The sequence below is a fragment of the Coloeus monedula genome (assembly GCF_965178545.1).
Source record: "Coloeus monedula genome assembly, chromosome: Z".
Classification (NCBI taxonomy): Eukaryota; Metazoa; Chordata; class Aves; order Passeriformes; family Corvidae; genus Coloeus; species Coloeus monedula.
In genome coordinates this window covers 16598126-16738728 of record NC_138822.1, presented here as the reverse complement: position 1 = coordinate 16738728, position 140603 = coordinate 16598126, and positions in this window count along the sequence as shown.

The following is a 140603-nucleotide window of genomic DNA, read 5'->3' as shown; positions in this document are numbered from 1 at the left end:
TCACGCCACAGCCCCAAAACTCTCCTCCTCCCTTCTTGGTTGTGGGGGAGTGTTGGGGTTTTAGGAGCTCTGCTGGGTTTTTTTCTGTTACAGGAATTTTCCCCATATGTGTTGCTGGGGGGACAAATGGCTGCATATTTCATCAAACAAAAGAGCTGGCGATGGGGGTGGGGTGCATCTGGCTACTCTTTTGTTTTGCCTGGGTGTGTGGGCAGTCGGTGCCCAGCGTTTGGACAGAGAGGGAGGCTGCTTTCTTCGGCTGCTTTTCCTTCTGCCAGAGAAACCCCGGGATCCAAAGCCCGCCTTCCCTGCCCCCACCATTGCTTTGAGCCTTCGCTACCTTGTAGCCCTGCTCATCCTGCCTGCCCAGACCTCCGGGGGGCTCCCACCGCAGCTCCGCGCTTTGGATACATCTCGCCTGCCACCCAGGATTTGTGCTCGTCCCTGCCGCTCCAGCCTGCCGCTCCAGCCTGCTGTTGCCCAGGGTCCGGCCGGACACCGGGATCGGCTGCCCAGGGCTTTGCGAAGCCTTTGTCCCATCCCTTCCCGGCATCCCAGGCCACCAGGGCCGCGTGCTCCCCGAGCTCGCTCCGGAGCGCCCCCTGCAGCCGCGGGGGAACCATCGCACCTGCCCTGCTCACCGGGAGCCGCCAGCGCCCCTGCCGGCTGCGAGCGGAACTGCACCCCAGGGGAAAGGGCCCGACAGCCCAGAGGGCTGGCACTGGGGCTTGGGATTGTTTGCTGGTACTGCCAGAATTGTTGCTGTTTGCTTGACTGGTTATACACATAGAGATCTATCATAGTAAAGAACTGTTCTTCCTATTTTCCCACATCTTTGCCTAAAAGCCCCTTGATTTCAAAATTATAATAACTCGGAGGGAAGGGGGGGTTGCATCTGCCGTTCCAAGGGAGGCTCCTGCCTTCCTTAGCAGACACCTGTCTTTCAAACCAAGACAGGGAGTGTGTGCAAACCTGGCCTCAGCAGATGAGCCTGTGGCCTATGGCCTCCCCAGGCTGAATCCAGCCCAAGCTGATTTTCAGGACAGCTTCTGCGTTTGGCTTTCTTGTGGCTACCTTCTCCTCCCTTAGTCTTGTTTCCTTGTTCCTAGACCAGAGGTAACTGAGCACTAATGTCGCCGTCATGCTATCTCAAGTTCTGTTAGGCAGCTTAAGTCCCAGCCCAAAGCTGCAGTCAGGTGAAGGAGAGGTGGGCTTGGGGAGTCTCAGCCTCTTTATACAGTTTTGCCATAATGGGCAAAACTCCTTTGTAACAATGTTTAAGTCCTTACCCATAACATTTCAGTCTCTGACAATCCTGATGTGCCCAGAGCCCCTGTGAGGCTTTGGACACAGTGCCACACGACACCTCAAGCCCCACACTGCACAGCCCTGCCTTTGGAGGGTGGGCTATGCAGGGCATGAAGACTTGGCCAGATGGAGGCAGCTGGGGAGCTGTGGTCAGTGGCTCCATGCCCAGGTGGAGGCTGGGGACGAGGAGCGTCCATCAGGGCTCTGGCCTTGGCCCTGGGGCTCTTGAATGGCTTCGCCAGTGACACAGAGAGTGCATGGAGCTCCCTCTCAGCACAGGGTTTGCAGGGCACAGGAAGCTGAGTGGGGCAGGGGCTGAGGAGAAGGACTTGGGGGTGCTGATGGAGGAGAAGCTCAGCGTGAGCCAACAATCTGTGCTGCCAGCCCAAAAAGCCACCCGTGGGCTGAGCTGCATGGAAAGGAGCAAAGAGCTGCAGGTCAAGGGAGGTAATTGTGGCCCTCTAGTCCATTGTTTGAAATCTCACCCGCACCACTACCTCTGTGTCTGGGGGCCCCAGGATAAGGGATGCGGGCCTGTTAGAATGAGTTCAGAGGAGAGCGACTGAGGGTTCCTAAGAGCGTTGGAGAACCTCTGCTTTGAAGACAGGTTGGGAGTGTTAGCGTTGTTCAGCCTAGGGAAGAGAAGACCCCAGGGAAACCTTAGAACCCTTGCCAGTACCTAAGAGGGCCCCCTACAAGAATGATGGAGAGAGACTTTTCACAGGCATATGTAGTGATGATAGAAGAAAGGGCAGTGGCCTTTAACTGAAACAGATATGGATTAAATAGCAGGAAGACATTCTCTTCTGTGAGGCTGGTGAGGCATTGGCATAGGTCTCCCAGAGGCTTTGTGGATGCCCCCTCCCTGGAAGAGATACATTTGTGATACTGAAGTGAAACAATGAGATGAAGCCGAGTGATACTCATTTAATAACTGTTAGGATTGGATTAGGGAGAGATGCCTCTGCCCAAATTAAGGTTCAAATGAGACCATATGATGACAACATACAGATTTTATTGAACGTGGATTTTATTTAACAAGAATTGTGAAGGAGAGAGATAGAAAGGTTTGAGGTCCTTCCCAAATTAAACCTTTCTGTGATGCTAGAGGATGTGTGGATGTGTATTTTAACTTGATATAATTGTTCTAATAATAATAATAATTTGTTACTCCTACTATTTAATCTTCTTCTTTAGCCTCTTCTTCTTCTTCTTCTGATCCCCATGCTTCTTCTCCTTCTTCTTAGTATTTACTTTTACTCCTCTTTCTTCTTCTACATCAACTTAGTCTTAGATTTATTCTTTTTACTTTGTCTTGTTTCTATTCTTATTCTTATTCTTATTCTTATTCTTATTCTTATTCTTATTCTTATTCTTCTTATTCTCATTCTCATTCTCATTCTCATTCTCATTCTTATTTTTTTAATTCTTATTTTTATTCTTATTCTTATGCTTTTTCCTATTCTTTTTCTTATTATTTTTTCTTTTCCTTTTTCCTATTCTTATTCTTATTCTTAATCCTATTCTTATGCTTGCTCTTATTCTCACTCTTATTCTCATTCTTCTTATTCTTTTTTTTCTTGTTCTTATTCTTAAGTTTACTTCTTTTTCTTATTTACTACCACTATTTCTTCATTTTCTTCATCTTCTTTGTATTATTATTAGTCCTATTCCTATTATTTTTCTTTTTGTGGATTTTTTTGTGTTTTGTGTTGTTTTTAGGGGTTTTTTGTTTGGTTGGTTTTTGTGTTTTTTTGTTTTGTTTTGTTTTGTTTGTTTGTTTTGTTTTGCTTTTCACTACTGCCACTATTTCTTAAAGCCAACTTCCCTCTGTTTTGGAAGAATTGTTTGGTGAAGCCATGCAGTGGAGTCCTGGGAGCAATACCTCCTGTCTGCGCCCATTCCTCATGGATAAAATCCCAAAGGATCAGCACGTAGTCCTTTCAGGATGAGAGGAAATGGCCTTGGATTCCACCAGGGGAGGTACAGATTAAATATTCCAAACAACTTTTCCCTGACAGAGTGGTCAGGAATCGATTGCAAGAAGTTGCTCAGGGAGGTGGTAGAGTCACTGTCTCTGGAAGTGTTCAAGTCTTGTCTGGATGTGGCACTTGGGGACATGGTTTCAGGGTGATGATGGTGATGCCAGGGTGACGGTGGGACTGGATGACTTTCAAGGTCTCTTCCCACCCTGATGAGTGTCTGGCCTTCACCGCTGAGCCACCTGGCACCAAGTGTCCCGTGTGGATACTGGTCTGAGGCTGGCCACATGGGTAATATTTGCTCTTGGGGAGAGTGGCTTGGGATGCTCCAAAGCAGCCAGGGATTGCTGAGGCTGCAGGGACATGTCCAGGCAAAGGCAGCCCGTGTGGCTCCCCCAGGATGTGGGGCAGGCTGCCAGCCAGCTGCCGTCCAGGGGGCCCGGGCTGGCGCCGGCCGCAGCCCTAATCCTCGGGCCGTGGCGCCAGGCAGGAGCAGCGGAATAGGCTGCGCAGCATCCGCAGCGCCCGCCCGAGGCGGGAGGGACGTTTCTTGCGGGGACTCAGCTGCTGCCTGAGGGCCTGGGCTCCCAGCTGGGGAGGCGAGGCACAGAGCGGCGCTTGGGGGCACGGCTCAGATGGCCCATGCTCAACCCAGGCCTCGCGAGGGGCAGGCACTGGGAGCCTGCCTCCTGCCAAACCTCCCAGCTCTCTGTCTTCTTCACGGAGCTCGAGGAGGCTCACTCCATCCCACTCGTCCTCCTCCTGCAGCAAGGGCTTGTCCCCAGTGTTCTGTTCCCAGCTGTCCTGCATCGGGTCTTGGTCACTGTCATTTTCCCAGCTGGACTGAACTGAAGGTCTCTTGCCATTCCCTTTGGAAACCTCCTGACCAATGGAGTCTTCCTCTTCAGAAACCTCCTGGCCAATGGACTCTTCCCAGTCAGACACTTCTTGGTAGCTACCGACATCTCCATGGGACAGCTCCTGCTCAATGCAGGCTTCCCCTTGCAATACATCCTGGTCGATCCTGGCTTCTTCCAGGGGCAGCTCCTGCTCAATGCAGGCTTCCCCTTGGGACCCTTCCTGGTCGATCCTGGCTGCTTCTAGGGACAGCTCCTGCTCAATGCAGGCTTCCCCTTGGAATACATCCTGGTCATTGCTGTCTTTTTCTAGGGATAGCTCCTGCTCAATGCAGGCTTCCCCTTGGGACCCTTCCTGGTGTCTGTTGGTTTCTCCTTGGGACAGCTCTGTGTTTTCCTCATCTTTGCACTGAGAAAGCTCGAGCTCCCCAGCCGAGTCCCTCTCCTCAGTCTCTTTCTCTGCCAGGACTGAGCCCCTGTCTGCCTCCTCCTGCTGCTCACTGAGGGCTTGGGCTCCCAGTGGGCTGGGCGAGGCGCTGGGGGTGCAGCAGGGGCTGTGCAGGCCAGAGATGGGGCTCTCTTGCTTTTCTTCTGGAGCTGCTGCTTCTAGTTCTGCAGCTGTGCTTTGCTCCAGGTCCCTCTGTTCCTCTGGCTGCTGGCCAGATGCCTGGGCCTCAAGCACAGCCTCTCGCACCACCTCATGGCTGATGTGCCACGCCAAGTCCAGCAGAGCCTGGCTGTAGCCTGGGGGGCTGCGTGGAGCAGGGACTGGGCTCTCTGGCGCTGCCGATGGCACCTCCTCCGTGAGGCCAGGAGAAGCTGGTGCCTTTTCCACCTCGGCAGGCAGAGGCTCGGGAGGCTCCTCCTCCTCCTCAGCAGCTCCAGCTGGAGCAGCAGCGGCTGCCAGCTCGTCCTCTGTGGGACTCCCTGGGGCAGGAGAGGCGCTGGGCAGCTCATGGGCTGCCTCTCCTGCCACCTGGGTGCCCACGCTGCTGGGAGAGGCGGGCCCCTCCTGGGCATCCTCATCCTTCTCTGGGTACAAGGGTTTGTCCCACATCTTGTCACTGACACCTTCTGCCCATTGGGGCAGCCCCTGGCTGCTGACACTTCCTTCCCATTGGGGCAGCTTTTGGTCACTCCTGTCTTTTTCCCACCGGGCTAGCTCCTGGACATTGTAGTCTTTTCCTTGTGATAGCTCCTTGTCCCTGTTGTCTCCCACCTGGGGCAACTCTGGCTGTCTCTTGTCTCCTTCCCATTGGTACATGTGCAGGTGGCCTTGCACATCTTCTTCCAAAGGAGACAGCTCCTGCTCTCCCTCCCCTTCCCACTGGGACAGCTCTTGGCACGTCAGGTCTTCTTCCCACTGGGACCATTCTTGGCATATCTCATCCTCTTCCTCCCATGGGTACAGCTCCTGGCCTGTCACGCTTTCTTTCCCGTAGTACAGCTCTTGCTGTGTGCCATCCCCCCACTGGACTTTCATACCTACCTCCCTCTGATGCAACTCTTGGTGTGTCACAACTCCCCATGGGGAAACTTCCTGGATCGTCACTTCTTGCCCTTGGTAAAACTCTTGGATTGTCACTTCTTCCCAGAGGCAAAGTTCTTGGCCACTAAGGCCTCCCCACTGGGAAAGCTCTTGATCCGAGTCGTATTCCCACTCTTCGTCCATGTTGACAAAGGCCCCCTCCTCCTCAGTGTCCGACAGGGGCAGGCCTGAGCTGCTGCCTGCCCCCAGCCACTGCCCACTGAGGGCCTGGTCTGGCAGCCAGCCGGGCAAGGGGCTGGGGGGCTGTGAGTTGGGGTTCACGTGGTCCTCCTTCACGTCTGACGTTGTCTGACGCACAGGAATCCCGGGAGCTGCTTCCTCCTGCGAGAGCGGCTCTGGCGGGACTGGGCTCCCCAGGGCTCTGCGCCCCTTGGATACCCCCTGGCAGGGCAGGGCGGGGCTCTACCGTGTCACAAGGGCCTCTGGGCACCACAATGTCCCACATCATCCAGGGCCCTGACACAAGGCGCCTGTGTCACAAAGGGCCACACCTGGCACCCCTTTGACAGCTGAAGCCACTGGAAGTGGCATGGAGCAGCCCCCAGGCTTGCGGGCTTCTAGACCCTTGTTATGATCCCGTCATTAAACTTGTCAGAAATGCTTTGGCCTGAATTAAGGTGCAAATGAGGCCATATGCCAAAGTCAGTAGTATGGGTTTTATTGAACAGTAAGTGAGAGAGAGAGAGAGAGAAAGAGAGAGAAAGAGAAAGAAATAGAAAAGAGGTGGGGGCAGACAAAGAGAGTGACAGAGACAGATTTAAAAACATCACCACTCTGAGGATGCCAATGGCATTCTGTTGATGCTCTCCATCAGGGCTTCTTGGCGGTAAGGGTTCCCTGGAAACATGGAGTTTGGGGGATTGACGTACGTTTGGGCCAGGTGGGAACGCCCAGGTACCTGCCCTGGTGGGGGGCAAGTTTGACACAGTCTCTTGCAACAGACTCTGGATCTGTTGTATCCCTTTGCATGGCGTGTGATGCTCTGCTGCAAGGCCTCAGCAATGAGTCTGGGGAGCGCTTTGGGGGTCTTTGATGGATTATGACACCTGCTCAGCTGCCCGTCATGTGAATTTCTCATGGATGTGGCCTTCCCAGGGTGGGGGGTTTTACAGCTGAGCCAGTTTGTGTGAGGGAGGATGGGTGTTCAGTGCCTCTGACCAGAGGTCACGCCACAGCCCCAAAACTCTCCTCCTCCCTTCTTGGTTGTGGGGGAGTGTTGGGGTTTTAGGAGCTCTGCTGGGTTTTTTTCTGTTACAGGAATTTTCCCCATATGTGTTGCTGGGGGGACAAATGGCTGCATATTTCATCAAACAAAAGAGCTGGTGATGGGGGTGGGGTGCATCTGGCTACTCTTTTGTTTTGCCTGGGTGTGTGGGCAGTCGGTGCCCAGCGTTTGGACAGAGAGGGAGGCTGCTTTCTTCGGCTGCTTTTCCTTCTGCCAGAGAAACCCCGGGATCCAAAGCCCGCCTTCCCTGCCCCCACCATTGCTTTGAGCCTTCGCTACCTTGTAGCCCTGCTCATCCTGCCTGCCCAGACCTCCGGGGGGCTCCCACCGCAGCTCCGCGCTTTGGATACATCTCGCCTGCCACCCAGGATTTGTGCTCGTCCCTGCCGCTCCAGCCTGCCGCTCCAGCCTGCTGTTGCCCAGGGTCCGGCCGGACACCGGGATCGGCTGCCCAGGGCTTTGCGAAGCCTTTGTCCCATCCCTTCCCGGCATCCCAGGCCACCAGGGCCGCGTGCTCCCCGAGCTCGCTCCGGAGCGCCCCCTGCAGCCGCGGGGGAACCATCGCACCTGCCCTGCTCACCGGGAGCCGCCAGCGCCCCTGCCGGCTGCGAGCGGAACTGCACCCCAGGGGAAAGGGCCCGACAGCCCAGAGGGCTGGCACTGGGCTTGGGATTGTTTGCTGCTACTGCCAGAATTGTTGCTGTTTGCTTGACTGGTTATACACATAGAGATCTATCATAGTAAAGAACTGTTCTTCCTATTTTCCCACATCTTTGCCTAAAAGCCCCTTGATTTCAAAATTATAATAACTCGGAGGGAAGGGGGGGTTGCATCTGCCGTTCCAAGGGAGGCTCCTGCCTTCCTTAGCAGACACCTGTCTTTCAAACCAAGACAGGGAGTGTGTGCAAACCTGGCCTCAGCAGATGAGCCTGTGGCCTATGGCCTCCCCAGGCTGAATCCAGCCCAAGCTGATTTTCAGGACAGCTTCTGCGTTTGGCTTTCTTGTGGCTACCTTCTCCTCCCTTAGTCTTGTTTCCTTGTTCCTAGACCAGAGGTAACTGAGCACTAATGTCGCCGTCATGCTATCTCAAGTTCTGTTAGGCAGCTTAAGTCCCAGCCCAAAGCTGCAGTCAGGTGAAGGAGAGGTGGGCTTGGGGAGTCTCAGCCTCTTTATACAGTTTTGCCATAATGGGCAAAACTCCTTTGTAACAATGTTTAAGTCCTTACCCATAACATTTCAGTCTCTGACAATCCTGATGTGCCCAGAGCCCCTGTGAGGCTTTGGACACAGTGCCACACGACACCTCAAGCCCCACACTGCACAGCCCTGCCTTTGGAGGGTGGGCTATGCAGGGCATGAAGACTTGGCCAGATGGAGGCAGCTGGGGAGCTGTGGTCAGTGGCTCCATGCCCAGGTGGAGGCTGGGGACGAGGAGCGTCCATCAGGGCTCTGGCCTTGGCCCTGGGGCTCTTGAATGGCTTCGCCAGTGACACAGAGAGTGCATGGAGCTCCCTCTCAGCACAGGGTTTGCAGGGCACAGGAAGCTGAGTGGGGCAGGGGCTGAGGAGAAGGACTTGGGGGTGCTGATGGAGGAGAAGCTCAGCGTGAGCCAACAATCTGTGCTGCCAGCCCAAAAAGCCACCCGTGGGCTGAGCTGCATGGAAAGGAGCAAAGAGCTGCAGGTCAAGGGAGGTAATTGTGGCCCTCTAGTCCATTGTTTGAAATCTCACCCGCACCACTACCTCTGTGTCTGGGGGCCCCAGGATAAGGGATGCGGGCCTGTTAGAATGAGTTCAGAGGAGAGCGACTGAGGGTTCCTAAGAGCGTTGGAGAACCTCTGCTTTGAAGACAGGTTGGGAGTGTTAGCGTTGTTCAGCCTAGGGAAGAGAAGACCCCAGGGAAACCTTAGAACCCTTGCCAGTACCTAAGAGGGCCCCCTACAAGAATGATGGAGAGAGACTTTTCACAGGCATATGTAGTGATGATAGAAGAAAGGGCAGTGGCCTTTAACTGAAACAGATATGGATTAAATAGCAGGAAGACATTCTCTTCTGTGAGGCTGGTGAGGCATTGGCATAGGTCTCCCAGAGGCTTTGTGGATGCCCCCTCCCTGGAAGAGATACATTTGTGATACTGAAGTGAAACAATGAGATGAAGCCGAGTGATACTCATTTAATAACTGTTAGGATTGGATTAGGGAGAGATGCCTCTGCCCAAATTAAGGTTCAAATGAGACCATATGATGACAACATACAGATTTTATTGAACGTGGATTTTATTTAACAAGAATTGTGAAGGAGAGAGATAGAAAGGTTTGAGGTCCTTCCCAAATTAAACCTTTCTGTGATGCTAGAGGATGTGTGGATGTGTATTTTAACTTGATATAATTGTTCTAATAATAATAATAATTTGTTACTCCTACTATTTAATCTTCTTCTTTAGCCTCTTCTTCTTCTTCTTCTGATCCCCATGCTTCTTCTCCTTCTTCTTAGTATTTACTTTTACTCCTCTTTCTTCTTCTACATCAACTTAGTCTTAGATTTATTCTTTTTACTTTGTCTTGTTTCTATTCTTATTCTTATTCTTATTCTTATTCTTATTCTTATTCTTATTCTTATTCTTCTTATTCTCATTCTCATTCTCATTCTCATTCTCATTCTTATTTTTTTAATTCTTATTTTTATTCTTATTCTTATGCTTTTTCCTATTCTTTTTCTTATTATTTTTTCTTTTCCTTTTTCCTATTCTTATTCTTATTCTTAATCCTATTCTTATGCTTGCTCTTATTCTCACTCTTATTCTCATTCTTCTTATTCTTTTTTTTCTTGTTCTTATTCTTAAGTTTACTTCTTTTTCTTATTTACTACCACTATTTCTTCATTTTCTTCATCTTCTTTGTATTATTATTAGTCCTATTCCTATTATTTTTCTTTTTGTGGATTTTTTTGTGTTTTGTGTTGTTTTTAGGGGTTTTTTGTTTGGTTGGTTTTTGTGTTTTTTTGTTTTGTTTTGTTTTGTTTGTTTGTTTTGTTTTGCTTTTCACTACTGCCACTATTTCTTAAAGCCAACTTCCCTCTGTTTTGGAAGAATTGTTTGGTGAAGCCATGCAGTGGAGTCCTGGGAGCAATACCTCCTGTCTGCGCCCATTCCTCATGGATAAAATCCCAAAGGATCAGCACGTAGTCCTTTCAGGATGAGAGGAAATGGCCTTGGATTCCACCAGGGGAGGTACAGATTAAATATTCCAAACAACTTTTCCCTGACAGAGTGGTCAGGAATCGATTGCAAGAAGTTGCTCAGGGAGGTGGTAGAGTCACTGTCTCTGGAAGTGTTCAAGTCTTGTCTGGATGTGGCACTTGGGGACATGGTTTCAGGGTGATGATGGTGATGCCAGGGTGACGGTGGGACTGGATGACTTTCAAGGTCTCTTCCCACCCTGATGAGTGTCTGGCCTTCACCGCTGAGCCACCTGGCACCAAGTGTCCCGTGTGGATACTGGTCTGAGGCTGGCCACATGGGTAATATTTGCTCTTGGGGAGAGTGGCTTGGGATGCTCCAAAGCAGCCAGGGATTGCTGAGGCTGCAGGGACATGTCCAGGCAAAGGCAGCCCGTGTGGCTCCCCCAGGATGTGGGGCAGGCTGCCAGCCAGCTGCCGTCCAGGGGGCCCGGGCTGGCGCCGGCCGCAGCCCTAATCCTCGGGCCGTGGCGCCAGGCAGGAGCAGCGGAATAGGCTGCGCAGCATCCGCAGCGCCCGCCCGAGGCGGGAGGGACGTTTCTTGCGGGGACTCAGCTGCTGCCTGAGGGCCTGGGCTCCCAGCTGGGGAGGCGAGGCACAGAGCGGCGCTTGGGGGCACGGCTCAGATGGCCCATGCTCAACCCAGGCCTCGCGAGGGGCAGGCACTGGGAGCCTGCCTCCTGCCAAACCTCCCAGCTCTCTGTCTTCTTCACGGAGCTCGAGGAGGCTCACTCCATCCCACTCGTCCTCCTCCTGCAGCAAGGGCTTGTCCCCAGTGTTCTGTTCCCAGCTGTCCTGCATCGGGTCTTGGTCACTGTCATTTTCCCAGCTGGACTGAACTGAAGGTCTCTTGCCATTCCCTTTGGAAACCTCCTGACCAATGGAGTCTTCCTCTTCAGAAACCTCCTGGCCAATGGACTCTTCCCAGTCAGACACTTCTTGGTAGCTACCGACATCTCCATGGGACAGCTCCTGCTCAATGCAGGCTTCCCCTTGCAATACATCCTGGTCGATCCTGGCTTCTTCCAGGGGCAGCTCCTGCTCAATGCAGGCTTCCCCTTGGGACCCTTCCTGGTCGATCCTGGCTGCTTCTAGGGACAGCTCCTGCTCAATGCAGGCTTCCCCTTGGAATACATCCTGGTCATTGCTGTCTTTTTCTAGGGATAGCTCCTGCTCAATGCAGGCTTCCCCTTGGGACCCTTCCTGGTGTCTGTTGGTTTCTCCTTGGGACAGCTCTGTGTTTTCCTCATCTTTGCACTGAGAAAGCTCGAGCTCCCCAGCCGAGTCCCTCTCCTCAGTCTCTTTCTCTGCCAGGACTGAGCCCCTGTCTGCCTCCTCCTGCTGCTCACTGAGGGCTTGGGCTCCCAGTGGGCTGGGCGAGGCGCTGGGGGTGCAGCAGGGGCTGTGCAGGCCAGAGATGGGGCTCTCTTGCTTTTCTTCTGGAGCTGCTGCTTCTAGTTCTGCAGCTGTGCTTTGCTCCAGGTCCCTCTGTTCCTCTGGCTGCTGGCCAGATGCCTGGGCCTCAAGCACAGCCTCTCGCACCACCTCATGGCTGATGTGCCACGCCAAGTCCAGCAGAGCCTGGCTGTAGCCTGGGGGGCTGCGTGGAGCAGGGACTGGGCTCTCTGGCGCTGCCGATGGCACCTCCTCCGTGAGGCCAGGAGAAGCTGGTGCCTTTTCCACCTCGGCAGGCAGAGGCTCGGGAGGCTCCTCCTCCTCCTCAGCAGCTCCAGCTGGAGCAGCAGCGGCTGCCAGCTCGTCCTCTGTGGGACTCCCTGGGGCAGGAGAGGCGCTGGGCAGCTCATGGGCTGCCTCTCCTGCCACCTGGGTGCCCACGCTGCTGGGAGAGGCGGGCCCCTCCTGGGCATCCTCATCCTTCTCTGGGTACAAGGGTTTGTCCCACATCTTGTCACTGACACCTTCTGCCCATTGGGGCAGCCCCTGGCTGCTGACACTTCCTTCCCATTGGGGCAGCTTTTGGTCACTCCTGTCTTTTTCCCACCGGGCTAGCTCCTGGACATTGTAGTCTTTTCCTTGTGATAGCTCCTTGTCCCTGTTGTCTCCCACCTGGGGCAACTCTGGCTGTCTCTTGTCTCCTTCCCATTGGTACATGTGCAGGTGGCCTTGCACATCTTCTTCCAAAGGAGACAGCTCCTGCTCTCCCTCCCCTTCCCACTGGGACAGCTCTTGGCACGTCAGGTCTTCTTCCCACTGGGACCATTCTTGGCATATCTCATCCTCTTCCTCCCATGGGTACAGCTCCTGGCCTGTCACGCTTTCTTTCCCGTAGTACAGCTCTTGCTGTGTGCCATCCCCCCACTGGACTTTCATACCTACCTCCCTCTGATGCAACTCTTGGTGTGTCACAACTCCCCATGGGGAAACTTCCTGGATCGTCACTTCTTGCCCTTGGTAAAACTCTTGGATTGTCACTTCTTCCCAGAGGCAAAGTTCTTGGCCACTAAGGCCTCCCCACTGGGAAAGCTCTTGATCCGAGTCGTATTCCCACTCTTCGTCCATGTTGACAAAGGCCCCCTCCTCCTCAGTGTCCGACAGGGGCAGGCCTGAGCTGCTGCCTGCCCCCAGCCACTGCCCACTGAGGGCCTGGTCTGGCAGCCAGCCGGGCAAGGGGCTGGGGGGCTGTGAGTTGGGGTTCACGTGGTCCTCCTTCACGTCTGACGTTGTCTGACGCACAGGAATCCCGGGAGCTGCTTCCTCCTGCGAGAGCGGCTCTGGCGGGACTGGGCTCCCCAGGGCTCTGCGCCCCTTGGATACCCCCTGGCAGGGCAGGGCGGGGCTCTACCGTGTCACAAGGGCCTCTGGGCACCACAATGTCCCACATCATCCAGGGCCCTGACACAAGGCGCCTGTGTCACAAAGGGCCACACCTGGCACCCCTTTGACAGCTGAAGCCACTGGAAGTGGCATGGAGCAGCCCCCAGGCTTGCGGGCTTCTAGACCCTTGTTATGATCCCGTCATTAAACTTGTCAGAAATGCTTTGGCCTGAATTAAGGTGCAAATGAGGCCATATGCCAAAGTCAGTAGTATGGGTTTTATTGAACAGTAAGTGAGAGAGAGAGAGAGAGAAAGAGAGAGAAAGAGAAAGAAATAGAAAAGAGGTGGGGGCAGACAAAGAGAGTGACAGAGACAGATTTAAAAACATCACCACTCTGAGGATGCCAATGGCATTCTGTTGATGCTCTCCATCAGGGCTTCTTGGCGGTAAGGGTTCCCTGGAAACATGGAGTTTGGGGGATTGACGTACGTTTGGGCCAGGTGGGAACGCCCAGGTACCTGCCCTGGTGGGGGGCAAGTTTGACACAGTCTCTTGCAACAGACTCTGGATCTGTTGTATCCCTTTGCATGGCGTGTGATGCTCTGCTGCAAGGCCTCAGCAATGAGTCTGGGGAGCGCTTTGGGGGTCTTTGATGGATTATGACACCTGCTCAGCTGCCCGTCATGTGAATTTCTCATGGATGTGGCCTTCCCAGGGTGGGGGGTTTTACAGCTGAGCCAGTTTGTGTGAGGGAGGATGGGTGTTCAGTGCCTCTGACCAGAGGTCACGCCACAGCCCCAAAACTCTCCTCCTCCCTTCTTGGTTGTGGGGGAGTGTTGGGGTTTTAGGAGCTCTGCTGGGTTTTTTTCTGTTACAGGAATTTTCCCCATATGTGTTGCTGGGGGGACAAATGGCTGCATATTTCATCAAACAAAAGAGCTGGCGATGGGGGTGGGGTGCATCTGGCTACTCTTTTGTTTTGCCTGGGTGTGTGGGCAGTCGGTCCCCGGCGTTTGGACAGAGAGGGAGGCTGCTTTCTTCGGCTGCTTTTCCTTCTGCCAGAGAAACCCCGGGATCCAAAGCCCGCCTTCCCTGCCCCCACCATTGCTTTGAGCCTTCGCTACCTTGTAGCCCTGCTCATCCTGCCTGCCCAGACCTCCGGGGGGCTCCCACCGCAGCTCCGCGCTTTGGATACATCTCGCCTGCCACCCAGGATTTGTGCTCGTCCCTGCCGCTCCAGCCTGCCGCTCCAGCCTGCTGTTGCCCAGGGTCCGGCCGGACACCGGGATCGGCTGCCCAGGGCTTTGCGAAGCCTTTGTCCCATCCCTTCCCGGCATCCCAGGCCACCAGGGCCGCGTGCTCCCCGAGCTCGCTCCGGAGCGCCCCCTGCAGCCGCGGGGGAACCATCGCACCTGCCCTGCTCACCGGGAGCCGCCAGCGCCCCTGCCGGCTGCGAGCGGAACTGCACCCCAGGGGAAAGGGCCCGACAGCCCAGAGGGCTGGCACTGGGCTTGGGATTGTTTGCTGCTACTGCCAGAATTGTTGCTGTTTGCTTGACTGGTTATACACATAGAGATCTATCATAGTAAAGAACTGTTCTTCCTATTTTCCCACATCTTTGCCTAAAAGCCCCTTGATTTCAAAATTATAATAACTCGGAGGGAAGGGGGGGTTGCATCTGCCATTCCAAGGGAGGCTCCTGCCTTCCTTAGCAGACACCTGTCTTTCAAACCAAGACAGGGAGTGTGTGCAAACCTGGCCTCAGCAGATGAGCCTGTGGGCTATGGCCTCCCCAGGCTGAATCCAGCCCAAGCTGATTTTCAGGACAGCTTCTGCGTTTGGCTTTCTTGTGGCTACCTTCTCCTCCCTTAGTCTTGTTTCCTTGTTCCTAGACCAGAGGTAACTGAGCACTAATGTCGCCGTCATGCTATCTCAAGTTCTGTTAGGCAGCTTAAGTCCCAGCCCAAAGCTGCAGTCAGGTGAAGGAGAGGTGGGCTTGGGGAGTCTCAGCCTCTTTATACAGTTTTGCCATAATGGGCAAAACTCCTTTGTAACAATGTTTAAGTCCTTACCCATAACATTTCAGTCTCTGACAATCCTGATGTGCCCAGAGCCCCTGTGAGGCTTTGGACACAGTGCCACACGACACCTCAAGCCCCACACTGCACAGCCCTGCCTTTGGAGGGTGGGCTATGCAGGGCATGAAGACTTGGCCAGATGGAGGCAGCTGGGGAGCTGTGGTCAGTGGCTCCATGCCCAGGTGGAGGCTGGGGACGAGGAGCGTCCATCAGGGCTCTGGCCTTGGCCCTGGGGCTCTTGAATGGCTTCGCCAGTGACACAGAGAGTGCATGGAGCTCCCTCTCAGCACAGGGTTTGCAGGGCACAGGAAGCTGAGTGGGGCAGGGGCTGAGGAGAAGGACTTGGGGGTGCTGATGGAGGAGAAGCTCAGCGTGAGCCAACAATCTGTGCTGCCAGCCCAAAAAGCCACCCGTGGGCTGAGCTGCATGGAAAGGAGCAAAGAGCTGCAGGTCAAGGGAGGTAATTGTGGCCCTCTAGTCCATTGTTTGAAATCTCACCCGCACCACTACCTCTGTGTCTGGGGGCCCCAGGATAAGGGATGCGGGCCTGTTAGAATGAGTTCAGAGGAGAGCGACTGAGGGTTCCTAAGAGCGTTGGAGAACCTCTGCTTTGAAGACAGGTTGGGAGTGTTAGCGTTGTTCAGCCTAGGGAAGAGAAGACCCCAGGGAAACCTTAGAACCCTTGCCAGTACCTAAGAGGGCCCCCTACAAGAATGATGGAGAGAGACTTTTCACAGGCATATGTAGTGATGATAGAAGAAAGGGCAGTGGCCTTTAACTGAAACAGATATGGATTAAATAGCAGGAAGACATTCTCTTCTGTGAGGCTGGTGAGGCATTGGCATAGGTCTCCCAGAGGCTTTGTGGATGCCCCCTCCCTGGAAGAGATACATTTGTGATACTGAAGTGAAACAATGAGATGAAGCCGAGTGATACTCATTTAATAACTGTTAGGATTGGATTAGGGAGAGATGCCTCTGCCCAAATTAAGGTTCAAATGAGACCATATGATGACAACATACAGATTTTATTGAACGTGGATTTTATTTAACAAGAATTGTGAAGGAGAGAGATAGAAAGGTTTGAGGTCCTTCCCAAATTAAACCTTTCTGTGATGCTAGAGGATGTGTGGATGTGTATTTTAACTTGATATAATTGTTCTAATAATAATAATAATTTGTTACTCCTACTATTTAATCTTCTTCTTTAGCCTCTTCTTCTTCTTCTTCTGATCCCCATGCTTCTTCTCCTTCTTCTTAGTATTTACTTTTACTCCTCTTTCTTCTTCTACATCAACTTAGTCTTAGATTTATTCTTTTTACTTTGTCTTGTTTCTATTCTTATTCTTATTCTTATTCTTATTCTTATTCTTATTCTTATTCTTATTCTTCTTATTCTCATTCTCATTCTCATTCTCATTCTCATTCTTATTTTTTTAATTCTTATTTTTATTCTTATTCTTATGCTTTTTCCTATTCTTTTTCTTATTATTTTTTCTTTTCCTTTTTCCTATTCTTATTCTTATTCTTAATCCTATTCTTATTCTTGCTCTTATTCTCACTCTTATTCTCATTCTTCTTATTATTCTTTTTTTCTTGTTCTTATTCTTAAGTTTACTTCTTTTTCTTATTTACTACCACTATTTCTTCATTTTCTTCATCTTCTTTGTATTATTATTAGTCCTATTCCTATTATTTTTCTTTTTGTGGATTTTTTTGTGTTTTGTGTTGTTTTTAGGGGTTTTTTGTTTGGTTGGTTTTTGTGGTTTTTTGTTTTGTTTTGTTTTGTTTGTTTGTTTTGTTTTGCTTTTCACTACTGCCACTATTTCTTAAAGCCAACTTCCCTCTGTTTTGGAAGAATTGTTTGGTGAAGCCATGCAGTGGAGTCCTGGGAGCAATACCTCCTGTCTGCGCCCATTCCTCATGGATAAAATCCCAAAGGATCAGCACGTAGTCCTTTCAGGATGAGAGGAAATGGCCTTGGATTCCACCAGGGGAGGTACAGATTAAATATTCCAAACAACTTTTCCCTGACAGAGTGGTCAGGAATCGATTGCAAGAAGTTGCTCAGGGAGGTGGTAGAGTCACTGTCTCTGGAAGTGTTCAAGTCTTGTCTGGATGTGGCACTTGGGGACATGGTTTCAGGGTGATGATGGTGATGCCAGGGTGACGGTGGGACTGGATGACTTTCAAGGTCTCTTCCCACCCTGATGAGTGTCTGGCCTTCACCGCTGAGCCACCTGGCACCAAGTGTCCCGTGTGGATACTGGTCTGAGGCTGGCCACATGGGTAATATTTGCTCTTGGGGAGAGTGGCTTGGGATGCTCCAAAGCAGCCAGGGATTGCTGAGGCTGCAGGGACATGTCCAGGCAAAGGCAGCCCGTGTGGCTCCCCCAGGATGTGGGGCAGGCTGCCAGCCAGCTGCCGTCCAGGGGGCCCGGGCTGGCGCCGGCCGCAGCCCTAATCCTCGGGCCGTGGCGCCAGGCAGGAGCAGCGGAATAGGCTGCGCAGCATCCGCAGCGCCCGCCCGAGGCGGGAGGGACGTTTCTTGCGGGGACTCAGCTGCTGCCTGAGGGCCTGGGCTCCCAGCTGGGGAGGCGAGGCACAGAGCGGCGCTTGGGGGCACGGCTCAGATGGCCCATGCTCAACCCAGGCCTCGCGAGGGGCAGGCACTGGGAGCCTGCCTCCTGCCAAACCTCCCAGCTCTCTGTCTTCTTCACGGAGCTCGAGGAGGCTCACTCCATCCCACTCGTCCTCCTCCTGCAGCAAGGGCTTGTCCCCAGTGTTCTGTTCCCAGCTGTCCTGCATCGGGTCTTGGTCACTGTCATTTTCCCAGCTGGACTGAACTGAAGGTCTCTTGCCATTCCCTTTGGAAACCTCCTGACCAATGGAGTCTTCCTCTTCAGAAACCTCCTGGCCAATGGACTCTTCCCAGTCAGACACTTCTTGGTAGCTACCGACATCTCCATGGGACAGCTCCTGCTCAATGCAGGCTTCCCCTTGCAATACATCCTGGTCGATCCTGGCTTCTTGCAGGGGCAGCTCCTGCTCAATGCAGGCTTCCCCTTGGGACCCTTCCTGGTCGATCCTGGCTGCTTCTAGGGACAGCTCCTGCTCAATGCAGGCTTCCCCTTGGAATACATCCTGGTCATTGCTGTCTTTTTCTAGGGATAGCTCCTGCTCAATGCAGGCTTCCCCTTGGGACCCTTCCTGGTGTCTGTTGGTTTCTCCTTGGGACAGCTCTGTGTTTTCCTCATCTTTGCACTGAGAAAGCTCGAGCTCCCCAGCCGAGTCCCTCTCCTCAGTCTCTTTCTCTGCCAGGACTGAGCCCCTGTCTGCCTCCTCCTGCTGCTCACTGAGGGCTTGGGCTCCCAGTGGGCTGGGCGAGGTGCTGGGGGTGCAGCAGGGGCTGTGCAGGCCAGAGATCGGGCTCTCTTGCTTTTCTTCTGGAGCTGCTGCTTCTAGTTCTGCAGCTGTGCTTTGCTCCAGGTCCCTCTGTTCCTCTGGCTGCTGGCCAGATGCCTGGGCCTCAAGCACAGCCTCTCGCACCACCTCATGGCTGATGTGCCACGCCAAGTCCAGCAGAGCCTGGCTGTAGCCTGGGGGGCTGCGTGGAGCAGGGACTGGGCTCTCTGGCGCTGCCGATGGCACCTCCTCCGTGAGGCCAGGAGAAGCTGGTGCCTTTTCCACCTCGGCAGGCAGAGGCTCGGGAGGCTCCTCCTCCTCCTCAGCAGCTCCAGCTGGAGCAGCAGCGGCTGCCAGCTCGTCCTCTGTGGGACTCCCTGGGGCAGGAGAGGCGCTGGGCAGCTCATGGGCTGCCTCTCCTGCCACCTGGGTGCCCACGCTGCTGGGAGAGGCGGGCCCCTCCTGGGCATCCTCATCCTTCTCTGGGTACAAGGGTTTGTCCCACATCTTGTCACTGACACCTTCTGCCCATTGGGGCAGCCCCTGGCTGCTGACACTTCCTTCCCATTGGGGCAGCTTTTGGTCACTCCTGTCTTTTTCCCACCGGGCTAGCTCCTGGACATTGTAGTCTTTTCCTTGTGATAGCTCCTTGTCCCTGTTGTCTCCCACCTGGGGCAACTCTGGCTGTCTCTTGTCTCCTTCCCATTGGTACATGTGCAGGTGGCCTTGCACATCTTCTTCCAAAGGAGACAGCTCCTGCTCTCCCTCCCCTTCCCACTGGGACAGCTCTTGGCACGTCAGGTCTTCTTCCCACTGGGACCATTCTTGGCATAGCTCATCCTCTTCCTCCCATGGGTACAGCTCCTGGCCTGTCACGCTTTCTTTCCCGTAGTACAGCTCTTGCTGTGTGCCATCCCCCCACTGGACTTTCATACCTACCTCCCTCTGATGCAACTCTTGGTGTGTCACAACTCCCCATGGGGAAACTTCCTGGATCGTCACTTCTTGCCCTTGGTAAAACTCTTGGATTGTCACTTCTTCCCAGAGGCAAAGTTCTTGGCCACTAAGGCCTCCCCACTGGGAAAGCTCTTGATCCGAGTCGTATTCCCACTCTTCGTCCATGTTGACAAAGGCCCCCTCCTCCTCAGTGTCCGACAGGGGCAGGCCTGAGCTGCTGCCTGCCCCCAGCCACTGCCCACTGAGGGCCTGGTCTGGCAGCCAGCCGGGCAAGGGGCTGGGGGGCTGTGAGTTGGGGTTCACGTGGTCCTCCTTCACGTCTGACGTTGTCTGACGCACAGGAATCCCGGGAGCTGCTTCCTCCTGCGAGAGCGGCTCTGGCGGGACTGGGCTCCCCAGGGCTCTGCGCCCCTTGGATACCCCCTGGCAGGGCAGGGCGGGGCTCTACCGTGTCACAAGGGCCTCTGGGCACCACAATGTCCCACATCATCCAGGGCCCTGACACAAGGCGCCTGTGTCACAAAGGGCCACACCTGGCACCCCTTTGACAGCTGAAGCCACTGGAAGTGGCATGGAGCAGCCCCCAGGCTTGCGGGCTTCTAGACCCTTGTTATGATCCCGTCATTAAACTTGTCAGAAATGCTTTGGCCTGAATTAAGGTGCAAATGAGGCCATATGCCAAAGTCAGTAGTATGGGTTTTATTGAACAGTAAGTGAGAGAGAGAGAGAGAGAAAGAGAGAGAAAGAGAAAGAAATAGAAAAGAGGTGGGGGCAGACAAAGAGAGTGACAGAGACAGATTTAAAAACATCACCACTCTGAGGATGCCAATGGCATTCTGTTGATGCTCTCCATCAGGGCTTCTTGGCGGTAAGGGTTCCCTGGAAACATGGAGTTTGGGGGATTGACGTACGTTTGGGCCAGGTGGGAACGCCCAGGTACCTGCCCTGGTGGGGGGCAAGTTTGACACAGTCTCTTGCAACAGACTCTGGATCTGTTGTATCCCTTTGCATGGCGTGTGATGCTCTGCTGCAAGGCCTCAGCAATGAGTCTGGGGAGCGCTTTGGGGGTCTTTGATGGATTATGACACCTGCTCAGCTGCCCGTCATGTGAATTTCTCATGGATGTGGCCTTCCCAGGGTGGGGGGTTTTACAGCTGAGCCAGTTTGTGTGAGGGAGGATGGGTGTTCAGTGCCTCTGACCAGAGGTCACGCCACAGCCCCAAAACTCTCCTCCTCCCTTCTTGGTTGTGGGGGAGTGTTGGGGTTTTAGGAGCTCTGCTGGGTTTTTTTCTGTTCCAGGAATTTTCCCCATATGTGTTGCTGGGGGGACAAATGGCTGCATATTTCATCAAACAAAAGAGCTGGCGATGGGGGTGGGGTGCATCTGGCTACTCTTTTGTTTTGCCTGGGTGTGTGGACAGTCGGTCCCCGGCGTTTGGACAGAGAGGGAGGCTGCTTTCTTCGGCTGCTTTTCCTTCTGCCAGAGAAACCCCGGGATCCAAAGCCCGCCTTCCCTGCCCCCACCATTGCTTTGAGCCTTCGCTACCTTGTAGCCCTGCTCATCCTGCCTGCCCAGACCTCCGGGGGGCTCCCACCGCAGCTCCGCGCTTTGGATACATCTCGCCTGCCACCCAGGATTTGTGCTCGTCCCTGCCGCTCCAGCCTGCCGCTCCAGCCTGCTGTTGCCCAGGGTCCGGCCGGACACCGGGATCGGCTGCCCAGGGCTTTGCGAAGCCTTTGTCCCATCCCTTCCCGGCATCCCAGGCCACCAGGGCCGCGTGCTCCCCGAGCTCGCTCCGGAGCGCCCCCTGCAGCCGCGGGGGAACCATCGCACCTGCCCTGCTCACCGGGAGCCGCCAGCGCCCCTGCCGGCTGCGAGCGGAACTGCACCCCAGGGGAAAGGGCCCGACAGCCCAGAGGGCTGGCACTGGGCTTGGGATTGTTTGCTGCTACTGCCAGAATTGTTGCTGTTTGCTTGACTGGTTATACACATAGAGATCTATCATAGTAAAGAACTGTTCTTCCTATTTTCCCACATCTTTGCCTAAAAGCCCCTTGATTTCAAAATTATAATAACTCGGAGGGAAGGGGGGGTTGCATCTGCCATTCCAAGGGAGGCTCCTGCCTTCCTTAGCAGACACCTGTCTTTCAAACCAAGACAGGGAGTGTGTGCAAACCTGGCCTCAGCAGATGAGCCTGTGGGCTATGGCCTCCCCAGGCTGAATCCAGCCCAAGCTGATTTTCAGGACAGCTTCTGCGTTTGGCTTTCTTGTGGCTACCTTCTCCTCCCTTAGTCTTGTTTCCTTGTTCCTAGACCAGAGGTAACTGAGCACTAATGTCGCCGTCATGCTATCTCAAGTTCTGTTAGGCAGCTTAAGTCCCAGCCCAAAGCTGCAGTCAGGTGAAGGAGAGGTGGGCTTGGGGAGTCTCAGCCTCTTTATACAGTTTTGCCATAATGGGCAAAACTCCTTTGTAACAATGTTTAAGTCCTTACCCATAACATTTCAGTCTCTGACAATCCTGATGTGCCCAGAGCCCCTGTGAGGCTTTGGACACAGTGCCACACGACACCTCAAGCCCCACACTGCACAGCCCTGCCTTTGGAGGGTGGGCTATGCAGGGCATGAAGACTTGGCCAGATGGAGGCAGCTGGGGAGCTGTGGTCAGTGGCTCCATGCCCAGGTGGAGGCTGGGGACGAGGAGCGTCCATCAGGGCTCTGGCCTTGGCCCTGGGGCTCTTGAATGGCTTCGCCAGTGACACAGAGAGTGCATGGAGCTCCCTCTCAGCACAGGGTTTGCAGGGCACAGGAAGCTGAGTGGGGCAGGGGCTGAGGAGAAGGACTTGGGGGTGCTGATGGAGGAGAAGCTCAGCGTGAGCCAACAATCTGTGCTGCCAGCCCAAAAAGCCACCCGTGGGCTGAGCTGCATGGAAAGGAGCAAAGAGCTGCAGGTCAAGGGAGGTAATTGTGGCCCTCTAGTCCATTGTTTGAAATCTCACCCGCACCACTACCTCTGTGTCTGGGGGCCCCAGGATAAGGGATGCGGGCCTGTTAGAATGAGTTCAGAGGAGAGCGACTGAGGGTTCCTAAGAGCGTTGGAGAACCTCTGCTTTGAAGACAGGTTGGGAGTGTTAGCGTTGTTCAGCCTAGGGAAGAGAAGACCCCAGGGAAACCTTAGAACCCTTGCCAGTACCTAAGAGGGCCCCCTACAAGAATGATGGAGAGAGACTTTTCACAGGCATATGTAGTGATGATAGAAGAAAGGGCAGTGGCCTTTAACTGAAACAGATATGGATTAAATAGCAGGAAGACATTCTCTTCTGTGAGGCTGGTGAGGCATTGGCATAGGTCTCCCAGAGGCTTTGTGGATGCCCCCTCCCTGGAAGAGATACATTTGTGATACTGAAGTGAAACAATGAGATGAAGCCGAGTGATACTCATTTAATAACTGTTAGGATTGGATTAGGGAGAGATGCCTCTGCCCAAATTAAGGTTCAAATGAGACCATATGATGACAACATACAGATTTTATTGAACGTGGATTTTATTTAACAAGAATTGTGAAGGAGAGAGATAGAAAGGTTTGAGGTCCTTCCCAAATTAAACCTTTCTGTGATGCTAGAGGATGTGTGGATGTGTATTTTAACTTGATATAATTGTTCTAATAATAATAATAATTTGTTACTCCTACTATTTAATCTTCTTCTTTAGCCTCTTCTTCTTCTTCTTCTGATCCCCATGCTTCTTCTCCTTCTTCTTAGTATTTACTTTTACTCCTCTTTCTTCTTCTACATCAACTTAGTCTTAGATTTATTCTTTTTACTTTGTCTTGTTTCTATTCTTATTCTTATTCTTATTCTTATTCTTATTCTTATTCTTATTCTTCTTATTCTCATTCTCATTCTCATTCTCATTCTCATTCTTATTTTTTTAATTCTTATTTTTATTCTTATTCTTATGCTTTTTCCTATTCTTTTTCTTATTATTTTTTCTTTTCCTTTTTCCTATTCTTATTCTTATTCTTAATCCTATTCTTATGCTTGCTCTTATTCTCACTCTTATTCTCATTCTTCTTATTCTTTTTTTTCTTGTTCTTATTCTTAAGTTTACTTCTTTTTCTTATTTACTACCACTATTTCTTCATTTTCTTCATCTTCTTTGTATTATTATTAGTCCTATTCCTATTATTTTTCTTTTTGTGGATTTTTTTGTGTTTTGTGTTGTTTTTAGGGGTTTTTTGTTTGGTTGGTTTTTGTGTTTTTTTGTTTTGTTTTGTTTTGTTTGTTTGTTTTGTTTTGCTTTTCACTACTGCCACTATTTCTTAAAGCCAACTTCCCTCTGTTTTGGAAGAATTGTTTGGTGAAGCCATGCAGTGGAGTCCTGGGAGCAATACCTCCTGTCTGCGCCCATTCCTCATGGATAAAATCCCAAAGGATCAGCACGTAGTCCTTTCAGGATGAGAGGAAATGGCCTTGGATTCCACCAGGGGAGGTACAGATTAAATATTCCAAACAACTTTTCCCTGACAGAGTGGTCAGGAATCGATTGCAAGAAGTTGCTCAGGGAGGTGGTAGAGTCACTGTCTCTGGAAGTGTTCAAGTCTTGTCTGGATGTGGCACTTGGGGACATGGTTTCAGGGTGATGATGGTGATGCCAGGGTGACGGTGGGACTGGATGACTTTCAAGGTCTCTTCCCACCCTGATGAGTGTCTGGCCTTCACCGCTGAGCCACCTGGCACCAAGTGTCCCGTGTGGATACTGGTCTGAGGCTGGCCACATGGGTAATATTTGCTCTTGGGGAGAGTGGCTTGGGATGCTCCAAAGCAGCCAGGGATTGCTGAGGCTGCAGGGACATGTCCAGGCAAAGGCAGCCCGTGTGGCTCCCCCAGGATGTGGGGCAGGCTGCCAGCCAGCTGCCGTCCAGGGGGCCCGGGCTGGCGCCGGCCGCAGCCCTAATCCTCGGGCCGTGGCGCCAGGCAGGAGCAGCGGAATAGGCTGCGCAGCATCCGCAGCGCCCGCCCGAGGCGGGAGGGACGTTTCTTGCGGGGACTCAGCTGCTGCCTGAGGGCCTGGGCTCCCAGCTGGGGAGGCGAGGCACAGAGCGGCGCTTGGGGGCACGGCTCAGATGGCCCATGCTCAACCCAGGCCTCGCGAGGGGCAGGCACTGGGAGCCTGCCTCCTGCCAAACCTCCCAGCTCTCTGTCTTCTTCACGGAGCTCGAGGAGGCTCACTCCATCCCACTCGTCCTCCTCCTGCAGCAAGGGCTTGTCCCCAGTGTTCTGTTCCCAGCTGTCCTGCATCGGGTCTTGGTCACTGTCATTTTCCCAGCTGGACTGAACTGAAGGTCTCTTGCCATTCCCTTTGGAAACCTCCTGACCAATGGAGTCTTCCTCTTCAGAAACCTCCTGGCCAATGGACTCTTCCCAGTCAGACACTTCTTGGTAGCTACCGACATCTCCATGGGACAGCTCCTGCTCAATGCAGGCTTCCCCTTGCAATACATCCTGGTCGATCCTGGCTTCTTCCAGGGGCAGCTCCTGCTCAATGCAGGCTTCCCCTTGGGACCCTTCCTGGTCGATCCTGGCTGCTTCTAGGGACAGCTCCTGCTCAATGCAGGCTTCCCCTTGGAATACATCCTGGTCATTGCTGTCTTTTTCTAGGGATAGCTCCTGCTCAATGCAGGCTTCCCCTTGGGACCCTTCCTGGTGTCTGTTGGTTTCTCCTTGGGACAGCTCTGTGTTTTCCTCATCTTTGCACTGAGAAAGCTCGAGCTCCCCAGCCGAGTCCCTCTCCTCAGTCTCTTTCTCTGCCAGGACTGAGCCCCTGTCTGCCTCCTCCTGCTGCTCACTGAGGGCTTGGGCTCCCAGTGGGCTGGGCGAGGCGCTGGGGGTGCAGCAGGGGCTGTGCAGGCCAGAGATGGGGCTCTCTTGCTTTTCTTCTGGAGCTGCTGCTTCTAGTTCTGCAGCTGTGCTTTGCTCCAGGTCCCTCTGTTCCTCTGGCTGCTGGCCAGATGCCTGGGCCTCAAGCACAGCCTCTCGCACCACCTCATGGCTGATGTGCCACGCCAAGTCCAGCAGAGCCTGGCTGTAGCCTGGGGGGCTGCGTGGAGCAGGGACTGGGCTCTCTGGCGCTGCCGATGGCACCTCCTCCGTGAGGCCAGGAGAAGCTGGTGCCTTTTCCACCTCGGCAGGCAGAGGCTCGGGAGGCTCCTCCTCCTCCTCAGCAGCTCCAGCTGGAGCAGCAGCGGCTGCCAGCTCGTCCTCTGTGGGACTCCCTGGGGCAGGAGAGGCGCTGGGCAGCTCATGGGCTGCCTCTCCTGCCACCTGGGTGCCCACGCTGCTGGGAGAGGCGGGCCCCTCCTGGGCATCCTCATCCTTCTCTGGGTACAAGGGTTTGTCCCACATCTTGTCACTGACACCTTCTGCCCATTGGGGCAGCCCCTGGCTGCTGACACTTCCTTCCCATTGGGGCAGCTTTTGGTCACTCCTGTCTTTTTCCCACCGGGCTAGCTCCTGGACATTGTAGTCTTTTCCTTGTGATAGCTCCTTGTCCCTGTTGTCTCCCACCTGGGGCAACTCTGGCTGTCTCTTGTCTCCTTCCCATTGGTACATGTGCAGGTGGCCTTGCACATCTTCTTCCAAAGGAGACAGCTCCTGCTCTCCCTCCCCTTCCCACTGGGACAGCTCTTGGCACGTCAGGTCTTCTTCCCACTGGGACCATTCTTGGCATATCTCATCCTCTTCCTCCCATGGGTACAGCTCCTGGCCTGTCACGCTTTCTTTCCCGTAGTACAGCTCTTGCTGTGTGCCATCCCCCCACTGGACTTTCATACCTACCTCCCTCTGATGCAACTCTTGGTGTGTCACAACTCCCCATGGGGAAACTTCCTGGATCGTCACTTCTTGCCCTTGGTAAAACTCTTGGATTGTCACTTCTTCCCAGAGGCAAAGTTCTTGGCCACTAAGGCCTCCCCACTGGGAAAGCTCTTGATCCGAGTCGTATTCCCACTCTTCGTCCATGTTGACAAAGGCCCCCTCCTCCTCAGTGTCCGACAGGGGCAGGCCTGAGCTGCTGCCTGCCCCCAGCCACTGCCCACTGAGGGCCTGGTCTGGCAGCCAGCCGGGCAAGGGGCTGGGGGGCTGTGAGTTGGGGTTCACGTGGTCCTCCTTCACGTCTGACGTTGTCTGACGCACAGGAATCCCGGGAGCTGCTTCCTCCTGCGAGAGCGGCTCTGGCGGGACTGGGCTCCCCAGGGCTCTGCGCCCCTTGGATACCCCCTGGCAGGGCAGGGCGGGGCTCTACCGTGTCACAAGGGCCTCTGGGCACCACAATGTCCCACATCATCCAGGGCCCTGACACAAGGCGCCTGTGTCACAAAGGGCCACACCTGGCACCCCTTTGACAGCTGAAGCCACTGGAAGTGGCATGGAGCAGCCCCCAGGCTTGCGGGCTTCTAGACCCTTGTTATGATCCCGTCATTAAACTTGTCAGAAATGCTTTGGCCTGAATTAAGGTGCAAATGAGGCCATATGCCAAAGTCAGTAGTATGGGTTTTATTGAACAGTAAGTGAGAGAGAGAGAGAGAGAAAGAGAGAGAAAGAGAAAGAAATAGAAAAGAGGTGGGGGCAGACAAAGAGAGTGACAGAGACAGATTTAAAAACATCACCACTCTGAGGATGCCAATGGCATTCTGTTGATGCTCTCCATCAGGGCTTCTTGGCGGTAAGGGTTCCCTGGAAACATGGAGTTTGGGGGATTGACGTACGTTTGGGCCAGGTGGGAACGCCCAGGTACCTGCCCTGGTGGGGGGCAAGTTTGACACAGTCTCTTGCAACAGACTCTGGATCTGTTGTATCCCTTTGCATGGCGTGTGATGCTCTGCTGCAAGGCCTCAGCAATGAGTCTGGGGAGCGCTTTGGGGGTCTTTGATGGATTATGACACCTGCTCAGCTGCCCGTCATGTGAATTTCTCATGGATGTGGCCTTCCCAGGGTGGGGGGTTTTACAGCTGAGCCAGTTTGTGTGAGGGAGGATGGGTGTTCAGTGCCTCTGACCAGAGGTCACGCCACAGCCCCAAAACTCTCCTCCTCCCTTCTTGGTTGTGGGGGAGTGTTGGGGTTTTAGGAGCTCTGCTGGGTTTTTTTCTGTTACAGGAATTTTCCCCATATGTGTTGCTGGGGGGACAAATGGCTGCATATTTCATCAAACAAAAGAGCTGGTGATGGGGGTGGGGTGCATCTGGCTACTCTTTTGTTTTGCCTGGGTGTGTGGGCAGTCGGTGCCCAGCGTTTGGACAGAGAGGGAGGCTGCTTTCTTCGGCTGCTTTTCCTTCTGCCAGAGAAACCCCGGGATCCAAAGCCCGCCTTCCCTGCCCCCACCATTGCTTTGAGCCTTCGCTACCTTGTAGCCCTGCTCATCCTGCCTGCCCAGACCTCCGGGGGGCTCCCACCGCAGCTCCGCGCTTTGGATACATCTCGCCTGCCACCCAGGATTTGTGCTCGTCCCTGCCGCTCCAGCCTGCCGCTCCAGCCTGCTGTTGCCCAGGGTCCGGCCGGACACCGGGATCGGCTGCCCAGGGCTTTGCGAAGCCTTTGTCCCATCCCTTCCCGGCATCCCAGGCCACCAGGGCCGCGTGCTCCCCGAGCTCGCTCCGGAGCGCCCCCTGCAGCCGCGGGGGAACCATCGCACCTGCCCTGCTCACCGGGAGCCGCCAGCGCCCCTGCCGGCTGCGAGCGGAACTGCACCCCAGGGGAAAGGGCCCGACAGCCCAGAGGGCTGGCACTGGGCTTGGGATTGTTTGCTGCTACTGCCAGAATTGTTGCTGTTTGCTTGACTGGTTATACACATAGAGATCTATCATAGTAAAGAACTGTTCTTCCTATTTTCCCACATCTTTGCCTAAAAGCCCCTTGATTTCAAAATTATAATAACTCGGAGGGAAGGGGGGGTTGCATCTGCCGTTCCAAGGGAGGCTCCTGCCTTCCTTAGCAGACACCTGTCTTTCAAACCAAGACAGGGAGTGTGTGCAAACCTGGCCTCAGCAGATGAGCCTGTGGCCTATGGCCTCCCCAGGCTGAATCCAGCCCAAGCTGATTTTCAGGACAGCTTCTGCGTTTGGCTTTCTTGTGGCTACCTTCTCCTCCCTTAGTCTTGTTTCCTTGTTCCTAGACCAGAGGTAACTGAGCACTAATGTCGCCGTCATGCTATCTCAAGTTCTGTTAGGCAGCTTAAGTCCCAGCCCAAAGCTGCAGTCAGGTGAAGGAGAGGTGGGCTTGGGGAGTCTCAGCCTCTTTATACAGTTTTGCCATAATGGGCAAAACTCCTTTGTAACAATGTTTAAGTCCTTACCCATAACATTTCAGTCTCTGACAATCCTGATGTGCCCAGAGCCCCTGTGAGGCTTTGGACACAGTGCCACACGACACCTCAAGCCCCACACTGCACAGCCCTGCCTTTGGAGGGTGGGCTATGCAGGGCATGAAGACTTGGCCAGATGGAGGCAGCTGGGGAGCTGTGGTCAGTGGCTCCATGCCCAGGTGGAGGCTGGGGACGAGGAGCGTCCATCAGGGCTCTGGCCTTGGCCCTGGGGCTCTTGAATGGCTTCGCCAGTGACACAGAGAGTGCATGGAGCTCCCTCTCAGCACAGGGTTTGCAGGGCACAGGAAGCTGAGTGGGGCAGGGGCTGAGGAGAAGGACTTGGGGGTGCTGATGGAGGAGAAGCTCAGCGTGAGCCAACAATCTGTGCTGCCAGCCCAAAAAGCCACCCGTGGGCTGAGCTGCATGGAAAGGAGCAAAGAGCTGCAGGTCAAGGGAGGTAATTGTGGCCCTCTAGTCCATTGTTTGAAATCTCACCCGCACCACTACCTCTGTGTCTGGGGGCCCCAGGATAAGGGATGCGGGCCTGTTAGAATGAGTTCAGAGGAGAGCGACTGAGGGTTCCTAAGAGCGTTGGAGAACCTCTGCTTTGAAGACAGGTTGGGAGTGTTAGCGTTGTTCAGCCTAGGGAAGAGAAGACCCCAGGGAAACCTTAGAACCCTTGCCAGTACCTAAGAGGGCCCCCTACAAGAATGATGGAGAGAGACTTTTCACAGGCATATGTAGTGATGATAGAAGAAAGGGCAGTGGCCTTTAACTGAAACAGATATGGATTAAATAGCAGGAAGACATTCTCTTCTGTGAGGCTGGTGAGGCATTGGCATAGGTCTCCCAGAGGCTTTGTGGATGCCCCCTCCCTGGAAGAGATACATTTGTGATACTGAAGTGAAACAATGAGATGAAGCCGAGTGATACTCATTTAATAACTGTTAGGATTGGATTAGGGAGAGATGCCTCTGCCCAAATTAAGGTTCAAATGAGACCATATGATGACAACATACAGATTTTATTGAACGTGGATTTTATTTAACAAGAATTGTGAAGGAGAGAGATAGAAAGGTTTGAGGTCCTTCCCAAATTAAACCTTTCTGTGATGCTAGAGGATGTGTGGATGTGTATTTTAACTTGATATAATTGTTCTAATAATAATAATAATTTGTTACTCCTACTATTTAATCTTCTTCTTTAGCCTCTTCTTCTTCTTCTTCTGATCCCCATGCTTCTTCTCCTTCTTCTTAGTATTTACTTTTACTCCTCTTTCTTCTTCTACATCAACTTAGTCTTAGATTTATTCTTTTTACTTTGTCTTGTTTCTATTCTTATTCTTATTCTTATTCTTATTCTTATTCTTATTCTTATTCTTATTCTTCTTATTCTCATTCTCATTCTCATTCTCATTCTCATTCTTATTTTTTTAATTCTTATTTTTATTCTTATTCTTATGCTTTTTCCTATTCTTTTTCTTATTATTTTTTCTTTTCCTTTTTCCTATTCTTATTCTTATTCTTAATCCTATTCTTATGCTTGCTCTTATTCTCACTCTTATTCTCATTCTTCTTATTCTTTTTTTTCTTGTTCTTATTCTTAAGTTTACTTCTTTTTCTTATTTACTACCACTATTTCTTCATTTTCTTCATCTTCTTTGTATTATTATTAGTCCTATTCCTATTATTTTTCTTTTTGTGGATTTTTTTGTGTTTTGTGTTGTTTTTAGGGGTTTTTTGTTTGGTTGGTTTTTGTGGTTTTTTGTTTTGTTTTGTTTTGTTTGTTTGTTTTGTTTTGCTTTTCACTACTGCCACTATTTCTTAAAGCCAACTTCCCTCTGTTTTGGAAGAATTGTTTGGTGAAGCCATGCAGTGGAGTCCTGGGAGCAATACCTCCTGTCTGCGCCCATTCCTCATGGATAAAATCCCAAAGGATCAGCACGTAGTCCTTTCAGGATGAGAGGAAATGGCCTTGGATTCCACCAGGGGAGGTACAGATTAAATATTCCAAACAACTTTTCCCTGACAGAGTGGTCAGGAATCGATTGCAAGAAGTTGCTCAGGGAGGTGGTAGAGTCACTGTCTCTGGAAGTGTTCAAGTCTTGTCTGGATGTGGCACTTGGGGACATGGTTTCAGGGTGATGATGGTGATGCCAGGGTGACGGTGGGACTGGATGACTTTCAAGGTCTCTTCCCACCCTGATGAGTGTCTGGCCTTCACCGCTGAGCCACCTGGCACCAAGTGTCCCGTGTGGATACTGGTCTGAGGCTGGCCACATGGGTAATATTTGCTCTTGGGGAGAGTGGCTTGGGATGCTCCAAAGCAGCCAGGGATTGCTGAGGCTGCAGGGACATGTCCAGGCAAAGGCAGCCCGTGTGGCTCCCCCAGGATGTGGGGCAGGCTGCCAGCCAGCTGCCGTCCAGGGGGCCCGGGCTGGCGCCGGCCGCAGCCCTAATCCTCGGGCCGTGGCGCCAGGCAGGAGCAGCGGAATAGGCTGCGCAGCATCCGCAGCGCCCGCCCGAGGCGGGAGGGACGTTTCTTGCGGGGACTCAGCTGCTGCCTGAGGGCCTGGGCTCCCAGCTGGGGAGGCGAGGCACAGAGCGGCGCTTGGGGGCACGGCTCAGATGGCCCATGCTCAACCCAGGCCTCGCGAGGGGCAGGCACTGGGAGCCTGCCTCCTGCCAAACCTCCCAGCTCTCTGTCTTCTTCACGGAGCTCGAGGAGGCTCACTCCATCCCACTCGTCCTCCTCCTGCAGCAAGGGCTTGTCCCCAGTGTTCTGTTCCCAGCTGTCCTGCATCGGGTCTTGGTCACTGTCATTTTCCCAGCTGGACTGAACTGAAGGTCTCTTGCCATTCCCTTTGGAAACCTCCTGACCAATGGAGTCTTCCTCTTCAGAAACCTCCTGGCCAATGGACTCTTCCCAGTCAGACACTTCTTGGTAGCTACCGACATCTCCATGGGACAGCTCCTGCTCAATGCAGGCTTCCCCTTGCAATACATCCTGGTCGATCCTGGCTTCTTCCAGGGGCAGCTCCTGCTCAATGCAGGCTTCCCCTTGGGACCCTTCCTGGTCGATCCTGGCTGCTTCTAGGGACAGCTCCTGCTCAATGCAGGCTTCCCCTTGGAATACATCCTGGTCATTGCTGTCTTTTTCTAGGGATAGCTCCTGCTCAATGCAGGCTTCCCCTTGGGACCCTTCCTGGTGTCTGTTGGTTTCTCCTTGGGACAGCTCTGTGTTTTCCTCATCTTTGCACTGAGAAAGCTCGAGCTCCCCAGCCGAGTCCCTCTCCTCAGTCTCTTTCTCTGCCAGGACTGAGCCCCTGTCTGCCTCCTCCTGCTGCTCACTGAGGGCTTGGGCTCCCAGTGGGCTGGGCGAGGCGCTGGGGGTGCAGCAGGGGCTGTGCAGGCCAGAGATGGGGCTCTCTTGCTTTTCTTCTGGAGCTGCTGCTTCTAGTTCTGCAGCTGTGCTTTGCTCCAGGTCCCTCTGTTCCTCTGGCTGCTGGCCAGATGCCTGGGCCTCAAGCACAGCCTCTCGCACCACCTCATGGCTGATGTGCCACGCCAAGTCCAGCAGAGCCTGGCTGTAGCCTGGGGGGCTGCGTGGAGCAGGGACTGGGCTCTCTGGCGCTGCCGATGGCACCTCCTCCGTGAGGCCAGGAGAAGCTGGTGCCTTTTCCACCTCGGCAGGCAGAGGCTCGGGAGGCTCCTCCTCCTCCTCAGCAGCTCCAGCTGGAGCAGCAGCGGCTGCCAGCTCGTCCTCTGTGGGACTCCCTGGGGCAGGAGAGGCGCTGGGCAGCTCATGGGCTGCCTCTCCTGCCACCTGGGTGCCCACGCTGCTGGGAGAGGCGGGCCCCTCCTGGGCATCCTCATCCTTCTCTGGGTACAAGGGTTTGTCCCACATCTTGTCACTGACACCTTCTGCCCATTGGGGCAGCCCCTGGCTGCTGACACTTCCTTCCCATTGGGGCAGCTTTTGGTCACTCCTGTCTTTTTCCCACCGGGCTAGCTCCTGGACATTGTAGTCTTTTCCTTGTGATAGCTCCTTGTCCCTGTTGTCTCCCACCTGGGGCAACTCTGGCTGTCTCTTGTCTCCTTCCCATTGGTACATGTGCAGGTGGCCTTGCACATCTTCTTCCAAAGGAGACAGCTCCTGCTCTCCCTCCCCTTCCCACTGGGACAGCTCTTGGCACGTCAGGTCTTCTTCCCACTGGGACCATTCTTGGCATATCTCATCCTCTTCCTCCCATGGGTACAGCTCCTGGCCTGTCACGCTTTCTTTCCCGTAGTACAGCTCTTGCTGTGTGCCATCCCCCCACTGGACTTTCATACCTACCTCCCTCTGATGCAACTCTTGGTGTGTCACAACTCCCCATGGGGAAACTTCCTGGATCGTCACTTCTTGCCCTTGGTAAAACTCTTGGATTGTCACTTCTTCCCAGAGGCAAAGTTCTTGGCCACTAAGGCCTCCCCACTGGGAAAGCTCTTGATCCGAGTCGTATTCCCACTCTTCGTCCATGTTGACAAAGGCCCCCTCCTCCTCAGTGTCCGACAGGGGCAGGCCTGAGCTGCTGCCTGCCCCCAGCCACTGCCCACTGAGGGCCTGGTCTGGCAGCCAGCCGGGCAAGGGGCTGGGGGGCTGTGAGTTGGGGTTCACGTGGTCCTCCTTCACGTCTGACGTTGTCTGACGCACAGGAATCCCGGGAGCTGCTTCCTCCTGCGAGAGCGGCTCTGGCGGGACTGGGCTCCCCAGGGCTCTGCGCCCCTTGGATACCCCCTGGCAGGGCAGGGCGGGGCTCTACCGTGTCACAAGGGCCTCTGGGCACCACAATGTCCCACATCATCCAGGGCCCTGACACAAGGCGCCTGTGTCACAAAGGGCCACACCTGGCACCCCTTTGACAGCTGAAGCCACTGGAAGTGGCATGGAGCAGCCCCCAGGCTTGCGGGCTTCTAGACCCTTGTTATGATCCCGTCATTAAACTTGTCAGAAATGCTTTGGCCTGAATTAAGGTGCAAATGAGGCCATATGCCAAAGTCAGTAGTATGGGTTTTATTGAACAGTAAGTGAGAGAGAGAGAGAGAGAAAGAGAGAGAAAGAGAAAGAAATAGAAAAGAGGTGGGGGCAGACAAAGAGAGTGACAGAGACAGATTTAAAAACATCACCACTCTGAGGATGCCAATGGCATTCTGTTGATGCTCTCCATCAGGGCTTCTTGGCGGTAAGGGTTCCCTGGAAACATGGAGTTTGGGGGATTGACGTACGTTTGGGCCAGGTGGGAACGCCCAGGTACCTGCCCTGGTGGGGGGCAAGTTTGACACAGTCTCTTGCAACAGACTCTGGATCTGTTGTATCCCTTTGCATGGCGTGTGATGCTCTGCTGCAAGGCCTCAGCAATGAGTCTGGGGAGCGCTTTGGGGGTCTTTGATGGATTATGACACCTGCTCAGCTGCCCGTCATGTGAATTTCTCATGGATGTGGCCTTCCCAGGGTGGGGGGTTTTACAGCTGAGCCAGTTTGTGTGAGGGAGGATGGGTGTTCAGTGCCTCTGACCAGAGGTCACGCCACAGCCCCAAAACTCTCCTCCTCCCTTCTTGGTTGTGGGGGAGTGTTGGGGTTTTAGGAGCTCTGCTGGGTTTTTTTCTGTTACAGGAATTTTCCCCATATGTGTTGCTGGGGGGACAAATGGCTGCATATTTCATCAAACAAAAGAGCTGGCGATGGGGGTGGGGTGCATCTGGCTACTCTTTTGTTTTGCCTGGGTGTGTGGGCAGTCGGTCCCCGGCGTTTGGACAGAGAGGGAGGCTGCTTTCTTCGGCTGCTTTTCCTTCTGCCAGAGAAACCCCGGGATCCAAAGCCCGCCTTCCCTGCCCCCACCATTGCTTTGAGCCTTCGCTACCTTGTAGCCCTGCTCATCCTGCCTGCCCAGACCTCCGGGGGGCTCCCACCGCAGCTCCGCGCTTTGGATACATCTCGCCTGCCACCCAGGATTTGTGCTCGTCCCTGCCGCTCCAGCCTGCCGCTCCAGCCTGCTGTTGCCCAGGGTCCGGCCGGACACCGGGATCGGCTGCCCAGGGCTTTGCGAAGCCTTTGTCCCATCCCTTCCCGGCATCCCAGGCCACCAGGGCCGCGTGCTCCCCGAGCTCGCTCCGGAGCGCCCCCTGCAGCCGCGGGGGAACCATCGCACCTGCCCTGCTCACCGGGAGCCGCCAGCGCCCCTGCCGGCTGCGAGCGGAACTGCACCCCAGGGGAAAGGGCCCGACAGCCCAGAGGGCTGGCACTGGGCTTGGGATTGTTTGCTGCTACTGCCAGAATTGTTGCTGTTTGCTTGACTGGTTATACACATAGAGATCTATCATAGTAAAGAACTGTTCTTCCTATTTTCCCACATCTTTGCCTAAAAGCCCCTTGATTTCAAAATTATAATAACTCGGAGGGAAGGGGGGGTTGCATCTGCCATTCCAAGGGAGGCTCCTGCCTTCCTTAGCAGACACCTGTCTTTCAAACCAAGACAGGGAGTGTGTGCAAACCTGGCCTCAGCAGATGAGCCTGTGGGCTATGGCCTCCCCAGGCTGAATCCAGCCCAAGCTGATTTTCAGGACAGCTTCTGCGTTTGGCTTTCTTGTGGCTACCTTCTCCTCCCTTAGTCTTGTTTCCTTGTTCCTAGACCAGAGGTAACTGAGCACTAATGTCGCCGTCATGCTATCTCAAGTTCTGTTAGGCAGCTTAAGTCCCAGCCCAAAGCTGCAGTCAGGTGAAGGAGAGGTGGGCTTGGGGAGTCTCAGCCTCTTTATACAGTTTTGCCATAATGGGCAAAACTCCTTTGTAACAATGTTTAAGTCCTTACCCATAACATTTCAGTCTCTGACAATCCTGATGTGCCCAGAGCCCCTGTGAGGCTTTGGACACAGTGCCACACGACACCTCAAGCCCCACACTGCACAGCCCTGCCTTTGGAGGGTGGGCTATGCAGGGCATGAAGACTTGGCCAGATGGAGGCAGCTGGGGAGCTGTGGTCAGTGGCTCCATGCCCAGGTGGAGGCTGGGGACGAGGAGCGTCCATCAGGGCTCTGGCCTTGGCCCTGGGGCTCTTGAATGGCTTCGCCAGTGACACAGAGAGTGCATGGAGCTCCCTCTCAGCACAGGGTTTGCAGGGCACAGGAAGCTGAGTGGGGCAGGGGCTGAGGAGAAGGACTTGGGGGTGCTGATGGAGGAGAAGCTCAGCGTGAGCCAACAATCTGTGCTGCCAGCCCAAAAAGCCACCCGTGGGCTGAGCTGCATGGAAAGGAGCAAAGAGCTGCAGGTCAAGGGAGGTAATTGTGGCCCTCTAGTCCATTGTTTGAAATCTCACCCGCACCACTACCTCTGTGTCTGGGGGCCCCAGGATAAGGGATGCGGGCCTGTTAGAATGAGTTCAGAGGAGAGCGACTGAGGGTTCCTAAGAGCGTTGGAGAACCTCTGCTTTGAAGACAGGTTGGGAGTGTTAGCGTTGTTCAGCCTAGGGAAGAGAAGACCCCAGGGAAACCTTAGAACCCTTGCCAGTACCTAAGAGGGCCCCCTACAAGAATGATGGAGAGAGACTTTTCACAGGCATATGTAGTGATGATAGAAGAAAGGGCAGTGGCCTTTAACTGAAACAGATATGGATTAAATAGCAGGAAGACATTCTCTTCTGTGAGGCTGGTGAGGCATTGGCATAGGTCTCCCAGAGGCTTTGTGGATGCCCCCTCCCTGGAAGAGATACATTTGTGATACTGAAGTGAAACAATGAGATGAAGCCGAGTGATACTCATTTAATAACTGTTAGGATTGGATTAGGGAGAGATGCCTCTGCCCAAATTAAGGTTCAAATGAGACCATATGATGACAACATACAGATTTTATTGAACGTGGATTTTATTTAACAAGAATTGTGAAGGAGAGAGATAGAAAGGTTTGAGGTCCTTCCCAAATTAAACCTTTCTGTGATGCTAGAGGATGTGTGGATGTGTATTTTAACTTGATATAATTGTTCTAATAATAATAATAATTTGTTACTCCTACTATTTAATCTTCTTCTTTAGCCTCTTCTTCTTCTTCTTCTGATCCCCATGCTTCTTCTCCTTCTTCTTAGTATTTACTTTTACTCCTCTTTCTTCTTCTACATCAACTTAGTCTTAGATTTATTCTTTTTACTTTGTCTTGTTTCTATTCTTATTCTTATTCTTATTCTTATTCTTATTCTTATTCTTATTCTTATTCTTCTTATTCTCATTCTCATTCTCATTCTCATTCTCATTCTTATTTTTTTAATTCTTATTTTTATTCTTATTCTTATGCTTTTTCCTATTCTTTTTCTTATTATTTTTTCTTTTCCTTTTTCCTATTCTTATTCTTATTCTTAATCCTATTCTTATGCTTGCTCTTATTCTCACTCTTATTCTCATTCTTCTTATTCTTTTTTTTCTTGTTCTTATTCTTAAGTTTACTTCTTTTTCTTATTTACTACCACTATTTCTTCATTTTCTTCATCTTCTTTGTATTATTATTAGTCCTATTCCTATTATTTTTCTTTTTGTGGATTTTTTTGTGTTTTGTGTTGTTTTTAGGGGTTTTTTGTTTGGTTGGTTTTTGTGGTTTTTTGTTTTGTTTTGTTTTGTTTGTTTGTTTTGTTTTGCTTTTCACTACTGCCACTATTTCTTAAAGCCAACTTCCCTCTGTTTTGGAAGAATTGTTTGGTGAAGCCATGCAGTGGAGTCCTGGGAGCAATACCTCCTGTCTGCGCCCATTCCTCATGGATAAAATCCCAAAGGATCAGCACGTAGTCCTTTCAGGATGAGAGGAAATGGCCTTGGATTCCACCAGGGGAGGTACAGATTAAATATTCCAAACAACTTTTCCCTGACAGAGTGGTCAGGAATCGATTGCAAGAAGTTGCTCAGGGAGGTGGTAGAGTCACTGTCTCTGGAAGTGTTCAAGTCTTGTCTGGATGTGGCACTTGGGGACATGGTTTCAGGGTGATGATGGTGATGCCAGGGTGACGGTGGGACTGGATGACTTTCAAGGTCTCTTCCCACCCTGATGAGTGTCTGGCCTTCACCGCTGAGCCACCTGGCACCAAGTGTCCCGTGTGGATACTGGTCTGAGGCTGGCCACATGGGTAATATTTGCTCTTGGGGAGAGTGGCTTGGGATGCTCCAAAGCAGCCAGGGATTGCTGAGGCTGCAGGGACATGTCCAGGCAAAGGCAGCCCGTGTGGCTCCCCCAGGATGTGGGGCAGGCTGCCAGCCAGCTGCCGTCCAGGGGGCCCGGGCTGGCGCCGGCCGCAGCCCTAATCCTCGGGCCGTGGCGCCAGGCAGGAGCAGCGGAATAGGCTGCGCAGCATCCGCAGCGCCCGCCCGAGGCGGGAGGGACGTTTCTTGCGGGGACTCAGCTGCTGCCTGAGGGCCTGGGCTCCCAGCTGGGGAGGCGAGGCACAGAGCGGCGCTTGGGGGCACGGCTCAGATGGCCCATGCTCAACCCAGGCCTCGCGAGGGGCAGGCACTGGGAGCCTGCCTCCTGCCAAACCTCCCAGCTCTCTGTCTTCTTCACGGAGCTCGAGGAGGCTCACTCCATCCCACTCGTCCTCCTCCTGCAGCAAGGGCTTGTCCCCAGTGTTCTGTTCCCAGCTGTCCTGCATCGGGTCTTGGTCACTGTCATTTTCCCAGCTGGACTGAACTGAAGGTCTCTTGCCATTCCCTTTGGAAACCTCCTGACCAATGGAGTCTTCCTCTTCAGAAACCTCCTGGCCAATGGACTCTTCCCAGTCAGACACTTCTTGGTAGCTACCGACATCTCCATGGGACAGCTCCTGCTCAATGCAGGCTTCCCCTTGCAATACATCCTGGTCGATCCTGGCTTCTTCCAGGGGCAGCTCCTGCTCAATGCAGGCTTCCCCTTGGGACCCTTCCTGGTCGATCCTGGCTGCTTCTAGGGACAGCTCCTGCTCAATGCAGGCTTCCCCTTGGAATACATCCTGGTCATTGCTGTCTTTTTCTAGGGATAGCTCCTGCTCAATGCAGGCTTCCCCTTGGGACCCTTCCTGGTGTCTGTTGGTTTCTCCTTGGGACAGCTCTGTGTTTTCCTCATCTTTGCACTGAGAAAGCTCGAGCTCCCCAGCCGAGTCCCTCTCCTCAGTCTCTTTCTCTGCCAGGACTGAGCCCCTGTCTGCCTCCTCCTGCTGCTCACTGAGGGCTTGGGCTCCCAGTGGGCTGGGCGAGGCGCTGGGGGTGCAGCAGGGGCTGTGCAGGCCAGAGATGGGGCTCTCTTGCTTTTCTTCTGGAGCTGCTGCTTCTAGTTCTGCAGCTGTGCTTTGCTCCAGGTCCCTCTGTTCCTCTGGCTGCTGGCCAGATGCCTGGGCCTCAAGCACAGCCTCTCGCACCACCTCATGGCTGATGTGCCACGCCAAGTCCAGCAGAGCCTGGCTGTAGCCTGGGGGGCTGCGTGGAGCAGGGACTGGGCTCTCTGGCGCTGCCGATGGCACCTCCTCCGTGAGGCCAGGAGAAGCTGGTGCCTTTTCCACCTCGGCAGGCAGAGGCTCGGGAGGCTCCTCCTCCTCCTCAGCAGCTCCAGCTGGAGCAGCAGCGGCTGCCAGCTCGTCCTCTGTGGGACTCCCTGGGGCAGGAGAGGCGCTGGGCAGCTCATGGGCTGCCTCTCCTGCCACCTGGGTGCCCACGCTGCTGGGAGAGGCGGGCCCCTCCTGGGCATCCTCATCCTTCTCTGGGTACAAGGGTTTGTCCCACATCTTGTCACTGACACCTTCTGCCCATTGGGGCAGCCCCTGGCTGCTGACACTTCCTTCCCATTGGGGCAGCTTTTGGTCACTCCTGTCTTTTTCCCACCGGGCTAGCTCCTGGACATTGTAGTCTTTTCCTTGTGATAGCTCCTTGTCCCTGTTGTCTCCCACCTGGGGCAACTCTGGCTGTCTCTTGTCTCCTTCCCATTGGTACATGTGCAGGTGGCCTTGCACATCTTCTTCCAAAGGAGACAGCTCCTGCTCTCCCTCCCCTTCCCACTGGGACAGCTCTTGGCACGTCAGGTCTTCTTCCCACTGGGACCATTCTTGGCATATCTCATCCTCTTCCTCCCATGGGTACAGCTCCTGGCCTGTCACGCTTTCTTTCCCGTAGTACAGCTCTTGCTGTGTGCCATCCCCCCACTGGACTTTCATACCTACCTCCCTCTGATGCAACTCTTGGTGTGTCACAACTCCCCATGGGGAAACTTCCTGGATCGTCACTTCTTGCCCTTGGTAAAACTCTTGGATTGTCACTTCTTCCCAGAGGCAAAGTTCTTGGCCACTAAGGCCTCCCCACTGGGAAAGCTCTTGATCCGAGTCGTATTCCCACTCTTCGTCCATGTTGACAAAGGCCCCCTCCTCCTCAGTGTCCGACAGGGGCAGGCCTGAGCTGCTGCCTGCCCCCAGCCACTGCCCACTGAGGGCCTGGTCTGGCAGCCAGCCGGGCAAGGGGCTGGGGGGCTGTGAGTTGGGGTTCACGTGGTCCTCCTTCACGTCTGACGTTGTCTGACGCACAGGAATCCCGGGAGCTGCTTCCTCCTGCGAGAGCGGCTCTGGCGGGACTGGGCTCCCCAGGGCTCTGCGCCCCTTGGATACCCCCTGGCAGGGCAGGGCGGGGCTCTACCGTGTCACAAGGGCCTCTGGGCACCACAATGTCCCACATCATCCAGGGCCCTGACACAAGGCGCCTGTGTCACAAAGGGCCACACCTGGCACCCCTTTGACAGCTGAAGCCACTGGAAGTGGCATGGAGCAGCCCCCAGGCTTGCGGGCTTCTAGACCCTTGTTATGATCCCGTCATTAAACTTGTCAGAAATGCTTTGGCCTGAATTAAGGTGCAAATGAGGCCATATGCCAAAGTCAGTAGTATGGGTTTTATTGAACAGTAAGTGAGAGAGAGAGAGAGAGAAAGAGAGAGAAAGAGAAAGAAATAGAAAAGAGGTGGGGGCAGACAAAGAGAGTGACAGAGACAGATTTAAAAACATCACCACTCTGAGGATGCCAATGGCATTCTGTTGATGCTCTCCATCAGGGCTTCTTGGCGGTAAGGGTTCCCTGGAAACATGGAGTTTGGGGGATTGACGTACGTTTGGGCCAGGTGGGAACGCCCAGGTACCTGCCCTGGTGGGGGGCAAGTTTGACACAGTCTCTTGCAACAGACTCTGGATCTGTTGTATCCCTTTGCATGGCGTGTGATGCTCTGCTGCAAGGCCTCAGCAATGAGTCTGGGGAGCGCTTTGGGGGTCTTTGATGGATTATGACACCTGCTCAGCTGCCCGTCATGTGAATTTCTCATGGATGTGGCCTTCCCAGGGTGGGGGGTTTTACAGCTGAGCCAGTTTGTGTGAGGGAGGATGGGTGTTCAGTGCCTCTGACCAGAGGTCACGCCACAGCCCCAAAACTCTCCTCCTCCCTTCTTGGTTGTGGGGGAGTGTTGGGGTTTTAGGAGCTCTGCTGGGTTTTTTTCTGTTACAGGAATTTTCCCCATATGTGTTGCTGGGGGGACAAATGGCTGCATATTTCATCAAACAAAAGAGCTGGCGATGGGGGTGGGGTGCATCTGGCTACTCTTTTGTTTTGCCTGGGTGTGTGGGCAGTCGGTCCCCGGCGTTTGGACAGAGAGGGAGGCTGCTTTCTTCGGCTGCTTTTCCTTCTGCCAGAGAAACCCCGGGATCCAAAGCCCGCCTTCCCTGCCCCCACCATTGCTTTGAGCCTTCGCTACCTTGTAGCCCTGCTCATCCTGCCTGCCCAGACCTCCGGGGGGCTCCCACCGCAGCTCCGCGCTTTGGATACATCTCGCCTGCCACCCAGGATTTGTGCTCGTCCCTGCCGCTCCAGCCTGCCGCTCCAGCCTGCTGTTGCCCAGGGTCCGGCCGGACACCGGGATCGGCTGCCCAGGGCTTTGCGAAGCCTTTGTCCCATCCCTTCCCGGCATCCCAGGCCACCAGGGCCGCGTGCTCCCCGAGCTCGCTCCGGAGCGCCCCCTGCAGCCGCGGGGGAACCATCGCACCTGCCCTGCTCACCGGGAGCCGCCAGCGCCCCTGCCGGCTGCGAGCGGAACTGCACCCCAGGGGAAAGGGCCCGACAGCCCAGAGGGCTGGCACTGGGCTTGGGATTGTTTGCTGCTACTGCCAGAATTGTTGCTGTTTGCTTGACTGGTTATACACATAGAGATCTATCATAGTAAAGAACTGTTCTTCCTATTTTCCCACATCTTTGCCTAAAAGCCCCTTGATTTCAAAATTATAATAACTCGGAGGGAAGGGGGGGTTGCATCTGCCATTCCAAGGGAGGCTCCTGCCTTCCTTAGCAGACACCTGTCTTTCAAACCAAGACAGGGAGTGTGTGCAAACCTGGCCTCAGCAGATGAGCCTGTGGGCTATGGCCTCCCCAGGCTGAATCCAGCCCAAGCTGATTTTCAGGACAGCTTCTGCGTTTGGCTTTCTTGTGGCTACCTTCTCCTCCCTTAGTCTTGTTTCCTTGTTCCTAGACCAGAGGTAACTGAGCACTAATGTCGCCGTCATGCTATCTCAAGTTCTGTTAGGCAGCTTAAGTCCCAGCCCAAAGCTGCAGTCAGGTGAAGGAGAGGTGGGCTTGGGGAGTCTCAGCCTCTTTATACAGTTTTGCCATAATGGGCAAAACTCCTTTGTAACAATGTTTAAGTCCTTACCCATAACATTTCAGTCTCTGACAATCCTGATGTGCCCAGAGCCCCTGTGAGGCTTTGGACACAGTGCCACACGACACCTCAAGCCCCACACTGCACAGCCCTGCCTTTGGAGGGTGGGCTATGCAGGGCATGAAGACTTGGCCAGATGGAGGCAGCTGGGGAGCTGTGGTCAGTGGCTCCATGCCCAGGTGGAGGCTGGGGACGAGGAGCGTCCATCAGGGCTCTGGCCTTGGCCCTGGGGCTCTTGAATGGCTTCGCCAGTGACACAGAGAGTGCATGGAGCTCCCTCTCAGCACAGGGTTTGCAGGGCACAGGAAGCTGAGTGGGGCAGGGGCTGAGGAGAAGGACTTGGGGGTGCTGATGGAGGAGAAGCTCAGCGTGAGCCAACAATCTGTGCTGCCAGCCCAAAAAGCCACCCGTGGGCTGAGCTGCATGGAAAGGAGCAAAGAGCTGCAGGTCAAGGGAGGTAATTGTGGCCCTCTAGTCCATTGTTTGAAATCTCACCCGCACCACTACCTCTGTGTCTGGGGGCCCCAGGATAAGGGATGCGGGCCTGTTAGAATGAGTTCAGAGGAGAGCGACTGAGGGTTCCTAAGAGCGTTGGAGAACCTCTGCTTTGAAGACAGGTTGGGAGTGTTAGCGTTGTTCAGCCTAGGGAAGAGAAGACCCCAGGGAAACCTTAGAACCCTTGCCAGTACCTAAGAGGGCCCCCTACAAGAATGATGGAGAGAGACTTTTCACAGGCATATGTAGTGATGATAGAAGAAAGGGCAGTGGCCTTTAACTGAAACAGATATGGATTAAATAGCAGGAAGACATTCTCTTCTGTGAGGCTGGTGAGGCATTGGCATAGGTCTCCCAGAGGCTTTGTGGATGCCCCCTCCCTGGAAGAGATACATTTGTGATACTGAAGTGAAACAATGAGATGAAGCCGAGTGATACTCATTTAATAACTGTTAGGATTGGATTAGGGAGAGATGCCTCTGCCCAAATTAAGGTTCAAATGAGACCATATGATGACAACATACAGATTTTATTGAACGTGGATTTTATTTAACAAGAATTGTGAAGGAGAGAGATAGAAAGGTTTGAGGTCCTTCCCAAATTAAACCTTTCTGTGATGCTAGAGGATGTGTGGATGTGTATTTTAACTTGATATAATTGTTCTAATAATAATAATAATTTGTTACTCCTACTATTTAATCTTCTTCTTTAGCCTCTTCTTCTTCTTCTTCTGATCCCCATGCTTCTTCTCCTTCTTCTTAGTATTTACTTTTACTCCTCTTTCTTCTTCTACATCAACTTAGTCTTAGATTTATTCTTTTTACTTTGTCTTGTTTCTATTCTTATTCTTATTCTTATTCTTATTCTTATTCTTATTCTTATTCTTATTCTTCTTATTCTCATTCTCATTCTCATTCTCATTCTCATTCTTATTTTTTTAATTCTTATTTTTATTCTTATTCTTATGCTTTTTCCTATTCTTTTTCTTATTATTTTTTCTTTTCCTTTTTCCTATTCTTATTCTTATTCTTAATCCTATTCTTATTCTTGCTCTTATTCTCACTCTTATTCTCATTCTTCTTATTATTCTTTTTTTCTTGTTCTTATTCTTAAGTTTACTTCTTTTTCTTATTTACTACCACTATTTCTTCATTTTCTTCATCTTCTTTGTATTATTATTAGTCCTATTCCTATTATTTTTCTTTTTGTGGATTTTTTTGTGTTTTGTGTTGTTTTTAGGGGTTTTTTGTTTGGTTGGTTTTTGTGGTTTTTTGTTTTGTTTTGTTTTGTTTGTTTGTTTTGTTTTGCTTTTCACTACTGCCACTATTTCTTAAAGCCAACTTCCCTCTGTTTTGGAAGAATTGTTTGGTGAAGCCATGCAGTGGAGTCCTGGGAGCAATACCTCCTGTCTGCGCCCATTCCTCATGGATAAAATCCCAAAGGATCAGCACGTAGTCCTTTCAGGATGAGAGGAAATGGCCTTGGATTCCACCAGGGGAGGTACAGATTAAATATTCCAAACAACTTTTCCCTGACAGAGTGGTCAGGAATCGATTGCAAGAAGTTGCTCAGGGAGGTGGTAGAGTCACTGTCTCTGGAAGTGTTCAAGTCTTGTCTGGATGTGGCACTTGGGGACATGGTTTCAGGGTGATGATGGTGATGCCAGGGTGACGGTGGGACTGGATGACTTTCAAGGTCTCTTCCCACCCTGATGAGTGTCTGGCCTTCACCGCTGAGCCACCTGGCACCAAGTGTCCCGTGTGGATACTGGTCTGAGGCTGGCCACATGGGTAATATTTGCTCTTGGGGAGAGTGGCTTGGGATGCTCCAAAGCAGCCAGGGATTGCTGAGGCTGCAGGGACATGTCCAGGCAAAGGCAGCCCGTGTGGCTCCCCCAGGATGTGGGGCAGGCTGCCAGCCAGCTGCCGTCCAGGGGGCCCGGGCTGGCGCCGGCCGCAGCCCTAATCCTCGGGCCGTGGCGCCAGGCAGGAGCAGCGGAATAGGCTGCACAGCATCCGCAGCGCCCGCCCGAGGCGGGAGGGACGTTTCTTGCGGGGACTCAGCTGCTGCCTGAGGGCCTGGGCTCCCAGCTGGGGAGGCGAGGCACAGAGCGGCGCTTGGGGGCACGGCTCAGATGGCCCATGCTCAACCCAGGCCTCGCGAGGGGCAGGCACTGGGAGCCTGCCTCCTGCCAAACCTCCCAGCTCTCTGTCTTCTTCACGGAGCTCGAGGAGGCTCACTCCATCCCACTCGTCCTCCTCCTGCAGCAAGGGCTTGTCCCCAGTGTTCTGTTCCCAGCTGTCCTGCATCGGGTCTTGGTCACTGTCATTTTCCCAGCTGGACTGAACTGAAGGTCTCTTGCCATTCCCTTTGGAAACCTCCTGACCAATGGAGTCTTCCTCTTCAGAAACCTCCTGGCCAATGGACTCTTCCCAGTCAGACACTTCTTGGTAGCTACCGACATCTCCATGGGACAGCTCCTGCTCAATGCAGGCTTCCCCTTGCAATACATCCTGGTCGATCCTGGCTTCTTGCAGGGGCAGCTCCTGCTCAATGCAGGCTTCCCCTTGGGACCCTTCCTGGTCGATCCTGGCTGCTTCTAGGGACAGCTCCTGCTCAATGCAGGCTTCCCCTTGGAATACATCCTGGTCATTGCTGTCTTTTTCTAGGGATAGCTCCTGCTCAATGCAGGCTTCCCCTTGGGACCCTTCCTGGTGTCTGTTGGTTTCTCCTTGGGACAGCTCTGTGTTTTCCTCATCTTTGCACTGAGAAAGCTCGAGCTCCCCAGCCGAGTCCCTCTCCTCAGTCTCTTTCTCTGCCAGGACTGAGCCCCTGTCTGCCTCCTCCTGCTGCTCACTGAGGGCTTGGGCTCCCAGTGGGCTGGGCGAGGTGCTGGGGGTGCAGCAGGGGCTGTGCAGGCCAGAGATCGGGCTCTCTTGCTTTTCTTCTGGAGCTGCTGCTTCTAGTTCTGCAGCTGTGCTTTGCTCCAGGTCCCTCTGTTCCTCTGGCTGCTGGCCAGATGCCTGGGCCTCAAGCACAGCCTCTCGCACCACCTCATGGCTGATGTGCCACGCCAAGTCCAGCAGAGCCTGGCTGTAGCCTGGGGGGCTGCGTGGAGCAGGGACTGGGCTCTCTGGCGCTGCCGATGGCACCTCCTCCGTGAGGCCAGGAGAAGCTGGTGCCTTTTCCACCTCGGCAGGCAGAGGCTCGGGAGGCTCCTCCTCCTCCTCAGCAGCTCCAGCTGGAGCAGCAGCGGCTGCCAGCTCGTCCTCTGTGGGACTCCCTGGGGCAGGAGAGGCGCTGGGCAGCTCATGGGCTGCCTCTCCTGCCACCTGGGTGCCCACGCTGCTGGGAGAGGCGGGCCCCTCCTGGGCATCCTCATCCTTCTCTGGGTACAAGGGTTTGTCCCACATCTTGTCACTGACACCTTCTGCCCATTGGGGCAGCCCCTGGCTGCTGACACTTCCTTCCCATTGGGGCAGCTTTTGGTCACTCCTGTCTTTTTCCCACCGGGCTAGCTCCTGGACATTGTAGTCTTTTCCTTGTGATAGCTCCTTGTCCCTGTTGTCTCCCACCTGGGGCAACTCTGGCTGTCTCTTGTCTCCTTCCCATTGGTACATGTGCAGGTGGCCTTGCACATCTTCTTCCAAAGGAGACAGCTCCTGCTCTCCCTCCCCTTCCCACTGGGACAGCTCTTGGCACGTCAGGTCTTCTTCCCACTGGGACCATTCTTGGCATAGCTCATCCTCTTCCTCCCATGGGTACAGCTCCTGGCCTGTCACGCTTTCTTTCCCGTAGTACAGCTCTTGCTGTGTGCCATCCCCCCACTGGACTTTCATACCTACCTCCCTCTGATGCAACTCTTGGTGTGTCACAACTCCCCATGGGGAAACTTCCTGGATCGTCACTTCTTGCCCTTGGTAAAACTCTTGGATTGTCACTTCTTCCCAGAGGCAAAGTTCTTGGCCACTAAGGCCTCCCCACTGGGAAAGCTCTTGATCCGAGTCGTATTCCCACTCTTCGTCCATGTTGACAAAGGCCCCCTCCTCCTCAGTGTCCGACAGGGGCAGGCCTGAGCTGCTGCCTGCCCCCAGCCACTGCCCACTGAGGGCCTGGTCTGGCAGCCAGCCGGGCAAGGGGCTGGGGGGCTGTGAGTTGGGGTTCACGTGGTCCTCCTTCACGTCTGACGTTGTCTGACGCACAGGAATCCCGGGAGCTGCTTCCTCCTGCGAGAGCGGCTCTGGCGGGACTGGGCTCCCCAGGGCTCTGCGCCCCTTGGATACCCCCTGGCAGGGCAGGGCGGGGCTCTACCGTGTCACAAGGGCCTCTGGGCACCACAATGTCCCACATCATCCAGGGCCCTGACACAAGGCGCCTGTGTCACAAAGGGCCACACCTGGCACCCCTTTGACAGCTGAAGCCACTGGAAGTGGCATGGAGCAGCCCCCAGGCTTGCGGGCTTCTAGACCCTTGTTATGATCCCGTCATTAAACTTGTCAGAAATGCTTTGGCCTGAATTAAGGTGCAAATGAGGCCATATGCCAAAGTCAGTAGTATGGGTTTTATTGAACAGTAAGTGAGAGAGAGAGAGAGAGAAAGAGAGAGAAAGAGAAAGAAATAGAAAAGAGGTGGGGGCAGACAAAGAGAGTGACAGAGACAGATTTAAAAACATCACCACTCTGAGGATGCCAATGGCATTCTGTTGATGCTCTCCATCAGGGCTTCTTGGCGGTAAGGGTTCCCTGGAAACATGGAGTTTGGGGGATTGACGTACGTTTGGGCCAGGTGGGAACGCCCAGGTACCTGCCCTGGTGGGGGGCAAGTTTGACACAGTCTCTTGCAACAGACTCTGGATCTGTTGTATCCCTTTGCATGGCGTGTGATGCTCTGCTGCAAGGCCTCAGCAATGAGTCTGGGGAGCGCTTTGGGGGTCTTTGATGGATTATGACACCTGCTCAGCTGCCCGTCATGTGAATTTCTCATGGATGTGGCCTTCCCAGGGTGGGGGGTTTTACAGCTGAGCCAGTTTGTGTGAGGGAGGATGGGTGTTCAGTGCCTCTGACCAGAGGTCACGCCACAGCCCCAAAACTCTCCTCCTCCCTTCTTGGTTGTGGGGGAGTGTTGGGGTTTTAGGAGCTCTGCTGGGTTTTTTTCTGTTACAGGAATTTTCCCCATATGTGTTGCTGGGGGGACAAATGGCTGCATATTTCATCAAACAAAAGAGCTGGCGATGGGGGTGGGGTGCATCTGGCTACTCTTTTGTTTTGCCTGGGTGTGTGGGCAGTCGGTCCCCGGCGTTTGGACAGAGAGGGAGGCTGCTTTCTTCGGCTGCTTTTCCTTCTGCCAGAGAAACCCCGGGATCCAAAGCCCGCCTTCCCTGCCCCCACCATTGCTTTGAGCCTTCGCTACCTTGTAGCCCTGCTCATCCTGCCTGCCCAGACCTCCGGGGGGCTCCCACCGCAGCTCCGCGCTTTGGATACATCTCGCCTGCCACCCAGGATTTGTGCTCGTCCCTGCCGCTCCAGCCTGCCGCTCCAGCCTGCTGTTGCCCAGGGTCCGGCCGGACACCGGGATCGGCTGCCCAGGGCTTTGCGAAGCCTTTGTCCCATCCCTTCCCGGCATCCCAGGCCACCAGGGCCGCGTGCTCCCCGAGCTCGCTCCGGAGCGCCCCCTGCAGCCGCGGGGGAACCATCGCACCTGCCCTGCTCACCGGGAGCCGCCAGCGCCCCTGCCGGCTGCGAGCGGAACTGCACCCCAGGGGAAAGGGCCCGACAGCCCAGAGGGCTGGCACTGGGCTTGGGATTGTTTGCTGCTACTGCCAGAATTGTTGCTGTTTGCTTGACTGGTTATACACATAGAGATCTATCATAGTAAAGAACTGTTCTTCCTATTTTCCCACATCTTTGCCTAAAAGCCCCTTGATTTCAAAATTATAATAACTCGGAGGGAAGGGGGGGTTGCATCTGCCATTCCAAGGGAGGCTCCTGCCTTCCTTAGCAGACACCTGTCTTTCAAACCAAGACAGGGAGTGTGTGCAAACCTGGCCTCAGCAGATGAGCCTGTGGGCTATGGCCTCCCCAGGCTGAATCCAGCCCAAGCTGATTTTCAGGACAGCTTCTGCGTTTGGCTTTCTTGTGGCTACCTTCTCCTCCCTTAGTCTTGTTTCCTTGTTCCTAGACCAGAGGTAACTGAGCACTAATGTCGCCGTCATGCTATCTCAAGTTCTGTTAGGCAGCTTAAGTCCCAGCCCAAAGCTGCAGTCAGGTGAAGGAGAGGTGGGCTTGGGGAGTCTCAGCCTCTTTATACAGTTTTGCCATAATGGGCAAAACTCCTTTGTAACAATGTTTAAGTCCTTACCCATAACATTTCAGTCTCTGACAATCCTGATGTGCCCAGAGCCCCTGTGAGGCTTTGGACACAGTGCCACACGACACCTCAAGCCCCACACTGCACAGCCCTGCCTTTGGAGGGTGGGCTATGCAGGGCATGAAGACTTGGCCAGATGGAGGCAGCTGGGGAGCTGTGGTCAGTGGCTCCATGCCCAGGTGGAGGCTGGGGACGAGGAGCGTCCATCAGGGCTCTGGCCTTGGCCCTGGGGCTCTTGAATGGCTTCGCCAGTGACACAGAGAGTGCATGGAGCTCCCTCTCAGCACAGGGTTTGCAGGGCACAGGAAGCTGAGTGGGGCAGGGGCTGAGGAGAAGGACTTGGGGGTGCTGATGGAGGAGAAGCTCAGCGTGAGCCAACAATCTGTGCTGCCAGCCCAAAAAGCCACCCGTGGGCTGAGCTGCATGGAAAGGAGCAAAGAGCTGCAGGTCAAGGGAGGTAATTGTGGCCCTCTAGTCCATTGTTTGAAATCTCACCCGCACCACTACCTCTGTGTCTGGGGGCCCCAGGATAAGGGATGCGGGCCTGTTAGAATGAGTTCAGAGGAGAGCGACTGAGGGTTCCTAAGAGCGTTGGAGAACCTCTGCTTTGAAGACAGGTTGGGAGTGTTAGCGTTGTTCAGCCTAGGGAAGAGAAGACCCCAGGGAAACCTTAGAACCCTTGCCAGTACCTAAGAGGGCCCCCTACAAGAATGATGGAGAGAGACTTTTCACAGGCATATGTAGTGATGATAGAAGAAAGGGCAGTGGCCTTTAACTGAAACAGATATGGATTAAATAGCAGGAAGACATTCTCTTCTGTGAGGCTGGTGAGGCATTGGCATAGGTCTCCCAGAGGCTTTGTGGATGCCCCCTCCCTGGAAGAGATACATTTGTGATACTGAAGTGAAACAATGAGATGAAGCCGAGTGATACTCATTTAATAACTGTTAGGATTGGATTAGGGAGAGATGCCTCTGCCCAAATTAAGGTTCAAATGAGACCATATGATGACAACATACAGATTTTATTGAACGTGGATTTTATTTAACAAGAATTGTGAAGGAGAGAGATAGAAAGGTTTGAGGTCCTTCCCAAATTAAACCTTTCTGTGATGCTAGAGGATGTGTGGATGTGTATTTTAACTTGATATAATTGTTCTAATAATAATAATAATTTGTTACTCCTACTATTTAATCTTCTTCTTTAGCCTCTTCTTCTTCTTCTTCTGATCCCCATGCTTCTTCTCCTTCTTCTTAGTATTTACTTTTACTCCTCTTTCTTCTTCTACATCAACTTAGTCTTAGATTTATTCTTTTTACTTTGTCTTGTTTCTATTCTTATTCTTATTCTTATTCTTATTCTTATTCTTATTCTTATTCTTATTCTTATTCTTATTCTTCTTATTCTCATTCTCATTCTCATTCTCATTCTTATTTTTTTAATTCTTATTTTTATTCTTATTCTTATGCTTTTTCCTATTCTTTTTCTTATTATTTTTTCTTTTCCTTTTTCCTATTCTTATTCTTATTCTTAATCCTATTCTTATTCTTGCTCTTATTCTCACTCTTATTCTCATTCTTCTTATTATTCTTTTTTTCTTGTTCTTATTCTTAAGTTTACTTCTTTTTCTTATTTACTACCACTATTTCTTCATTTTCTTCATCTTCTTTGTATTATTATTAGTCCTATTCCTATTATTTTTCTTTTTGTGGATTTTTTTTGTGTTTTGTGTTGGTTTTAGGGTTTTTTGGTTTGGTTTGGTTTGGTTTGGTTTGGTTTTGTTTTGCTTTTCACTACTGCCACTATTTCTTAAAGCCAACTTCCCTCTGTTTTGGAAGAATTGTTTGGTGAAGCCATGCAGTGGAGTCCTGGGAGCAATACCTCCTGTCTGCGCCCATTCCTCATGGATAAAATCCCAAAGGATCAGCACGTAGTCCTTTCAGGATGAGAGGAAATGGCCTTGGATTCCACCAGGGGAGGTACAGATTAAATATTCCAAACAACTTTTCCCTGACAGAGTGGTCAGGAATCGATTGCAAGAAGTTGCTCAGGGAGGTGGTAGAGTCACTGTCTCTGGAAGTGTTCAAGTCTTGTCTGGATGTGGCACTTGGGGACATGGTTTCAGGGTGATGATGGTGATGCCAGGGTGACGGTGGGACTGGATGACTTTCAAGGTCTCTTCCCACCCTGATGAGTGTCTGGCCTTCACCGCTGAGCCACCTGGCACCAAGTGTCCCGTGTGGATACTGGTCTGAGGCTGGCCACATGGGTAATATTTGCTCTTGGGGAGAGTGGCTTGGGATGCTCCAAAGCAGCCAGGGATTGCTGAGGCTGCAGGGACATGTCCAGGCAAAGGCAGCCCGTGTGGCTCCCCCAGGATGTGGGGCAGGCTGCCAGCCAGCTGCCGTCCAGGGGGCCCGGGCTGGCGCCGGCCGCAGCCCTAATCCTCGGGCCGTGGCGCCAGGCAGGAGCAGCGGAATAGGCTGCGCAGCATCCGCAGCGCCCGCCCGAGGCGGGAGGGACGTTTCTTGCGGGGACTCAGCTGCTGCCTGAGGGCCTGGGCTCCCAGCTGGGGAGGCGAGGCACAGAGCGGCGCTTGGGGGCACGGCTCAGATGGCCCATGCTCAACCCAGGCCTCGCGAGGGGCAGGCACTGGGAGCCTGCCTCCTGCCAAACCTCCCAGCTCTCTGTCTTCTTCACGGAGCTCGAGGAGGCTCACTCCATCCCACTCGTCCTCCTCCTGCAGCAAGGGCTTGTCCCCAGTGTTCTGTTCCCAGCTGTCCTGCATCGGGTCTTGGTCACTGTCATTTTCCCAGCTGGACTGAACTGAAGGTCTCTTGCCATTCCCTTTGGAAACCTCCTGACCAATGGAGTCTTCCTCTTCAGAAACCTCCTGGCCAATGGACTCTTCCCAGTCAGACACTTCTTGGTAGCTACCGACATCTCCATGGGACAGCTCCTGCTCAATGCAGGCTTCCCCTTGCAATACATCCTGGTCGATCCTGGCTTCTTGCAGGGGCAGCTCCTGCTCAATGCAGGCTTCCCCTTGGGACCCTTCCTGGTCGATCCTGGCTGCTTCTAGGGACAGCTCCTGCTCAATGCAGGCTTCCCCTTGGAATACATCCTGGTCATTGCTGTCTTTTTCTAGGGATAGCTCCTGCTCAATGCAGGCTTCCCCTTGGGACCCTTCCTGGTGTCTGTTGGTTTCTCCTTGGGACAGCTCTGTGTTTTCCTCATCTTTGCACTGAGAAAGCTCGAGCTCCCCAGCCGAGTCCCTCTCCTCAGTCTCTTTCTCTGCCAGGACTGAGCCCCTGTCTGCCTCCTCCTGCTGCTCACTGAGGGCTTGGGCTCCCAGTGGGCTGGGCGAGGTGCTGGGGGTGCAGCAGGGGCTGTGCAGGCCAGAGATGGGGCTCTCTTGCTTTTCTTCTGGAGCTGCTGCTTCTAGTTCTGCAGCTGTGCTTTGCTCCAGGTCCCTCTGTTCCTCTGGCTGCTGGCCAGATGCCTGGGCCTCAAGCACAGCCTCTCGCACCACCTCATGGCTGATGTGCCACGCCAAGTCCAGCAGAGCCTGGCTGTAGCCTGGGGGGCTGCGTGGAGCAGGGACTGGGCTCTCTGGCGCTGCCGATGGCACCTCCTCCGTGAGGCCAGGAGAAGCTGGTGCCTTTTCCACCTCGGCAGGCAGAGGCTCGGGAGGCTCCTCCTCCTCCTCAGCAGCTCCAGCTGGAGCAGCAGCGGCTGCCAGCTCGTCCTCTGTGGGACTCCCTGGGGCAGGAGAGGCGCTGGGCAGCTCATGGGCTGCCTCTCCTGCCACCTGGGTGCCCACGCTGCTGGGAGAGGCGGGCCCCTCCTGGGCATCCTCATCCTTCTCTGGGTACAAGGGTTTGTCCCACATCTTGTCACTGACACCTTCTGCCCATTGGGGCAGCCCCTGGCTGCTGACACTTCCTTCCCATTGGGGCAGCTTTTGGTCACTCCTGTCTTTTTCCCACCGGGCTAGCTCCTGGACATTGTAGTCTTTTCCTTGTGATAGCTCCTTGTCCCTGTTGTCTCCCACCTGGGGCAACTCTGGCTGTCTCTTGTCTCCTTCCCATTGGTACATGTGCAGGTGGCCTTGCACATCTTCTTCCAAAGGAGACAGCTCCTGCTCTCCCTCCCCTTCCCACTGGGACAGCTCTTGGCACGTCAGGTCTTCTTCCCACTGGGACCATTCTTGGCATAGCTCATCCTCTTCCTCCCATGGGTACAGCTCCTGGCCTGTCACGCTTTCTTTCCCGTAGTACAGCTCTTGCTGTGTGCCATCCCCCCACTGGACTTTCATACCTACCTCCCTCTGATGCAACTCTTGGTGTGTCACAACTCCCCATGGGGAAACTTCCTGGATCGTCACTTCTTGCCCTTGGTAAAACTCTTGGATTGTCACTTCTTCCCAGAGGCAAAGTTCTTGGCCACTAAGGCCTCCCCACTGGGAAAGCTCTTGATCCGAGTCGTATTCCCACTCTTCGTCCATGTTGACAAAGGCCCCCTCCTCCTCAGTGTCCGACAGGGGCAGGCCTGAGCTGCTGCCTGCCCCCAGCCACTGCCCACTGAGGGCCTGGTCTGGCAGCCAGCCGGGCAAGGGGCTGGGGGGCTGTGAGTTGGGGTTCACGTGGTCCTCCTTCACGTCTGACGTTGTCTGACGCACAGGAATCCCGGGAGCTGCTTCCTCCTGCGAGAGCGGCTCTGGCGGGACTGGGCTCCCCAGGGCTCTGCGCCCCTTGGATACCCCCTGGCAGGGCAGGGCGGGGCTCTACCGTGTCACAAGGGCCTCTGGGCACCACAATGTCCCACATCATCCAGGGCCCTGACACAAGGCGCCTGTGTCACAAAGGGCCACACCTGGCACCCCTTTGACAGCTGAAGCCACTGGAAGTGGCATGGAGCAGCCCCCAGGCTTGCGGGCTTCTAGACCCTTGTTATGATCCCGTCATTAAACTTGTCAGAAATGCTTTGGCCTGAATTAAGGTGCAAATGAGGCCATATGCCAAAGTCAGTAGTATGGGTTTTATTGAACAGTAAGTGAGAGAGAGAGAGAGAGAAAGAGAGAGAAAGAGAAAGAAATAGAAAAGAGGTGGGGGCAGACAAAGAGAGTGACAGAGACAGATTTAAAAACATCACCACTCTGAGGATGCCAATGGCATTCTGTTGATGCTCTCCATCAGGGCTTCTTGGCGGTAAGGGTTCCCTGGAAACATGGAGTTTGGGGGATTGACGTACGTTTGGGCCAGGTGGGAACGCCCAGGTACCTGCCCTGGTGGGGGGCAAGTTTGACACAGTCTCTTGCAACAGACTCTGGATCTGTTGTATCCCTTTGCATGGCGTGTGATGCTCTGCTGCAAGGCCTCAGCAATGAGTCTGGGGAGCGCTTTGGGGGTCTTTGATGGATTATGACACCTGCTCAGCTGCCCGTCATGTGAATTTCTCATGGATGTGGCCTTCCCAGGGTGGGGGGTTTTACAGCTGAGCCAGTTTGTGTGAGGGAGGATGGGTGTTCAGTGCCTCTGACCAGAGGTCACGCCACAGCCCCAAAACTCTCCTCCTCCCTTCTTGGTTGTGGGGGAGTGTTGGGGTTTTAGGAGCTCTGCTGGGTTTTTTTCTGTTACAGGAATTTTCCCCATATGTGTTGCTGGGGGGACAAATGGCTGCATATTTCATCAAACAAAAGAGCTGGCGATGGGGGTGGGGTGCATCTGGCTACTCTTTTGTTTTGCCTGGGTGTGTGGGCAGTCGGTGCCCGGCGTTTGGACAGAGAGGGAGGCTGCTTTCTTCGGCTGCTTTTCCTTCTGCCAGAGAAACCCCGGGATCCAAAGCCCGCCTTCCCTGCCCCCACCATTGCTTTGAGCCTTCGCTACCTTGTAGCCCTGCTCATCCTGCCTGCCCAGACCTCCGGGGGGCTCCCACCGCAGCTCCGCGCTTTGGATACATCTCGCCTGCCACCCAGGATTTGTGCTCGTCCCTGCCGCTCCAGCCTGCCGCTCCAGCCTGCTGTTGCCCAGGGTCCGGCCGGACACCGGGATCGGCTGCCCAGGGCTTTGCGAAGCCTTTGTCCCATCCCTTCCCGGCATCCCAGGCCACCAGGGCCGCGTGCTCCCCGAGCTCGCTCCGGAGCGCCCCCTGCAGCCGCGGGGGAACCATCGCACCTGCCCTGCTCACCGGGAGCCGCCAGCGCCCCTGCCGGCTGCGAGCGGAACTGCACCCCAGGGGAAAGGGCCCGACAGCCCAGAGGGCTGGCACTGGGCTTGGGATTGTTTGCTGCTACTGCCAGAATTGTTGCTGTTTGCTTGACTGGTTATACACATAGAGATCTATCATAGTAAAGAACTGTTCTTCCTATTTTCCCACATCTTTGCCTAAAAGCCCCTTGATTTCAAAATTATAAGAACTCGGAGGGAAGGGGGGGTTGCATCTGCCGTTCCAAGGGAGGCTCCTGCCTTCCTTAGCAGACACCTGTCTTTCAAACCAAGACAGGGAGTGTGTGCAAACCTGGCCTCAGCAGATGAGCCTGTGGCCTATGGCCTCCCCAGGCTGAATCCAGCCCAAGCTGATTTTCAGGACAGCTTCTGCGTTTGGCTTTCTTGTGGCTACCTTCTCCTCCCTTAGTCTTGTTTCCTTGTTCCTAGACCAGAGGTAACTGAGCACTAATGTCGCCGTCATGCTATCTCAAGTTCTGTTAGGCAGCTTAAGTCCCAGCCCAAAGCTGCAGTCAGGTGAAGGAGAGGTGGGCTTGGGGAGTCTCAGCCTCTTTATACAGTTTTGCCATAATGGGCAAAACTCCTTTGTAACAATGTTTAAGTCCTTACCCATAACATTTCAGTCTCTGACAATCCTGATGTGCCCAGAGCCCCTGTGAGGCTTTGGACACAGTGCCACACGACACCTCAAGCCCCACACTGCACAGCCCTGCCTTTGGAGGGTGGGCTATGCAGGGCATGAAGAATTGGCCAGATGGAGGCAGCTGGGGAGCTGTGGTCAGTGGCTCCATGCCCAGGTGGAGGCTGGGGACGAGGAGCGTCCATCAGGGCTCTGGCCTTGGCCCTGGGGCTCTTGAATGGCTTCGCCAGTGACACAGAGAGTGCATGGAGCTCCCTCTCAGCACAGGGTTTGCAGGGCACAGGAAGCTGAGTGGGGCAGGGGCTGAGGAGAAGGACTTGGGGGTGCTGATGGAGGAGAAGCTCAGCGTGAGCCAACAATCTGTGCTGCCAGCCCAAAAAGCCACCCGTGGGCTGAGCTGCATGGAAAGGAGCAAAGAGCTGCAGGTCAAGGGAGGTAATTGTGGCCCTCTAGTCCATTGTTTGAAATCTCACCCGCACCACTACCTCTGTGTCTGGGGGCCCCAGGATAAGGGATGCGGGCCTGTTAGAATGAGTTCAGAGGAGAGCGACTGAGGGTTCCTAAGAGCGTTGGAGAACCTCTGCTTTGAAGACAGGTTGGGAGTGTTAGCGTTGTTCAGCCTAGGGAAGAGAAGACCCCAGGGAAACCTTAGAACCCTTGCCAGTACCTAAGAGGGCCCCCTACAAGAATGATGGAGAGAGACTTTTCACAGGCATATGTAGTGATGATAGAAGAAAGGGCAGTGGCCTTTAACTGAAACAGATATGGATTAAATAGCAGGAAGACATTCTCTTCTGTGAGGCTGGTGAGGCATTGGCATAGGTCTCCCAGAGGCTTTGTGGATGCCCCCTCCCTGGAAGAGATACATTTGTGATACTGAAGTGAAACAATGAGATGAAGCCGAGTGATACTCATTTAATAACTGTTAGGATTGGATTAGGGAGAGATGCCTCTGCCCAAATTAAGGTTCAAATGAGACCATATGATGACAACATACAGATTTTATTGAACGTGGATTTTATTTAACAAGAATTGTGAAGGAGAGAGATAGAAAGGTTTGAGGTCCTTCCCAAATTAAACCTTTCTGTGATGCTAGAGGATGTGTGGATGTGTATTTTAACTTGATATAATTGTTCTAATAATAATAATAATTTGTTACTCCTACTATTTAATCTTCTTCTTTAGCCTCTTCTTCTTCTTCTTCTGATCCCCATGCTTCTTCTCCTTCTTCTTAGTATTTACTTTTACTCCTCTTTCTTCTTCTACATCAACTTAGTCTTAGATTTATTCTTTTTACTTTGTCTTGTTTCTATTCTTATTCTTATTCTTATTCTTATTCTTATTCTTATTCTTATTCTTCTTATTCTCATTCTCATTCTCATTCTCATTCTTATTTTTTTAATTCTTATTTTTATTCTTATTCTTATGCTTTTTCCTATTCTTTTTCTTATTATTTTTTCTTTTCCTTTTTCCTATTCTTATTCTTATTCTTAATCCTATTCTTATTCTTGCTCTTATTCTCACTCTTATTCTCATTCTTCTTATTATTCTTTTTTTCTTGTTCTTATTCTTAAGTTTACTTCTTTTTCTTATTTACTACCACTATTTCTTCATTTTCTTCATCTTCTTTGTATTATTATTAGTCCTATTCCTATTATTTTTCTTTTTGTGGATTTTTTTGTGTTTTGTGTTGTTTTTAGGGGTTTTTTGTTTGGTTGGTTTTTGTGGTTTTTTGTTTTGTTTTGTTTTGTTTGTTTGTTTTGTTTTGCTTTTCACTACTGCCACTATTTCTTAAAGCCAACTTCCCTCTGTTTTGGAAGAATTGTTTGGTGAAGCCATGCAGTGGAGTCCTGGGAGCAATACCTCCTGTCTGCGCCCATTCCTCATGGATAAAATCCCAAAGGATCAGCACGTAGTCCTTTCAGGATGAGAGGAAATGGCCTTGGATTCCACCAGGGGAGGTACAGATTAAATATTCCAAACAACTTTTCCCTGACAGAGTGGTCAGGAATCGATTGCAAGAAGTTGCTCAGGGAGGTGGTAGAGTCACTGTCTCTGGAAGTGTTCAAGTCTTGTCTGGATGTGGCACTTGGGGACATGGTTTCAGGGTGATGATGGTGATGCCAGGGTGACGGTGGGACTGGATGACTTTCAAGGTCTCTTCCCACCCTGATGAGTGTCTGGCCTTCACCGCTGAGCCACCTGGCACCAAGTGTCCCGTGTGGATACTGGTCTGAGGCTGGCCACATGGGTAATATTTGCTCTTGGGGAGAGTGGCTTGGGATGCTCCAAAGCAGCCAGGGATTGCTGAGGCTGCAGGGACATGTCCAGGCAAAGGCAGCCCGTGTGGCTCCCCCAGGATGTGGGGCAGGCTGCCAGCCAGCTGCCGTCCAGGGGGCCCGGGCTGGCGCCGGCCGCAGCCCTAATCCTCGGGCCGTGGCGCCAGGCAGGAGCAGCGGAATAGGCTGCGCAGCATCCGCAGCGCCCGCCCGAGGCGGGAGGGACGTTTCTTGCGGGGACTCAGCTGCTGCCTGAGGGCCTGGGCTCCCAGCTGGGGAGGCGAGGCACAGAGCGGCGCTTGGGGGCACGGCTCAGATGGCCCATGCTCAACCCAGGCCTCGCGAGGGGCAGGCACTGGGAGCCTGCCTCCTGCCAAACCTCCCAGCTCTCTGTCTTCTTCACGGAGCTCGAGGAGGCTCACTCCATCCCACTCGTCCTCCTCCTGCAGCAAGGGCTTGTCCCCAGTGTTCTGTTCCCAGCTGTCCTGCATCGGGTCTTGGTCACTGTCATTTTCCCAGCTGGACTGAACTGAAGGTCTCTTGCCATTCCCTTTGGAAACCTCCTGACCAATGGAGTCTTCCTCTTCAGAAACCTCCTGGCCAATGGACTCTTCCCAGTCAGACACTTCTTGGTAGCTACCGACATCTCCATGGGACAGCTCCTGCTCAATGCAGGCTTCCCCTTGCAATACATCCTGGTCGATCCTGGCTTCTTGCAGGGGCAGCTCCTGCTCAATGCAGGCTTCCCCTTGGGACCCTTCCTGGTCGATCCTGGCTGCTTCTAGGGACAGCTCCTGCTCAATGCAGGCTTCCCCTTGGAATACATCCTGGTCATTGCTGTCTTTTTCTAGGGATAGCTCCTGCTCAATGCAGGCTTCCCCTTGGGACCCTTCCTGGTGTCTGTTGGTTTCTCCTTGGGACAGCTCTGTGTTTTCCTCATCTTTGCACTGAGAAAGCTCGAGCTCCCCAGCCGAGTCCCTCTCCTCAGTCTCTTTCTCTGCCAGGACTGAGCCCCTGTCTGCCTCCTCCTGCTGCTCACTGAGGGCTTGGGCTCCCAGTGGGCTGGGCGAGGTGCTGGGGGTGCAGCAGGGGCTGTGCAGGCCAGAGATCGGGCTCTCTTGCTTTTCTTCTGGAGCTGCTGCTTCTAGTTCTGCAGCTGTGCTTTGCTCCAGGTCCCTCTGTTCCTCTGGCTGCTGGCCAGATGCCTGGGCCTCAAGCACAGCCTCTCGCACCACCTCATGGCTGATGTGCCACGCCAAGTCCAGCAGAGCCTGGCTGTAGCCTGGGGGGCTGCGTGGAGCAGGGACTGGGCTCTCTGGCGCTGCCGATGGCACCTCCTCCGTGAGGCCAGGAGAAGCTGGTGCCTTTTCCACCTCGGCAGGCAGAGGCTCGGGAGGCTCCTCCTCCTCCTCAGCAGCTCCAGCTGGAGCAGCAGCGGCTGCCAGCTCGTCCTCTGTGGGACTCCCTGGGGCAGGAGAGGCGCTGGGCAGCTCATGGGCTGCCTCTCCTGCCACCTGGGTGCCCACGCTGCTGGGAGAGGCGGGCCCCTCCTGGGCATCCTCATCCTTCTCTGGGTACAAGGGTTTGTCCCACATCTTGTCACTGACACCTTCTGCCCATTGGGGCAGCCCCTGGCTGCTGACACTTCCTTCCCATTGGGGCAGCTTTTGGTCACTCCTGTCTTTTTCCCACCGGGCTAGCTCCTGGACATTGTAGTCTTTTCCTTGTGATAGCTCCTTGTCCCTGTTGTCTCCCACCTGGGGCAACTCTGGCTGTCTCTTGTCTCCTTCCCATTGGTACATGTGCAGGTGGCCTTGCACATCTTCTTCCAAAGGAGACAGCTCCTGCTCTCCCTCCCCTTCCCACTGGGACAGCTCTTGGCACGTCAGGTCTTCTTCCCACTGGGACCATTCTTGGCATAGCTCATCCTCTTCCTCCCATGGGTACAGCTCCTGGCCTGTCACGCTTTCTTTCCCGTAGTACAGCTCTTGCTGTGTGCCATCCCCCCACTGGACTTTCATACCTACCTCCCTCTGATGCAACTCTTGGTGTGTCACAACTCCCCATGGGGAAACTTCCTGGATCGTCACTTCTTGCCCTTGGTAAAACTCTTGGATTGTCACTTCTTCCCAGAGGCAAAGTTCTTGGCCACTAAGGCCTCCCCACTGGGAAAGCTCTTGATCCGAGTCGTATTCCCACTCTTCGTCCATGTTGACAAAGGCCCCCTCCTCCTCAGTGTCCGACAGGGGCAGGCCTGAGCTGCTGCCTGCCCCCAGCCACTGCCCACTGAGGGCCTGGTCTGGCAGCCAGCCGGGCAAGGGGCTGGGGGGCTGTGAGTTGGGGTTCACGTGGTCCTCCTTCACGTCTGACGTTGTCTGACGCACAGGAATCCCGGGAGCTGCTTCCTCCTGCGAGAGCGGCTCTGGCGGGACTGGGCTCCCCAGGGCTCTGCGCCCCTTGGATACCCCCTGGCAGGGCAGGGCGGGGCTCTACCGTGTCACAAGGGCCTCTGGGCACCACAATGTCCCACATCATCCAGGGCCCTGACACAAGGCGCCTGTGTCACAAAGGGCCACACCTGGCACCCCTTTGACAGCTGAAGCCACTGGAAGTGGCATGGAGCAGCCCCCAGGCTTGCGGGCTTCTAGACCCTTGTTATGATCCCGTCATTAAACTTGTCAGAAATGCTTTGGCCTGAATTAAGGTGCAAATGAGGCCATATGCCAAAGTCAGTAGTATGGGTTTTATTGAACAGTAAGTGAGAGAGAGAGAGAGAGAAAGAGAGAGAAAGAGAAAGAAATAGAAAAGAGGTGGGGGCAGACAAAGAGAGTGACAGAGACAGATTTAAAAACATCACCACTCTGAGGATGCCAATGGCATTCTGTTGATGCTCTCCATCAGGGCTTCTTGGCGGTAAGGGTTCCCTGGAAACATGGAGTTTGGGGGATTGACGTACGTTTGGGCCAGGTGGGAACGCCCAGGTACCTGCCCTGGTGGGGGGCAAGTTTGACACAGTCTCTTGCAACAGACTCTGGATCTGTTGTATCCCTTTGCATGGCGTGTGATGCTCTGCTGCAAGGCCTCAGCAATGAGTCTGGGGAGCGCTTTGGGGGTCTTTGATGGATTATGACACCTGCTCAGCTGCCCGTCATGTGAATTTCTCATGGATGTGGCCTTCCCAGGGTGGGGGGTTTTACAGCTGAGCCAGTTTGTGTGAGGGAGGATGGGTGTTCAGTGCCTCTGACCAGAGGTCACGCCACAGCCCCAAAACTCTCCTCCTCCCTTCTTGGTTGTGGGGGAGTGTTGGGGTTTTAGGAGCTCTGCTGGGTTTTTTTCTGTTACAGGAATTTTCCCCATATGTGTTGCTGGGGGGACAAATGGCTGCATATTTCATCAAACAAAAGAGCTGGCGATGGGGGTGGGGTGCATCTGGCTACTCTTTTGTTTTGCCTGGGTGTGTGGGCAGTCGGTCCCCGGCGTTTGGACAGAGAGGGAGGCTGCTTTCTTCGGCTGCTTTTCCTTCTGCCAGAGAAACCCCGGGATCCAAAGCCCGCCTTCCCTGCCCCCACCATTGCTTTGAGCCTTCGCTACCTTGTAGCCCTGCTCATCCTGCCTGCCCAGACCTCCGGGGGGCTCCCACCGCAGCTCCGCGCTTTGGATACATCTCGCCTGCCACCCAGGATTTGTGCTCGTCCCTGCCGCTCCAGCCTGCCGCTCCAGCCTGCTGTTGCCCAGGGTCCGGCCGGACACCGGGATCGGCTGCCCAGGGCTTTGCGAAGCCTTTGTCCCATCCCTTCCCGGCATCCCAGGCCACCAGGGCCGCGTGCTCCCCGAGCTCGCTCCGGAGCGCCCCCTGCAGCCGCGGGGGAACCATCGCACCTGCCCTGCTCACCGGGAGCCGCCAGCGCCCCTGCCGGCTGCGAGCGGAACTGCACCCCAGGGGAAAGGGCCCGACAGCCCAGAGGGCTGGCACTGGGCTTGGGATTGTTTGCTGCTACTGCCAGAATTGTTGCTGTTTGCTTGACTGGTTATACACATAGAGATCTATCATAGTAAAGAACTGTTCTTCCTATTTTCCCACATCTTTGCCTAAAAGCCCCTTGATTTCAAAATTATAATAACTCGGAGGGAAGGGGGGGTTGCATCTGCCATTCCAAGGGAGGCTCCTGCCTTCCTTAGCAGACACCTGTCTTTCAAACCAAGACAGGGAGTGTGTGCAAACCTGGCCTCAGCAGATGAGCCTGTGGGCTATGGCCTCCCCAGGCTGAATCCAGCCCAAGCTGATTTTCAGGACAGCTTCTGCGTTTGGCTTTCTTGTGGCTACCTTCTCCTCCCTTAGTCTTGTTTCCTTGTTCCTAGACCAGAGGTAACTGAGCACTAATGTCGCCGTCATGCTATCTCAAGTTCTGTTAGGCAGCTTAAGTCCCAGCCCAAAGCTGCAGTCAGGTGAAGGAGAGGTGGGCTTGGGGAGTCTCAGCCTCTTTATACAGTTTTGCCATAATGGGCAAAACTCCTTTGTAACAATGTTTAAGTCCTTACCCATAACATTTCAGTCTCTGACAATCCTGATGTGCCCAGAGCCCCTGTGAGGCTTTGGACACAGTGCCACACGACACCTCAAGCCCCACACTGCACAGCCCTGCCTTTGGAGGGTGGGCTATGCAGGGCATGAAGACTTGGCCAGATGGAGGCAGCTGGGGAGCTGTGGTCAGTGGCTCCATGCCCAGGTGGAGGCTGGGGACGAGGAGCGTCCATCAGGGCTCTGGCCTTGGCCCTGGGGCTCTTGAATGGCTTCGCCAGTGACACAGAGAGTGCATGGAGCTCCCTCTCAGCACAGGGTTTGCAGGGCACAGGAAGCTGAGTGGGGCAGGGGCTGAGGAGAAGGACTTGGGGGTGCTGATGGAGGAGAAGCTCAGCGTGAGCCAACAATCTGTGCTGCCAGCCCAAAAAGCCACCCGTGGGCTGAGCTGCATGGAAAGGAGCAAAGAGCTGCAGGTCAAGGGAGGTAATTGTGGCCCTCTAGTCCATTGTTTGAAATCTCACCCGCACCACTACCTCTGTGTCTGGGGGCCCCAGGATAAGGGATGCGGGCCTGTTAGAATGAGTTCAGAGGAGAGCGACTGAGGGTTCCTAAGAGCGTTGGAGAACCTCTGCTTTGAAGACAGGTTGGGAGTGTTAGCGTTGTTCAGCCTAGGGAAGAGAAGACCCCAGGGAAACCTTAGAACCCTTGCCAGTACCTAAGAGGGCCCCCTACAAGAATGATGGAGAGAGACTTTTCACAGGCATATGTAGTGATGATAGAAGAAAGGGCAGTGGCCTTTAACTGAAACAGATATCGATTAAATAGCAGGAAGACATTCTCTTCTGTGAGGCTGGTGAGGCATTGGCATAGGTCTCCCAGAGGCTTTGTGGATGCCCCCTCCCTGGAAGAGATACATTTGTGATACTGAAGTGAAACAATGAGATGAAGCCGAGTGATACTCATTTAATAACTGTTAGGATTGGATTAGGGAGAGATGCCTCTGCCCAAATTAAGGTTCAAATGAGACCATATGATGACAACATACAGATTTTATTGAACGTGGATTTTATTTAACAAGAATTGTGAAGGAGAGAGATAGAAAGGTTTGAGGTCCTTCCCAAATTAAACCTTTCTGTGATGCTAGAGGATGTGTGGATGTGTATTTTAACTTGATATAATTGTTCTAATAATAATAATAATTTGTTACTCCTACTATTTAATCTTCTTCTTTAGCCTCTTCTTCTTCTTCTTCTGATCCCCATGCTTCTTCTCCTTCTTCTTAGTATTTACTTTTACTCCTCTTTCTTCTTCTACATCAACTTAGTCTTAGATTTATTCTTTTTACTTTGTCTTGTTTCTATTCTTATTCTTATTCTTATTCTTATTCTTATTCTTATTCTTATTCTTATTCTTCTTATTCTCATTCTCATTCTCATTCTCATTCTTATTTTTTTAATTCTTATTTTTATTCTTATTCTTATGCTTTTTCCTATTCTTTTTCTTATTATTTTTTCTTTTCCTTTTTCCTATTCTTATTCTTATTCTTAATCCTATTCTTATTCTTGCTCTTATTCTCACTCTTATTCTCATTCTTCTTATTATTCTTTTTTTCTTGTTCTTATTCTTAAGTTTACTTCTTTTTCTTATTTACTACCACTATTTCTTCATTTTCTTCATCTTCTTTGTATTATTATTAGTCCTATTCCTATTATTTTTCTTTTTGTGGATTTTTTTGTGTTTTGTGTTGTTTTTAGGGGTTTTTTGTTTGGTTGGTTTTTGTGGTTTTTTGTTTTGTTTTGTTTTGTTTGTTTGTTTTGTTTTGCTTTTCACTACTGCCACTATTTCTTAAAGCCAACTTCCCTCTGTTTTGGAAGAATTGTTTGGTGAAGCCATGCAGTGGAGTCCTGGGAGCAATACCTCCTGTCTGCGCCCATTCCTCATGGATAAAATCCCAAAGGATCAGCACGTAGTCCTTTCAGGATGAGAGGAAATGGCCTTGGATTCCACCAGGGGAGGTACAGATTAAATATTCCAAACAACTTTTCCCTGACAGAGTGGTCAGGAATCGATTGCAAGAAGTTGCTCAGGGAGGTGGTAGAGTCACTGTCTCTGGAAGTGTTCAAGTCTTGTCTGGATGTGGCACTTGGGGACATGGTTTCAGGGTGATGATGGTGATGCCAGGGTGACGGTGGGACTGGATGACTTTCAAGGTCTCTTCCCACCCTGATGAGTGTCTGGCCTTCACCGCTGAGCCACCTGGCACCAAGTGTCCCGTGTGGATACTGGTCTGAGGCTGGCCACATGGGTAATATTTGCTCTTGGGGAGAGTGGCTTGGGATGCTCCAAAGCAGCCAGGGATTGCTGAGGCTGCAGGGACATGTCCAGGCAAAGGCAGCCCGTGTGGCTCCCCCAGGATGTGGGGCAGGCTGCCAGCCAGCTGCCGTCCAGGGGGCCCGGGCTGGCGCCGGCCGCAGCCCTAATCCTCGGGCCGTGGCGCCAGGCAGGAGCAGCGGAATAGGCTGCGCAGCATCCGCAGCGCCCGCCCGAGGCGGGAGGGACGTTTCTTGCGGGGACTCAGCTGCTGCCTGAGGGCCTGGGCTCCCAGCTGGGGAGGCGAGGCACAGAGCGGCGCTTGGGGGCACGGCTCAGATGGCCCATGCTCAACCCAGGCCTCGCGAGGGGCAGGCACTGGGAGCCTGCCTCCTGCCAAACCTCCCAGCTCTCTGTCTTCTTCACGGAGCTCGAGGAGGCTCACTCCATCCCACTCGTCCTCCTCCTGCAGCAAGGGCTTGTCCCCAGTGTTCTGTTCCCAGCTGTCCTGCATCGGGTCTTGGTCACTGTCATTTTCCCAGCTGGACTGAACTGAAGGTCTCTTGCCATTCCCTTTGGAAACCTCCTGACCAATGGAGTCTTCCTCTTCAGAAACCTCCTGGCCAATGGACTCTTCCCAGTCAGACACTTCTTGGTAGCTACCGACATCTCCATGGGACAGCTCCTGCTCAATGCAGGCTTCCCCTTGCAATACATCCTGGTCGATCCTGGCTTCTTGCAGGGGCAGCTCCTGCTCAATGCAGGCTTCCCCTTGGGACCCTTCCTGGTCGATCCTGGCTGCTTCTAGGGACAGCTCCTGCTCAATGCAGGCTTCCCCTTGGAATACATCCTGGTCATTGCTGTCTTTTTCTAGGGATAGCTCCTGCTCAATGCAGGCTTCCCCTTGGGACCCTTCCTGGTGTCTGTTGGTTTCTCCTTGGGACAGCTCTGTGTTTTCCTCATCTTTGCACTGAGAAAGCTCGAGCTCCCCAGCCGAGTCCCTCTCCTCAGTCTCTTTCTCTGCCAGGACTGAGCCCCTGTCTGCCTCCTCCTGCTGCTCACTGAGGGCTTGGGCTCCCAGTGGGCTGGGCGAGGTGCTGGGGGTGCAGCAGGGGCTGTGCAGGCCAGAGATCGGGCTCTCTTGCTTTTCTTCTGGAGCTGCTGCTTCTAGTTCTGCAGCTGTGCTTTGCTCCAGGTCCCTCTGTTCCTCTGGCTGCTGGCCAGATGCCTGGGCCTCAAGCACAGCCTCTCGCACCACCTCATGGCTGATGTGCCACGCCAAGTCCAGCAGAGCCTGGCTGTAGCCTGGGGGGCTGCGTGGAGCAGGGACTGGGCTCTCTGGCGCTGCCGATGGCACCTCCTCCGTGAGGCCAGGAGAAGCTGGTGCCTTTTCCACCTCGGCAGGCAGAGGCTCGGGAGGCTCCTCCTCCTCCTCAGCAGCTCCAGCTGGAGCAGCAGCGGCTGCCAGCTCGTCCTCTGTGGGACTCCCTGGGGCAGGAGAGGCGCTGGGCAGCTCATGGGCTGCCTCTCCTGCCACCTGGGTGCCCACGCTGCTGGGAGAGGCGGGCCCCTCCTGGGCATCCTCATCCTTCTCTGGGTACAAGGGTTTGTCCCACATCTTGTCACTGACACCTTCTGCCCATTGGGGCAGCCCCTGGCTGCTGACACTTCCTTCCCATTGGGGCAGCTTTTGGTCACTCCTGTCTTTTTCCCACCGGGCTAGCTCCTGGACATTGTAGTCTTTTCCTTGTGATAGCTCCTTGTCCCTGTTGTCTCCCACCTGGGGCAACTCTGGCTGTCTCTTGTCTCCTTCCCATTGGTACATGTGCAGGTGGCCTTGCACATCTTCTTCCAAAGGAGACAGCTCCTGCTCTCCCTCCCCTTCCCACTGGGACAGCTCTTGGCACGTCAGGTCTTCTTCCCACTGGGACCATTCTTGGCATATCTCATCCTCTTCCTCCCATGGGTACAGCTCCTGGCCTGTCACGCTTTCTTTCCCGTAGTACAGCTCTTGCTGTGTGCCATCCCCCCACTGGACTTTCATACCTACCTCCCTCTGATGCAACTCTTGGTGTGTCACAACTCCCCATGGGGAAACTTCCTGGATCGTCACTTCTTGCCCTTGGTAAAACTCTTGGATTGTCACTTCTTCCCAGAGGCAAAGTTCTTGGCCACTAAGGCCTCCCCACTGGGAAAGCTCTTGATCCGAGTCGTATTCCCACTCTTCGTCCATGTTGACAAAGGCCCCCTCCTCCTCAGTGTCCGACAGGGGCAGGCCTGAGCTGCTGCCTGCCCCCAGCCACTGCCCACTGAGGGCCTGGTCTGGCAGCCAGCCGGGCAAGGGGCTGGGGGGCTGTGAGTTGGGGTTCACGTGGTCCTCCTTCACGTCTGACGTTGTCTGACGCACAGGAATCCCGGGAGCTGCTTCCTCCTGCGAGAGCGGCTCTGGCGGGACTGGGCTCCCCAGGGCTCTGCGCCCCTTGGATACCCCCTGGCAGGGCAGGGCGGGGCTCTACCGTGTCACAAGGGCCTCTGGGCACCACAATGTCCCACATCATCCAGGGCCCTGACACAAGGCGCCTGTGTCACAAAGGGCCACACCTGGCACCCCTTTGACAGCTGAAGCCACTGGAAGTGGCATGGAGCAGCCCCCAGGCTTGCGGGCTTCTAGACCCTTGTTATGATCCCGTCATTAAACTTGTCAGAAATGCTTTGGCCTGAATTAAGGTGCAAATGAGGCCATATGCCAAAGTCAGTAGTATGGGTTTTATTGAACAGTAAGTGAGAGAGAGAGAGAGAGAAAGAGAGAGAAAGAGAAAGAAATAGAAAAGAGGTGGGGGCAGACAAAGAGAGTGACAGAGACAGATTTAAAAACATCACCACTCTGAGGATGCCAATGGCATTCTGTTGATGCTCTCCATCAGGGCTTCTTGGCGGTAAGGGTTCCCTGGAAACATGGAGTTTGGGGGATTGACGTACGTTTGGGCCAGGTGGGAACGCCCAGGTACCTGCCCTGGTGGGGGGCAAGTTTGACACAGTCTCTTGCAACAGACTCTGGATCTGTTGTATCCCTTTGCATGGCGTGTGATGCTCTGCTGCAAGGCCTCAGCAATGAGTCTGGGGAGCGCTTTGGGGGTCTTTGATGGATTATGACACCTGCTCAGCTGCCCGTCATGTGAATTTCTCATGGATGTGGCCTTCCCAGGGTGGGGGGTTTTACAGCTGAGCCAGTTTGTGTGAGGGAGGATGGGTGTTCAGTGCCTCTGACCAGAGGTCACGCCACAGCCCCAAAACTCTCCTCCTCCCTTCTTGGTTGTGGGGGAGTGTTGGGGTTTTAGGAGCTCTGCTGGGTTTTTTTCTGTTCCAGGAATTTTCCCCATATGTGTTGCTGGGGGGACAAATGGCTGCATATTTCATCAAACAAAAGAGCTGGCGATGGGGGTGGGGTGCATCTGGCTACTCTTTTGTTTTGCCTGGGTGTGTGGACAGTTGGTCCCCGGCGTTTGGACAGAGAGGGAGGCTGCTTTCTTCGGCTGCTTTTCCTTCTGCCAGAGAAACCCCGGGATCCAAAGCCCGCCTTCCCTGCCCCCACCATTGCTTTGAGCCTTCGCTACCTTGTAGCCCTGCTCATCCTGCCTGCCCAGACCTCCGGGGGGCTCCCACCGCAGCTCCGCGCTTTGGATACATCTCGCCTGCCACCCAGGATTTGTGCTCGTCCCTGCCGCTCCAGCCTGCCGCTCCAGCCTGCTGTTGCCCAGGGTCCGGCCGGACACCGGGATCGGCTGCCCAGGGCTTTGCGAAGCCTTTGTCCCATCCCTTCCCGGCATCCCAGGCCACCAGGGCCGCGTGCTCCCCGAGCTCGCTCCGGAGCGCCCCCTGCAGCCGCGGGGGAACCATCGCACCTGCCCTGCTCACCGGGAGCCGCCAGCGCCCCTGCCGGCTGCGAGCGGAACTGCACCCCAGGGGAAAGGGCCCGACAGCCCAGAGGGCTGGCACTGGGCTTGGGATTGTTTGCTGCTACTGCCAGAATTGTTGCTGTTTGCTTGACTGGTTATACACATAGAGATCTATCATAGTAAAGAACTGTTCTTCCTATTTTCCCACATCTTTGCCTAAAAGCCCCTTGATTTCAAAATTATAATAACTCGGAGGGAAGGGGGGGTTGCATCTGCCATTCCAAGGGAGGCTCCTGCCTTCCTTAGCAGACACCTGTCTTTCAAACCAAGACAGGGAGTGTGTGCAAACCTGGCCTCAGCAGATGAGCCTGTGGCCTATGGCCTCCCCAGGCTGAATCCAGCCCAAGCTGATTTTCAGGACAGCTTCTGCGTTTGGCTTTCTTGTGGCTACCTTCTCCTCCCTTAGTCTTGTTTCCTTGTTCCTAGACCAGAGGTAACTGAGCACTAATGTCGCCGTCATGCTATCTCAAGTTCTGTTAGGCAGCTTAAGTCCCAGCCCAAAGCTGCAGTCAGGTGAAGGAGAGGTGGGCTTGGGGAGTCTCAGCCTCTTTATACAGTTTTGCCATAATGGGCAAAACTCCTTTGTAACAATGTTTAAGTCCTTACCCATAACATTTCAGTCTCTGACAATCCTGATGTGCCCAGAGCCCCTGTGAGGCTTTGGACACAGTGCCACACGACACCTCAAGCCCCACACTGCACAGCCCTGCCTTTGGAGGGTGGGCTATGCAGGGCATGAAGACTTGGCCAGATGGAGGCAGCTGGGGAGCTGTGGTCAGTGGCTCCATGCCCAGGTGGAGGCTGGGGACGAGGAGCGTCCATCAGGGCTCTGGCCTTGGCCCTGGGGCTCTTGAATGGCTTCGCCAGTGACACAGAGAGTGCATGGAGCTCCCTCTCAGCACAGGGTTTGCAGGGCACAGGAAGCTGAGTGGGGCAGGGGCTGAGGAGAAGGACTTGGGGGTGCTGATGGAGGAGAAGCTCAGCGTGAGCCAACAATCTGTGCTGCCAGCCCAAAAAGCCACCCGTGGGCTGAGCTGCATGGAAAGGAGCAAAGAGCTGCAGGTCAAGGGAGGTAATTGTGGCCCTCTAGTCCATTGTTTGAAATCTCACCCGCACCACTACCTCTGTGTCTGGGGGCCCCAGGATAAGGGATGCGGGCCTGTTAGAATGAGTTCAGAGGAGAGCGACTGAGGGTTCCTAAGAGCGTTGGAGAACCTCTGCTTTGAAGACAGGTTGGGAGTGTTAGCGTTGTTCAGCCTAGGGAAGAGAAGACCCCAGGGAAACCTTAGAACCCTTGCCAGTACCTAAGAGGGCCCCCTACAAGAATGATGGAGAGAGACTTTTCACAGGCATATGTAGTGATGATAGAAGAAAGGGCAGTGGCCTTTAACTGAAACAGATATGGATTAAATAGCAGGAAGACATTCTCTTCTGTGAGGCTGGTGAGGCATTGGCATAGGTCTCCCAGAGGCTTTGTGGATGCCCCCTCCCTGGAAGAGATACATTTGTGATACTGAAGTGAAACAATGAGATGAAGCCGAGTGATACTCATTTAATAACTGTTAGGATTGGATTAGGGAGAGATGCCTCTGCCCAAATTAAGGTTCAAATGAGACCATATGATGACAACATACAGATTTTATTGAACGTGGATTTTATTTAACAAGAATTGTGAAGGAGAGAGATAGAAAGGTTTGAGGTCCTTCCCAAATTAAACCTTTCTGTGATGCTAGAGGATGTGTGGATGTGTATTTTAACTTGATATAATTGTTCTAATAATAATAATAATTTGTTACTCCTACTATTTAATCTTCTTCTTTAGCCTCTTCTTCTTCTTCTTCTGATCCCCATGCTTCTTCTCCTTCTTCTTAGTATTTACTTTTACTCCTCTTTCTTCTTCTACATCAACTTAGTCTTAGATTTATTCTTTTTACTTTGTCTTGTTTCTATTCTTATTCTTATTCTTATTCTTATTCTTATTCTTATTCTTATTCTTATTCTTATTCTTCTTATTCTCATTCTCATTCTCATTCTCATTCTTATTTTTTTAATTCTTATTTTTATTCTTATTCTTATGCTTTTTCCTATTCTTTTTCTTATTATTTTTTCTTTTCCTTTTTCCTATTCTTATTCTTATTCTTAATCCTATTCTTATTCTTGCTCTTATTCTCACTCTTATTCTCATTCTTCTTATTATTCTTTTTTTCTTGTTCTTATTCTTAAGTTTACTTCTTTTTCTTATTTACTACCACTATTTCTTCATTTTCTTCATCTTCTTTGTATTATTATTAGTCCTATTCCTATTATTTTTCTTTTTGTGGATTTTTTTTGTGTTTTGTGTTGGTTTTAGGGTTTTTTGGTTTGGTTTGGTTTGGTTTGGTTTGGTTTTGTTTTGCTTTTCACTACTGCCACTATTTCTTAAAGCCAACTTCCCTCTGTTTTGGAAGAATTGTTTGGTGAAGCCATGCAGTGGAGTCCTGGGAGCAATACCTCCTGTCTGCGCCCATTCCTCATGGATAAAATCCCAAAGGATCAGCACGTAGTCCTTTCAGGATGAGAGGAAATGGCCTTGGATTCCACCAGGGGAGGTACAGATTAAATATTCCAAACAACTTTTCCCTGACAGAGTGGTCAGGAATCGATTGCAAGAAGTTGCTCAGGGAGGTGGTAGAGTCACTGTCTCTGGAAGTGTTCAAGTCTTGTCTGGATGTGGCACTTGGGGACATGGTTTCAGGGTGATGATGGTGATGCCAGGGTGACGGTGGGACTGGATGACTTTCAAGGTCTCTTCCCACCCTGATGAGTGTCTGGCCTTCACCGCTGAGCCACCTGGCACCAAGTGTCCCGTGTGGATACTGGTCTGAGGCTGGCCACATGGGTAATATTTGCTCTTGGGGAGAGTGGCTTGGGATGCTCCAAAGCAGCCAGGGATTGCTGAGGCTGCAGGGACATGTCCAGGCAAAGGCAGCCCGTGTGGCTCCCCCAGGATGTGGGGCAGGCTGCCAGCCAGCTGCCGTCCAGGGGGCCCGGGCTGGCGCCGGCCGCAGCCCTAATCCTCGGGCCGTGGCGCCAGGCAGGAGCAGCGGAATAGGCCGCGCAGCATCCGCAGCGCCCGCCCGAGGCGGGAGGGACGTTTCTTGCGGGGACTCAGCTGCTGCCTGAGGGCCTGGGCTCCCAGCTGGGGAGGCGAGGCACAGAGCGGCGCTTGGGGGCACGGCTCAGATGGCCCATGCTCAACCCAGGCCTCGCGAGGGGCAGGCACTGGGAGCCTGCCTCCTGCCAAACCTCCCAGCTCTCTGTCTTCTTCACGGAGCTCGAGGAGGCTCACTCCATCCCACTCGTCCTCCTCCTGCAGCAAGGGCTTGTCCCCAGTGTTCTGTTCCCAGCTGTCCTGCATCGGGTCTTGGTCACTGTCATTTTCCCAGCTGGACTGAACTGAAGGTCTCTTGCCATTCCCTTTGGAAACCTCCTGACCAATGGAGTCTTCCTCTTCAGAAACCTCCTGGCCAATGGACTCTTCCCAGTCAGACACTTCTTGGTAGCTACCGACATCTCCATGGGACAGCTCCTGCTCAATGCAGGCTTCCCCTTGCAATACATCCTGGTCGATCCTGGCTTCTTGCAGGGGCAGCTCCTGCTCAATGCAGGCTTCCCCTTGGGACCCTTCCTGGTCGATCCTGGCTGCTTCTAGGGACAGCTCCTGCTCAATGCAGGCTTCCCCTTGGAATACATCCTGGTCATTGCTGTCTTTTTCTAGGGATAGCTCCTGCTCAATGCAGGCTTCCCCTTGGGACCCTTCCTGGTGTCTGTTGGTTTCTCCTTGGGACAGCTCTGTGTTTTCCTCATCTTTGCACTGAGAAAGCTCGAGCTCCCCAGCCGAGTCCCTCTCCTCAGTCTCTTTCTCTGCCAGGACTGAGCCCCTGTCTGCCTCCTCCTGCTGCTCACTGAGGGCTTGGGCTCCCAGTGGGCTGGGCGAGGTGCTGGGGGTGCAGCAGGGGCTGTGCAGGCCAGAGATCGGGCTCTCTTGCTTTTCTTCTGGAGCTGCTGCTTCTAGTTCTGCAGCTGTGCTTTGCTCCAGGTCCCTCTGTTCCTCTGGCTGCTGGCCAGATGCCTGGGCCTCAAGCACAGCCTCTCGCACCACCTCATGGCTGATGTGCCACGCCAAGTCCAGCAGAGCCTGGCTGTAGCCTGGGGGGCTGCGTGGAGCAGGGACTGGGCTCTCTGGCGCTGCCGATGGCACCTCCTCCGTGAGGCCAGGAGAAGCTGGTGCCTTTTCCACCTCGGCAGGCAGAGGCTCGGGAGGCTCCTCCTCCTCCTCAGCAGCTCCAGCTGGAGCAGCAGCGGCTGCCAGCTCGTCCTCTGTGGGACTCCCTGGGGCAGGAGAGGCGCTGGGCAGCTCATGGGCTGCCTCTCCTGCCACCTGGGTGCCCACGCTGCTGGGAGAGGCGGGCCCCTCCTGGGCATCCTCATCCTTCTCTGGGTACAAGGGTTTGTCCCACATCTTGTCACTGACACCTTCTGCCCATTGGGGCAGCCCCTGGCTGCTGACACTTCCTTCCCATTGGGGCAGCTTTTGGTCACTCCTGTCTTTTTCCCACCGGGCTAGCTCCTGGACATTGTAGTCTTTTCCTTGTGATAGCTCCTTGTCCCTGTTGTCTCCCACCTGGGGCAACTCTGGCTGTCTCTTGTCTCCTTCCCATTGGTACATGTGCAGGTGGCCTTGCACATCTTCTTCCAAAGGAGACAGCTCCTGCTCTCCCTCCCCTTCCCACTGGGACAGCTCTTGGCACGTCAGGTCTTCTTCCCACTGGGACCATTCTTGGCATATCTCATCCTCTTCCTCCCATGGGTACAGCTCCTGGCCTGTCACGCTTTCTTTCCCGTAGTACAGCTCTTGCTGTGTGCCATCCCCCCACTGGACTTTCATACCTACCTCCCTCTGATGCAACTCTTGGTGTGTCACAACTCCCCATGGGGAAACTTCCTGGATCGTCACTTCTTGCCCTTGGTAAAACTCTTGGATTGTCACTTCTTCCCAGAGGCAAAGTTCTTGGCCACTAAGGCCTCCCCACTGGGAAAGCTCTTGATCCGAGTCGTATTCCCACTCTTCGTCCATGTTGACAAAGGCCCCCTCCTCCTCAATGTCCGACAGGGGCAGGCCTGAGCTGCTGCCTGCCCCCAGCCACTGCCCACTGAGGGCCTGGTCTGGCAGCCAGCCGGGCAAGGGGCTGGGGGGCTGTGAGTTGGGGTTCACGTGGTCCTCCTTCACGTCTGACGTTGTCTGACGCACAGGAATCCCGGGAGCTGCTTCCTCCTGCGAGAGCGGCTCTGGCGGGACTGGGCTCCCCAGGGCTCTGCGCCCCTTGGATACCCCCTGGCAGGGCAGGGCGGGGCTCTACCGTGTCACAAGGGCCTCTGGGCACCACAATGTCCCACATCATCCAGGGCCCTGACACAAGGCGCCTGTGTCACAAAGGGCCACACCTGGCACCCCTTTGACAGCTGAAGCCACTGGAAGTGGCATGGAGCAGCCCCCAGGCTTGCGGGCTTCTAGACCCTTGTTATGATCCCGTCATTAAACTTGTCAGAAATGCTTTGGCCTGAATTAAGGTGCAAATGAGGCCATATGCCAAAGTCAGTAGTATGGGTTTTATTGAACAGTAAGTGAGAGAGAGAGAGAGAGAAAGAGAGAGAAAGAGAAAGAAATAGAAAAGAGGTGGGGGCAGACAAAGAGAGTGACAGAGACAGATTTAAAAACATCACCACTCTGAGGATGCCAATGGCATTCTGTTGATGCTCTCCATCAGGGCTTCTTGGCGGTAAGGGTTCCCTGGAAACATGGAGTTTGGGGGATTGACGTACGTTTGGGCCAGGTGGGAACGCCCAGGTACCTGCCCTGGTGGGGGGCAAGTTTGACACAGTCTCTTGCAACAGACTCTGGATCTGTTGTATCCCTTTGCATGGCGTGTGATGCTCTGCTGCAAGGCCTCAGCAATGAGTCTGGGGAGCGCTTTGGGGGTCTTTGATGGATTATGACACCTGCTCAGCTGCCCGTCATGTGAATTTCTCATGGATGTGGCCTTCCCAGGGTGGGGGGTTTTACAGCTGAGCCAGTTTGTGTGAGGGAGGATGGGTGTTCAGTGCCTCTGACCAGAGGTCACGCCACAGCCCCAAAACTCTCCTCCTCCCTTCTTGGTTGTGGGGGAGTGTTGGGGTTTTAGGAGCTCTGCTGGGTTTTTTTCTGTTCCAGGAATTTTCCCCATATGTGTTGCTGGGGGGACAAATGGCTGCATATTTCATCAAACAAAAGAGCTGGCGATGGGGGTGGGGTGCATCTGGCTACTCTTTTGTTTTGCCTGGGTGTGTGGACAGTCGGTGCCCGGCGTTTGGACAGAGAGGGAGGCTGCTTTCTTCGGCTGCTTTTCCTTCTGCCAGAGAAACCCCGGGATCCAAAGCCCGCCTTCCCTGCCCCCACCATTGCTTTGAGCCTTCGCTACCTTGTAGCCCTGCTCATCCTGCCTGCCCAGACCTCCGGGGGGCTCCCACCGCAGCTCCGCGCTTTGGATACATCTCGCCTGCCACCCAGGATTTGTGCTCGTCCCTGCCGCTCCAGCCTGCCGCTCCAGCCTGCTGTTGCCCAGGGTCCGGCCGGACACCGGGATCGGCTGCCCAGGGCTTTGCGAAGCCTTTGTCCCATCCCTTCCCGGCATCCCAGGCCACCAGGGCCGCGTGCTCCCCGAGCTCGCTCCGGAGCGCCCCCTGCAGCCGCGGGGGAACCATCGCACCTGCCCTGCTCACCGGGAGCCGCCAGCGCCCCTGCCGGCTGCGAGCGGAACTGCACCCCAGGGGAAAGGGCCCGACAGCCCAGAGGGCTGGCACTGGGCTTGGGATTGTTTGCTGCTACTGCCAGAATTGTTGCTGTTTGCTTGACTGGTTATACACATAGAGATCTATCATAGTAAAGAACTGTTCTTCCTATTTTCCCACATCTTTGCCTAAAAGCCCCTTGATTTCAAAATTATAATAACTCGGAGGGAAGGGGGGGTTGCATCTGCCATTCCAAGGGAGGCTCCTGCCTTCCTTAGCAGACACCTGTCTTTCAAACCAAGACAGGGAGTGTGTGCAAACCTGGCCTCAGCAGATGAGCCTGTGGCCTATGGCCTCCCCAGGCTGAATCCAGCCCAAGCTGATTTTCAGGACAGCTTCTGCGTTTGGCTTTCTTGTGGCTACCTTCTCCTCCCTTAGTCTTGTTTCCTTGTTCCTAGACCAGAGGTAACTGAGCACTAATGTCGCCGTCATGCTATCTCAAGTTCTGTTAGGCAGCTTAAGTCCCAGCCCAAAGCTGCAGTCAGGTGAAGGAGAGGTGGGCTTGGGGAGTCTCAGCCTCTTTATACAGTTTTGCCATAATGGGCAAAACTCCTTTGTAACAATGTTTAAGTCCTTACCCATAACATTTCAGTCTCTGACAATCCTGATGTGCCCAGAGCCCCTGTGAGGCTTTGGACACAGTGCCACACGACACCTCAAGCCCCACACTGCACAGCCCTGCCTTTGGAGGGTGGGCTATGCAGGGCATGAAGACTTGGCCAGATGGAGGCAGCTGGGGAGCTGTGGTCAGTGGCTCCATGCCCAGGTGGAGGCTGGGGACGAGGAGCGTCCATCAGGGCTCTGGCCTTGGCCCTGGGGCTCTTGAATGGCTTCGCCAGTGACACAGAGAGTGCATGGAGCTCCCTCTCAGCACAGGGTTTGCAGGGCACAGGAAGCTGAGTGGGGCAGGGGCTGAGGAGAAGGACTTGGGGGTGCTGATGGAGGAGAAGCTCAGCGTGAGCCAACAATCTGTGCTGCCAGCCCAAAAAGCCACCCGTGGGCTGAGCTGCATGGAAAGGAGCAAAGAGCTGCAGGTCAAGGGAGGTAATTGTGGCCCTCTAGTCCATTGTTTGAAATCTCACCCGCACCACTACCTCTGTGTCTGGGGGCCCCAGGATAAGGGATGCGGGCCTGTTAGAATGAGTTCAGAGGAGAGCGACTGAGGGTTCCTAAGAGCGTTGGAGAACCTCTGCTTTGAAGACAGGTTGGGAGTGTTAGCGTTGTTCAGCCTAGGGAAGAGAAGACCCCAGGGAAACCTTAGAACCCTTGCCAGTACCTAAGAGGGCCCCCTACAAGAATGATGGAGAGAGACTTTTCACAGGCATATGTAGTGATGATAGAAGAAAGGGCAGTGGCCTTTAACTGAAACAGATATGGATTAAATAGCAGGAAGACATTCTCTTCTGTGAGGCTGGTGAGGCATTGGCATAGGTCTCCCAGAGGCTTTGTGGATGCCCCCTCCCTGGAAGAGATACATTTGTGATACTGAAGTGAAACAATGAGATGAAGCCGAGTGATACTCATTTAATAACTGTTAGGATTGGATTAGGGAGAGATGCCTCTGCCCAAATTAAGGTTCAAATGAGACCATATGATGACAACATACAGATTTTATTGAACGTGGATTTTATTTAACAAGAATTGTGAAGGAGAGAGATAGAAAGGTTTGAGGTCCTTCCCAAATTAAACCTTTCTGTGATGCTAGAGGATGTGTGGATGTGTATTTTAACTTGATATAATTGTTCTAATAATAATAATAATTTGTTACTCCTACTATTTAATCTTCTTCTTTAGCCTCTTCTTCTTCTTCTTCTGATCCCCATGCTTCTTCTCCTTCTTCTTAGTATTTACTTTTACTCCTCTTTCTTCTTCTACATCAACTTAGTCTTAGATTTATTCTTTTTACTTTGTCTTGTTTCTATTCTTATTCTTATTCTTATTCTTATTCTTATTCTTATTCTTATTCTTATTCTTCTTATTCTCATTCTCATTCTCATTCTCATTCTTATTTTTTTAATTCTTATTTTTATTCTTATTCTTATGCTTTTTCCTATTCTTTTTCTTATTATTTTTTCTTTTCCTTTTTCCTATTCTTATTCTTATTCTTAATCCTATTCTTATTCTTGCTCTTATTCTCACTCTTATTCTCATTCTTCTTATTATTCTTTTTTTCTTGTTCTTATTCTTAAGTTTACTTCTTTTTCTTATTTACTACCACTATTTCTTCATTTTCTTCATCTTCTTTGTATTATTATTAGTCCTATTCCTATTATTTTTCTTTTTGTGGATTTTTTTTGTGTTTTGTGTTGGTTTTAGGGTTTTTTGGTTTGGTTTGGTTTGGTTTGGTTTGGTTTGGTTTGGTTTTGCTTTTCACTACTGCCACTATTTCTTAAAGCCAACTTCCCTCTGTTTTGGAAGAATTGTTTGGTGAAGCCATGCAGTGGAGTCCTGGGAGCAATACCTCCTGTCTGCGCCCATTCCTCATGGATAAAATCCCAAAGGATCAGCACGTAGTCCTTTCAGGATGAGAGGAAATGGCCTTGGATTCCACCAGGGGAGGTACAGATTAAATATTCCAAACAACTTTTCCCTGACAGAGTGGTCAGGAATCGATTGCAAGAAGTTGCTCAGGGAGGTGGTAGAGTCACTGTCTCTGGAAGTGTTCAAGTCTTGTCTGGATGTGGCACTTGGGGACATGGTTTCAGGGTGATGATGGTGATGCCAGGGTGACGGTGGGACTGGATGACTTTCAAGGTCTCTTCCCACCCTGATGAGTGTCTGGCCTTCACCGCTGAGCCACCTGGCACCAAGTGTCCCGTGTGGATACTGGTCTGAGGCTGGCCACATGGGTAATATTTGCTCTTGGGGAGAGTGGCTTGGGATGCTCCAAAGCAGCCAGGGATTGCTGAGGCTGCAGGGACATGTCCAGGCAAAGGCAGCCCGTGTGGCTCCCCCAGGATGTGGGGCAGGCTGCCAGCCAGCTGCCGTCCAGGGGGCCCGGGCTGGCGCCGGCCGCAGCCCTAATCCTCGGGCCGTGGCGCCAGGCAGGAGCAGCGGAATAGGCTGCGCAGCATCCGCAGCGCCCGCCCGAGGCGGGAGGGACGTTTCTTGCGGGGACTCAGCTGCTGCCTGAGGGCCTGGGCTCCCAGCTGGGGAGGCGAGGCACAGAGCGGCGCTTGGGGGCACGGCTCAGATGGCCCATGCTCAACCCAGGCCTCGCGAGGGGCAGGCACTGGGAGCCTGCCTCCTGCCAAACCTCCCAGCTCTCTGTCTTCTTCACGGAGCTCGAGGAGGCTCACTCCATCCCACTCGTCCTCCTCCTGCAGCAAGGGCTTGTCCCCAGTGTTCTGTTCCCAGCTGTCCTGCATCGGGTCTTGGTCACTGTCATTTTCCCAGCTGGACTGAACTGAAGGTCTCTTGCCATTCCCTTTGGAAACCTCCTGACCAATGGAGTCTTCCTCTTCAGAAACCTCCTGGCCAATGGACTCTTCCCAGTCAGACACTTCTTGGTAGCTACCGACATCTCCATGGGACAGCTCCTGCTCAATGCAGGCTTCCCCTTGCAATACATCCTGGTCGATCCTGGCTTCTTGCAGGGGCAGCTCCTGCTCAATGCAGGCTTCCCCTTGGGACCCTTCCTGGTCGATCCTGGCTGCTTCTAGGGACAGCTCCTGCTCAATGCAGGCTTCCCCTTGGAATACATCCTGGTCATTGCTGTCTTTTTCTAGGGATAGCTCCTGCTCAATGCAGGCTTCCCCTTGGGACCCTTCCTGGTGTCTGTTGGTTTCTCCTTGGGACAGCTCTGTGTTTTCCTCATCTTTGCACTGAGAAAGCTCGAGCTCCCCAGCCGAGTCCCTCTCCTCAGTCTCTTTCTCTGCCAGGACTGAGCCCCTGTCTGCCTCCTCCTGCTGCTCACTGAGGGCTTGGGCTCCCAGTGGGCTGGGCGAGGTGCTGGGGGTGCAGCAGGGGCTGTGCAGGCCAGAGATCGGGCTCTCTTGCTTTTCTTCTGGAGCTGCTGCTTCTAGTTCTGCAGCTGTGCTTTGCTCCAGGTCCCTCTGTTCCTCTGGCTGCTGGCCAGATGCCTGGGCCTCAAGCACAGCCTCTCGCACCACCTCATGGCTGATGTGCCACGCCAAGTCCAGCAGAGCCTGGCTGTAGCCTGGGGGGCTGCGTGGAGCAGGGACTGGGCTCTCTGGCGCTGCCGATGGCACCTCCTCCGTGAGGCCAGGAGAAGCTGGTGCCTTTTCCACCTCGGCAGGCAGAGGCTCGGGAGGCTCCTCCTCCTCCTCAGCAGCTCCAGCTGGAGCAGCAGCGGCTGCCAGCTCGTCCTCTGTGGGACTCCCTGGGGCAGGAGAGGCGCTGGGCAGCTCATGGGCTGCCTCTCCTGCCACCTGGGTGCCCACGCTGCTGGGAGAGGCGGGCCCCTCCTGGGCATCCTCATCCTTCTCTGGGTACAAGGGTTTGTCCCACATCTTGTCACTGACACCTTCTGCCCATTGGGGCAGCCCCTGGCTGCTGACACTTCCTTCCCATTGGGGCAGCTTTTGGTCACTCCTGTCTTTTTCCCACCGGGCTAGCTCCTGGACATTGTAGTCTTTTCCTTGTGATAGCTCCTTGTCCCTGTTGTCTCCCACCTGGGGCAACTCTGGCTGTCTCTTGTCTCCTTCCCATTGGTACATGTGCAGGTGGCCTTGCACATCTTCTTCCAAAGGAGACAGCTCCTGCTCTCCCTCCCCTTCCCACTGGGACAGCTCTTGGCACGTCAGGTCTTCTTCCCACTGGGACCATTCTTGGCATATCTCATCCTCTTCCTCCCATGGGTACAGCTCCTGGCCTGTCACGCTTTCTTTCCCGTAGTACAGCTCTTGCTGTGTGCCATCCCCCCACTGGACTTTCATACCTACCTCCCTCTGATGCAACTCTTGGTGTGTCACAACTCCCCATGGGGAAACTTCCTGGATCGTCACTTCTTGCCCTTGGTAAAACTCTTGGATTGTCACTTCTTCCCAGAGGCAAAGTTCTTGGCCACTAAGGCCTCCCCACTGGGAAAGCTCTTGATCCGAGTCGTATTCCCACTCTTCGTCCATGTTGACAAAGGCCCCCTCCTCCTCAATGTCCGACAGGGGCAGGCCTGAGCTGCTGCCTGCCCCCAGCCACTGCCCACTGAGGGCCTGGTCTGGCAGCCAGCCGGGCAAGGGGCTGGGGGGCTGTGAGTTGGGGTTCACGTGGTCCTCCTTCACGTCTGACGTTGTCTGACGCACAGGAATCCCGGGAGCTGCTTCCTCCTGCGAGAGCGGCTCTGGCGGGACTGGGCTCCCCAGGGCTCTGCGCCCCTTGGATACCCCCTGGCAGGGCAGGGCGGGGCTCTACCGTGTCACAAGGGCCTCTGGGCACCACAATGTCCCACATCATCCAGGGCCCTGACACAAGGCGCCTGTGTCACAAAGGGCCACACCTGGCACCCCTTTGACAGCTGAAGCCACTGGAAGTGGCATGGAGCAGCCCCCAGGCTTGCGGGCTTCTAGACCCTTGTTATGATCCCGTCATTAAACTTGTCAGAAATGCTTTGGCCTGAATTAAGGTGCAAATGAGGCCATATGCCAAAGTCAGTAGTATGGGTTTTATTGAACAGTAAGTGAGAGAGAGAGAGAGAGAAAGAGAGAGAAAGAGAAAGAAATAGAAAAGAGGTGGGGGCAGACAAAGAGAGTGACAGAGACAGATTTAAAAACATCACCACTCTGAGGATGCCAATGGCATTCTGTTGATGCTCTCCATCAGGGCTTCTTGGCGGTAAGGGTTCCCTGGAAACATGGAGTTTGGGGGATTGACGTACGTTTGGGCCAGGTGGGAACGCCCAGGTACCTGCCCTGGTGGGGGGCAAGTTTGACACAGTCTCTTGCAACAGACTCTGGATCTGTTGTATCCCTTTGCATGGCGTGTGATGCTCTGCTGCAAGGCCTCAGCAATGAGTCTGGGGAGCGCTTTGGGGGTCTTTGATGGATTATGACACCTGCTCAGCTGCCCGTCATGTGAATTTCTCATGGATGTGGCCTTCCCAGGGTGGGGGGTTTTACAGCTGAGCCAGTTTGTGTGAGGGAGGATGGGTGTTCAGTGCCTCTGACCAGAGGTCACGCCACAGCCCCAAAACTCTCCTCCTCCCTTCTTGGTTGTGGGGGAGTGTTGGGGTTTTAGGAGCTCTGCTGGGTTTTTTTCTGTTCCAGGAATTTTCCCCATATGTGTTGCTGGGGGGACAAATGGCTGCATATTTCATCAAACAAAAGAGCTGGCGATGGGGGTGGGGTGCATCTGGCTACTCTTTTGTTTTGCCTGGGTGTGTGGACAGTCGGTGCCCGGCGTTTGGACAGAGAGGGAGGCTGCTTTCTTCGGCTGCTTTTCCTTCTGCCAGAGAAACCCCGGGATCCAAAGCCCGCCTTCCCTGCCCCCACCATTGCTTTGAGCCTTCGCTACCTTGTAGCCCTGCTCATCCTGCCTGCCCAGACCTCCGGGGGGCTCCCACCGCAGCTCCGCGCTTTGGATACATCTCGCCTGCCACCCAGGATTTGTGCTCGTCCCTGCCGCTCCAGCCTGCCGCTCCAGCCTGCTGTTGCCCAGGGTCCGGCCGGACACCGGGATCGGCTGCCCAGGGCTTTGCGAAGCCTTTGTCCCATCCCTTCCCGGCATCCCAGGCCACCAGGGCCGCGTGCTCCCCGAGCTCGCTCCGGAGCGCCCCCTGCAGCCGCGGGGGAACCATCGCACCTGCCCTGCTCACCGGGAGCCGCCAGCGCCCCTGCCGGCTGCGAGCGGAACTGCACCCCAGGGGAAAGGGCCCGACAGCCCAGAGGGCTGGCACTGGGCTTGGGATTGTTTGCTGCTACTGCCAGAATTGTTGCTGTTTGCTTGACTGGTTATACACATAGAGATCTATCATAGTAAAGAACTGTTCTTCCTATTTTCCCACATCTTTGCCTAAAAGCCCCTTGATTTCAAAATTATAATAACTCGGAGGGAAGGGGGGGTTGCATCTGCCATTCCAAGGGAGGCTCCTGCCTTCCTTAGCAGACACCTGTCTTTCAAACCAAGACAGGGAGTGTGTGCAAACCTGGCCTCAGCAGATGAGCCTGTGGCCTATGGCCTCCCCAGGCTGAATCCAGCCCAAGCTGATTTTCAGGACAGCTTCTGCGTTTGGCTTTCTTGTGGCTACCTTCTCCTCCCTTAGTCTTGTTTCCTTGTTCCTAGACCAGAGGTAACTGAGCACTAATGTCGCCGTCATGCTATCTCAAGTTCTGTTAGGCAGCTTAAGTCCCAGCCCAAAGCTGCAGTCAGGTGAAGGAGAGGTGGGCTTGGGGAGTCTCAGCCTCTTTATACAGTTTTGCCATAATGGGCAAAACTCCTTTGTAACAATGTTTAAGTCCTTACCCATAACATTTCAGTCTCTGACAATCCTGATGTGCCCAGAGCCCCTGTGAGGCTTTGGACACAGTGCCACACGACACCTCAAGCCCCACACTGCACAGCCCTGCCTTTGGAGGGTGGGCTATGCAGGGCATGAAGACTTGGCCAGATGGAGGCAGCTGGGGAGCTGTGGTCAGTGGCTCCATGCCCAGGTGGAGGCTGGGGACGAGGAGCGTCCATCAGGGCTCTGGCCTTGGCCCTGGGGCTCTTGAATGGCTTCGCCAGTGACACAGAGAGTGCATGGAGCTCCCTCTCAGCACAGGGTTTGCAGGGCACAGGAAGCTGAGTGGGGCAGGGGCTGAGGAGAAGGACTTGGGGGTGCTGATGGAGGAGAAGCTCAGCGTGAGCCAACAATCTGTGCTGCCAGCCCAAAAAGCCACCCGTGGGCTGAGCTGCATGGAAAGGAGCAAAGAGCTGCAGGTCAAGGGAGGTAATTGTGGCCCTCTAGTCCATTGTTTGAAATCTCACCCGCACCACTACCTCTGTGTCTGGGGGCCCCAGGATAAGGGATGCGGGCCTGTTAGAATGAGTTCAGAGGAGAGCGACTGAGGGTTCCTAAGAGCGTTGGAGAACCTCTGCTTTGAAGACAGGTTGGGAGTGTTAGCGTTGTTCAGCCTAGGGAAGAGAAGACCCCAGGGAAACCTTAGAACCCTTGCCAGTACCTAAGAGGGCCCCCTACAAGAATGATGGAGAGAGACTTTTCACAGGCATATGTAGTGATGATAGAAGAAAGGGCAGTGGCCTTTAACTGAAACAGATATGGATTAAATAGCAGGAAGACATTCTCTTCTGTGAGGCTGGTGAGGCATTGGCATAGGTCTCCCAGAGGCTTTGTGGATGCCCCCTCCCTGGAAGAGATACATTTGTGATACTGAAGTGAAACAATGAGATGAAGCCGAGTGATACTCATTTAATAACTGTTAGGATTGGATTAGGGAGAGATGCCTCTGCCCAAATTAAGGTTCAAATGAGACCATATGATGACAACATACAGATTTTATTGAACGTGGATTTTATTTAACAAGAATTGTGAAGGAGAGAGATAGAAAGGTTTGAGGTCCTTCCCAAATTAAACCTTTCTGTGATGCTAGAGGATGTGTGGATGTGTATTTTAACTTGATATAATTGTTCTAATAATAATAATAATTTGTTACTCCTACTATTTAATCTTCTTCTTTAGCCTCTTCTTCTTCTTCTTCTGATCCCCATGCTTCTTCTCCTTCTTCTTAGTATTTACTTTTACTCCTCTTTCTTCTTCTACATCAACTTAGTCTTAGATTTATTCTTTTTACTTTGTCTTGTTTCTATTCTTATTCTTATTCTTATTCTTATTCTTATTCTTATTCTTATTCTTATTCTTCTTATTCTCATTCTCATTCTCATTCTCATTCTTATTTTTTTAATTCTTATTTTTATTCTTATTCTTATGCTTTTTCCTATTCTTTTTCTTATTATTTTTTCTTTTCCTTTTTCCTATTCTTATTCTTATTCTTAATCCTATTCTTATTCTTGCTCTTATTCTCACTCTTATTCTCATTCTTCTTATTATTCTTTTTTTCTTGTTCTTATTCTTAAGTTTACTTCTTTTTCTTATTTACTACCACTATTTCTTCATTTTCTTCATCTTCTTTGTATTATTATTAGTCCTATTCCTATTATTTTTCTTTTTGTGGATTTTTTTTGTGTTTTGTGTTGGTTTTAGGGTTTTTTGGTTTGGTTTGGTTTGGTTTGGTTTGGTTTGGTTTGGTTTTGCTTTTCACTACTGCCACTATTTCTTAAAGCCAACTTCCCTCTGTTTTGGAAGAATTGTTTGGTGAAGCCATGCAGTGGAGTCCTGGGAGCAATACCTCCTGTCTGCGCCCATTCCTCATGGATAAAATCCCAAAGGATCAGCACGTAGTCCTTTCAGGATGAGAGGAAATGGCCTTGGATTCCACCAGGGGAGGTACAGATTAAATATTCCAAACAACTTTTCCCTGACAGAGTGGTCAGGAATCGATTGCAAGAAGTTGCTCAGGGAGGTGGTAGAGTCACTGTCTCTGGAAGTGTTCAAGTCTTGTCTGGATGTGGCACTTGGGGACATGGTTTCAGGGTGATGATGGTGATGCCAGGGTGACGGTGGGACTGGATGACTTTCAAGGTCTCTTCCCACCCTGATGAGTGTCTGGCCTTCACCGCTGAGCCACCTGGCACCAAGTGTCCCGTGTGGATACTGGTCTGAGGCTGGCCACATGGGTAATATTTGCTCTTGGGGAGAGTGGCTTGGGATGCTCCAAAGCAGCCAGGGATTGCTGAGGCTGCAGGGACATGTCCAGGCAAAGGCAGCCCGTGTGGCTCCCCCAGGATGTGGGGCAGGCTGCCAGCCAGCTGCCGTCCAGGGGGCCCGGGCTGGCGCCGGCCGCAGCCCTAATCCTCGGGCCGTGGCGCCAGGCAGGAGCAGCGGAATAGGCTGCGCAGCATCCGCAGCGCCCGCCCGAGGCGGGAGGGACGTTTCTTGCGGGGACTCAGCTGCTGCCTGAGGGCCTGGGCTCCCAGCTGGGGAGGCGAGGCACAGAGCGGCGCTTGGGGGCACGGCTCAGATGGCCCATGCTCAACCCAGGCCTCGCGAGGGGCAGGCACTGGGAGCCTGCCTCCTGCCAAACCTCCCAGCTCTCTGTCTTCTTCACGGAGCTCGAGGAGGCTCACTCCATCCCACTCGTCCTCCTCCTGCAGCAAGGGCTTGTCCCCAGTGTTCTGTTCCCAGCTGTCCTGCATCGGGTCTTGGTCACTGTCATTTTCCCAGCTGGACTGAACTGAAGGTCTCTTGCCATTCCCTTTGGAAACCTCCTGACCAATGGAGTCTTCCTCTTCAGAAACCTCCTGGCCAATGGACTCTTCCCAGTCAGACACTTCTTGGTAGCTACCGACATCTCCATGGGACAGCTCCTGCTCAATGCAGGCTTCCCCTTGCAATACATCCTGGTCGATCCTGGCTTCTTGCAGGGGCAGCTCCTGCTCAATGCAGGCTTCCCCTTGGGACCCTTCCTGGTCGATCCTGGCTGCTTCTAGGGACAGCTCCTGCTCAATGCAGGCTTCCCCTTGGAATACATCCTGGTCATTGCTGTCTTTTTCTAGGGATAGCTCCTGCTCAATGCAGGCTTCCCCTTGGGACCCTTCCTGGTGTCTGTTGGTTTCTCCTTGGGACAGCTCTGTGTTTTCCTCATCTTTGCACTGAGAAAGCTCGAGCTCCCCAGCCGAGTCCCTCTCCTCAGTCTCTTTCTCTGCCAGGACTGAGCCCCTGTCTGCCTCCTCCTGCTGCTCACTGAGGGCTTGGGCTCCCAGTGGGCTGGGCGAGGTGCTGGGGGTGCAGCAGGGGCTGTGCAGGCCAGAGATGGGGCTCTCTTGCTTTTCTTCTGGAGCTGCTGCTTCTAGTTCTGCAGCTGTGCTTTGCTCCAGGTCCCTCTGTTCCTCTGGCTGCTGGCCAGATGCCTGGGCCTCAAGCACAGCCTCTCGCACCACCTCATGGCTGATGTGCCACGCCAAGTCCAGCAGAGCCTGGCTGTAGCCTGGGGGGCTGCGTGGAGCAGGGACTGGGCTCTCTGGCGCTGCCGATGGCACCTCCTCCGTGAGGCCAGGAGAAGCTGGTGCCTTTTCCACCTCGGCAGGCAGAGGCTCGGGAGGCTCCTCCTCCTCCTCAGCAGCTCCAGCTGGAGCAGCAGCGGCTGCCAGCTCGTCCTCTGTGGGACTCCCTGGGGCAGGAGAGGCGCTGGGCAGCTCATGGGCTGCCTCTCCTGCCACCTGGGTGCCCACGCTGCTGGGAGAGGCGGGCCCCTCCTGGGCATCCTCATCCTTCTCTGGGTACAAGGGTTTGTCCCACATCTTGTCACTGACACCTTCTGCCCATTGGGGCAGCCCCTGGCTGCTGACACTTCCTTCCCATTGGGGCAGCTTTTGGTCACTCCTGTCTTTTTCCCACCGGGCTAGCTCCTGGACATTGTAGTCTTTTCCTTGTGATAGCTCCTTGTCCCTGTTGTCTCCCACCTGGGGCAACTCTGGCTGTCTCTTGTCTCCTTCCCATTGGTACATGTGCAGGTGGCCTTGCACATCTTCTTCCAAAGGAGACAGCTCCTGCTCTCCCTCCCCTTCCCACTGGGACAGCTCTTGGCACGTCAGGTCTTCTTCCCACTGGGACCATTCTTGGCATAGCTCATCCTCTTCCTCCCATGGGTACAGCTCCTGGCCTGTCACGCTTTCTTTCCCGTAGTACAGCTCTTGCTGTGTGCCATCCCCCCACTGGACTTTCATACCTACCTCCCTCTGATGCAACTCTTGGTGTGTCACAACTCCCCATGGGGAAACTTCCTGGATCGTCACTTCTTGCCCTTGGTAAAACTCTTGGATTGTCACTTCTTCCCAGAGGCAAAGTTCTTGGCCACTAAGGCCTCCCCACTGGGAAAGCTCTTGATCCGAGTCGTATTCCCACTCTTCGTCCATGTTGACAAAGGCCCCCTCCTCCTCAGTGTCCGACAGGGGCAGGCCTGAGCTGCTGCCTGCCCCCAGCCACTGCCCACTGAGGGCCTGGTCTGGCAGCCAGCCGGGCAAGGGGCTGGGGGGCTGTGAGTTGGGGTTCACGTGGTCCTCCTTCACGTCTGACGTTGTCTGACGCACAGGAATCCCGGGAGCTGCTTCCTCCTGCGAGAGCGGCTCTGGCGGGACTGGGCTCCCCAGGGCTCTGCGCCCCTTGGATACCCCCTGGCAGGGCAGGGCGGGGCTCTACCGTGTCACAAGGGCCTCTGGGCACCACAATGTCCCACATCATCCAGGGCCCTGACACAAGGCGCCTGTGTCACAAAGGGCCACACCTGGCACCCCTTTGACAGCTGAAGCCACTGGAAGTGGCATGGAGCAGCCCCCAGGCTTGCGGGCTTCTAGACCCTTGTTATGATCCCGTCATTAAACTTGTCAGAAATGCTTTGGCCTGAATTAAGGTGCAAATGAGGCCATATGCCAAAGTCAGTAGTATGGGTTTTATTGAACAGTAAGTGAGAGAGAGAGAGAGAGAAAGAGAGAGAAAGAGAAAGAAATAGAAAAGAGGTGGGGGCAGACAAAGAGAGTGACAGAGACAGATTTAAAAACATCACCACTCTGAGGATGCCAATGGCATTCTGTTGATGCTCTCCATCAGGGCTTCTTGGCGGTAAGGGTTCCCTGGAAACATGGAGTTTGGGGGATTGACATACGTTTGGGCCAGGTGGGAACGCCCAGGTACCTGCCCTGGTGGGGGGCAAGTTTGACACAGTCTCTTGCAACAGACTCTGGATCTGTTGTATCCCTTTGCATGGCGTGTGATGCTCTGCTGCAAGGCCTCAGCAATGAGTCTGGGGAGCGCTTTGGGGGTCTTTGATGGATTATGACACCTGCTCAGCTGCCCGTCATGTGAATTTCTCATGGATGTGGCCTTCCCAGGGTGGGGGGTTTTACAGCTGAGCCAGTTTGTGTGAGGGAGGATGGGTGTTCAGTGCCTCTGACCAGAGGTCACGCCACAGCCCCAAAACTCTCCTCCTCCCTTCTTGGTTGTGGGGGAGTGTTGGGGTTTTAGGAGCTCTGCTGGGTTTTTTTCTGTTACAGGAATTTTCCCCATATGTGTTGCTGGGGGGACAAATGGCTGCATATTTCATCAAACAAAAGAGCTGGCGATGGGGGTGGGGTGCATCTGGCTACTCTTTTGTTTTGCCTGGGTGTGTGGACAGTCGGTCCCCGGTGTTTGGACAGAGAGGGAGGCTGCTTTCTTCGGCTGCTTTTCCTTCTGCCAGAGAAACCCCGGGATCCAAAGCCCGCCTTCCCTGCCCCCACCATTGCTTTGAGCCTTCGCTACCTTGTAGCCCTGCTCATCCTGCCTGCCCAGACCTCCGGGGGGCTCCCACCGCAGCTCCGCGCTTTGGATACATCTCGCCTGCCACCCAGGATTTGTGCTCGTCCCTGCCGCTCCAGCCTGCCGCTCCAGCCTGCTGTTGCCCAGGGTCCGGCCGGACACCGGGATCGGCTGCCCAGGGCTTTGCGAAGCCTTTGTCCCATCCCTTCCCGGCATCCCAGGCCACCAGGGCCGCGTGCTCCCCGAGCTCGCTCCGGAGCGCCCCCTGCAGCCGCGGGGGAACCATCGCACCTGCCCTGCTCACCGGGAGCCGCCAGCGCCCCTGCCGGCTGCGAGCGGAACTGCACCCCAGGGGAAAGGGCCCGACAGCCCAGAGGGCTGGCACTGGGCTTGGGATTGTTTGCTGCTACTGCCAGAATTGTTGCTGTTTGCTTGACTGGTTATACACATAGAGATCTATCATAGTAAAGAACTGTTCTTCCTATTTTCCCACATCTTTGCCTAAAAGCCCCTTGATTTCAAAATTATAATAACTCGGAGGGAAGGGGGGGTTGCATCTGCCATTCCAAGGGAGGCTCCTGCCTTCCTTAGCAGACACCTGTCTTTCAAACCAAGACAGGGAGTGTGTGCAAACCTGGCCTCAGCAGATGAGCCTGTGGCCTATGGCCTCCCCAGGCTGAATCCAGCCCAAGCTGATTTTCAGGACAGCTTCTGCGTTTGGCTTTCTTGTGGGTACCTTCTCCTCCCTTAGTCTTGTTTCCTTGTTCCTAGACCAGAGGTAACTGAGCACTAATGTCGCCGTCATGCTATCTCAAGTTCTGTTAGGCAGCTTAAGTCCCAGCCCAAAGCTGCAGTCAGGTGAAGGAGAGGTGGGCTTGGGGAGTCTCAGCCTCTTTATACAGTTTTGCCATAATGGGCAAAACTCCTTTGTAACAATGTTTAAGTCCTTACCCATAACATTTCAGTCTCTGACAATCCTGATGTGCCCAGAGCCCCTGTGAGGCTTTGGACACAGTGCCACACGACACCTCAAGCCCCACACTGCACAGCCCTGCCTTTGGAGGGTGGGCTATGCAGGGCATGAAGACTTGGCCAGATGGAGGCAGCTGGGGAGCTGTGGTCAGTGGCTCCATGCCCAGGTGGAGGCTGGGGACGAGGAGCGTCCATCAGGGCTCTGGCCTTGGCCCTGGGGCTCTTGAATGGCTTCGCCAGTGACACAGAGAGTGCATGGAGCTCCCTCTCAGCACAGGGTTTGCAGGGCACAGGAAGCTGAGTGGGGCAGGGGCTGAGGAGAAGGACTTGGGGGTGCTGATGGAGGAGAAGCTCAGCGTGAGCCAACAATCTGTGCTGCCAGCCCAAAAAGCCACCCGTGGGCTGAGCTGCATGGAAAGGAGCAAAGAGCTGCAGGTCAAGGGAGGTAATTGTGGCCCTCTAGTCCATTGTTTGAAATCTCACCCGCACCACTACCTCTGTGTCTGGGGGCCCCAGGATAAGGGATGCGGGCCTGTTAGAATGAGTTCAGAGGAGAGCGACTGAGGGTTCCTAAGAGCGTTGGAGAACCTCTGCTTTGAAGACAGGTTGGGAGTGTTAGCGTTGTTCAGCCTAGGGAAGAGAAGACCCCAGGGAAACCTTAGAACCCTTGCCAGTACCTAAGAGGGCCCCCTACAAGAATGATGGAGAGAGACTTTTCACAGGCATATGTAGTGATGATAGAAGAAAGGGCAGTGGCCTTTAACTGAAACAGATATGGATTAAATAGCAGGAAGACATTCTCTTCTGTGAGGCTGGTGAGGCATTGGCATAGGTCTCCCAGAGGCTTTGTGGATGCCCCCTCCCTGGAAGAGATACATTTGTGATACTGAAGTGAAACAATGAGATGAAGCCGAGTGATACTCATTTAATAACTGTTAGGATTGGATTAGGGAGAGATGCCTCTGCCCAAATTAAGGTTCAAATGAGACCATATGATGACAACATACAGATTTTATTGAACGTGGATTTTATTTAACAAGAATTGTGAAGGAGAGAGATAGAAAGGTTTGAGGTCCTTCCCAAATTAAACCTTTCTGTGATGCTAGAGGATGTGTGGATGTGTATTTTAACTTGATATAATTGTTCTAATAATAATAATAATTTGTTACTCCTACTATTTAATCTTCTTCTTTAGCCTCTTCTTCTTCTTCTTCTGATCCCCATGCTTCTTCTCCTTCTTCTTAGTATTTACTTTTACTCCTCTTTCTTCTTCTACATCAACTTAGTCTTAGATTTATTCTTTTTACTTTGTCTTGTTTCTATTCTTATTCTTATTCTTATTCTTATTCTTATTCTTATTCTTCTTATTCTCATTCTCATTCTCATTCTCATTCTTATTTTTTTAATTCTTATTTTTATTCTTATTCTTATGCTTTTTCCTATTCTTTTTCTTATTATTTTTTCTTTTCCTTTTTCCTATTCTTATTCTTATTCTTAATCCTATTCTTATTCTTGCTCTTATTCTCACTCTTATTCTCATTCTTCTTATTATTCTTTTTTTCTTGTTCTTATTCTTAAGTTTACTTCTTTTTCTTATTTACTACCACTATTTCTTCATTTTCTTCATCTTCTTTGTATTATTATTAGTCCTATTCCTATTATTTTTCTTTTTGTGGATTTTTTTTGTGTTTTGTGTTGGTTTTAGGGTTTTTTGGTTTGGTTTGGTTTGGTTTGGTTTGGTTTGGTTTGGTTTTGCTTTTCACTACTGCCACTATTTCTTAAAGCCAACTTCCCTCTGTTTTGGAAGAATTGTTTGGTGAAGCCATGCAGTGGAGTCCTGGGAGCAATACCTCCTGTCTGCGCCCATTCCTCATGGATAAAATCCCAAAGGATCAGCACGTAGTCCTTTCAGGATGAGAGGAAATGGCCTTGGATTCCACCAGGGGAGGTACAGATTAAATATTCCAAACAACTTTTCCCTGACAGAGTGGTCAGGAATCGATTGCAAGAAGTTGCTCAGGGAGGTGGTAGAGTCACTGTCTCTGGAAGTGTTCAAGTCTTGTCTGGATGTGGCACTTGGGGACATGGTTTCAGGGTGATGATGGTGATGCCAGGGTGACGGTGGGACTGGATGACTTTCAAGGTCTCTTCCCACCCTGATGAGTGTCTGGCCTTCACCGCTGAGCCACCTGGCACCAAGTGTCCCGTGTGGATACTGGTCTGAGGCTGGCCACATGGGTAATATTTGCTCTTGGGGAGAGTGGCTTGGGATGCTCCAAAGCAGCCAGGGATTGCTGAGGCTGCAGGGACATGTCCAGGCAAAGGCAGCCCGTGTGGCTCCCCCAGGATGTGGGGCAGGCTGCCAGCCAGCTGCCGTCCAGGGGGCCCGGGCTGGCGCCGGCCGCAGCCCTAATCCTCGGGCCGTGGCGCCAGGCAGGAGCAGCGGAATAGGCTGCGCAGCATCCGCAGCGCCCGCCCGAGGCGGGAGGGACGTTTCTTGCGGGGACTCAGCTGCTGCCTGAGGGCCTGGGCTCCCAGCTGGGGAGGCGAGGCACAGAGCGGCGCTTGGGGGCACGGCTCAGATGGCCCATGCTCAACCCAGGCCTCGCGAGGGGCAGGCACTGGGAGCCTGCCTCCTGCCAAACCTCCCAGCTCTCTGTCTTCTTCACGGAGCTCGAGGAGGCTCACTCCATCCCACTCGTCCTCCTCCTGCAGCAAGGGCTTGTCCCCAGTGTTCTGTTCCCAGCTGTCCTGCATCGGGTCTTGGTCACTGTCATTTTCCCAGCTGGACTGAACTGAAGGTCTCTTGCCATTCCCTTTGGAAACCTCCTGACCAATGGAGTCTTCCTCTTCAGAAACCTCCTGGCCAATGGACTCTTCCCAGTCAGACACTTCTTGGTAGCTACCGACATCTCCATGGGACAGCTCCTGCTCAATGCAGGCTTCCCCTTGCAATACATCCTGGTCGATCCTGGCTTCTTGCAGGGGCAGCTCCTGCTCAATGCAGGCTTCCCCTTGGGACCCTTCCTGGTCGATCCTGGCTGCTTCTAGGGACAGCTCCTGCTCAATGCAGGCTTCCCCTTGGAATACATCCTGGTCATTGCTGTCTTTTTCTAGGGATAGCTCCTGCTCAATGCAGGCTTCCCCTTGGGACCCTTCCTGGTGTCTGTTGGTTTCTCCTTGGGACAGCTCTGTGTTTTCCTCATCTTTGCACTGAGAAAGCTCGAGCTCCCCAGCCGAGTCCCTCTCCTCAGTCTCTTTCTCTGCCAGGACTGAGCCCCTGTCTGCCTCCTCCTGCTGCTCACTGAGGGCTTGGGCTCCCAGTGGGCTGGGCGAGGTGCTGGGGGTGCAGCAGGGGCTGTGCAGGCCAGAGATCGGGCTCTCTTGCTTTTCTTCTGGAGCTGCTGCTTCTAGTTCTGCAGCTGTGCTTTGCTCCAGGTCCCTCTGTTCCTCTGGCTGCTGGCCAGATGCCTGGGCCTCAAGCACAGCCTCTCGCACCACCTCATGGCTGATGTGCCACGCCAAGTCCAGCAGAGCCTGGCTGTAGCCTGGGGGGCTGCGTGGAGCAGGGACTGGGCTCTCTGGCGCTGCCGATGGCACCTCCTCCGTGAGGCCAGGAGAAGCTGGTGCCTTTTCCACCTCGGCAGGCAGAGGCTCGGGAGGCTCCTCCTCCTCCTCAGCAGCTCCAGCTGGAGCAGCAGCGGCTGCCAGCTCGTCCTCTGTGGGACTCCCTGGGGCAGGAGAGGCGCTGGGCAGCTCATGGGCTGCCTCTCCTGCCACCTGGGTGCCCACGCTGCTGGGAGAGGCGGGCCCCTCCTGGGCATCCTCATCCTTCTCTGGGTACAAGGGTTTGTCCCACATCTTGTCACTGACACCTTCTGCCCATTGGGGCAGCCCCTGGCTGCTGACACTTCCTTCCCATTGGGGCAGCTTTTGGTCACTCCTGTCTTTTTCCCACCGGGCTAGCTCCTGGACATTGTAGTCTTTTCCTTGTGATAGCTCCTTGTCCCTGTTGTCTCCCACCTGGGGCAACTCTGGCTGTCTCTTGTCTCCTTCCCATTGGTACATGTGCAGGTGGCCTTGCACATCTTCTTCCAAAGGAGACAGCTCCTGCTCTCCCTCCCCTTCCCACTGGGACAGCTCTTGGCACGTCAGGTCTTCTTCCCACTGGGACCATTCTTGGCATATCTCATCCTCTTCCTCCCATGGGTACAGCTCCTGGCCTGTCACGCTTTCTTTCCCGTAGTACAGCTCTTGCTGTGTGCCATCCCCCCACTGGACTTTCATACCTACCTCCCTCTGATGCAACTCTTGGTGTGTCACAACTCCCCATGGGGAAACTTCCTGGATCGTCACTTCTTGCCCTTGGTAAAACTCTTGGATTGTCACTTCTTCCCAGAGGCAAAGTTCTTGGCCACTAAGGCCTCCCCACTGGGAAAGCTCTTGATCCGAGTCGTATTCCCACTCTTCGTCCATGTTGACAAAGGCCCCCTCCTCCTCAGTGTCCGACAGGGGCAGGCCTGAGCTGCTGCCTGCCCCCAGCCACTGCCCACTGAGGGCCTGGTCTGGCAGCCAGCCGGGCAAGGGGCTGGGGGGCTGTGAGTTGGGGTTCACGTGGTCCTCCTTCACGTCTGACGTTGTCTGACGCACAGGAATCCCGGGAGCTGCTTCCTCCTGCGAGAGCGGCTCTGGCGGGACTGGGCTCCCCAGGGCTCTGCGCCCCTTGGATACCCCCTGGCAGGGCAGGGCGGGGCTCTACCGTGTCACAAGGGCCTCTGGGCACCACAATGTCCCACATCATCCAGGGCCCTGACACAAGGCGCCTGTGTCACAAAGGGCCACACCTGGCACCCCTTTGACAGCTGAAGCCACTGGAAGTGGCATGGAGCAGCCCCCAGGCTTGCGGGCTTCTAGACCCTTGTTATGATCCCGTCATTAAACTTGTCAGAAATGCTTTGGCCTGAATTAAGGTGCAAATGAGGCCATATGCCAAAGTCAGTAGTATGGGTTTTATTGAACAGTAAGTGAGAGAGAGAGAGAGAGAAAGAGAGAGAAAGAGAAAGAAATAGAAAAGAGGTGGGGGCAGACAAAGAGAGTGACAGAGACAGATTTAAAAACATCACCACTCTGAGGATGCCAATGGCATTCTGTTGATGCTCTCCATCAGGGCTTCTTGGCGGTAAGGGTTCCCTGGAAACATGGAGTTTGGGGGATTGACATACGTTTGGGCCAGGTGGGAACGCCCAGGTACCTGCCCTGGTGGGGGGCAAGTTTGACACAGTCTCTTGCAACAGACTCTGGATCTGTTGTATCCCTTTGCATGGCGTGTGATGCTCTGCTGCAAGGCCTCAGCAATGAGTCTGGGGAGCGCTTTGGGGGTCTTTGATGGATTATGACACCTGCTCAGCTGCCCGTCATGTGAATTTCTCATGGATGTGGCCTTCCCAGGGTGGGGGGTTTTACAGCTGAGCCAGTTTGTGTGAGGGAGGATGGGTGTTCAGTGCCTCTGACCAGAGGTCACGCCACAGCCCCAAAACTCTCCTCCTCCCTTCTTGGTTGTGGGGGAGTGTTGGGGTTTTAGGAGCTCTGCTGGGTTTTTTTCTGTTACAGGAATTTTCCCCATATGTGTTGCTGGGGGGACAAATGGCTGCATATTTCATCAAACAAAAGAGCTGGCGATGGGGGTGGGGTGCATCTGGCTACTCTTTTGTTTTGCCTGGGTGTGTGGACAGTCGGTCCCCGGTGTTTGGACAGAGAGGGAGGCTGCTTTCTTCGGCTGCTTTTCCTTCTGCCAGAGAAACCCCGGGATCCAAAGCCCGCCTTCCCTGCCCCCACCATTGCTTTGAGCCTTCGCTACCTTGTAGCCCTGCTCATCCTGCCTGCCCAGACCTCCGGGGGGCTCCCACCGCAGCTCCGCGCTTTGGATACATCTCGCCTGCCACCCAGGATTTGTGCTCGTCCCTGCCGCTCCAGCCTGCCGCTCCAGCCTGCTGTTGCCCAGGGTCCGGCCGGACACCGGGATCGGCTGCCCAGGGCTTTGCGAAGCCTTTGTCCCATCCCTTCCCGGCATCCCAGGCCACCAGGGCCGCGTGCTCCCCGAGCTCGCTCCGGAGCGCCCCCTGCAGCCGCGGGGGAACCATCGCACCTGCCCTGCTCACCGGGAGCCGCCAGCGCCCCTGCCGGCTGCGAGCGGAACTGCACCCCAGGGGAAAGGGCCCGACAGCCCAGAGGGCTGGCACTGGGCTTGGGATTGTTTGCTGCTACTGCCAGAATTGTTGCTGTTTGCTTGACTGGTTATACACATAGAGATCTATCATAGTAAAGAACTGTTCTTCCTATTTTCCCACATCTTTGCCTAAAAGCCCCTTGATTTCAAAATTATAATAACTCGGAGGGAAGGGGGGGTTGCATCTGCCATTCCAAGGGAGGCTCCTGCCTTCCTTAGCAGACACCTGTCTTTCAAACCAAGACAGGGAGTGTGTGCAAACCTGGCCTCAGCAGATGAGCCTGTGGGCTATGGCCTCCCCAGGCTGAATCCAGCCCAAGCTGATTTTCAGGACAGCTTCTGCGTTTGGCTTTCTTGTGGGTACCTTCTCCTCCCTTAGTCTTGTTTCCTTGTTCCTAGACCAGAGGTAACTGAGCACTAATGTCGCCGTCATGCTATCTCAAGTTCTGTTAGGCAGCTTAAGTCCCAGCCCAAAGCTGCAGTCAGGTGAAGGAGAGGTGGGCTTGGGGAGTCTCAGCCTCTTTATACAGTTTTGCCATAATGGGCAAAACTCCTTTGTAACAATGTTTAAGTCCTTACCCATAACATTTCAGTCTCTGACAATCCTGATGTGCCCAGAGCCCCTGTGAGGCTTTGGACACAGTGCCACACGACACCTCAAGCCCCACACTGCACAGCCCTGCCTTTGGAGGGTGGGCTATGCAGGGCATGAAGACTTGGCCAGATGGAGGCAGCTGGGGAGCTGTGGTCAGTGGCTCCATGCCCAGGTGGAGGCTGGGGACGAGGAGCGTCCATCAGGGCTCTGGCCTTGGCCCTGGGGCTCTTGAATGGCTTCGCCAGTGACACAGAGAGTGCATGGAGCTCCCTCTCAGCACAGGGTTTGCAGGGCACAGGAAGCTGAGTGGGGCAGGGGCTGAGGAGAAGGACTTGGGGGTGCTGATGGAGGAGAAGCTCAGCGTGAGCCAACAATCTGTGCTGCCAGCCCAAAAAGCCACCCGTGGGCTGAGCTGCATGGAAAGGAGCAAAGAGCTGCAGGTCAAGGGAGGTAATTGTGGCCCTCTAGTCCATTGTTTGAAATCTCACCCGCACCACTACCTCTGTGTCTGGGGGCCCCAGGATAAGGGATGCGGGCCTGTTAGAATGAGTTCAGAGGAGAGCGACTGAGGGTTCCTAAGAGCGTTGGAGAACCTCTGCTTTGAAGACAGGTTGGGAGTGTTAGCGTTGTTCAGCCTAGGGAAGAGAAGACCCCAGGGAAACCTTAGAACCCTTGCCAGTACCTAAGAGGGCCCCCTACAAGAATGATGGAGAGAGACTTTTCACAGGCATATGTAGTGATGATAGAAGAAAGGGCAGTGGCCTTTAACTGAAACAGATATGGATTAAATAGCAGGAAGACATTCTCTTCTGTGAGGCTGGTGAGGCATTGGCATAGGTCTCCCAGAGGCTTTGTGGATGCCCCCTCCCTGGAAGAGATACATTTGTGATACTGAAGTGAAACAATGAGATGAAGCCGAGTGATACTCATTTAATAACTGTTAGGATTGGATTAGGGAGAGATGCCTCTGCCCAAATTAAGGTTCAAATGAGACCATATGATGACAACATACAGATTTTATTGAACGTGGATTTTATTTAACAAGAATTGTGAAGGAGAGAGATAGAAAGGTTTGAGGTCCTTCCCAAATTAAACCTTTCTGTGATGCTAGAGGATGTGTGGATGTGTATTTTAACTTGATATAATTGTTCTAATAATAATAATAATTTGTTACTCCTACTATTTAATCTTCTTCTTTAGCCTCTTCTTCTTCTTCTTCTGATCCCCATGCTTCTTCTCCTTCTTCTTAGTATTTACTTTTACTCCTCTTTCTTCTTCTACATCAACTTAGTCTTAGATTTATTCTTTTTACTTTGTCTTGTTTCTATTCTTATTCTTATTCTTATTCTTATTCTTATTCTTATTCTTATTCTTATTCTTATTCTTATTCTTCTTATTCTCATTCTCATTCTCATTCTCATTCTTATTTTTTTAATTCTTATTTTTATTCTTATTCTTATGCTTTTTCCTATTCTTTTTCTTATTATTTTTTCTTTTCCTTTTTCCTATTCTTATTCTTATTCTTAATCCTATTCTTATTCTTGCTCTTATTCTCACTCTTATTCTCATTCTTCTTATTATTCTTTTTTTCTTGTTCTTATTCTTAAGTTTACTTCTTTTTCTTATTTACTACCACTATTTCTTCATTTTCTTCATCTTCTTTGTATTATTATTAGTCCTATTCCTATTATTTTTCTTTTTGTGGATTTTTTTTGTGTTTTGTGTTGGTTTTAGGGTTTTTTGGTTTGGTTTGGTTTGGTTTGGTTTGGTTTTGTTTTGCTTTTCACTACTGCCACTATTTCTTAAAGCCAACTTCCCTCTGTTTTGGAAGAATTGTTTGGTGAAGCCATGCAGTGGAGTCCTGGGAGCAATACCTCCTGTCTGCGCCCATTCCTCATGGATAAAATCCCAAAGGATCAGCACGTAGTCCTTTCAGGATGAGAGGAAATGGCCTTGGATTCCACCAGGGGAGGTACAGATTAAATATTCCAAACAACTTTTCCCTGACAGAGTGGTCAGGAATCGATTGCAAGAAGTTGCTCAGGGAGGTGGTAGAGTCACTGTCTCTGGAAGTGTTCAAGTCTTGTCTGGATGTGGCACTTGGGGACATGGTTTCAGGGTGATGATGGTGATGCCAGGGTGACGGTGGGACTGGATGACTTTCAAGGTCTCTTCCCACCCTGATGAGTGTCTGGCCTTCACCGCTGAGCCACCTGGCACCAAGTGTCCCGTGTGGATACTGGTCTGAGGCTGGCCACATGGGTAATATTTGCTCTTGGGGAGAGTGGCTTGGGATGCTCCAAAGCAGCCAGGGATTGCTGAGGCTGCAGGGACATGTCCAGGCAAAGGCAGCCCGTGTGGCTCCCCCAGGATGTGGGGCAGGCTGCCAGCCAGCTGCCGTCCAGGGGGCCCGGGCTGGCGCCGGCCGCAGCCCTAATCCTCGGGCCGTGGCGCCAGGCAGGAGCAGCGGAATAGGCTGCGCAGCATCCGCAGCGCCCGCCCGAGGCGGGAGGGACGTTTCTTGCGGGGACTCAGCTGCTGCCTGAGGGCCTGGGCTCCCAGCTGGGGAGGCGAGGCACAGAGCGGCGCTTGGGGGCACGGCTCAGATGGCCCATGCTCAACCCAGGCCTCGCGAGGGGCAGGCACTGGGAGCCTGCCTCCTGCCAAACCTCCCAGCTCTCTGTCTTCTTCACGGAGCTCGAGGAGGCTCACTCCATCCCACTCGTCCTCCTCCTGCAGCAAGGGCTTGTCCCCAGTGTTCTGTTCCCAGCTGTCCTGCATCGGGTCTTGGTCACTGTCATTTTCCCAGCTGGACTGAACTGAAGGTCTCTTGCCATTCCCTTTGGAAACCTCCTGACCAATGGAGTCTTCCTCTTCAGAAACCTCCTGGCCAATGGACTCTTCCCAGTCAGACACTTCTTGGTAGCTACCGACATCTCCATGGGACAGCTCCTGCTCAATGCAGGCTTCCCCTTGCAATACATCCTGGTCGATCCTGGCTTCTTGCAGGGGCAGCTCCTGCTCAATGCAGGCTTCCCCTTGGGACCCTTCCTGGTCGATCCTGGCTGCTTCTAGGGACAGCTCCTGCTCAATGCAGGCTTCCCCTTGGAATACATCCTGGTCATTGCTGTCTTTTTCTAGGGATAGCTCCTGCTCAATGCAGGCTTCCCCTTGGGACCCTTCCTGGTGTCTGTTGGTTTCTCCTTGGGACAGCTCTGTGTTTTCCTCATCTTTGCACTGAGAAAGCTCGAGCTCCCCAGCCGAGTCCCTCTCCTCAGTCTCTTTCTCTGCCAGGACTGAGCCCCTGTCTGCCTCCTCCTGCTGCTCACTGAGGGCTTGGGCTCCCAGTGGGCTGGGCGAGGTGCTGGGGGTGCAGCAGGGGCTGTGCAGGCCAGAGATGGGGCTCTCTTGCTTTTCTTCTGGAGCTGCTGCTTCTAGTTCTGCAGCTGTGCTTTGCTCCAGGTCCCTCTGTTCCTCTGGCTGCTGGCCAGATGCCTGGGCCTCAAGCACAGCCTCTCGCACCACCTCATGGCTGATGTGCCACGCCAAGTCCAGCAGAGCCTGGCTGTAGCCTGGGGGGCTGCGTGGAGCAGGGACTGGGCTCTCTGGCGCTGCCGATGGCACCTCCTCCGTGAGGCCAGGAGAAGCTGGTGCCTTTTCCACCTCGGCAGGCAGAGGCTCGGGAGGCTCCTCCTCCTCCTCAGCAGCTCCAGCTGGAGCAGCAGCGGCTGCCAGCTCGTCCTCTGTGGGACTCCCTGGGGCAGGAGAGGCGCTGGGCAGCTCATGGGCTGCCTCTCCTGCCACCTGGGTGCCCACGCTGCTGGGAGAGGCGGGCCCCTCCTGGGCATCCTCATCCTTCTCTGGGTACAAGGGTTTGTCCCACATCTTGTCACTGACACCTTCTGCCCATTGGGGCAGCCCCTGGCTGCTGACACTTCCTTCCCATTGGGGCAGCTTTTGGTCACTCCTGTCTTTTTCCCACCGGGCTAGCTCCTGGACATTGTAGTCTTTTCCTTGTGATAGCTCCTTGTCCCTGTTGTCTCCCACCTGGGGCAACTCTGGCTGTCTCTTGTCTCCTTCCCATTGGTACATGTGCAGGTGGCCTTGCACATCTTCTTCCAAAGGAGACAGCTCCTGCTCTCCCTCCCCTTCCCACTGGGACAGCTCTTGGCACGTCAGGTCTTCTTCCCACTGGGACCATTCTTGGCATATCTCATCCTCTTCCTCCCATGGGTACAGCTCCTGGCCTGTCACGCTTTCTTTCCCGTAGTACAGCTCTTGCTGTGTGCCATCCCCCCACTGGACTTTCATACCTACCTCCCTCTGATGCAACTCTTGGTGTGTCACAACTCCCCATGGGGAAACTTCCTGGATCGTCACTTCTTGCCCTTGGTAAAACTCTTGGATTGTCACTTCTTCCCAGAGGCAAAGTTCTTGGCCACTAAGGCCTCCCCACTGGGAAAGCTCTTGATCCGAGTCGTATTCCCACTCTTCGTCCATGTTGACAAAGGCCCCCTCCTCCTCAGTGTCCGACAGGGGCAGGCCTGAGCTGCTGCCTGCCCCCAGCCACTGCCCACTGAGGGCCTGGTCTGGCAGCCAGCCGGGCAAGGGGCTGGGGGGCTGTGAGTTGGGGTTCACGTGGTCCTCCTTCACGTCTGACGTTGTCTGACGCACAGGAATCCCGGGAGCTGCTTCCTCCTGCGAGAGCGGCTCTGGCGGGACTGGGCTCCCCAGGGCTCTGCGCCCCTTGGATACCCCCTGGCAGGGCAGGGCGGGGCTCTACCGTGTCACAAGGGCCTCTGGGCACCACAATGTCCCACATCATCCAGGGCCCTGACACAAGGCGCCTGTGTCACAAAGGGCCACACCTGGCACCCCTTTGACAGCTGAAGCCACTGGAAGTGGCATGGAGCAGCCCCCAGGCTTGCGGGCTTCTAGACCCTTGTTATGATCCCGTCATTAAACTTGTCAGAAATGCTTTGGCCTGAATTAAGGTGCAAATGAGGCCATATGCCAAAGTCAGTAGTATGGGTTTTATTGAACAGTAAGTGAGAGAGAGAGAGAGAGAAAGAGAGAGAAAGAGAAAGAAATAGAAAAGAGGTGGGGGCAGACAAAGAGAGTGACAGAGACAGATTTAAAAACATCACCACTCTGAGGATGCCAATGGCATTCTGTTGATGCTCTCCATCAGGGCTTCTTGGCGGTAAGGGTTCCCTGGAAACATGGAGTTTGGGGGATTGACATACGTTTGGGCCAGGTGGGAACGCCCAGGTACCTGCCCTGGTGGGGGGCAAGTTTGACACAGTCTCTTGCAACAGACTCTGGATCTGTTGTATCCCTTTGCATGGCGTGTGATGCTCTGCTGCAAGGCCTCAGCAATGAGTCTGGGGAGCGCTTTGGGGGTCTTTGATGGATTATGACACCTGCTCAGCTGCCCGTCATGTGAATTTCTCATGGATGTGGCCTTCCCAGGGTGGGGGGTTTTACAGCTGAGCCAGTTTGTGTGAGGGAGGATGGGTGTTCAGTGCCTCTGACCAGAGGTCACGCCACAGCCCCAAAACTCTCCTCCTCCCTTCTTGGTTGTGGGGGAGTGTTGGGGTTTTAGGAGCTCTGCTGGGTTTTTTTCTGTTACAGGAATTTTCCCCATATGTGTTGCTGGGGGGACAAATGGCTGCATATTTCATCAAACAAAAGAGCTGGCGATGGGGGTGGGGTGCATCTGGCTACTCTTTTGTTTTGCCTGGGTGTGTGGACAGTCGGTCCCCGGTGTTTGGACAGAGAGGGAGGCTGCTTTCTTCGGCTGCTTTTCCTTCTGCCAGAGAAACCCCGGGATCCAAAGCCCGCCTTCCCTGCCCCCACCATTGCTTTGAGCCTTCGCTACCTTGTAGCCCTGCTCATCCTGCCTGCCCAGACCTCCGGGGGGCTCCCACCGCAGCTCCGCGCTTTGGATACATCTCGCCTGCCACCCAGGATTTGTGCTCGTCCCTGCCGCTCCAGCCTGCCGCTCCAGCCTGCTGTTGCCCAGGGTCCGGCCGGACACCGGGATCGGCTGCCCAGGGCTTTGCGAAGCCTTTGTCCCATCCCTTCCCGGCATCCCAGGCCACCAGGGCCGCGTGCTCCCCGAGCTCGCTCCGGAGCGCCCCCTGCAGCCGCGGGGGAACCATCGCACCTGCCCTGCTCACCGGGAGCCGCCAGCGCCCCTGCCGGCTGCGAGCGGAACTGCACCCCAGGGGAAAGGGCCCGACAGCCCAGAGGGCTGGCACTGGGCTTGGGATTGTTTGCTGCTACTGCCAGAATTGTTGCTGTTTGCTTGACTGGTTATACACATAGAGATCTATCATAGTAAAGAACTGTTCTTCCTATTTTCCCACATCTTTGCCTAAAAGCCCCTTGATTTCAAAATTATAATAACTCGGAGGGAAGGGGGGGTTGCATCTGCCATTCCAAGGGAGGCTCCTGCCTTCCTTAGCAGACACCTGTCTTTCAAACCAAGACAGGGAGTGTGTGCAAACCTGGCCTCAGCAGATGAGCCTGTGGGCTATGGCCTCCCCAGGCTGAATCCAGCCCAAGCTGATTTTCAGGACAGCTTCTGCGTTTGGCTTTCTTGTGGCTACCTTCTCCTCCCTTAGTCTTGTTTCCTTGTTCCTAGACCAGAGGTAACTGAGCACTAATGTCGCCGTCATGCTATCTCAAGTTCTGTTAGGCAGCTTAAGTCCCAGCCCAAAGCTGCAGTCAGGTGAAGGAGAGGTGGGCTTGGGGAGTCTCAGCCTCTTTATACAGTTTTGCCATAATGGGCAAAACTCCTTTGTAACAATGTTTAAGTCCTTACCCATAACATTTCAGTCTCTGACAATCCTGATGTGCCCAGAGCCCCTGTGAGGCTTTGGACACAGTGCCACACGACACCTCAAGCCCCACACTGCACAGCCCTGCCTTTGGAGGGTGGGCTATGCAGGGCATGAAGACTTGGCCAGATGGAGGCAGCTGGGGAGCTGTGGTCAGTGGCTCCATGCCCAGGTGGAGGCTGGGGACGAGGAGCGTCCATCAGGGCTCTGGCCTTGGCCCTGGGGCTCTTGAATGGCTTCGCCAGTGACACAGAGAGTGCATGGAGCTCCCTCTCAGCACAGGGTTTGCAGGGCACAGGAAGCTGAGTGGGGCAGGGGCTGAGGAGAAGGACTTGGGGGTGCTGATGGAGGAGAAGCTCAGCGTGAGCCAACAATCTGTGCTGCCAGCCCAAAAAGCCACCCGTGGGCTGAGCTGCATGGAAAGGAGCAAAGAGCTGCAGGTCAAGGGAGGTAATTGTGGCCCTCTAGTCCATTGTTTGAAATCTCACCCGCACCACTACCTCTGTGTCTGGGGGCCCCAGGATAAGGGATGCGGGCCTGTTAGAATGAGTTCAGAGGAGAGCGACTGAGGGTTCCTAAGAGCGTTGGAGAACCTCTGCTTTGAAGACAGGTTGGGAGTGTTAGCGTTGTTCAGCCTAGGGAAGAGAAGACCCCAGGGAAACCTTAGAACCCTTGCCAGTACCTAAGAGGGCCCCCTACAAGAATGATGGAGAGAGACTTTTCACAGGCATATGTAGTGATGATAGAAGAAAGGGCAGTGGCCTTTAACTGAAACAGATATGGATTAAATAGCAGGAAGACATTCTCTTCTGTGAGGCTGGTGAGGCATTGGCATAGGTCTCCCAGAGGCTTTGTGGATGCCCCCTCCCTGGAAGAGATACATTTGTGATACTGAAGTGAAACAATGAGATGAAGCCGAGTGATACTCATTTAATAACTGTTAGGATTGGATTAGGGAGAGATGCCTCTGCCCAAATTAAGGTTCAAATGAGACCATATGATGACAACATACAGATTTTATTGAACGTGGATTTTATTTAACAAGAATTGTGAAGGAGAGAGATAGAAAGGTTTGAGGTCCTTCCCAAATTAAACCTTTCTGTGATGCTAGAGGATGTGTGGATGTGTATTTTAACTTGATATAATTGTTCTAATAATAATAATAATTTGTTACTCCTACTATTTAATCTTCTTCTTTAGCCTCTTCTTCTTCTTCTTCTGATCCCCATGCTTCTTCTCCTTCTTCTTAGTATTTACTTTTACTCCTCTTTCTTCTTCTACATCAACTTAGTCTTAGATTTATTCTTTTTACTTTGTCTTGTTTCTATTCTTATTCTTATTCTTATTCTTATTCTTATTCTTATTCTTATTCTTATTCTTATTCTTATTCTTCTTATTCTCATTCTCATTCTCATTCTCATTCTTATTTTTTTAATTCTTATTTTTATTCTTATTCTTATGCTTTTTCCTATTCTTTTTCTTATTATTTTTTCTTTTCCTTTTTCCTATTCTTATTCTTATTCTTAATCCTATTCTTATTCTTGCTCTTATTCTCACTCTTATTCTCATTCTTCTTATTATTCTTTTTTTCTTGTTCTTATTCTTAAGTTTACTTCTTTTTCTTATTTACTACCACTATTTCTTCATTTTCTTCATCTTCTTTGTATTATTATTAGTCCTATTCCTATTATTTTTCTTTTTGTGGATTTTTTTTGTGTTTTGTGTTGGTTTTAGGGTTTTTTGGTTTGGTTTGGTTTGGTTTGGTTTGGTTTTGTTTTGCTTTTCACTACTGCCACTATTTCTTAAAGCCAACTTCCCTCTGTTTTGGAAGAATTGTTTGGTGAAGCCATGCAGTGGAGTCCTGGGAGCAATACCTCCTGTCTGCGCCCATTCCTCATGGATAAAATCCCAAAGGATCAGCACGTAGTCCTTTCAGGATGAGAGGAAATGGCCTTGGATTCCACCAGGGGAGGTACAGATTAAATATTCCAAACAACTTTTCCCTGACAGAGTGGTCAGGAATCGATTGCAAGAAGTTGCTCAGGGAGGTGGTAGAGTCACTGTCTCTGGAAGTGTTCAAGTCTTGTCTGGATGTGGCACTTGGGGACATGGTTTCAGGGTGATGATGGTGATGCCAGGGTGACGGTGGGACTGGATGACTTTCAAGGTCTCTTCCCACCCTGATGAGTGTCTGGCCTTCACCGCTGAGCCACCTGGCACCAAGTGTCCCGTGTGGATACTGGTCTGAGGCTGGCCACATGGGTAATATTTGCTCTTGGGGAGAGTGGCTTGGGATGCTCCAAAGCAGCCAGGGATTGCTGAGGCTGCAGGGACATGTCCAGGCAAAGGCAGCCCGTGTGGCTCCCCCAGGATGTGGGGCAGGCTGCCAGCCAGCTGCCGTCCAGGGGGCCCGGGCTGGCGCCGGCCGCAGCCCTAATCCTCGGGCCGTGGCGCCAGGCAGGAGCAGCGGAATAGGCTGCGCAGCATCCGCAGCGCCCGCCCGAGGCGGGAGGGACGTTTCTTGCGGGGACTCAGCTGCTGCCTGAGGGCCTGGGCTCCCAGCTGGGGAGGCGAGGCACAGAGCGGCGCTTGGGGGCACGGCTCAGATGGCCCATGCTCAACCCAGGCCTCGCGAGGGGCAGGCACTGGGAGCCTGCCTCCTGCCAAACCTCCCAGCTCTCTGTCTTCTTCACGGAGCTCGAGGAGGCTCACTCCATCCCACTCGTCCTCCTCCTGCAGCAAGGGCTTGTCCCCAGTGTTCTGTTCCCAGCTGTCCTGCATCGGGTCTTGGTCACTGTCATTTTCCCAGCTGGACTGAACTGAAGGTCTCTTGCCATTCCCTTTGGAAACCTCCTGACCAATGGAGTCTTCCTCTTCAGAAACCTCCTGGCCAATGGACTCTTCCCAGTCAGACACTTCTTGGTAGCTACCGACATCTCCATGGGACAGCTCCTGCTCAATGCAGGCTTCCCCTTGCAATACATCCTGGTCGATCCTGGCTTCTTGCAGGGGCAGCTCCTGCTCAATGCAGGCTTCCCCTTGGGACCCTTCCTGGTCGATCCTGGCTGCTTCTAGGGACAGCTCCTGCTCAATGCAGGCTTCCCCTTGGAATACATCCTGGTCATTGCTGTCTTTTTCTAGGGATAGCTCCTGCTCAATGCAGGCTTCCCCTTGGGACCCTTCCTGGTGTCTGTTGGTTTCTCCTTGGGACAGCTCTGTGTTTTCCTCATCTTTGCACTGAGAAAGCTCGAGCTCCCCAGCCGAGTCCCTCTCCTCAGTCTCTTTCTCTGCCAGGACTGAGCCCCTGTCTGCCTCCTCCTGCTGCTCACTGAGGGCTTGGGCTCCCAGTGGGCTGGGCGAGGTGCTGGGGGTGCAGCAGGGGCTGTGCAGGCCAGAGATGGGGCTCTCTTGCTTTTCTTCTGGAGCTGCTGCTTCTAGTTCTGCAGCTGTGCTTTGCTCCAGGTCCCTCTGTTCCTCTGGCTGCTGGCCAGATGCCTGGGCCTCAAGCACAGCCTCTCGCACCACCTCATGGCTGATGTGCCACGCCAAGTCCAGCAGAGCCTGGCTGTAGCCTGGGGGGCTGCGTGGAGCAGGGACTGGGCTCTCTGGCGCTGCCGATGGCACCTCCTCCGTGAGGCCAGGAGAAGCTGGTGCCTTTTCCACCTCGGCAGGCAGAGGCTCGGGAGGCTCCTCCTCCTCCTCAGCAGCTCCAGCTGGAGCAGCAGCGGCTGCCAGCTCGTCCTCTGTGGGACTCCCTGGGGCAGGAGAGGCGCTGGGCAGCTCATGGGCTGCCTCTCCTGCCACCTGGGTGCCCACGCTGCTGGGAGAGGCGGGCCCCTCCTGGGCATCCTCATCCTTCTCTGGGTACAAGGGTTTGTCCCACATCTTGTCACTGACACCTTCTGCCCATTGGGGCAGCCCCTGGCTGCTGACACTTCCTTCCCATTGGGGCAGCTTTTGGTCACTCCTGTCTTTTTCCCACCGGGCTAGCTCCTGGACATTGTAGTCTTTTCCTTGTGATAGCTCCTTGTCCCTGTTGTCTCCCACCTGGGGCAACTCTGGCTGTCTCTTGTCTCCTTCCCATTGGTACATGTGCAGGTGGCCTTGCACATCTTCTTCCAAAGGAGACAGCTCCTGCTCTCCCTCCCCTTCCCACTGGGACAGCTCTTGGCACGTCAGGTCTTCTTCCCACTGGGACCATTCTTGGCATATCTCATCCTCTTCCTCCCATGGGTACAGCTCCTGGCCTGTCACGCTTTCTTTCCCGTAGTACAGCTCTTGCTGTGTGCCATCCCCCCACTGGACTTTCATACCTACCTCCCTCTGATGCAACTCTTGGTGTGTCACAACTCCCCATGGGGAAACTTCCTGGATCGTCACTTCTTGCCCTTGGTAAAACTCTTGGATTGTCACTTCTTCCCAGAGGCAAAGTTCTTGGCCACTAAGGCCTCCCCACTGGGAAAGCTCTTGATCCGAGTCGTATTCCCACTCTTCGTCCATGTTGACAAAGGCCCCCTCCTCCTCAGTGTCCGACAGGGGCAGGCCTGAGCTGCTGCCTGCCCCCAGCCACTGCCCACTGAGGGCCTGGTCTGGCAGCCAGCCGGGCAAGGGGCTGGGGGGCTGTGAGTTGGGGTTCACGTGGTCCTCCTTCACGTCTGACGTTGTCTGACGCACAGGAATCCCGGGAGCTGCTTCCTCCTGCGAGAGCGGCTCTGGCGGGACTGGGCTCCCCAGGGCTCTGCGCCCCTTGGATACCCCCTGGCAGGGCAGGGCGGGGCTCTACCGTGTCACAAGGGCCTCTGGGCACCACAATGTCCCACATCATCCAGGGCCCTGACACAAGGCGCCTGTGTCACAAAGGGCCACACCTGGCACCCCTTTGACAGCTGAAGCCACTGGAAGTGGCATGGAGCAGCCCCCAGGCTTGCGGGCTTCTAGACCCTTGTTATGATCCCGTCATTAAACTTGTCAGAAATGCTTTGGCCTGAATTAAGGTGCAAATGAGGCCATATGCCAAAGTCAGTAGTATGGGTTTTATTGAACAGTAAGTGAGAGAGAGAGAGAGAGAAAGAGAGAGAAAGAGAAAGAAATAGAAAAGAGGTGGGGGCAGACAAAGAGAGTGACAGAGACAGATTTAAAAACATCACCACTCTGAGGATGCCAATGGCATTCTGTTGATGCTCTCCATCAGGGCTTCTTGGCGGTAAGGGTTCCCTGGAAACATGGAGTTTGGGGGATTGACGTACGTTTGGGCCAGGTGGGAACGCCCAGGTACCTGCCCTGGTGGGGGGCAAGTTTGACACAGTCTCTTGCAACAGACTCTGGATCTGTTGTATCCCTTTGCATGGCGTGTGATGCTCTGCTGCAAGGCCTCAGCAATGAGTCTGGGGAGCGCTTTGGGGGTCTTTGATGGATTATGACACCTGCTCAGCTGCCCGTCATGTGAATTTCTCATGGATGTGGCCTTCCCAGGGTGGGGGGTTTTACAGCTGAGCCAGTTTGTGTGAGGGAGGATGGGTGTTCAGTGCCTCTGACCAGAGGTCACGCCACAGCCCCAAAACTCTCCTCCTCCCTTCTTGGTTGTGGGGGAGTGTTGGGGTTTTAGGAGCTCTGCTGGGTTTTTTTCTGTTACAGGAATTTTCCCCATATGTGTTGCTGGGGGGACAAATGGCTGCATATTTCATCAAACAAAAGAGCTGGCGATGGGGGTGGGGTGCATCTGGCTACTCTTTTGTTTTGCCTGGGTGTGTGGACAGTCGGTCCCCGGCGTTTGGACAGAGAGGGAGGCTGCTTTCTTCGGCTGCTTTTCCTTCTGCCAGAGAAACCCCGGGATCCAAAGCCCGCCTTCCCTGCCCCCACCATTGCTTTGAGCCTTCGCTACCTTGTAGCCCTGCTCATCCTGCCTGCCCAGACCTCCGGGGGGCTCCCACCGCAGCTCCGCGCTTTGGATACATCTCGCCTGCCACCCAGGATTTGTGCTCGTCCCTGCCGCTCCAGCCTGCCGCTCCAGCCTGCTGTTGCCCAGGGTCCGGCCGGACACCGGGATCGGCTGCCCAGGGCTTTGCGAAGCCTTTGTCCCATCCCTTCCCGGCATCCCAGGCCACCAGGGCCGCGTGCTCCCCGAGCTCGCTCCGGAGCGCCCCCTGCAGCCGCGGGGGAACCATCGCACCTGCCCTGCTCACCGGGAGCCGCCAGCGCCCCTGCCGGCTGCGAGCGGAACTGCACCCCAGGGGAAAGGGCCCGACAGCCCAGAGGGCTGGCACTGGGCTTGGGATTGTTTGCTGCTACTGCCAGAATTGTTGCTGTTTGCTTGACTGGTTATACACATAGAGATCTATCATAGTAAAGAACTGTTCTTCCTATTTTCCCACATCTTTGCCTAAAAGCCCCTTGATTTCAAAATTATAATAACTCGGAGGGAAGGGGGGGTTGCATCTGCCATTCCAAGGGAGGCTCCTGCCTTCCTTAGCAGACACCTGTCTTTCAAACCAAGACAGGGAGTGTGTGCAAACCTGGCCTCAGCAGATGAGCCTGTGGGCTATGGCCTCCCCAGGCTGAATCCAGCCCAAGCTGATTTTCAGGACAGCTTCTGCGTTTGGCTTTCTTGTGGCTACCTTCTCCTCCCTTAGTCTTGTTTCCTTGTTCCTAGACCAGAGGTAACTGAGCACTAATGTCGCCGTCATGCTATCTCAAGTTCTGTTAGGCAGCTTAAGTCCCAGCCCAAAGCTGCAGTCAGGTGAAGGAGAGGTGGGCTTGGGGAGTCTCAGCCTCTTTATACAGTTTTGCCATAATGGGCAAAACTCCTTTGTAACAATGTTTAAGTCCTTACCCATAACATTTCAGTCTCTGACAATCCTGATGTGCCCAGAGCCCCTGTGAGGCTTTGGACACAGTGCCACACGACACCTCAAGCCCCACACTGCACAGCCCTGCCTTTGGAGGGTGGGCTATGCAGGGCATGAAGACTTGGCCAGATGGAGGCAGCTGGGGAGCTGTGGTCAGTGGCTCCATGCCCAGGTGGAGGCTGGGGACGAGGAGCGTCCATCAGGGCTCTGGCCTTGGCCCTGGGGCTCTTGAATGGCTTCGCCAGTGACACAGAGAGTGCATGGAGCTCCCTCTCAGCACAGGGTTTGCAGGGCACAGGAAGCTGAGTGGGGCAGGGGCTGAGGAGAAGGACTTGGGGGTGCTGATGGAGGAGAAGCTCAGCGTGAGCCAACAATCTGTGCTGCCAGCCCAAAAAGCCACCCGTGGGCTGAGCTGCATGGAAAGGAGCAAAGAGCTGCAGGTCAAGGGAGGTAATTGTGGCCCTCTAGTCCATTGTTTGAAATCTCACCCGCACCACTACCTCTGTGTCTGGGGGCCCCAGGATAAGGGATGCGGGCCTGTTAGAATGAGTTCAGAGGAGAGCGACTGAGGGTTCCTAAGAGCGTTGGAGAACCTCTGCTTTGAAGACAGGTTGGGAGTGTTAGCGTTGTTCAGCCTAGGGAAGAGAAGACCCCAGGGAAACCTTAGAACCCTTGCCAGTACCTAAGAGGGCCCCCTACAAGAATGATGGAGAGAGACTTTTCACAGGCATATGTAGTGATGATAGAAGAAAGGGCAGTGGCCTTTAACTGAAACAGATATGGATTAAATAGCAGGAAGACATTCTCTTCTGTGAGGCTGGTGAGGCATTGGCATAGGTCTCCCAGAGGCTTTGTGGATGCCCCCTCCCTGGAAGAGATACATTTGTGATACTGAAGTGAAACAATGAGATGAAGCCGAGTGATACTCATTTAATAACTGTTAGGATTGGATTAGGGAGAGATGCCTCTGCCCAAATTAAGGTTCAAATGAGACCATATGATGACAACATACAGATTTTATTGAACGTGGATTTTATTTAACAAGAATTGTGAAGGAGAGAGATAGAAAGGTTTGAGGTCCTTCCCAAATTAAACCTTTCTGTGATGCTAGAGGATGTGTGGATGTGTATTTTAACTTGATATAATTGTTCTAATAATAATAATAATTTGTTACTCCTACTATTTAATCTTCTTCTTTAGCCTCTTCTTCTTCTTCTTCTGATCCCCATGCTTCTTCTCCTTCTTCTTAGTATTTACTTTTACTCCTCTTTCTTCTTCTACATCAACTTAGTCTTAGATTTATTCTTTTTACTTTGTCTTGTTTCTATTCTTATTCTTATTCTTATTCTTATTCTTATTCTTATTCTTCTTATTCTCATTCTCATTCTCATTCTCATTCTTATTTTTTTAATTCTTATTTTTATTCTTATTCTTATGCTTTTTCCTATTCTTTTTCTTATTATTTTTTCTTTTCCTTTTTCCTATTCTTATTCTTATTCTTAATCCTATTCTTATTCTTGCTCTTATTCTCACTCTTATTCTCATTCTTCTTATTATTCTTTTTTTTCTTGTTCTTATTCTTAAGTTTACTTCTTTTTCTTATTTACTACCACTATTTCTTCATTTTCTTCATCTTCTTTGTATTATTATTAGTCCTATTCCTATTATTTTTCTTTTTGTGGATTTTTTTTGTGTTTTGTGTTGGTTTTAGGGTTTTTTGGTTTGGTTTGGTTTGGTTTGGTTTGGTTTGGTTTTGCTTTTCACTACTGCCACTATTTCTTAAAGCCAACTTCCCTCTGTTTTGGAAGAATTGTTTGGTGAAGCCATGCAGTGGAGTCCTGGGAGCAATACCTCCTGTCTGCGCCCATTCCTCATGGATAAAATCCCAAAGGATCAGCACGTAGTCCTTTCAGGATGAGAGGAAATGGCCTTGGATTCCACCAGGGGAGGTACAGATTAAATATTCCAAACAACTTTTCCCTGACAGAGTGGTCAGGAATCGATTGCAAGAAGTTGCTCAGGGAGGTGGTAGAGTCACTGTCTCTGGAAGTGTTCAAGTCTTGTCTGGATGTGGCACTTGGGGACATGGTTTCAGGGTGATGATGGTGATGCCAGGGTGACGGTGGGACTGGATGACTTTCAAGGTCTCTTCCCACCCTGATGAGTGTCTGGCCTTCACCGCTGAGCCACCTGGCACCAAGTGTCCCGTGTGGATACTGGTCTGAGGCTGGCCACATGGGTAATATTTGCTCTTGGGGAGAGTGGCTTGGGATGCTCCAAAGCAGCCAGGGATTGCTGAGGCTGCAGGGACATGTCCAGGCAAAGGCAGCCCGTGTGGCTCCCCCAGGATGTGGGGCAGGCTGCCAGCCAGCTGCCGTCCAGGGGGCCCGGGCTGGCGCCGGCCGCAGCCCTAATCCTCGGGCCGTGGCGCCAGGCAGGAGCAGCGGAATAGGCTGCGCAGCATCCGCAGCGCCCGCCCGAGGCGGGAGGGACGTTTCTTGCGGGGACTCAGCTGCTGCCTGAGGGCCTGGGCTCCCAGCTGGGGAGGCGAGGCACAGAGCGGCGCTTGGGGGCACGGCTCAGATGGCCCATGCTCAACCCAGGCCTCGCGAGGGGCAGGCACTGGGAGCCTGCCTCCTGCCAAACCTCCCAGCTCTCTGTCTTCTTCACGGAGCTCGAGGAGGCTCACTCCATCCCACTCGTCCTCCTCCTGCAGCAAGGGCTTGTCCCCAGTGGTCTGTTCCCAGCTGTCCTGCATCGGGTCTTGGTCACTGTCATTTTCCCAGCTGGACTGAACTGAAGGTCTCTTGCCATTCCCTTTGGAAACCTCCTGACCAATGGAGTCTTCCTCTTCAGAAACCTCCTGGCCAATGGACTCTTCCCAGTCAGACACTTCTTGGTAGCTACCGACATCTCCATGGGACAGCTCCTGCTCAATGCAGGCTTCCCCTTGCAATACATCCTGGTCGATCCTGGCTTCTTCCAGGGGCAGCTCCTGCTCAATGCAGGCTTCCCCTTGGGACCCTTCCTGGTCGATCCTGGCTGCTTCTAGGGACAGCTCCTGCTCAATGCAGGCTTCCCCTTGGAATACATCCTGGTCATTGCTGTCTTTTTCTAGGGATAGCTCCTGCTCAATGCAGGCTTCCCCTTGGGACCCTTCCTGGTGTCTGTTGGTTTCTCCTTGGGACAGCTCTGTGTTTTCCTCATCTTTGCACTGAGAAAGCTCGAGCTCCCCAGCCGAGTCCCTCTCCTCAGTCTCTTTCTCTGCCAGGACTGAGCCCCTGTCTGCCTCCTCCTGCTGCTCACTGAGGGCTTGGGCTCCCAGTGGGCTGGGCGAGGTGCTGGGGGTGCAGCAGGGGCTGTGCAGGCCAGAGATGGGGCTCTCTTGCTTTTCTTCTGGAGCTGCTGCTTCTAGTTCTGCAGCTGTGCTTTGCTCCAGGTCCCTCTGTTCCTCTGGCTGCTGGCCAGATGCCTGGGCCTCAAGCACAGCCTCTCGCACCACCTCATGGCTGATGTGCCACGCCAAGTCCAGCAGAGCCTGGCTGTAGCCTGGGGGGCTGCGTGGAGCAGGGACTGGGCTCTCTGGCGCTGCCGATGGCACCTCCTCCGTGAGGCCAGGAGAAGCTGGTGCCTTTTCCACCTCGGCAGGCAGAGGCTCGGGAGGCTCCTCCTCCTCCTCAGCAGCTCCAGCTGGAGCAGCAGCGGCTGCCAGCTCGTCCTCTGTGGGACTCCCTGGGGCAGGAGAGGCGCTGGGCAGCTCATGGGCTGCCTCTCCTGCCACCTGGGTGCCCACGCTGCTGGGAGAGGCGGGCCCCTCCTGGGCATCCTCATCCTTCTCTGGGTACAAGGGTTTGTCCCACATCTTGTCACTGACACCTTCTGCCCATTGGGGCAGCCCCTGGCTGCTGACACTTCCTTCCCATTGGGGCAGCTTTTGGTCACTCCTGTCTTTTTCCCACCGGGCTAGCTCCTGGACATTGTAGTCTTTTCCTTGTGATAGCTCCTTGTCCCTGTTGTCTCCCACCTGGGGCAACTCTGGCTGTCTCTTGTCTCCTTCCCATTGGTACATGTGCAGGTGGCCTTGCACATCTTCTTCCAAAGGAGACAGCTCCTGCTCTCCCTCCCCTTCCCACTGGGACAGCTCTTGGCACGTCAGGTCTTCTTCCCACTGGGACCATTCTTGGCATATCTCATCCTCTTCCTCCCATGGGTACAGCTCCTGGCCTGTCACGCTTTCTTTCCCGTAGTACAGCTCTTGCTGTGTGCCATCCCCCCACTGGACTTTCATACCTACCTCCCTCTGATGCAACTCTTGGTGTGTCACAACTCCCCATGGGGAAACTTCCTGGATCGTCACTTCTTGCCCTTGGTAAAACTCTTGGATTGTCACTTCTTCCCAGAGGCAAAGTTCTTGGCCACTAAGGCCTCCCCACTGGGAAAGCTCTTGATCCGAGTCGTATTCCCACTCTTCGTCCATGTTGACAAAGGCCCCCTCCTCCTCAGTGTCCGACAGGGGCAGGCCTGAGCTGCTGCCTGCCCCCAGCCACTGCCCACTGAGGGCCTGGTCTGGCAGCCAGCCGGGCAAGGGGCTGGGGGGCTGTGAGTTGGGGTTCACGTGGTCCTCCTTCACGTCTGACGTTGTCTGACGCACAGGAATCCCGGGAGCTGCTTCCTCCTGCGAGAGCGGCTCTGGCGGGACTGGGCTCCCCAGGGCTCTGCGCCCCTTGGATACCCCCTGGCAGGGCAGGGCGGGGCTCTACCGTGTCACAAGGGCCTCTGGGCACCACAATGTCCCACATCATCCAGGGCCCTGACACAAGGCGCCTGTGTCACAAAGGGCCACACCTGGCACCCCTTTGACAGCTGAAGCCACTGGAAGTGGCATGGAGCAGCCCCCAGGCTTGCGGGCTTCTAGACCCTTGTTATGATCCCGTCATTAAACTTGTCAGAAATGCTTTGGCCTGAATTAAGGTGCAAATGAGGCCATATGCCAAAGTCAGTAGTATGGGTTTTATTGAACAGTAAGTGAGAGAGAGAGAGAGAGAAAGAGAGAGAAAGAGAAAGAAATAGAAAAGAGGTGGGGGCAGACAAAGAGAGTGACAGAGACAGATTTAAAAACATCACCACTCTGAGGATGCCAATGGCATTCTGTTGATGCTCTCCATCAGGGCTTCTTGGCGGTAAGGGTTCCCTGGAAACATGGAGTTTGGGGGATTGACGTACGTTTGGGCCAGGTGGGAACGCCCAGGTACCTGCCCTGGTGGGGGGCAAGTTTGACACAGTCTCTTGCAACAGACTCTGGATCTGTTGTATCCCTTTGCATGGCGTGTGATGCTCTGCTGCAAGGCCTCAGCAATGAGTCTGGGGAGCGCTTTGGGGGTCTTTGATGGATTATGACACCTGCTCAGCTGCCCGTCATGTGAATTTCTCATGGATGTGGCCTTCCCAGGGTGGGGGGTTTTACAGCTGAGCCAGTTTGTGTGAGGGAGGATGGGTGTTCAGTGCCTCTGACCAGAGGTCACGCCACAGCCCCAAAACTCTCCTCCTCCCTTCTTGGTTGTGGGGGAGTGTTGGGGTTTTAGGAGCTCTGCTGGGTTTTTTTCTGTTACAGGAATTTTCCCCATATGTGTTGCTGGGGGGACAAATGGCTGCATATTTCATCAAACAAAAGAGCTGGCGATGGGGGTGGGGTGCATCTGGCTACTCTTTTGTTTTGCCTGGGTGTGTGGACAGTCGGTCCCCGGCGTTTGGACAGAGAGGGAGGCTGCTTTCTTCGGCTGCTTTTCCTTCTGCCAGAGAAACCCCGGGATCCAAAGCCCGCCTTCCCTGCCCCCACCATTGCTTTGAGCCTTCGCTACCTTGTAGCCCTGCTCATCCTGCCTGCCCAGACCTCCGGGGGGCTCCCACCGCAGCTCCGCGCTTTGGATACATCTCGCCTGCCACCCAGGATTTGTGCTCGTCCCTGCCGCTCCAGCCTGCCGCTCCAGCCTGCTGTTGCCCAGGGTCCGGCCGGACACCGGGATCGGCTGCCCAGGGCTTTGCGAAGCCTTTGTCCCATCCCTTCCCGGCATCCCAGGCCACCAGGGCCGCGTGCTCCCCGAGCTCGCTCCGGAGCGCCCCCTGCAGCCGCGGGGGAACCATCGCACCTGCCCTGCTCACCGGGAGCCGCCAGCGCCCCTGCCGGCTGCGAGCGGAACTGCACCCCAGGGGAAAGGGCCCGACAGCCCAGAGGGCTGGCACTGGGCTTGGGATTGTTTGCTGCTACTGCCAGAATTGTTGCTGTTTGCTTGACTGGTTATACACATAGAGATCTATCATAGTAAAGAACTGTTCTTCCTATTTTCCCACATCTTTGCCTAAAAGCCCCTTGATTTCAAAATTATAATAACTCGGAGGGAAGGGGGGGTTGCATCTGCCATTCCAAGGGAGGCTCCTGCCTTCCTTAGCAGACACCTGTCTTTCAAACCAAGACAGGGAGTGTGTGCAAACCTGGCCTCAGCAGATGAGCCTGTGGGCTATGGCCTCCCCAGGCTGAATCCAGCCCAAGCTGATTTTCAGGACAGCTTCTGCGTTTGGCTTTCTTGTGGCTACCTTCTCCTCCCTTAGTCTTGTTTCCTTGTTCCTAGACCAGAGGTAACTGAGCACTAATGTCGCCGTCATGCTATCTCAAGTTCTGTTAGGCAGCTTAAGTCCCAGCCCAAAGCTGCAGTCAGGTGAAGGAGAGGTGGGCTTGGGGAGTCTCAGCCTCTTTATACAGTTTTGCCATAATGGGCAAAACTCCTTTGTAACAATGTTTAAGTCCTTACCCATAACATTTCAGTCTCTGACAATCCTGATGTGCCCAGAGCCCCTGTGAGGCTTTGGACACAGTGCCACACGACACCTCAAGCCCCACACTGCACAGCCCTGCCTTTGGAGGGTGGGCTATGCAGGGCATGAAGACTTGGCCAGATGGAGGCAGCTGGGGAGCTGTGGTCAGTGGCTCCATGCCCAGGTGGAGGCTGGGGACGAGGAGCGTCCATCAGGGCTCTGGCCTTGGCCCTGGGGCTCTTGAATGGCTTCGCCAGTGACACAGAGAGTGCATGGAGCTCCCTCTCAGCACAGGGTTTGCAGGGCACAGGAAGCTGAGTGGGGCAGGGGCTGAGGAGAAGGACTTGGGGGTGCTGATGGAGGAGAAGCTCAGCGTGAGCCAACAATCTGTGCTGCCAGCCCAAAAAGCCACCCGTGGGCTGAGCTGCATGGAAAGGAGCAAAGAGCTGCAGGTCAAGGGAGGTAATTGTGGCCCTCTAGTCCATTGTTTGAAATCTCACCCGCACCACTACCTCTGTGTCTGGGGGCCCCAGGATAAGGGATGCGGGCCTGTTAGAATGAGTTCAGAGGAGAGCGACTGAGGGTTCCTAAGAGCGTTGGAGAACCTCTGCTTTGAAGACAGGTTGGGAGTGTTAGCGTTGTTCAGCCTAGGGAAGAGAAGACCCCAGGGAAACCTTAGAACCCTTGCCAGTACCTAAGAGGGCCCCCTACAAGAATGATGGAGAGAGACTTTTCACAGGCATATGTAGTGATGATAGAAGAAAGGGCAGTGGCCTTTAACTGAAACAGATATGGATTAAATAGCAGGAAGACATTCTCTTCTGTGAGGCTGGTGAGGCATTGGCATAGGTCTCCCAGAGGCTTTGTGGATGCCCCCTCCCTGGAAGAGATACATTTGTGATACTGAAGTGAAACAATGAGATGAAGCCGAGTGATACTCATTTAATAACTGTTAGGATTGGATTAGGGAGAGATGCCTCTGCCCAAATTAAGGTTCAAATGAGACCATATGATGACAACATACAGATTTTATTGAACGTGGATTTTATTTAACAAGAATTGTGAAGGAGAGAGATAGAAAGGTTTGAGGTCCTTCCCAAATTAAACCTTTCTGTGATGCTAGAGGATGTGTGGATGTGTATTTTAACTTGATATAATTGTTCTAATAATAATAATAATTTGTTACTCCTACTATTTAATCTTCTTCTTTAGCCTCTTCTTCTTCTTCTTCTGATCCCCATGCTTCTTCTCCTTCTTCTTAGTATTTACTTTTACTCCTCTTTCTTCTTCTACATCAACTTAGTCTTAGATTTATTCTTTTTACTTTGTCTTGTTTCTATTCTTATTCTTATTCTTATTCTTATTCTTATTCTTATTCTTATTCTTATTCTTATTCTTCTTATTCTCATTCTCATTCTCATTCTCATTCTTATTTTTTTAATTCTTATTTTTATTCTTATTCTTATGCTTTTTCCTATTCTTTTTCTTATTATTTTTTCTTTTCCTTTTTCCTATTCTTATTCTTATTCTTAATCCTATTCTTATTCTTGCTCTTATTCTCACTCTTATTCTCATTCTTCTTATTATTCTTTTTTTCTTGTTCTTATTCTTAAGTTTACTTCTTTTTCTTATTTACTACCACTATTTCTTCATTTTCTTCATCTTCTTTGTATTATTATTAGTCCTATTCCTATTATTTTTCTTTTTGTGGATTTTTTTTGTGTTTTGTGTTGGTTTTAGGGTTTTTTGGTTTGGTTTGGTTTGGTTTGGTTTGGTTTTGTTTTGCTTTTCACTACTGCCACTATTTCTTAAAGCCAACTTCCCTCTGTTTTGGAAGAATTGTTTGGTGAAGCCATGCAGTGGAGTCCTGGGAGCAATACCTCCTGTCTGCGCCCATTCCTCATGGATAAAATCCCAAAGGATCAGCACGTAGTCCTTTCAGGATGAGAGGAAATGGCCTTGGATTCCACCAGGGGAGGTACAGATTAAATATTCCAAACAACTTTTCCCTGACAGAGTGGTCAGGAATCGATTGCAAGAAGTTGCTCAGGGAGGTGGTAGAGTCACTGTCTCTGGAAGTGTTCAAGTCTTGTCTGGATGTGGCACTTGGGGACATGGTTTCAGGGTGATGATGGTGATGCCAGGGTGACGGTGGGACTGGATGACTTTCAAGGTCTCTTCCCACCCTGATGAGTGTCTGGCCTTCACCGCTGAGCCACCTGGCACCAAGTGTCCCGTGTGGATACTGGTCTGAGGCTGGCCACATGGGTAATATTTGCTCTTGGGGAGAGTGGCTTGGGATGCTCCAAAGCAGCCAGGGATTGCTGAGGCTGCAGGGACATGTCCAGGCAAAGGCAGCCCGTGTGGCTCCCCCAGGATGTGGGGCAGGCTGCCAGCCAGCTGCCGTCCAGGGGGCCCGGGCTGGCGCCGGCCGCAGCCCTAATCCTCGGGCCGTGGCGCCAGGCAGGAGCAGCGGAATAGGCTGCGCAGCATCCGCAGCGCCCGCCCGAGGCGGGAGGGACGTTTCTTGCGGGGACTCAGCTGCTGCCTGAGGGCCTGGGCTCCCAGCTGGGGAGGCGAGGCACAGAGCGGCGCTTGGGGGCACGGCTCAGATGGCCCATGCTCAACCCAGGCCTCGCGAGGGGCAGGCACTGGGAGCCTGCCTCCTGCCAAACCTCCCAGCTCTCTGTCTTCTTCACGGAGCTCGAGGAGGCTCACTCCATCCCACTCGTCCTCCTCCTGCAGCAAGGGCTTGTCCCCAGTGGTCTGTTCCCAGCTGTCCTGCATCGGGTCTTGGTCACTGTCATTTTCCCAGCTGGACTGAACTGAAGGTCTCTTGCCATTCCCTTTGGAAACCTCCTGACCAATGGAGTCTTCCTCTTCAGAAACCTCCTGGCCAATGGACTCTTCCCAGTCAGACACTTCTTGGTAGCTACCGACATCTCCATGGGACAGCTCCTGCTCAATGCAGGCTTCCCCTTGCAATACATCCTGGTCGATCCTGGCTTCTTGCAGGGGCAGCTCCTGCTCAATGCAGGCTTCCCCTTGGGACCCTTCCTGGTCGATCCTGGCTGCTTCTAGGGACAGCTCCTGCTCAATGCAGGCTTCCCCTTGGAATACATCCTGGTCATTGCTGTCTTTTTCTAGGGATAGCTCCTGCTCAATGCAGGCTTCCCCTTGGGACCCTTCCTGGTGTCTGTTGGTTTCTCCTTGGGACAGCTCTGTGTTTTCCTCATCTTTGCACTGAGAAAGCTCGAGCTCCCCAGCCGAGTCCCTCTCCTCAGTCTCTTTCTCTGCCAGGACTGAGCCCCTGTCTGCCTCCTCCTGCTGCTCACTGAGGGCTTGGGCTCCCAGTGGGCTGGGCGAGGTGCTGGGGGTGCAGCAGGGGCTGTGCAGGCCAGAGATGGGGCTCTCTTGCTTTTCTTCTGGAGCTGCTGCTTCTAGTTCTGCAGCTGTGCTTTGCTCCAGGTCCCTCTGTTCCTCTGGCTGCTGGCCAGATGCCTGGGCCTCAAGCACAGCCTCTCGCACCACCTCATGGCTGATGTGCCACGCCAAGTCCAGCAGAGCCTGGCTGTAGCCTGGGGGGCTGCGTGGAGCAGGGACTGGGCTCTCTGGCGCTGCCGATGGCACCTCCTCCGTGAGGCCAGGAGAAGCTGGTGCCTTTTCCACCTCGGCAGGCAGAGGCTCGGGAGGCTCCTCCTCCTCCTCAGCAGCTCCAGCTGGAGCAGCAGCGGCTGCCAGCTCGTCCTCTGTGGGACTCCCTGGGGCAGGAGAGGCGCTGGGCAGCTCATGGGCTGCCTCTCCTGCCACCTGGGTGCCCACGCTGCTGGGAGAGGCGGGCCCCTCCTGGGCATCCTCATCCTTCTCTGGGTACAAGGGTTTGTCCCACATCTTGTCACTGACACCTTCTGCCCATTGGGGCAGCCCCTGGCTGCTGACACTTCCTTCCCATTGGGGCAGCTTTTGGTCACTCCTGTCTTTTTCCCACCGGGCTAGCTCCTGGACATTGTAGTCTTTTCCTTGTGATAGCTCCTTGTCCCTGTTGTCTCCCACCTGGGGCAACTCTGGCTGTCTCTTGTCTCCTTCCCATTGGGACATGTGCAGGTGGCCTTGCACATCTTCTTCCAAAGGAGACAGCTCCTGCTCTCCCTCCCCTTCCCACTGGGACAGCTCTTGGCACGTCAGGTCTTCTTCCCACTGGGACCATTCTTGGCATATCTCATCCTCTTCCTCCCATGGGTACAGCTCCTGGCCTGTCACGCTTTCTTTCCCGTAGTACAGCTCTTGCTGTGTGCCATCCCCCCACTGGACTTTCATACCTACCTCCCTCTGATGCAACTCTTGGTGTGTCACAACTCCCCATGGGGAAACTTCCTGGATCGTCACTTCTTGCCCTTGGTAAAACTCTTGGATTGTCACTTCTTCCCAGAGGCAAAGTTCTTGGCCACTAAGGCCTCCCCACTGGGAAAGCTCTTGATCCGAGTCGTATTCCCACTCTTCGTCCATGTTGACAAAGGCCCCCTCCTCCTCAGTGTCCGACAGGGGCAGGCCTGAGCTGCTGCCTGCCCCCAGCCACTGCCCACTGAGGGCCTGGTCTGGCAGCCAGCCGGGCAAGGGGCTGGGGGGCTGTGAGTTGGGGTTCACGTGGTCCTCCTTCACGTCTGACGTTGTCTGACGCACAGGAATCCCGGGAGCTGCTTCCTCCTGCGAGAGCGGCTCTGGCGGGACTGGGCTCCCCAGGGCTCTGCGCCCCTTGGATACCCCCTGGCAGGGCAGGGCGGGGCTCTACCGTGTCACAAGGGCCTCTGGGCACCACAATGTCCCACATCATCCAGGGCCCTGACACAAGGCGCCTGTGTCACAAAGGGCCACACCTGGCACCCCTTTGACAGCTGAAGCCACTGGAAGTGGCATGGAGCAGCCCCCAGGCTTGCGGGCTTCTAGACCCTTGTTATGATCCCGTCATTAAACTTGTCAGAAATGCTTTGGCCTGAATTAAGGTGCAAATGAGGCCATATGCCAAAGTCAGTAGTATGGGTTTTATTGAACAGTAAGTGAGAGAGAGAGAGAGAGAAAGAGAGAGAAAGAGAAAGAAATAGAAAAGAGGTGGGGGCAGACAAAGAGAGTGACAGAGACAGATTTAAAAACATCACCACTCTGAGGATGCCAATGGCATTCTGTTGATGCTCTCCATCAGGGCTTCTTGGCGGTAAGGGTTCCCTGGAAACATGGAGTTTGGGGGATTGACGTACGTTTGGGCCAGGTGGGAACGCCCAGGTACCTGCCCTGGTGGGGGGCAAGTTTGACACAGTCTCTTGCAACAGACTCTGGATCTGTTGTATCCCTTTGCATGGCGTGTGATGCTCTGCTGCAAGGCCTCAGCAATGAGTCTGGGGAGCGCTTTGGGGGTCTTTGATGGATTATGACACCTGCTCAGCTGCCCGTCATGTGAATTTCTCATGGATGTGGCCTTCCCAGGGTGGGGGGTTTTACAGCTGAGCCAGTTTGTGTGAGGGAGGATGGGTGTTCAGTGCCTCTGACCAGAGGTCACGCCACAGCCCCAAAACTCTCCTCCTCCCTTCTTGGTTGTGGGGGAGTGTTGGGGTTTTAGGAGCTCTGCTGGGTTTTTTTCTGTTCCAGGAATTTTCCCCATATGTGTTGCTGGGGGGACAAATGGCTGCATATTTCATCAAACAAAAGAGCTGGCGATGGGGGTGGGGTGCATCTGGCTACTCTTTTGTTTTGCCTGGGTGTGTGGACAGTCGGTCCCCGGCGTTTGGACAGAGAGGGAGGCTGCTTTCTTCGGCTGCTTTTCCTTCTGCCAGAGAAACCCCGGGATCCAAAGCCCGCCTTCCCTGCCCCCACCATTGCTTTGAGCCTTCGCTACCTTGTAGCCCTGCTCATCCTGCCTGCCCAGACCTCCGGGGGGCTCCCACCGCAGCTCCGCGCTTTGGATACATCTCGCCTGCCACCCAGGATTTGTGCTCGTCCCTGCCGCTCCAGCCTGCCGCTCCAGCCTGCTGTTGCCCAGGGTCCGGCCGGACACCGGGATCGGCTGCCCAGGGCTTTGCGAAGCCTTTGTCCCATCCCTTCCCGGCATCCCAGGCCACCAGGGCCGCGTGCTCCCCGAGCTCGCTCCGGAGCGCCCCCTGCAGCCGCGGGGGAACCATCGCACCTGCCCTGCTCACCGGGAGCCGCCAGCGCCCCTGCCGGCTGCGAGCGGAACTGCACCCCAGGGGAAAGGGCCCGACAGCCCAGAGGGCTGGCACTGGGCTTGGGATTGTTTGCTGCTACTGCCAGAATTGTTGCTGTTTGCTTGACTGGTTATACACATAGAGATCTATCATAGTAAAGAACTGTTCTTCCTATTTTCCCACATCTTTGCCTAAAAGCCCCTTGATTTCAAAATTATAATAACTCGGAGGGAAGGGGGGGTTGCATCTGCCATTCCAAGGGAGGCTCCTGCCTTCCTTAGCAGACACCTGTCTTTCAAACCAAGACAGGGAGTGTGTGCAAACCTGGCCTCAGCAGATGAGCCTGTGGGCTATGGCCTCCCCAGGCTGAATCCAGCCCAAGCTGATTTTCAGGACAGCTTCTGCGTTTGGCTTTCTTGTGGCTACCTTCTCCTCCCTTAGTCTTGTTTCCTTGTTCCTAGACCAGAGGTAACTGAGCACTAATGTCGCCGTCATGCTATCTCAAGTTCTGTTAGGCAGCTTAAGTCCCAGCCCAAAGCTGCAGTCAGGTGAAGGAGAGGTGGGCTTGGGGAGTCTCAGCCTCTTTATACAGTTTTGCCATAATGGGCAAAACTCCTTTGTAACAATGTTTAAGTCCTTACCCATAACATTTCAGTCTCTGACAATCCTGATGTGCCCAGAGCCCCTGTGAGGCTTTGGACACAGTGCCACACGACACCTCAAGCCCCACACTGCACAGCCCTGCCTTTGGAGGGTGGGCTATGCAGGGCATGAAGACTTGGCCAGATGGAGGCAGCTGGGGAGCTGTGGTCAGTGGCTCCATGCCCAGGTGGAGGCTGGGGACGAGGAGCGTCCATCAGGGCTCTGGCCTTGGCCCTGGGGCTCTTGAATGGCTTCGCCAGTGACACAGAGAGTGCATGGAGCTCCCTCTCAGCACAGGGTTTGCAGGGCACAGGAAGCTGAGTGGGGCAGGGGCTGAGGAGAAGGACTTGGGGGTGCTGATGGAGGAGAAGCTCAGCGTGAGCCAACAATCTGTGCTGCCAGCCCAAAAAGCCACCCGTGGGCTGAGCTGCATGGAAAGGAGCAAAGAGCTGCAGGTCAAGGGAGGTAATTGTGGCCCTCTAGTCCATTGTTTGAAATCTCACCCGCACCACTACCTCTGTGTCTGGGGGCCCCAGGATAAGGGATGCGGGCCTGTTAGAATGAGTTCAGAGGAGAGCGACTGAGGGTTCCTAAGAGCGTTGGAGAACCTCTGCTTTGAAGACAGGTTGGGAGTGTTAGCGTTGTTCAGCCTAGGGAAGAGAAGACCCCAGGGAAACCTTAGAACCCTTGCCAGTACCTAAGAGGGCCCCCTACAAGAATGATGGAGAGAGACTTTTCACAGGCATATGTAGTGATGATAGAAGAAAGGGCAGTGGCCTTTAACTGAAACAGATATGGATTAAATAGCAGGAAGACATTCTCTTCTGTGAGGCTGGTGAGGCATTGGCATAGGTCTCCCAGAGGCTTTGTGGATGCCCCCTCCCTGGAAGAGATACATTTGTGATACTGAAGTGAAACAATGAGATGAAGCCGAGTGATACTCATTTAATAACTGTTAGGATTGGATTAGGGAGAGATGCCTCTGCCCAAATTAAGGTTCAAATGAGACCATATGATGACAACATACAGATTTTATTGAACGTGGATTTTATTTAACAAGAATTGTGAAGGAGAGAGATAGAAAGGTTTGAGGTCCTTCCCAAATTAAACCTTTCTGTGATGCTAGAGGATGTGTGGATGTGTATTTTAACTTGATATAATTGTTCTAATAATAATAATAATTTGTTACTCCTACTATTTAATCTTCTTCTTTAGCCTCTTCTTCTTCTTCTTCTGATCCCCATGCTTCTTCTCCTTCTTCTTAGTATTTACTTTTACTCCTCTTTCTTCTTCTACATCAACTTAGTCTTAGATTTATTCTTTTTACTTTGTCTTGTTTCTATTCTTATTCTTATTCTTATTCTTATTCTTATTCTTATTCTTCTTATTCTCATTCTCATTCTCATTCTCATTCTTATTTTTTTAATTCTTATTTTTATTCTTATTCTTATGCTTTTTCCTATTCTTTTTCTTATTATTTTTTCTTTTCCTTTTTCCTATTCTTATTCTTATTCTTAATCCTATTCTTATTCTTGCTCTTATTCTCACTCTTATTCTCATTCTTCTTATTATTCTTTTTTTTCTTGTTCTTATTCTTAAGTTTACTTCTTTTTCTTATTTACTACCACTATTTCTTCATTTTCTTCATCTTCTTTGTATTATTATTAGTCCTATTCCTATTATTTTTCTTTTTGTGGATTTTTTTTGTGTTTTGTGTTGGTTTTAGGGTTTTTTGGTTTGGTTTGGTTTGGTTTGGTTTGGTTTGGTTTTGCTTTTCACTACTGCCACTATTTCTTAAAGCCAACTTCCCTCTGTTTTGGAAGAATTGTTTGGTGAAGCCATGCAGTGGAGTCCTGGGAGCAATACCTCCTGTCTGCGCCCATTCCTCATGGATAAAATCCCAAAGGATCAGCACGTAGTCCTTTCAGGATGAGAGGAAATGGCCTTGGATTCCACCAGGGGAGGTACAGATTAAATATTCCAAACAACTTTTCCCTGACAGAGTGGTCAGGAATCGATTGCAAGAAGTTGCTCAGGGAGGTGGTAGAGTCACTGTCTCTGGAAGTGTTCAAGTCTTGTCTGGATGTGGCACTTGGGGACATGGTTTCAGGGTGATGATGGTGATGCCAGGGTGACGGTGGGACTGGATGACTTTCAAGGTCTCTTCCCACCCTGATGAGTGTCTGGCCTTCACCGCTGAGCCACCTGGCACCAAGTGTCCCGTGTGGATACTGGTCTGAGGCTGGCCACATGGGTAATATTTGCTCTTGGGGAGAGTGGCTTGGGATGCTCCAAAGCAGCCAGGGATTGCTGAGGCTGCAGGGACATGTCCAGGCAAAGGCAGCCCGTGTGGCTCCCCCAGGATGTGGGGCAGGCTGCCAGCCAGCTGCCGTCCAGGGGGCCCGGGCTGGCGCCGGCCGCAGCCCTAATCCTCGGGCCGTGGCGCCAGGCAGGAGCAGCGGAATAGGCTGCGCAGCATCCGCAGCGCCCGCCCGAGGCGGGAGGGACGTTTCTTGCGGGGACTCAGCTGCTGCCTGAGGGCCTGGGCTCCCAGCTGGGGAGGCGAGGCACAGAGCGGCGCTTGGGGGCACGGCTCAGATGGCCCATGCTCAACCCAGGCCTCGCGAGGGGCAGGCACTGGGAGCCTGCCTCCTGCCAAACCTCCCAGCTCTCTGTCTTCTTCACGGAGCTCGAGGAGGCTCACTCCATCCCACTCGTCCTCCTCCTGCAGCAAGGGCTTGTCCCCAGTGGTCTGTTCCCAGCTGTCCTGCATCGGGTCTTGGTCACTGTCATTTTCCCAGCTGGACTGAACTGAAGGTCTCTTGCCATTCCCTTTGGAAACCTCCTGACCAATGGAGTCTTCCTCTTCAGAAACCTCCTGGCCAATGGACTCTTCCCAGTCAGACACTTCTTGGTAGCTACCGACATCTCCATGGGACAGCTCCTGCTCAATGCAGGCTTCCCCTTGCAATACATCCTGGTCGATCCTGGCTTCTTCCAGGGGCAGCTCCTGCTCAATGCAGGCTTCCCCTTGGGACCCTTCCTGGTCGATCCTGGCTGCTTCTAGGGACAGCTCCTGCTCAATGCAGGCTTCCCCTTGGAATACATCCTGGTCATTGCTGTCTTTTTCTAGGGATAGCTCCTGCTCAATGCAGGCTTCCCCTTGGGACCCTTCCTGGTGTCTGTTGGTTTCTCCTTGGGACAGCTCTGTGTTTTCCTCATCTTTGCACTGAGAAAGCTCGAGCTCCCCAGCCGAGTCCCTCTCCTCAGTCTCTTTCTCTGCCAGGACTGAGCCCCTGTCTGCCTCCTCCTGCTGCTCACTGAGGGCTTGGGCTCCCAGTGGGCTGGGCGAGGTGCTGGGGGTGCAGCAGGGGCTGTGCAGGCCAGAGATGGGGCTCTCTTGCTTTTCTTCTGGAGCTGCTGCTTCTAGTTCTGCAGCTGTGCTTTGCTCCAGGTCCCTCTGTTCCTCTGGCTGCTGGCCAGATGCCTGGGCCTCAAGCACAGCCTCTCGCACCACCTCATGGCTGATGTGCCACGCCAAGTCCAGCAGAGCCTGGCTGTAGCCTGGGGGGCTGCGTGGAGCAGGGACTGGGCTCTCTGGCGCTGCCGATGGCACCTCCTCCGTGAGGCCAGGAGAAGCTGGTGCCTTTTCCACCTCGGCAGGCAGAGGCTCGGGAGGCTCCTCCTCCTCCTCAGCAGCTCCAGCTGGAGCAGCAGCGGCTGCCAGCTCGTCCTCTGTGGGACTCCCTGGGGCAGGAGAGGCGCTGGGCAGCTCATGGGCTGCCTCTCCTGCCACCTGGGTGCCCACGCTGCTGGGAGAGGCGGGCCCCTCCTGGGCATCCTCATCCTTCTCTGGGTACAAGGGTTTGTCCCACATCTTGTCACTGACACCTTCTGCCCATTGGGGCAGCCCCTGGCTGCTGACACTTCCTTCCCATTGGGGCAGCTTTTGGTCACTCCTGTCTTTTTCCCACCGGGCTAGCTCCTGGACATTGTAGTCTTTTCCTTGTGATAGCTCCTTGTCCCTGTTGTCTCCCACCTGGGGCAACTCTGGCTGTCTCTTGTCTCCTTCCCATTGGTACATGTGCAGGTGGCCTTGCACATCTTCTTCCAAAGGAGACAGCTCCTGCTCTCCCTCCCCTTCCCACTGGGACAGCTCTTGGCACGTCAGGTCTTCTTCCCACTGGGACCATTCTTGGCATATCTCATCCTCTTCCTCCCATGGGTACAGCTCCTGGCCTGTCACGCTTTCTTTCCCGTAGTACAGCTCTTGCTGTGTGCCATCCCCCCACTGGACTTTCATACCTACCTCCCTCTGATGCAACTCTTGGTGTGTCACAACTCCCCATGGGGAAACTTCCTGGATCGTCACTTCTTGCCCTTGGTAAAACTCTTGGATTGTCACTTCTTCCCAGAGGCAAAGTTCTTGGCCACTAAGGCCTCCCCACTGGGAAAGCTCTTGATCCGAGTCGTATTCCCACTCTTCGTCCATGTTGACAAAGGCCCCCTCCTCCTCAGTGTCCGACAGGGGCAGGCCTGAGCTGCTGCCTGCCCCCAGCCACTGCCCACTGAGGGCCTGGTCTGGCAGCCAGCCGGGCAAGGGGCTGGGGGGCTGTGAGTTGGGGTTCACGTGGTCCTCCTTCACGTCTGACGTTGTCTGACGCACAGGAATCCCGGGAGCTGCTTCCTCCTGCGAGAGCGGCTCTGGCGGGACTGGGCTCCCCAGGGCTCTGCGCCCCTTGGATACCCCCTGGCAGGGCAGGGCGGGGCTCTACCGTGTCACAAGGGCCTCTGGGCACCACAATGTCCCACATCATCCAGGGCCCTGACACAAGGCGCCTGTGTCACAAAGGGCCACACCTGGCACCCCTTTGACAGCTGAAGCCACTGGAAGTGGCATGGAGCAGCCCCCAGGCTTGCGGGCTTCTAGACCCTTGTTATGATCCCGTCATTAAACTTGTCAGAAATGCTTTGGCCTGAATTAAGGTGCAAATGAGGCCATATGCCAAAGTCAGTAGTATGGGTTTTATTGAACAGTAAGTGAGAGAGAGAGAGAGAGAAAGAGAGAGAAAGAGAAAGAAATAGAAAAGAGGTGGGGGCAGACAAAGAGAGTGACAGAGACAGATTTAAAAACATCACCACTCTGAGGATGCCAATGGCATTCTGTTGATGCTCTCCATCAGGGCTTCTTGGCGGTAAGGGTTCCCTGGAAACATGGAGTTTGGGGGATTGACGTACGTTTGGGCCAGGTGGGAACGCCCAGGTACCTGCCCTGGTGGGGGGCAAGTTTGACACAGTCTCTTGCAACAGACTCTGGATCTGTTGTATCCCTTTGCATGGCGTGTGATGCTCTGCTGCAAGGCCTCAGCAATGAGTCTGGGGAGCGCTTTGGGGGTCTTTGATGGATTATGACACCTGCTCAGCTGCCCGTCATGTGAATTTCTCATGGATGTGGCCTTCCCAGGGTGGGGGGTTTTACAGCTGAGCCAGTTTGTGTGAGGGAGGATGGGTGTTCAGTGCCTCTGACCAGAGGTCACGCCACAGCCCCAAAACTCTCCTCCTCCCTTCTTGGTTGTGGGGGAGTGTTGGGGTTTTAGGAGCTCTGCTGGGTTTTTTTCTGTTCCAGGAATTTTCCCCATATGTGTTGCTGGGGGGACAAATGGCTGCATATTTCATCAAACAAAAGAGCTGGCGATGGGGGTGGGGTGCATCTGGCTACTCTTTTGTTTTGCCTGGGTGTGTGGACAGTCGGTCCCCGGCGTTTGGACAGAGAGGGAGGCTGCTTTCTTCGGCTGCTTTTCCTTCTGCCAGAGAAACCCCGGGATCCAAAGCCCGCCTTCCCTGCCCCCACCATTGCTTTGAGCCTTCGCTACCTTGTAGCCCTGCTCATCCTGCCTGCCCAGACCTCCGGGGGGCTCCCACCGCAGCTCCGCGCTTTGGATACATCTCGCCTGCCACCCAGGATTTGTGCTCGTCCCTGCCGCTCCAGCCTGCCGCTCCAGCCTGCTGTTGCCCAGGGTCCGGCCGGACACCGGGATCGGCTGCCCAGGGCTTTGCGAAGCCTTTGTCCCATCCCTTCCCGGCATCCCAGGCCACCAGGGCCGCGTGCTCCCCGAGCTCGCTCCGGAGCGCCCCCTGCAGCCGCGGGGGAACCATCGCACCTGCCCTGCTCACCGGGAGCCGCCAGCGCCCCTGCCGGCTGCGAGCGGAACTGCACCCCAGGGGAAAGGGCCCGACAGCCCAGAGGGCTGGCACTGGGCTTGGGATTGTTTGCTGCTACTGCCAGAATTGTTGCTGTTTGCTTGACTGGTTATACACATAGAGATCTATCATAGTAAAGAACTGTTCTTCCTATTTTCCCACATCTTTGCCTAAAAGCCCCTTGATTTCAAAATTATAATAACTCGGAGGGAAGGGGGGGTTGCATCTGCCATTCCAAGGGAGGCTCCTGCCTTCCTTAGCAGACACCTGTCTTTCAAACCAAGACAGGGAGTGTGTGCAAACCTGGCCTCAGCAGATGAGCCTGTGGGCTATGGCCTCCCCAGGCTGAATCCAGCCCAAGCTGATTTTCAGGACAGCTTCTGCGTTTGGCTTTCTTGTGGCTACCTTCTCCTCCCTTAGTCTTGTTTCCTTGTTCCTAGACCAGAGGTAACTGAGCACTAATGTCGCCGTCATGCTATCTCAAGTTCTGTTAGGCAGCTTAAGTCCCAGCCCAAAGCTGCAGTCAGGTGAAGGAGAGGTGGGCTTGGGGAGTCTCAGCCTCTTTATACAGTTTTGCCATAATGGGCAAAACTCCTTTGTAACAATGTTTAAGTCCTTACCCATAACATTTCAGTCTCTGACAATCCTGATGTGCCCAGAGCCCCTGTGAGGCTTTGGACACAGTGCCACACGACACCTCAAGCCCCACACTGCACAGCCCTGCCTTTGGAGGGTGGGCTATGCAGGGCATGAAGACTTGGCCAGATGGAGGCAGCTGGGGAGCTGTGGTCAGTGGCTCCATGCCCAGGTGGAGGCTGGGGACGAGGAGCGTCCATCAGGGCTCTGGCCTTGGCCCTGGGGCTCTTGAATGGCTTCGCCAGTGACACAGAGAGTGCATGGAGCTCCCTCTCAGCACAGGGTTTGCAGGGCACAGGAAGCTGAGTGGGGCAGGGGCTGAGGAGAAGGACTTGGGGGTGCTGATGGAGGAGAAGCTCAGCGTGAGCCAACAATCTGTGCTGCCAGCCCAAAAAGCCACCCGTGGGCTGAGCTGCATGGAAAGGAGCAAAGAGCTGCAGGTCAAGGGAGGTAATTGTGGCCCTCTAGTCCATTGTTTGAAATCTCACCCGCACCACTACCTCTGTGTCTGGGGGCCCCAGGATAAGGGATGCGGGCCTGTTAGAATGAGTTCAGAGGAGAGCGACTGAGGGTTCCTAAGAGCGTTGGAGAACCTCTGCTTTGAAGACAGGTTGGGAGTGTTAGCGTTGTTCAGCCTAGGGAAGAGAAGACCCCAGGGAAACCTTAGAACCCTTGCCAGTACCTAAGAGGGCCCCCTACAAGAATGATGGAGAGAGACTTTTCACAGGCATATGTAGTGATGATAGAAGAAAGGGCAGTGGCCTTTAACTGAAACAGATATGGATTAAATAGCAGGAAGACATTCTCTTCTGTGAGGCTGGTGAGGCATTGGCATAGGTCTCCCAGAGGCTTTGTGGATGCCCCCTCCCTGGAAGAGATACATTTGTGATACTGAAGTGAAACAATGAGATGAAGCCGAGTGATACTCATTTAATAACTGTTAGGATTGGATTAGGGAGAGATGCCTCTGCCCAAATTAAGGTTCAAATGAGACCATATGATGACAACATACAGATTTTATTGAACGTGGATTTTATTTAACAAGAATTGTGAAGGAGAGAGATAGAAAGGTTTGAGGTCCTTCCCAAATTAAACCTTTCTGTGATGCTAGAGGATGTGTGGATGTGTATTTTAACTTGATATAATTGTTCTAATAATAATAATAATTTGTTACTCCTACTATTTAATCTTCTTCTTTAGCCTCTTCTTCTTCTTCTTCTGATCCCCATGCTTCTTCTCCTTCTTCTTAGTATTTACTTTTACTCCTCTTTCTTCTTCTACATCAACTTAGTCTTAGATTTATTCTTTTTACTTTGTCTTGTTTCTATTCTTATTCTTATTCTTATTCTTATTCTTATTCTTATTCTTATTCTTATTCTTCTTATTCTCATTCTCATTCTCATTCTTATTTTTTTAATTCTTATTTTTATTCTTATTCTTATGCTTTTTCCTATTCTTTTTCTTATTATTTTTTCTTTTCCTTTTTCCTATTCTTATTCTTATTCTTAATCCTATTCTTATTCTTGCTCTTATTCTCACTCTTATTCTCATTCTTCTTATTATTCTTTTTTTCTTGTTCTTATTCTTAAGTTTACTTCTTTTTCTTATTTACTACCACTATTTCTTCATTTTCTTCATCTTCTTTGTATTATTATTAGTCCTATTCCTATTATTTTTCTTTTTGTGGATTTTTTTTGTGTTTTGTGTTGGTTTTAGGGTTTTTTGGTTTGGTTTGGTTTGGTTTGGTTTGGTTTTGTTTTGCTTTTCACTACTGCCACTATTTCTTAAAGCCAATTTCCCTCTGTTTTGGAAGAATTGTTTGGTGAAGCCATGCAGTGGAGTCCTGGGAGCAATACCTCCTGTCTGCGCCCATTCCTCATGGATAAAATCCCAAAGGATCAGCACGTAGTCCTTTCAGGATGAGAGGAAATGGCCTTGGATTCCACCAGGGGAGGTACAGATTAAATATTCCAAACAACTTTTCCCTGACAGAGTGGTCAGGAATCGATTGCAAGAAGTTGCTCAGGGAGGTGGTAGAGTCACTGTCTCTGGAAGTGTTCAAGTCTTGTCTGGATGTGGCACTTGGGGACATGGTTTCAGGGTGATGATGGTGATGCCAGGGTGACGGTGGGACTGGATGACTTTCAAGGTCTCTTCCCACCCTGATGAGTGTCTGGCCTTCACCGCTGAGCCACCTGGCACCAAGTGTCCCGTGTGGATACTGGTCTGAGGCTGGCCACATGGGTAATATTTGCTCTTGGGGAGAGTGGCTTGGGATGCTCCAAAGCAGCCAGGGATTGCTGAGGCTGCAGGGACATGTCCAGGCAAAGGCAGCCCGTGTGGCTCCCCCAGGATGTGGGGCAGGCTGCCAGCCAGCTGCCATCCAGGGGGCCCGGGCTGGCGCCGGCCGCAGCCCTAATCCTCGGGCCGTGGCGCCAGGCAGGAGCAGCGGAATAGGCTGCGCAGCATCCGCAGCGCCCGCCCGAGGCGGGAGGGACGTTTCTTGCGGGGACTCAGCTGCTGCCTGAGGGCCTGGGCTCCCAGCTGGGGAGGCGAGGCACAGAGCGGCGCTTGGGGGCACGGCTCAGATGGCCCATGCTCAACCCAGGCCTCGCGAGGGGCAGGCACTGGGAGCCTGCCTCCTGCCAAACCTCCCAGCTCTCTGTCTTCTTCACGGAGCTCGAGGAGGCTCACTCCATCCCACTCGTCCTCCTCCTGCAGCAAGGGCTTGTCCCCAGTGGTCTGTTCCCAGCTGTCCTGCATCGGGTCTTGGTCACTGTCATTTTCCCAGCTGGACTGAACTGAAGGTCTCTTGCCATTCCCTTTGGAAACCTCCTGACCAATGGAGTCTTCCTCTTCAGAAACCTCCTGGCCAATGGACTCTTCCCAGTCAGACACTTCTTGGTAGCTACCGACATCTCCATGGGACAGCTCCTGCTCAATGCAGGCTTCCCCTTGCAATACATCCTGGTCGATCCTGGCTTCTTCCAGGGGCAGCTCCTGCTCAATGCAGGCTTCCCCTTGGGACCCTTCCTGGTCGATCCTGGCTGCTTCTAGGGACAGCTCCTGCTCAATGCAGGCTTCCCCTTGGAATACATCCTGGTCATTGCTGTCTTTTTCTAGGGATAGCTCCTGCTCAATGCAGGCTTCCCCTTGGGACCCTTCCTGGTGTCTGTTGGTTTCTCCTTGGGACAGCTCTGTGTTTTCCTCATCTTTGCACTGAGAAAGCTCGAGCTCCCCAGCCGAGTCCCTCTCCTCAGTCTCTTTCTCTGCCAGGACTGAGCCCCTGTCTGCCTCCTCCTGCTGCTCACTGAGGGCTTGGGCTCCCAGTGGGCTGGGCGAGGTGCTGGGGGTGCAGCAGGGGCTGTGCAGGCCAGAGATGGGGCTCTCTTGCTTTTCTTCTGGAGCTGCTGCTTCTAGTTCTGCAGCTGTGCTTTGCTCCAGGTCCCTCTGTTCCTCTGGCTGCTGGCCAGATGCCTGGGCCTCAAGCACAGCCTCTCGCACCACCTCATGGCTGATGTGCCACGCCAAGTCCAGCAGAGCCTGGCTGTAGCCTGGGGGGCTGCGTGGAGCAGGGACTGGGCTCTCTGGCGCTGCCGATGGCACCTCCTCCGTGAGGCCAGGAGAAGCTGGTGCCTTTTCCACCTCGGCAGGCAGAGGCTCGGGAGGCTCCTCCTCCTCCTCAGCAGCTCCAGCTGGAGCAGCAGCGGCTGCCAGCTCGTCCTCTGTGGGACTCCCTGGGGCAGGAGAGGCGCTGGGCAGCTCATGGGCTGCCTCTCCTGCCACCTGGGTGCCCACGCTGCTGGGAGAGGCGGGCCCCTCCTGGGCATCCTCATCCTTCTCTGGGTACAAGGGTTTGTCCCACATCTTGTCACTGACACCTTCTGCCCATTGGGGCAGCCCCTGGCTGCTGACACTTCCTTCCCATTGGGGCAGCTTTTGGTCACTCCTGTCTTTTTCCCACCGGGCTAGCTCCTGGACATTGTAGTCTTTTCCTTGTGATAGCTCCTTGTCCCTGTTGTCTCCCACCTGGGGCAACTCTGGCTGTCTCTTGTCTCCTTCCCATTGGTACATGTGCAGGTGGCCTTGCACATCTTCTTCCAAAGGAGACAGCTCCTGCTCTCCCTCCCCTTCCCACTGGGACAGCTCTTGGCACGTCAGGTCTTCTTCCCACTGGGACCATTCTTGGCATATCTCATCCTCTTCCTCCCATGGGTACAGCTCCTGGCCTGTCACGCTTTCTTTCCCGTAGTACAGCTCTTGCTGTGTGCCATCCCCCCACTGGACTTTCATACCTACCTCCCTCTGATGCAACTCTTGGTGTGTCACAACTCCCCATGGGGAAACTTCCTGGATCGTCACTTCTTGCCCTTGGTAAAACTCTTGGATTGTCACTTCTTCCCAGAGGCAAAGTTCTTGGCCACTAAGGCCTCCCCACTGGGAAAGCTCTTGATCCGAGTCGTATTCCCACTCTTCGTCCATGTTGACAAAGGCCCCCTCCTCCTCAGTGTCCGACAGGGGCAGGCCTGAGCTGCTGCCTGCCCCCAGCCACTGCCCACTGAGGGCCTGGTCTGGCAGCCAGCCGGGCAAGGGGCTGGGGGGCTGTGAGTTGGGGTTCACGTGGTCCTCCTTCACGTCTGACGTTGTCTGACGCACAGGAATCCCGGGAGCTGCTTCCTCCTGCGAGAGCGGCTCTGGCGGGACTGGGCTCCCCAGGGCTCTGCGCCCCTTGGATACCCCCTGGCAGGGCAGGGCGGGGCTCTACCGTGTCACAAGGGCCTCTGGGCACCACAATGTCCCACATCATCCAGGGCCCTGACACAAGGCGCCTGTGTCACAAAGGGCCACACCTGGCACCCCTTTGACAGCTGAAGCCACTGGAAGTGGCATGGAGCAGCCCCCAGGCTTGCGGGCTTCTAGACCCTTGTTATGATCCCGTCATTAAACTTGTCAGAAATGCTTTGGCCTGAATTAAGGTGCAAATGAGGCCATATGCCAAAGTCAGTAGTATGGGTTTTATTGAACAGTAAGTGAGAGAGAGAGAGAGAGAAAGAGAGAGAAAGAGAAAGAAATAGAAAAGAGGTGGGGGCAGACAAAGAGAGTGACAGAGACAGATTTAAAAACATCACCACTCTGAGGATGCCAATGGCATTCTGTTGATGCTCTCCATCAGGGCTTCTTGGCGGTAAGGGTTCCCTGGAAACATGGAGTTTGGGGGATTGACGTACGTTTGGGCCAGGTGGGAACGCCCAGGTACCTGCCCTGGTGGGGGGCAAGTTTGACACAGTCTCTTGCAACAGACTCTGGATCTGTTGTATCCCTTTGCATGGCGTGTGATGCTCTGCTGCAAGGCCTCAGCAATGAGTCTGGGGAGCGCTTTGGGGGTCTTTGATGGATTATGACACCTGCTCAGCTGCCCGTCATGTGAATTTCTCATGGATGTGGCCTTCCCAGGGTGGGGGGTTTTACAGCTGAGCCAGTTTGTGTGAGGGAGGATGGGTGTTCAGTGCCTCTGACCAGAGGTCACGCCACAGCCCCAAAACTCTCCTCCTCCCTTCTTGGTTGTGGGGGAGTGTTGGGGTTTTAGGAGCTCTGCTGGGTTTTTTTCTGTTACAGGAATTTTCCCCATATGTGTTGCTGGGGGGACAAATGGCTGCATATTTCATCAAACAAAAGAGCTGGCGATGGGGGTGGGGTGCATCTGGCTACTCTTTTGTTTTGCCTGGGTGTGTGGACAGTCGGTCCCCGGCGTTTGGACAGAGAGGGAGGCTGCTTTCTTCGGCTGCTTTTCCTTCTGCCAGAGAAACCCCGGGATCCAAAGCCCGCCTTCCCTGCCCCCACCATTGCTTTGAGCCTTCGCTACCTTGTAGCCCTGCTCATCCTGCCTGCCCAGACCTCCGGGGGGCTCCCACCGCAGCTCCGCGCTTTGGATACATCTCGCCTGCCACCCAGGATTTGTGCTCGTCCCTGCCGCTCCAGCCTGCCGCTCCAGCCTGCTGTTGCCCAGGGTCCGGCCGGACACCGGGATCGGCTGCCCAGGGCTTTGCGAAGCCTTTGTCCCATCCCTTCCCGGCATCCCAGGCCACCAGGGCCGCGTGCTCCCCGAGCTCGCTCCGGAGCGCCCCCTGCAGCCGCGGGGGAACCATCGCACCTGCCCTGCTCACCGGGAGCCGCCAGCGCCCCTGCCGGCTGCGAGCGGAACTGCACCCCAGGGGAAAGGGCCCGACAGCCCAGAGGGCTGGCACTGGGCTTGGGATTGTTTGCTGCTACTGCCAGAATTGTTGCTGTTTGCTTGACTGGTTATACACATAGAGATCTATCATAGTAAAGAACTGTTCTTCCTATTTTCCCACATCTTTGCCTAAAAGCCCCTTGATTTCAAAATTATAATAACTCGGAGGGAAGGGGGGGTTGCATCTGCCATTCCAAGGGAGGCTCCTGCCTTCCTTAGCAGACACCTGTCTTTCAAACCAAGACAGGGAGTGTGTGCAAACCTGGCCTCAGCAGATGAGCCTGTGGGCTATGGCCTCCCCAGGCTGAATCCAGCCCAAGCTGATTTTCAGGACAGCTTCTGCGTTTGGCTTTCTTGTGGCTACCTTCTCCTCCCTTAGTCTTGTTTCCTTGTTCCTAGACCAGAGGTAACTGAGCACTAATGTCGCCGTCATGCTATCTCAAGTTCTGTTAGGCAGCTTAAGTCCCAGCCCAAAGCTGCAGTCAGGTGAAGGAGAGGTGGGCTTGGGGAGTCTCAGCCTCTTTATACAGTTTTGCCATAATGGGCAAAACTCCTTTGTAACAATGTTTAAGTCCTTACCCATAACATTTCAGTCTCTGACAATCCTGATGTGCCCAGAGCCCCTGTGAGGCTTTGGACACAGTGCCACACGACACCTCAAGCCCCACACTGCACAGCCCTGCCTTTGGAGGGTGGGCTATGCAGGGCATGAAGACTTGGCCAGATGGAGGCAGCTGGGGAGCTGTGGTCAGTGGCTCCATGCCCAGGTGGAGGCTGGGGACGAGGAGCGTCCATCAGGGCTCTGGCCTTGGCCCTGGGGCTCTTGAATGGCTTCGCCAGTGACACAGAGAGTGCATGGAGCTCCCTCTCAGCACAGGGTTTGCAGGGCACAGGAAGCTGAGTGGGGCAGGGGCTGAGGAGAAGGACTTGGGGGTGCTGATGGAGGAGAAGCTCAGCGTGAGCCAACAATCTGTGCTGCCAGCCCAAAAAGCCACCCGTGGGCTGAGCTGCATGGAAAGGAGCAAAGAGCTGCAGGTCAAGGGAGGTAATTGTGGCCCTCTAGTCCATTGTTTGAAATCTCACCCGCACCACTACCTCTGTGTCTGGGGGCCCCAGGATAAGGGATGCGGGCCTGTTAGAATGAGTTCAGAGGAGAGCGACTGAGGGTTCCTAAGAGCGTTGGAGAACCTCTGCTTTGAAGACAGGTTGGGAGTGTTAGCGTTGTTCAGCCTAGGGAAGAGAAGACCCCAGGGAAACCTTAGAACCCTTGCCAGTACCTAAGAGGGCCCCCTACAAGAATGATGGAGAGAGACTTTTCACAGGCATATGTAGTGATGATAGAAGAAAGGGCAGTGGCCTTTAACTGAAACAGATATGGATTAAATAGCAGGAAGACATTCTCTTCTGTGAGGCTGGTGAGGCATTGGCATAGGTCTCCCAGAGGCTTTGTGGATGCCCCCTCCCTGGAAGAGATACATTTGTGATACTGAAGTGAAACAATGAGATGAAGCCGAGTGATACTCATTTAATAACTGTTAGGATTGGATTAGGGAGAGATGCCTCTGCCCAAATTAAGGTTCAAATGAGACCATATGATGACAACATACAGATTTTATTGAACGTGGATTTTATTTAACAAGAATTGTGAAGGAGAGAGATAGAAAGGTTTGAGGTCCTTCCCAAATTAAACCTTTCTGTGATGCTAGAGGATGTGTGGATGTGTATTTTAACTTGATATAATTGTTCTAATAATAATAATAATTTGTTACTCCTACTATTTAATCTTCTTCTTTAGCCTCTTCTTCTTCTTCTTCTGATCCCCATGCTTCTTCTCCTTCTTCTTAGTATTTACTTTTACTCCTCTTTCTTCTTCTACATCAACTTAGTCTTAGATTTATTCTTTTTACTTTGTCTTGTTTCTATTCTTATTCTTATTCTTATTCTTATTCTTATTCTTATTCTTATTCTTCTTATTCTCATTCTCATTCTCATTCTTATTTTTTTAATTCTTATTTTTATTCTTATTCTTATGCTTTTTCCTATTCTTTTTCTTATTATTTTTTCTTTTCCTTTTTCCTATTCTTATTCTTATTCTTAATCCTATTCTTATTCTTGCTCTTATTCTCACTCTTATTCTCATTCTTCTTATTATTCTTTTTTTCTTGTTCTTATTCTTAAGTTTACTTCTTTTTCTTATTTACTACCACTATTTCTTCATTTTCTTCATCTTCTTTGTATTATTATTAGTCCTATTCCTATTATTTTTCTTTTTGTGGATTTTTTTTGTGTTTTGTGTTGGTTTTAGGGTTTTTTGGTTTGGTTTGGTTTGGTTTGGTTTGGTTTTGTTTTGCTTTTCACTACTGCCACTATTTCTTAAAGCCAATTTCCCTCTGTTTTGGAAGAATTGTTTGGTGAAGCCATGCAGTGGAGTCCTGGGAGCAATACCTCCTGTCTGCGCCCATTCCTCATGGATAAAATCCCAAAGGATCAGCACGTAGTCCTTTCAGGATGAGAGGAAATGGCCTTGGATTCCACCAGGGGAGGTACAGATTAAATATTCCAAACAACTTTTCCCTGACAGAGTGGTCAGGAATCGATTGCAAGAAGTTGCTCAGGGAGGTGGTAGAGTCACTGTCTCTGGAAGTGTTCAAGTCTTGTCTGGATGTGGCACTTGGGGACATGGTTTCAGGGTGATGATGGTGATGCCAGGGTGACGGTGGGACTGGATGACTTTCAAGGTCTCTTCCCACCCTGATGAGTGTCTGGCCTTCACCGCTGAGCCACCTGGCACCAAGTGTCCCGTGTGGATACTGGTCTGAGGCTGGCCACATGGGTAATATTTGCTCTTGGGGAGAGTGGCTTGGGATGCTCCAAAGCAGCCAGGGATTGCTGAGGCTGCAGGGACATGTCCAGGCAAAGGCAGCCCGTGTGGCTCCCCCAGGATGTGGGGCAGGCTGCCAGCCAGCTGCCATCCAGGGGGCCCGGGCTGGCG